Source organism: Anopheles coustani, chromosome 2, assembly GCF_943734705.1.
Source record: "Anopheles coustani chromosome 2, idAnoCousDA_361_x.2, whole genome shotgun sequence".
Lineage (NCBI taxonomy): Eukaryota > Metazoa > Arthropoda > Insecta > Diptera > Culicidae > Anopheles > Anopheles coustani.
In genome coordinates this window covers 81704321-81848499 of record NC_071289.1, presented here as the reverse complement: position 1 = coordinate 81848499, position 144179 = coordinate 81704321, and the positions used below count along the sequence as shown (strand labels likewise).

Below are 144179 nucleotides of genomic sequence, written 5' to 3'. Positions count from 1 at the left end.
TGGTACCAGTCGAGTTCCAGGCCCAAAACCTCGTCTAAAATGGTATTTACTGATACTTTCGATAATTTAATATTATCGGTGAAGTCTCTAATAATCAATCGACGATTATTTAACATTGATACCTTAATATTTTGAACGTGAGCTTCGTCAAATGAGGAACCGTTGAGGATGATGTGGTCCATGACGCCCTTTTGGCCATAGTGGCCATGGGGGCCATTTTGGAATTCACAAAACCCCTCGCAAACATTTTTTTTTCGACATTACTGCATCACCAAAAGCTATTTCAACGAATCCGCAGCTAAAAATTAGTTACGCATACTAAATTTTAAGCAAATTCTTTGCTCCCCAAATGAGGCTAGGGACGAAAATCGAGGGTCAAACGTGTAGTAGGCCACAAAAAAAACCATATCTCCTATCCGGATGAATATTTTTACATGAAATTTTCTGGAGAAGACAAAAACACATATATTGATAATAAAAAAATAACAATCCGCCAATACCTTTAACGCGCACAGTTTGAGCACCAATTGCACCTTACTTTTTGGACACAGTAGTATGTTTAAAGTCGCTTGGCGTTCTTGGAAAAGATGTAATGCGCCCCAACCTAGTCTGCGATGACGTTTGCCGACCAGCCACACAATTTCTTATCGCGGCGCCTGTGTTGCCAAATATTAGACCAGGGATATCTGCTTCTACTCGTACTGGCTCGCGTCACAATCGCATATGAATCCGAAATGACTCCATTTTATCAAATGTTGGCTTTTTAAGCGTGACATCATGGTTGCGGCCAATTTTTAAGTATGCTGCTCGCGTGGTAGACCCCCGAAGGATGAGTCGAATCAATTTGAACAAGTTTCTAAGAATGTACGCAATAATCGCTTGGGCAGGGTGAAATTTCGCTGTGTGACACATTCGCATGTTTATTCATTGATCAATTGTTACGCTTGTGTTTGACGCTTATCGGCTCTGTTACATTCGCTTCTTTCCTACTTCATTCTATCCTTTCTACCTTTGTCAGTGAAGAAAACTAGGCAACAAATGCCCCCCTCCGGGCTATTGCCTTTCCATTGTGGAATTGCAATCGTGAAACCACTTGTGGGTTGCGATTGGGAGTAACTGTGACCCTATCGCAGATCGCCTACACCTAGTCCTTTCTCCCGCTCGGCTTATGTTTTATGCTCCGCACGCGGGTCGTGGCCGCATCGCGTTCGTGCACCCCGCCGATGCAGCGCTGTAATCAACACTTTGACATTTAAATTGTCCGCATTCCTTTCGGCACACGAATTTAAATACAATGCTCCAGCCAGCTCGGTGCCTGCACCATTCACCGGTCGGTGGCCGGCCGGGTTGGAAAGTGGCAACGCCCTCTAGGCCGTAGAGTAACGCCGTCGCAAGACGAAAACCGGCACCGCGGTGCATGGCCCGGTTCCGTTGCGTGTGGTTTTTCCCCGCAGCAGCCAACCGGGAGCCGACGCACGACGACGGCGTACGGTTGCTGCCAGCGTACCGACATAACGCAGAACTGCTCAGTATTCCGCGCCAGGGCTCGCGGTGCGTGGTGCGCGCGAAACATATATTAAAACATTAAACGAAGAAAAGGCATAAGAAAAGCACCACGCCAGAAGGAGCAGCAACGGAGAGAAAAAGTGCAGTACCCTGCGTTTGTAGGACGCATTCCTTTGCAATCTGCACCCGTGGCCCGACAAACGACGACGACAACGACGAGGTCCACCACGGCAACACCCTCGGGAACACACAGCGCGAGCCGTGCGTCGTCGGCAAGGCGAAGGTGAGCAACCGACCGCGGTGATCGAGTCCTCCGACCCAAACCTCCGCGCCGGGGCGAGGGACCACCGTCATTATTGTTGCAACCGCCCAACCACCCTACCAGCACCAGCATCCTATCCGCTGCGCCATCGCACGTCGACGTCACGTTATGAAATGCGCCATCAGAAAAGGGGTGTGTCACGGCACATGCACGCACATCTTAAACTGTCGTTGACACCGCCACCGGTCGCCGGCCGCGGATCGAACGAGCAAGAAAAGGTTCTATGCACCTCCCCGGTGGGACGGTTCCCCCCCGAACTGCCGGTTGTCCAACCGCCAACCCCTGCGAGCAGGACGAACGATGATAAAAGTGTATAATTATAAATAATTGATTTATTTATCTGCCCAACCACCTTGCGATACCGCTTGCGAACATGGGCTACTCCGATCTAGTATGGGTGTGGTGGTTTTTGTTGTTGTTGTTGTTATCTGCTCTCCATCCTGGGAATGTACGCGCATTAGCAGGAATGACGGTGCGCCTGGATATCCCTCGGGCCTCGGGAAAATCACAACTCACTTTTTCCCCAGTTGCGCCCCTCTTGGCGACTGGCCGATGCGTACAAGTGACGAACTGGAAGTCACGGCGAGTCTCCACAGGAGTCCACCCTAATGAATGGACCAGTTTGCGGCCCGATCCGCTGCCCACATCCGGTGGAAATCTCCGGAGTAAGCCTAATTACTGGGGAGGTCTGCGACGGCCGAGCGGTAGCGCCGGTTAGAAAATCGACCCATGCTCGGCGCTCACCACCTTGACGGCATGGGTTCGAGTCCCAACCGAGACCGGACCCTCACCTGTAAGGAGAGGGGACTGACTATCCAAGTACTCAAAGGGAAAAAGCCTTGTAAGCCTAATTACTGCATCCATGCAAATTCGCTTCTATTTATACCTCAGATGTATCGCGTGGTATTCTGACGTTTCTGGAAAAGTTACAGTTTAGTCATCAGAGATTCTGGCAATTCTCCCTCCCACCCGAGAACTATTCGTGCAGTTGTGGGAAATTTCCCAACCACTACGGAAAGTAATACTAACAATCAGTAAGTGATCTCTTTAGTCGATCGGTGATACACTCCTAGTAGTCTAAGCGTGGGGTAAAAACGCTGTCATGAATGAAACAGAACCGGACCGATTATCACATCAGGTCACGTAAATGCACTGCTGCTGCATTCTTGATGCACTAGTAATATGGTTGAGTTGTTTATTTTACTCCCCCCAGTTAATTACGTCCTAAACTGATTTTCTATAAACGGTGCCGACAACTCTATGATTCATTTGGGTGGAATTTTCAGAACCAATTTTCAATGCGTTCGGGCGAAAATCCCCCCTTCCTCCCACGGCTATTGACGCTTGTATTTCGCTAACGTAAGTGAAGCTATTTTCGAAAAATATTACTTACTCAGTTATGGATAGTCCATGGTATCTAGGTCACTCTGTCTATAATTTTGCTACCCGTCTAAAGTTGAAGTTGAAGGAAAATATCCTTTCCTTTCTTTTTCCCCAAAACAAGAGAGAAGGATCGGATAGTTTAATGGAAACAAGACGCTCCATGGATGGATGATGGATGGACATGGTAGTCCGTTTGGTTGCAAATCGAACGATTTCCCTCGAGGATGGAAAACGCCTACACGCCCGGCTATATAGTCCTACGCGCGCCCGAATGTCTAGGCTGAGAGCTAGGAGCTGTTTGGAGTTTCCATCAAATCGGAACGTGCACACGCGCTCGGGACGGGTTGGTAGCTGCTGCGGCACCACCACCACCACCACCACCACGTGCACACGCACACACGCGGATCACGCGGGGCCACGATGACGAGGGGGAGCGGATGATGATTGGATTAAGATCACCGATCGATCGACGCGATCGACTAGTCTTGTCCGAGACGGCGATCAACGAACATATAACCACCGACCGAAACCCGAACCAATCGAAAGGCAATTCCCACCCGTGTCCGCGAACGTCGAACGAGTTGAGTGTGAACGCGCGAGATTGAAGCGTGAACATAGGCAGAATAAGCGAATTGTTGGCCACTAGAAGGGGCCAGTGAAAGCGAGCTTTTGGCTTTTTCCAGGAGCTCTAGGAGCGATTGTTCAATTTGGTGCAGCGTGTGCGTGCGAGGAAAATTCGGCAACAAAATCTATTGCGTAGTAGGGGTAACACACCCACCTTGTCACGTGATACAGTGAAAAGTCCTGCAGTTGCAGTTGTCCTGTCGGTTAAGCAGGCACCAGAGTGTATTTGAACACAAGTAGTGGTGCGATAGAGCGACTAAGTAGGCTTGTGCCTGTCGGAAGGAGTGAGAGTCTAGAAGTTTTGACGCCCCTTTTCCTCGTTTGTCAATCAAAGTAAGTGCTACTTGGTGTCCTGTGTGGCGAGCAGAGGAATTTAAGTAATTTCTTTACATCATGCGGGAATAAGCGTCCACCTTTCCCCCCGAAGAAAGCGAAGAAAGCAGCCACATCATCCGCATCATCATCGTCATCACCATCCACTCACTGAACGCTCGCTAGGGCTAGGACTAAAATGACTGCTCGAAAGACTGCTGCCAAACTCGAACAGGTGTTACCGTACGGTCGTTTCGGTGCCTGGCAAACCGTCTCTGCTCTCTGGGCCGCAGCCGCTCAGCCTGCTCTGGTCGCCTAGCGAGCGAGGAATCTCGGTGCGATCGTGTCGCGGCGACGATGTGGACGTGCACGGGATGACAGTTTGCGAAATCGCTCCCGTCGGTCGCGGATCAGTATGCGGCGCACAAGCACGCACGTCGGTCCGAAAGTCCTCGGTTCGTCAAGAAAAAAAAAAGCGCAATATTTACCCGTCGGCAGCACCGCCGCCACCGGAGGATTCACGCCACAGTGGATTGGATCGCGCGATAACGCGTCAACGAAATGCTGATGAAATGTCCGCGCGATCAACTGCGAACATAAATGTAAATCGGTGAGGTTTTACCTCCAGTCCGCTCCTCCTCCACGCTGGCGTTCGCTCGACGACCACTTCGACCGGATTCGAGGAGACAGTGCGGTGCCGAACCCCTTGGGACTGCACTCTCTCCGTTCTCTTTCTTTCTCCTTATCGCGTGCTCGTGCCCTGTCCCTTTCCGTTCGGTGGGCCTTCATGTGCCGACGTCGATCGCCGACGACGATCAAGCGTTGCCCCGGGTAACAGCGCGGCAATAGCTGCATACTTACGGTGTAAGTGGGTTGGAAGGACATGGCGCGCTGCTTTGCTGACCAAAACGTGCACTGAAAACACAAAACGGATTAACATTCGTATTTACATTTTTATTTAGTTATATATAAATACGCCGAGGCGGGTGGTAAAAAGGAAACGGAATCGGTGCGGAGGCAGCAGGCCAACATGCGGTCGACTCTCTACCTACCCCTTTCCGGTGTCTACCAAAGCCACCCCGCGGCGTGGCTGCTCTATTTAATGTTCAGCAAAAATAAACGATACAAAATGTACACCTCGTTCACGCTTTGCAGACCGTGTACAACCACCACCCGTTCATTACGGTGGCCAGACTTGGAGTAGTTTGTCACACTAGTGTTGGTTCACATTTGATTTGGTGGAGGGTTGTTTTTTTTCACTCTGTAGTATTTTTATTCATTTCTGGTTGCGGTTTACTCCAACCTGGTACCATACTGTCTGTCACGATTGGATCGGTGTCTGCTCGTACAGCTGCGTGCATCGCCGTTAAGCCCGCGGTCGAGTAGCATGAGCTCGTTGGATGGTTGGTTGGGACGATAGCATCGGTTAAATGTTAATTTCATCTTCCGAGCGGGCCGTTATCGATCAAAATTAAAGAGCAAACTTTATTTTATTCAAAAATACCCAATTTTATCCGTACGCAAAATTCATTCTAAAGTCGAATGCTAGAAATTTCCAAAGCTTTGTGTTACAAAGGAATAATCAAGAGATTGTTATTCAACAACCATGGAAACTGGCCAATGGAACGTGTTCAGGCCAGATGTAAATTATTTGCGCCTCAGTCATCGTGTGTACGTTGGGTGTACATAGGAATTAAGCTCTGACTAATGCTAATTGTTTTATTTATCATTCCATCGTTTAGTATAACGATCAAAACAACTAATAACGATTAGCACAACGGTTAATCAAAGCAGACCGGGGCGGCGAAGCTCGTAACGCTCCTAATGGGCTATGCCATTAGAAAAAGTTACGTAGCGATCACGCGTCTTGCCACCCCTCTCCCGCTATCTGCCACCCCGGCTGGATGTGCATACCTTGGAAGGTGGTGGTGGAAGACGGCAGTCGGGAGAAGGACGAAAAATGAAATTCCATTCGCCAAACGCTCCTCACACGGCCCACATGCGCGTGAATGCTATATATGCCCATCATCCCAGTGCCTCACACTATCATACCGGATCCATTTCTTCGATTCGGCAGATCCGTCCGTCTGTCCACCCAATCGCACGCCGCCCTCCCCAATGGGTTTATATAAACAATTCAGCGGAGTATTTACCAAAAACAGTAAACAAACACTCGCCTCACTTGATCCTCCACCGTCCAAGTACGCCGATAATGAATCACGAAGCTGTTTGTCGATCGTCAATTTGTTAGTATGAATGTACCGAACAAATATTTTGCAAACAGTCGCAGCCTTCAAGTCGATCATTCGTTAAGGAGGATCTCCGATTACGAAAAAAGAGCTGCAACCCATGGAGTACAGAATGCATGATTGAGCGGCCATAAGCACGTGCTGGGCAATGTGGAGAATTTGATATTTGCCGTCAAGCAAGGCGTAAAGAGTTTGGCGCAATCATGCGTTGTACACGGTCTGAATCGATCGATGAAGCCGATCCTACTGACTGACAATCTTTCCAGCAGCTATTATGCTCTGATGACCCACGTGGACTTAGACATGGATATGTTCAAGAACGAGATGGGTTGATACACTCTTCAATGAATTCCGAATTGGTTACTTCTGTTTCACGTGCGGCTATATCCTTGTATCCTTCACTGGTTCCATCTCCCACCCCATGCATGAGCTATTATTACGGACGTTAGCGGTGAGCGTCAGCTCGTTCGTTCCGTTTCGATACGTTCACCTGACGTCCATCTTTCGATCTGATCGGAAATAGTATCCACACACAAGCGTGGCTCGTACAGCGCTTTCTGGCGGCTCTCTGGTTCATCTATTTATGGCTTGCCGACAACCGATGATGGCAATGTGTAAACAATTGAGACTATTAATAGCTGGATGTGTACCGGTCTGTCTGGCTGGTGGCTGTGCAGGTATCACGGCTCCAATGGGGGCCCCCGCCGTTCGTCTTCCGATGTGCTGCTGATCTTTGCAGGATCTAGCGACACGGATGACACTGAAGCTATGAATGCTTTTATGAATGTTTTTGCGTGTGCCAGTGATTGATGGGTTCTAATGGGCGGGTGGCTAGGGAGCGTGTGAACGGCGAGACCTTCCCAGCGACGGTCGGTTGACAGGGTTAAGGTGGGCCGCCGGTTTCCCATCCCCCCGGGTATGCCTAGGCCAATGTTTGGTTGTTTGAAGTTGTTGAAATGTTTATTCTCGCGCATCGCCTGTCCGGTAGCTTCATCGAGCTTCAATTGGGTGCCGATGCAAACTTCACCGCGCAATTGGGCGGCAAATGAAAGCGACACACACAAACACCAACCGACTCCGACTCCGGTTCACTATCAAGTTAATTGATGACATCATAGGCCTCCGCGGTGATAGTGGACGGTCTCCGAAGTGGACGAGACATTCGTAATCGAAGTCAACTTAAATCGGTCACCACTCGGGTTCGCCTTGATTCGCTGCAGTGAAACTTTCCTACCGCACCCTTCGTGTGCAGGTCTCACAAGGTCCGCGTTGGTCCGAGACCCGTCAATTTCTGGCGGTGATGGCACACCCAGTTATCCGTCAATCTTCTCCGGGTGTCGACCCTTCAGACCGTTGGGCGTGTGATTGCGGACCTGGTGGACGTTGTACCCCCGCGTTGTAGCCTGGCTGGATGCTATAAATCACAATCGACACCGCCTGCCGATTGCTCTCCGGGACATTCTTTTGCGGCCCCGAGCAATGGCCTTAATGTGGCGTCCGCTCCATGGTGGACTCCGCTTTACAACGATGTGCACCGACACATTCTAATCGACTCCAATTGAACGGCAAAGTTTCAATCTACCGCCGAGGCGAGGGGAAACAAATCAATCGATATTGTTAAAGCAGATGCATCAATTTGCCGCTAGGTTAGCGACGAGGCAAAAGTATTAGATTTTCTGAAGACGAACGATTCGTTCCAGAAGATACTAAGGAAAACCTAATACAAGGGACCGAAAGCGATATGGCTGGAGTGTAGAATTGCACTGCGCATGGAACCGGGTACAACACTGCTTCTGCACTCTCCAGTGCCATCTGTCTGCCCGTGGATGGTAAGCTAAAAATAAATCCAACCACTAAGCGTTACCACTTGTCACCGCCGGCAACTACGATCGTTATGTCTCTCTCGTACATTACTCCACTCTCTCTTTCCGTATGATCCTGCGGTGTTTCCTTGCGCCGCGTGAGTTCGCTGGTCGGTTGATTTTATAGCAAAATAATTGGTTTCCAATTACAAGGAAAAGGAAGCGCCGATAATCCACCGGTTGGAGTTTCCAAAGGAAGAAGGCCCATGCTCCGGTCGCGATAGCGACTGGGAGACATTCGGTTTTTTTTACATTCTCTGCGACGTCTTTATGTCATCACTACCTTTGCGTAAGCATTAACGGTTTATGGTTATTGGCAATTGGTGCGCGCTACATTGGAGACCATCCTTCACATCTCACAGCTACGGGTGGTCCATCCAGAAGCTTGATGAGCAAAAGAAGTAAGTTGTGGCGATGTACAGCTAATGCCTCTCGAAATAATATTTGTTCACTCCGCGTTCGGTCCCATTATCTGAAGTTTGCACAGCGTTCCAATGCGCCTAGTACAGCATCTGTTAGCAAACGCTTCTTCCATGGGCCAGTTTCAGTTATATATCTCAGGCATGCAAAGCCCTAGACGAGATGCATTTTCTGGAACTTACGCCAGGTTCGTGGCACCCATGCCCAAGCACGGAACCAATGGACGGAGGCGTTTGCCTGGGGCTTCAAACTCGTTGTGCTAAAAATAGATGTACCCTTAATGGAGTGAGGCGTCAAATGAAAAAGAAAACAGGGCCTCGCAACCGCGTAGGCCTGGCCATCATAATCTTACGGAGGGGAGCAACAAGGTGTACGTGTGTGTGTTTGAGGACCATTCGCACAAAAGGGCCACGATTAACGGTGGGCTGTAAATTGTCTTGCAGTTCTCTGTCCACCTCTGACCATTCCCTGCCGCAGCGGCGAGGCAAACCCACCGCGTCCGTTTGTGGTCAGCTTCTGTAAATTGTAGCTGTACTCCTACCTTCCATCGTACGCGACAGCTGCTAATCACCGATCGTACGCTACTTGAAAGTGAGACTTTTGCTACTGGCTCTAGCTACTTCCAAGCGGCCAGCTATTTGACCATTTCCGATTCGATCCGGCTGCGATCCGATGTGATCGACCTTGAGATGTGTATCGACCGCACCACGGCCTGTCCGCGCAAGGTAATGATAATACACTGTAAGATCGACATGAGCAGACCCTTGGCGGTGCTGCTAATACGAGTGTGATGCTCGCACGCAACACCTCCTTCACCTGATGTGTGTGTGTGTGTGTGTGTGTGTGTGAGTGTCTGTACGTGTTCTGCAGTGATTTGTGTGCTTTTGTTACCCGCTCGTGCTTCTACTTCCCGCTGCGGCCTGCTGGAGAACCGGTACCAGATGGTTTCCTTTCGAGAAAGCATTGCCACCGACTGCATTGCAGAGGTGCATGCCTGCAAACCCTCCTCCATTGAAGGTTGCCTATTGAACGCCTTTTCCCTTCGTGTGCCCGATCGCCGGGCCGCCATTCTTGTCGTCGCACTTGGAGATTGCGGCAGATCGTGCAATCGGCAGCCACGATTCTTACCCCTGGTAGCTGTTTATTTATAGTAAAAACCAGTCCGCAAGGATCACAAGGGCCATGACATGGTTCGTGGAATGCTTGACCGGAGGCGAGTGCGGCGATCCGGCTGACCTAACCTCTTTCCATTCCGTTGCCATCAAACAGCAGTGCGGTGCAGAACTGCAGACTGTTGGAATGCAAACTTTAGATGTTTCCAAATCCTATCCAAACGCTAAATGCTGCGTTGATCGAGCAAAACAAACGCTCATGTCTCAAAATGGTAGATCCATTACGGGTACCCGTGGGAAAATCTAGCTCCATAAACTCCACAAAGTACTCAACGCGCTCGCACAAACGAGCAACTAATTTCGGCCAGTTGTCTGCAGTCTTGAAAGAAGCAAAGTAGAAGCCGGGGGAAAAGTAAGCGATTCAGATATCACACATCACCTGAGCATCCGGCAACATCATCCATCCCACCACCACCACCGCCACCTGATTGACGTCAATTCTCGGCTCACGTCAATTGAGGTACACCTGACTTACGCCATCTGGCCGGCGTAGTTTCGCTGGGAAAGGAGTGGGCCTTTGTAAATACCAATTTCCGACATTACACGGTATTAATCGCATCACATTACGCTCAGTTCATTAGAAAAGGGGGTTTTGGATTTTACGCCAAAAAGATCGTCCGACATTCGATGGAAGGAATCGCTTCGTTCCGTTCAGTCAAAAATGTTAGCCTAAGTATGTAGTATTTTAATATCTCGATTACAGTTGTGTCATTCAGATTCAGATTCATGAATCTGAACGGTTCTTTGCGTTTTAGAGAATCTTTTAATTAGTGATTCATGATTCTCAAAGATTCATCAATTGATGCAAAGTTATGAGTTAAAAATGTTAAATGGAACCCCTTTTATTTTTTGGTCGCATGTACATATTTACGCCAATGAAAGAAAGATCATGGAGATTAGTGAGTGATTCATATGAATGAATCTCGCCAAAAGATTCATAAGGCTCAGTCTCGATCGTACGAGACAGTTCAGTTGAGTGAGAACGAGTGTCTTTATTAATTCTATCTCAACGGTTAACACAATGCCATACATCCTTGATCTATTAATCGGTAAGATTTGTCCTTGCATTTATGCCTTTTTTTGTTAAGAAAGACATCTTCGCGGATGCATTTGAAATCATTGTTCCAATTATAATTTCTTCCCCGACATTGCTTCTTGTGTTGTAAAAAAAGAAAATGTTTTGTCAATTTCTACCCCCAATCATCTCATTAATTCTTTACGCTTCGTAGAAGATCTTGATGGGCATTTATTTCCATACGACGGCTAATGAGTCGGGTGCATTGATGTGGCGCATCCCCACATCACGCCGTGTGGCCTTCCCATGTGGCTGATTGATGGGGAGTGGATTTTTCTAGCGAAAAGAACCGACCGGCGCGGGTTAACCTTATCCATTTCCTATTCGCAAACCGTGTGGCGCGCATTTTATTTCCATCGCACGCATACAAAAAAGTGTTCCACCGGATCAGGGTAAAAAATTAAATAAGAAAAAAAAACTTCGGCAATCGAATCGATCACGTGCGATGGTGAAAGATCAAGGACTACCGGAATCGGCAAATTGCGTTGCGCAGCGAGTTAACGGTCTCCACCTTGTTTTAGTATCTTTTTTTTGTCGTTTAGGGGATATTTGTTGATTACGTTTTTGCTTTCGATTGGTTCACTAACCTACCGAAAAAAAAAGGAAAAAACGTTTGGCTGTCAAGGGCGGGCGAATGCGTGAGCCCCCGGAAGTAGTACTATGCGCGCGCGCTACCGGCATCCAAATCCACCAACACCACCAACACTGCCTCGAGTGGGTCCATTTGGTAGGAAAACTGAAAACTCCACCGGTACCGCGATCGGCGATCCTTTGAGACCGATGAATAACGGTGTCATGGGTGGGTGATTAATGTGAGATCGGTTTATTTATTGCCACCAATAGCAAGATGTGACACCGGCGTGCCCGCATGTATGTTTGTGTGTGTGTGTGTGTATGTTGTGTCTGTGGCCGCGTGCTCGGCAAGATCAAAGCGAGACTGTTTTTTTTTTTCATGATCCACGCACGCGATCTGTGTCGTGCGTCGTCTGAGTCGCAAGGTGATGCTATGAAGTCTTTTCTCTCTCTCTCTACCTCTCTCTGTCTATATCTTTTGCTCCTTTTTCCTGCACCCTTTTACGCAGCCGGTGAATATCAGGATGCGTGGGTTTGCGTGTGTCGTTTAGATTAAATAATTAAGTAAACATTAAATCCCTCCACCTTTCCCTAGTTCATTTCCTTTCTCTCTCTCTCCCTCTTTCATCCTGTAAACGTTCCAAGAAACGCGTGCTTCGTACCCTGCCGTTTTATGACCCATCCTTTGGATTCTCCCCGGGCAAGGGAGGGTTTTGGAAAGCGAGTAGGGTAGGTTTTTATGAATGAGTCTACAGCTCACCGGACACTATGTGGATGATTTATGTGTGGATGATTGTGTAGCGGTGGTGATGGCCTCTCGGGCAGACAGATTCGTACCGTACACACCACTATCGTCATCAACATCATCATCATCGGTGTTGCTGGCGACCCGTTACATTTCGATTCGTTTCGTGGCATAAGCTGTCGTTAATTTCCATAAATCCACCGTGGGAGCTACCCGGAGAAGGAGGAAATAAAAAAAAACAACCCATACCGCTTCGGGAACACCTGCAACGGCCGAACCTCACGTTCTAGTCCACGTTTTGCTAATACAGATGTCGGAAAAGTTGTTTACGACGGCTGGGTGACTTGCGAGGCGATAGGGTTTTTTAGCCGTAAGGCACGGAAAACGACGGGAAATAAATCGAAGAACAAGCGAACCGCGAGCCGGTTCATTTAGAATTCGGCGAACAAAACAAAACCAAACTGGTAGCGTCCGCAAAGCACCCACTTTGTAAGGATTAACTTTGCGTTGGAAAAAAAGGCAGGGGTGGGCAACTCAAACCAAGCTTCAGAAATCTTTCGATCAGGCGCACAAGAAATAATATTCAAAGCATAAAGCGTAGTTAAGTTTTTTGATACAAGTTTACATTATTACTAGATTAACTAGTAAGCATGTTTTCATTCACACTCAATCACAGTTATATTTACGCAATTTCGTCAATAAATTCGATTCATTTTTTACAAATTAACTTTCTTGTAACAGTCCTATAATATTTTTGATAGCTACAATTTAGGGTATTTTTGGGAATATCCATGGCGTATCGAGGAAACACCACGCCAGAGGTTTGAATTTCGAGTCAGGTCGCCCGCTGATTTTACCGTCTTCCGGTCACAGTAACTTTCTTCGGAGAGAGAACATCCCCACTTTGAGATGTTGTGCTCCAAAAAAAAACTTTACGTATACATTTTTCATCTTTTACGTGACCTTTGATCTTGACGAACGAACATTTTTAATTACTTGTTGAAAACGTTTGCCAACTCCTGAAAAAAAACGAACAAAATTAAATTCAAACAAAAACTCACCGCAATCCCAATCCAAACCATGCGGTTGTGTTGAGAATTAATGAGCCCAAGACAAATCCGATTTCGCACTACAGAAAAAAAGAACAAACAGAAATCAAAATCTCACGGTGTGTGAAGTCTCTTTGTGTGACTTTCGGTTTTTATCTCCATAATATAGTATTTTTTTGTTGTTCGTGGCCCCTCTAGCGGAGTATTGGTTTGCGTTGCGGTGGGTATCACCTTTATTGCTAACGGCGTCCCATATATCAGTGCGGCTCCCCCACATTGGTGGCATTTTAAGCCGATTTTATAATATCTTTCCACGAACCCCCGAGCACAGCTGGACTCAACAGGTGGGAAGGAAATCCCCGATCGGGGCAAAATAGAAAAAAAAACAACAACAATCCCAAAACCGGTTAACGGCTGGTCCCTGGGGTATCAGCGATCGGGCTCGCAGAGGAAAAAAAAAGCCACTGAAAGGCACGGGCAAGCGGATAAATCAATGTATACGGGTATGACCACACCAGGCCCGCAAAACCTGATACACTTCCGTCCACTTCGGTGGGACATTCTCCGGAGGCGGTTTCTGTTTTTGTGCGCTTACATGTGCGCGCGGGTTTTATTTGTATTTTTTTTATTATCGCTTAAGAGCGCATACATAAGCGCGTCCTGCGATTTACAGCTTCATCGGGACAGAATTGCAACAGCAAAGTTTTGAAAAGGAAAAAAAACTACAAAAAGGTTGCCAATATTCACTCTGGCTTCGGTGGTGGTCCCAGGGTCTCTGTGGGAGGCGGAAACATCTGTTTCACCCTTTCTCGAGCCGACCAAAGTCATCCAATGTTCGCGTATCTTCTCTTTCGACGTTTCCACGACGAACTTGGAGAAGAGAATTGTTTTCTCATGCCCAACCGCTCGTTTGCTGTTGTTTTTTATTCATTTTCATTTTATATGGATCTTTTTATACATTTTTTTCACATCCCCGTCTCAACTTGTATCATTGAAGATTGTCCCCATAAGTCTGCGGTTTCGCTTTTTTTTTTGCTTTGCTCCGACTGCACTGGGCGAAGGCGTCGAGTGTCGGTTTCCTTTTGAAAATTCGCGTTGTCCAAATCGCCGCCGTCCCCCGTCTTATGACATTATTTATGAGTCGACCACCGGACCACCCCGTTTGGAAACCAACAGGTCGTCAGTTCTGCGTGACACGCGGCGCTTCTTCCTGTTTTGTCCACGGCAATGTTTATTTTTCCTTGCGAAGCAACGCTTCTGCGAGTGGTTAAGTAACTTTTTCCTCCTAGTGAGTTGCTTTAATAAAGCGAAAATCCCGCAGTTTGATAGAGTGATTTATTATTTAATGTTTTTTTTACGTACATGTTACGAAGTTGTTTTTTTTATTTTTCCCGCCCGTGGGTGACGGCGGCACCGAACCATTACCCGCCGATGGAGGCGCATGGTACTGCGTAGAAATCGACGTGCTAACTGCTTTCGTACATTCCGCCCAAATGAACCATGAAGTCATGAGTGTAAAAAGAAACCGGTGTGATATTCAAAAATACCTCCGCTAAACGATGATCATCGCAAACCGTCAAATAGGTGATAACTTTGAGCGTTTGCTCAAATAGTTACCACCAAACAACATCAAATGTCTTTCTCAACGTCATGTTTTACCACGCGGAATTGTTTTGCGTAAATTTGGCATCATTCGCCCCGAAACGACCCTGTAGAAGATGAATACCAATCAAAAACTGTGTGGACCCCCTTCAATCCACTCTGCGTCAGCAACATCTGGGAAAGTCCCCGGTGACGGGGTTTACCTTAAAAACTCTGAAGATACCATTTAACCTATATGTGGGAAGTGAAGAAGTGGGTTGCTAAAAAAAACCCATCAAGCAGCAAACAGTTTTACGAGACAACTTTCCAGCAAACGACCTTCGAGCCATGGACACAGTGGGTGGTTTTGTTTGAGCTTTTCATTTCGTTTCGTCTTTACTCCGCGTTGCCATTGTTGGAACGATTTACTCATCCGGTTTTTTTTTCTCCCCCGCTTTTCTGCATCCTTCTACTTCGCAGATGTGTTCCCGCAATCTAGTGATTTCGTTGGCATTGATTATCGCACTGGTACCACTGTCGACCGTAGCCTTACCTCACCACAGCATCGCCAAGCGCAGCTCCTTCTTCGACATAGAATGTAAGGGACAGTTCAACAAACAGATCTTCTACCGGTTGGATCGGATATGCGAAGACTGCTACTCGCTGTTCCGGGAGCCCCAGATTCTGTCGTTCTGCAAGTAAGTTCCAAGCTCGGCTCGGTTTCGAGCGCTAGAGCAACAGCAACAGAGCGTGCTGCAATTATCTTCGCCCCTTCCTAATAACACCATCCTGCATAATAACCTATTCCACTAACTGCATCCGAACCGGTTGGTGATGTGAAAGGTCCCGGGCGGAACGTTGTAAGCCGGAGCAGAGAAAAACTGTTGTGAATGTTGAATAAAATAGTTACGACAGTTCGTGAGCTGTTCAAAAAATTAGTTCAAACACTCTGTTATACTTAAACCTTGCATGTTACAATCTCTACAAACTGTACTAAATCATGTACTTGTATGATAGTTGCGAATCGTTCCACATAATCAATGATCTATCTGGTCCTGTATGGAAATCTCTAGAATAAATATGAGTTGCGAACACTAATTTACACTTCGCAAACATCCAGTCCTTTGATTGGCAGTAATCTTAGTTCTAGTTTGACGTTCAGAAGAAACAAACAGCATCAGATTATAATCATGCAGTGATCATGCCTTATATTTAACGGCAATTAAACCTTCGATCGGAATAATAATCTAAATATAGTTTGATGATCAGGTTTCAAGTTGCCACGCGGGCCGAGCAGATCTTATCGGACGGTCAGAGTAACGATGTTTCAAAACTTAGTACGGCAGACAGTCAGGCTCCCCGTTAGCTGCTTCGGGGCAAGTTTGTCGAATTGGTCGAGCTCGGGAGGGTAACGAAAGGTAATTCATGCGCCTTTACGGTACTTGCCCGCGATCGTTAGTTCGCTACGGTGGAGCATCGCTCGGTACGATCATAAGAAACGGGGATAGTGGTAGCATGGGCTCGTGTACCGTTGACCTCGTACGCAACATATACTGGCTAGCTGGCTGCTGGTGCTGTTGCGGAACTTGGAAAATACATACACACACACACACTCATACGATTTCGAGAAGCTGGCAGACATGATGGCGTCGATCGGTGAGACGATCGACGCTTGCAGCTTAACGCGTAATCAGATGCAATTGGATGAATCTGGTTTCGATCTTAGAACTGCCTTCGTGTAAAAACTGTCACAGCAGTTTAAAAAATAAATTCTTCAGACGTTTCATTTTTTTGGTTCAACATTTAGTACAAATAAATAATGAAAATCTTAAAAATAATCATCACTTGCACTTGGGATTGTATGAATAATTAAATTAATCCCAGTTATTTTAGCTCAAAATTTACACTCAATAAGAAAAGGTAATAAAACTGTCTTAGAGGTGTTTTACATATAAATAGTAGCACTAATGTTTTGTCCTCATTTTCGGTTTGGACTTGATGAACACTAATGTGACATAGCTCCAGTTGTTTCTTTAAAACTAAAATTATAAATAATCAATCAATAACGAAACTAATTTGCAACGAACGAGTACGTCGGCATGAATCGGGTTACTATAAACAAAACTACCATTGACTGTACTAAAACTGTCAGATGTTGCTACTGTTGCATACATTCAGGTGCATATAACGATTATGGCAACATTGAAAATCGATATTGAATATCCGTCGCATACAAAATACGTTAACAATGTTCCCTATGTACAAAATGTTTTTTCAGTTTAACTTTGGTAAAATTGTTTGATTTGCTTAAACTTTCTCATAAAACAAATTATATAAAATGATATCTAGGAACAATACCTTGTGTAATTACTTTCTAGAACCTTCTATTTCTGACATAATGGCATGGAGCACTTACTACTTACAAAACTACTAACAGTGGATGGCTAACCAACGCATCACACCAGCAGTCCCGATATCTAAACCATAACGGTTGGCGCCGTGCGTTTCTCTCGTCTTCGCAGGAAGCAGTGTTTCACGACAGATTACTTCAAAGGGTGCATAGACGCGTTACAGCTGACGGATGAGATCGAAAAGTTCAAACCACTGATCAAGGTACTGAACGGTGCTGATCCGAACACGTTATAAAACCGCCGTACACTGCGAGGGTCCCGTGGCAGCCGACCTTCCTCCTAGACTTCCAGCGCTCGGCCATAAAGATTTCGGGATGCGAAACCGCGCCACGCCACGATGCCAATGCAGGAGAACTGTGTGGAGCGCTGGAACAGGTCGCTGGGCCCAGCTGCTATCGGACAGACGTAGAGCCGAATCATTGAGAATTTCCCAGTATCAGGATGTTGGAGTGAACCCCTTAATTTCCGCTCCGGCAGAAAGGACGAAGGAGGAGTACCAGTGGAACGATTGACGATCAGCACCAGTACCAAATATGTACCAACGACACCTACACCGTTTATTTATGTTTTATGCATTTGAGTTCTCTTGACTTAATGGTACGTTTTATTTGTATTTTACTTATTTTGTTTCACATTTTGAGCACTTCTACGTTTTTGGTTTTGTATTTTGGCATTTTTATACAAATTTTCTGTTCAGACTGAAAAATTTAAAACAAAAATCTACGTGTATTTTTAACTGAAAAAGGTTCATTTTTTACCGTCGCCGATCAAAGCCAGTGGGATACATGTTTTGCATCAGTCGGAAGAACAAGATATTTTTGAAACGAAACTCGTTGCAATTGCTTTTTGAGACATAAGTTATCATGTGTTTATTTCCACCTGCCTTACAAATGCACTTTCTTTTCTTCCCTTTCCTACCATCACAGGGAGGGCTGTTTCGGAACGGATTACTTCCTGGCGTGCGTCGAGGCGCTGTTTCTCGAGGAGGAGAAGGAAAAGTTCATGAAATGGCGCGAGATGCTGGGTAAGAAGTAAGCAGGAGCGCCGTTCACTACTGCAATGGTTGCACGCCGGTGAAGCGGCAGTGGATTGATGTGTGTGGAACTTTTTGCTTCTTGTTTGTGAAAAAACGAAACATATAAAAAACCTCACATAAAATATGGCCATCTCCTGACTCTTCGCTCTCTACGCGGGTTTTTGGTGTCGACGAAGGACGACGTCAACGAACGAATGCTAAACCTACAACCGAATATCATCCGAAAAGGAACTAAGTTGCATCCGATCAGTACCAGAGAGGCACTATCAATGCTTTAGGTATTGCTCTGTAAAGTAGACTCTGCAGGTTTACATACTTGTAGGCATATATACATATATTTTTAAATTTGCCATTATGTTTTAAGAGGGAAATTTGATTATTTTTTCATTTAATTTGAAAAAATGAAGGATGAAACAGAATTCAATGATTGATGGAAACAAAATGTGTACATAATTATGTTGCCTCAAAACCTACGAGTAAAGTGCTAGTTAAAAGATTACGGTAATGCGCGTGCAAATGAATGTATGTATGGTACAAGAATGGAAAAGGTATATAAAGAGAGAGAAAGTAAGAAAGAGAGAGAAATAGAGAGAGAGAGATAGAGAGAGAGACTAGGATGTGTCGAGTGTTGAAGGATAAGTAAGAAGAATGACTAAAAATGGTATTTATTTTAACTTTTAACGCAAGGAATAAGAAGAATCTATAATTTTATTTTACACCTACGACAAAGTACATCGAAAAACGACAAAATACATATAATAAAGTAAAACCGTTTAAAGTTCGAACATGGTTAAGTGAGCAGATTTAACTTATTTAGTTTTTCAGTGCCCCGCTTTTAAGGATGCGCAAGCGTAAAACAATGCTGTGACGAACTACTACTGAACGAAGGTCGAGATCCGGAAGGACGTGCGTGAAGCTTAAGGGACACAGTCAGCTCAGGCAATCGGAAGGAAGAAGGACAGCATAGGGAACGTAGGGGTGAGGTTGGTGCTAAGAGTGGTAATCTGGAGAAGGGAAGGTCATGTCATCCACCCCGATTGGTCTCCTTTCGAACACCCACGTCTGAAGCCCGTTGGAGGTAAACGAACGATCGGGAACTGAATGTTATATAGACGAGTTTAATGTAATGTTGGCCACATGTCCGGAAAGGCAGCTTACGCTTCCACGTTTCTTTCTTTGTTTAATGCTCGAGCGAACCCGTTTTCCTTTACTAGCAAAAGCCAAGCTTCTGTTAAAGCAAAACCAGTAACCTTTACCCGCTAGAAGTGATCGCATCCTATGTAAAATGTGTATTTATATTTTTTAATTTCAAACGAATGGAGGTAAAACTGAATAATGAATGAAAAAGAGAAATATATATTCTGTTTTGAAATCTAGTCCAGAAAGCAAGAACACATAAGCAAACATAAACACACACACACACACACATACACCCAACGGTTAGTTAATTTGTAATGATATGTAACGGAGCGGTAACGGTGGGTGAAGCGATCGTGCTGATTAGATCACCACCGGAAAAGGATGAGAGTGAAAGTATAAAAAGAAGAAGAAAAAAAAACGAAAACAATTAAAAAACTACGTATGTGACCATAGTTTCCAGGCTAAGCTCGATCCACAAGTACCATGTGCCAAGTAACGGAATTAATCAAAGATTATGTTATAACACATGTTTTCCGCTTCCGGAACCACCAATATTTGCAGACGGATTACGGAGGTCCCTTTACGAGCCCTCGTACTCGCCCTTCAAAACGACACATTAGTCTGATTTTCTGGCGAAGTTTATTTTTCACGTACGAGCATTGAGCGGAAAAGCACAAAAAGGAAATCATTTGCGACATTCCTTGTTAGACAGTATTTTTTCTACTCCCCCCCCCCCCCCCCCCCCCTACGCAAACACACAAACATCATGTTAAGGCAATAAATTTGGTTACGCTAAGCTTTATAGTTTATGTTTTAGTTTTTTACGTTCGTTTTTACCGCCTTAATAATCTATTGAGTTGCAAAATAAAACGCTACCGTCTGTTGCTGATACGCAAAATGGCTTAAGCAATTTAATCGTTTCATCACTTATTATTTCTTTAATTTTCAATTCTACCTTCCCACCCTGTGCCCCTTGTGTCCCATCCCATTTAAGTTATTTTGTAGTGAAGGCAGTGTATTACACAAAAATGAATAAAAATTGAAAACAACATGAAAACAACCGACTACAATGCCGGCAGTTTATGTGTGAAACCCGTATCTAAAAGATACCCCAAACCTAGCAAGCGGTAGGAAAAAAGCAAAGCCACGCCAGATGAACCAGTTGAATAGTAGTACACACTTCTAGAGGAGCACAATTCTTCGTATGATTGTACAAGTCCGGAGCAGCAGATCGCAGCTTGTGGTAAGGGAGTTTAAAGCGAGCGAGCAAACACAGAAAATAATGCAAAAATAAAGCAAAAAAAAATGGTTTAATGTTAACACATTGTATCGCTCGCGCGTGCAGCTAGCCGTAGCCGTTGTAAAAGATGGAAAGAAATTTAATGTAAATTTACCGCTAATAAGCTAAAGCATCGGGTTGGAGGAAAACTGTTTGAAACGCAAAAACCTAAAAAGTCTCTCATTTAAACATGCGCTAACCAGCAAGAAAAATGATTGTGTCTAGGGCAATCCCATACATATTAAATTACCGCACAAAGGACGAAATAATAAAAAAAATAGATCGTGACGATCACGAATATAATTGTTAAAAAAAACAATGTGTGTTGCAATGTTTTTGAATATGTGGTGGAACACTTGTTTATCACAGCGTTGGTTGAATGGTATCCGATAGGAATGGAGTTAATTGGAGTATGTTTTCTCTATTTTTGCTATATTAAGAATGTCAGATAACTCGTTTATTCGACTTCCCTTTAGGTTTTTAGGAGTTTAAAACGGAAATAAAAAAGAGCTTATTTCCATCGGCAATAGGAACAAAACTAAGCAAGATAGTTATGGAATATATTTTGGAGAAATGTGGTTATACAGTTTTACGACTGTAGCTCATTTAGTAGCTACTCATTTACTCTATCACCAAAATGCTAAGATAACAATTTTTTCTAAGGTTTTTATAAAATGTATTTTTTGGTAGAATTCAATTTCGACGATTTGTTCTAAATACAAAAGGAATGCCACTCTTTGCGTTTTTTATTGAGAATATTCTTGGTTTTACATGAAAATCTGTAATCAGTTACTTTTTTTTATTAGATTTATGTTTCTCTGATCTTGAAATTGAGTGTCATTAGAATTTCGATTCGTCACTATTTTCGATATTTTTATCTGCTACCAGTTACTAATTGCCGTTACCAAAATACAAAAGCGGAAAGTAAGATTAAGTATCGATCATTCTTCGATATACAGGTTTATCTTATCCATTTTTAAAGTTGCAGCAACAAATTAAATAACCAGACCATAATCTTTTCGGAAGAAATCATACTTCTTCACCGTGGAATACAGATTATCCTTTTATTAACGTTCATGTAAAAAAAAGACCGCTCACAGGCCATTTTCGGCAAGCAAAACCACTGCTCGGAGAGATTAGGTGCCTTCTCAGTTAAGTGTTTGTCATTCGAGGCTGCTGGGCGCTGTGTACTAGAACTCGCTGGCTATTCCTTTTTCCCATAGGCTTACAAAACTAACTCTTCCAACCGAATGCTTTTCGGTTTTCACCCTTACCCTCCTCCACGGAAAAATTTGGCTTCCGGAAGACGGGGTTTCAGGTTTAAGACGAGGAAGTTCGGTGTTCACAGAGGGGCATCACTTTCGGTTATTTTCCTATCACGCAGTAATTTGATGGAGATGATTTCCATGAGATGGCAATAACGATGAGGGTGGATGATGGGGGACTGGAAGAATAGTTCTTCCACAATACTTTCTGTTGACATTCGCACGAAACACTGACAACAACGTATCAGAAATCAGCGGTATGCATAGTCGGTTGGATGAGGATGGACGGAGCTGCTTCAAGACTACCCGTCCGTTTACTTTTCGTTGCCGGCAGATTCAATAGCATATGCTTCCATAATACTTTCCACAATTTCCCAATGCTTTTCGCGTGTCAAATCGTTGCAGAATACCTGGCGGAAAAGGAAGAAAGGATAATGTTTTAATGCTTTTTACGGGAGTAACGAGATGGAATGTTAACAAAGGAGGATTCTTCTTACAGTATACCACTGAACCGAATCTTCTGCTTCGTCGGACAGTGGCACCTCGATCCCGTACACCTGGAATGCCAGCGCTAGGCAGCAGACGGCAATGTGCGCAGGTTTGTAGTCCAACACCTTCGGGCTATGGTGGAAGTCTTGCAGAAACGAAGCCGCGGTACGGGCGACCGGCATCGAGTGCCATTCTTTCGCACCGAACAGATCCTGCAGCGACTTCATGTAGTGCAGCATGTACTTGTGTGGATGCACTATCGTCATGTCAAACTTAAGGACGCGCGCTATGAACAGTTCCGCCTGCACGATCGAGTCCCACATCGCCCAGTACTCGTCGCACGGATCAAGCGGTTGAGCACCGCGGTTGATGGTATTGTGGGCCACATTGATGATGTCTCGCTTGCGCACTTTGTCCTCTTTTATTTTACCGGCCAGATAGAGACACGAGCAGGCAATCATCTGGAGGGAGCGAAAAAAAAGTGATAAATATGAATTCGAGGGCATTAACATTGATTGTTTAGAGTGGAAAAGGGTAAACATAAAAGAACCAAAACCAGTTATAAGAAGATTTTTACGATGTAAACGGGCATCGGGATTTGCAAAAGTTCATGGCGATTATTGTTTGTTAAACAACTTTCCGTGAAGGGTTCCGTTCTGTATAGGGCGTTAAGCGTGAGAAGAAATAAACACACTTCAAAGATGATGCTGATAACACCTTCCCACGAGCCCACCCCATTTCTTAATCCGTCGGCGTCCGGTTAAGGACTTAAGGGCACTTACGTAGGGATCATATTCGGTGTCGCTTATTTCACGGAAAAATCGATGAAACAGAATTGCGGCCGTGGCCGACGTCAGTGGTTTCATTTCGAGCTTTTGAGCGCACTCAAACAGGAACCTAGTGGACAATCCTTTCTGCGACTGTGTCCTGAAGAGAAACAGGGAAATGAAAATTAGTCGAGTCTGGGGACGGAGGATAAACGATTCCAAATGGCCGTTGACTTACTTGTTCGCTTGCCGGTAGTCTACGGGAGCATGACGCTGTTGCGAGGCAAATGCTTCCCGCCGGGCGGCAACGATTAGACCGGCATTATCTCGCATCATTTTCGAAGGACGTGGGATCAACAAAACTGGATGAAACTATATTTCAGAACCGGTGTGTCCGCTATGCAACAAGCTTTACTATACCGCGTCCAAGGACAATCTCGCACACGTATGCACCTCAATTATGCTCGCTCTACCTGCGGGTCGAAGGAGACAACAAAATGCGGAGAACAAGAAAACAAAAGGTATTGGAAAATGTGGCATCTATCTTTTCCACTTCTGTACTTCTTTCGCAAAGAATCTCCATCATGGTTTTCCGACAGGAAAACTTACGATTTCTTCAATAGCATGAATGGTTGACACGGAAATAAAATTAATTTTTTCACGAAAACATAAAACTATAGCTATTTCCTACGATTTAATTTCGCCCCCTCCATCTAATCTAGTGGGATTTTAGAAAACTTGTATCCACGTAGTGAAAGTTATGTCGCACCGAAGAACCTCCTAGTAGCTTCGGTAGGCATGGACTTCCCAGTTTCCGTAATTAATCGCGTAAATAATAGAATTTACTTACAGTGGTCCAACGTGTTGTCGGTTGCCGGATAAACAATATTATACAAATACAAATTGGGATGAAGCAAACAATCAAATTAGTTGAGAACAGCTGTAAACTTCGGAAATCGTGGTCACTGATCCCACACCACTTCTCTCTGCTGCAGAACGAGAAATGCACAGTCTAGTATGCTAGACCTGTGGTCGTCTCATTTGGTACATTTTGACAAGTCGTCGGAAGAAATAGACAGTTTAGTTTCCTGGTCGAATCATGTGGTACACATTGACAGATCGTCGAAGACAAGCGAAGAAAATAAAAAAAAAAGATTAGTTCAATGCGCATGACGTTTGAATCACTTCAATTCGAAAATAAACTAAATTCTCGTTGTTGTTGTCCTTTTGCAGTAAAAAGATTATCTCAACAAACATGATTGTCAAAAATCCGATGGCTACCGCAACAACGCTATGAACCTACCTTTTCATCCATGTTCGTCTTTAGAAACATCGATCTTTTGACAGTTGGGTATTCTTTGTTTATTTTTGAACGAAAGCATGGATTGTATTGCATTGCTGTTTCGCGATACCGGATGTTTTAGCCGTAAACACTGAAAGAAAGCATAAACATGCATATTTCTTCCGTCGAACCACACTTTTGAAACGAATGAGCTCAATTGGTCTGCATTTGTTGAAAGCATTGTGATATTTGATGGCTTTTTCCAGAGGCTAAAAATACCCACACTTTAAAAAAAAATAGTGCGTTCACTAGCCAAGTTGATTTGTACAAATTCGAAAAATGACAAAAACCGGTAAATTGAGATCAATAGATGTCCTCGTCAGAGTGGTTGTTGTTTACATACAAAAACCATATGACCGCTTCGCCGTTCTTTACGGAAATGCGATGAAACAATGCTGGCACATGCGTCGAAACGTGTTTTGGTATTTCTCTTCTGATAAACTGGAACGCTGCAATGCGCATGTTTCATATGCACGTTTCTTCCTTTTGCTCGTCGAGTGACAGAATAATTCGGTCCGTCTCGCCGAACCAGTGAAAATCTGCAATATTTTGTGTATTGTAATTAAAGAAAAGGGCAATAAATATTATAAAAATAACATCGAAACATTCTATATTGCTCTATATTAGAGCATTCGACGTTCGATGGTGTTTTCGTCTTGGTTTGAGCAAGAAACGGTTTGTACTGAAAACTGTGCAGTGCGGGTGGGGTTCATAGAATTGTAGTTTCACAGTTCACCGGGAAGATTTGTTATCTTAAAACTCTAGAATCAAAAGTTATTATAAGTTTCCAGCATAATGCTTTTCCGCTTGTTCATCAAATGTGGGACGATTTACTGTGAATGTGACTTAGCATAAGGTAACGTGTAATGTGCGTCTTTTGATTTGTGTGTTTTTCACGTCTACGTGAAAGAAGTTAGTTGATTAAACTATTGGCAAACTAATGTTCGTTATAAGAAATAAACGAAAGTTACTTCAATCAACTAATTGGATTACAATAAAACATGCCATTCGATTAAAATTATCATACAGTACTGTTATCCTTGTAGATCCTTACAGAGTTATTCCGTCAGTGTCAAAATTTTGTCGATTTTGAATGAGAGAGAGAAACCTTTCGCGGAGAAAATTCCGCAAGTAGCACTTTCTGAGAAAAAGGGCACCTCGCGAGAATGTTAGAAAATTCAAACTCACCCTCTTTGCGTATACTTAGCCGTTATACTCCCCGTGCGACCCCTTTGCGCATCACGATCGCTAGAGAGGGGCCGAGGTGTTTGCAGCACGCATATTAGAGAATTTTAAATATGTACGTGGAAAATAAAATTAGTCTGTCGGTGTAGCTTGACCGGTCCGATCACTTGTTCGTCCGCTGCGAGGAGCGTTTTACTTTTCAGTTCTTCCATTTCGTTTCGTTTTTTCTTTTCCGTTCGTTTGGTCCTAGTTTAGGTTACGACATTTTGCAACAAATCGAAATTACAAGCACCTTTGCCGCTCGAAATCGAAATCTGTATTCAGATAAATTAAGTAAGTGAAAGTCGTCACAAAGAGACGGAGCTCGTTAGTTGTACCTCTTCAATCATCAGATCCGTGCGAGATCGTACCAGATTTAAATAATAATGGTGATAATTTGTGTCCACCGCTCAATTTCGCTCTTTCGCACATTGTTTTCGCGCAAAACTAGAGCATGCTCCCGGTACGGAAATAGAAATGTTTGGCAAAGTTTGCAAAATTAATAAATAAAAATGTTTGTGCGCTGGACGGTGGAAAAACGATTTTAACTACAACCGGTGGTATAAATTGTGCGTTATGATCCCTCGGGATGATAATTTGACTGCGGTTTGCCTCTGATCTGTGTGTGTGTGTCTGTGTTGTGTCAGCGACAGTGTACGTGTGGTGTTGCGAGAACACTAGTGTGCTACAGTGTGGCGGTCACAAGGCGAAGGATGGCTTAAGGAAGAATAGAAAGAAAGAAAACCACATGCATAAGATATTCCACCTATAAATAGGTGCTCACAGTCCAAAAATACGGAGATGTAACCTCACCGACATTTTTACTTGACTTTGAACGTCTGTAAACCACGCTTTTCGGGGATCCGGCTGTGTGCTGGGAATGTTCGATCCATCGAAACGCCATCTTTGACGGGGGTGGAGTTACGTACGACGCCGGACGGCAGATCGGGACGATAGCACGATCGGATGGGATTGATTCGGTGGGAAAACGTGGCGGAAGTTGAAGAGTAATTGAAATTGCGCCGAAAGGGGTTACGTTGTTGTCACACTGAATGAAAGTAAAAACCCGAAACCCCCTTCGGGCCACAGTACTGAGATCATAATCGCTTTTGTTTCTATTTTTATCAAGGTTTATTAAGATTAGTGAAAAGAAAAAAGATACCAGTGTGCCGGTTTGCTTGAGAGTGGTGTGCATTAGTGCGAAAAATCAGTCACCACCCGAAACGTTAAGGGTAGCGCCAACCGTGAAGTGATTTTTCCTCCAAGTTTTTCCAAGCAATCCAAGTGCTTTGGTGCAGCGGTGTGCATGGGCCTGAAAATAGCGACCACCGTCGCCGTAGAGTGAGTGAGTGAGTGTGTTGCGTAATATAAAGTGTCAACGCATCGAAAGCATCCTCGTCCCAGATTTGGTTGGCCCCGGAAAAGGGAAAAGTAATTCGCGCAGTGGTGTGGAAAACACACACGAAAGAGAGAAAAAAGTACATAATCTAACAGAAGGACGCTGCCACAGAAAAGCGAGTGGGGGTGTGAGTGGGACGTGACGTCAGTGTAGACACAGGAGGTGGGAATTGAAGTCCATTCAACATGGCCACCGCACCCGGGCACAGGATGGAGCCGAGCAGCGGGATGGGCCCGCGGAAAACCATGATCATCATGGTGACGGTCGTCGGGTGCGTCGCTATTTTGTGGCCCAAGGTTTTCTACCCCATGATGGTTGGCAATGGCCAGAACAAGAACGTCATCAAGGATCATCGAGGAGCCGGTAAGATCCCAGACGTTGTTTACAGTATCGATGGGAGTTTTAAATATTTCAGGGACTTGGATTTATACTACAGACTGCACGCCAGACTGGATATTCTGTTGTAATGAATATTTAATTCAAGCTTAAAACATATTTAAGGGACTTCATAATGTCATTATAAACTGAATATCTGCCATAAGACGAGCTAAATATATAGAAACTTAGGAACTGGTGGAGCATTTGTACCCTTTGAATAAACCCAAGCAATGGGAATTTAATATTCTTTACATGCCACCAAAGGAGCGATCGCTGAAAACCCTTGTTGCTGACTTAAAGACATTTAGAACGTGTTGACAATCTGTAACTTTTGTTGAGGAAGATCACGGGATTTGAAACACGCATAAATTTGTATTTCGCACTGGTATATTATATATTTAACTCATGATTTACACAGTTGCTCAACTTATACTAAGCTTATTAAAGCAGAAGATTAAAGAAGGTTATGTGTAAAGTATCATTTCCACAGGTGTTCAAATTATCTTCCCATATGAAATGCGTGATTATAGATACAATCTAAACCTATACAGGAATATTCGTAAGTTAAGATCAGCTATTTTATTTTTTATTTGTGGATTTAATTGGGCTTTAAAATGCATAACATAATCACAGATTGAAATTATTATAAGTCAAACAAGTTACGAAATCAAACAAAATACAAATTGTATTTTTGAGCTTGTGAATGCACTTCTCAGTGTTTTCGGCATTTTCTTTTTTCGTGTAAAACAAGTCTTGGTTCTGTGAAGTTATGTATTCTAATTAAAATAGATGTTTCTCAGTTATAGCCAAAGTATCTCAGAACTTTTGTAAACAAAGGTTTCACATTTTTACAATATTTAGAAGAAAAAACCATTTTATTTTCATTTCATGTTCTTGATTGGTAACAGTTCAGTTAATCGTTGTTTACATTTCCAAGATATTGGGAAAAACAGGGTTGAACCCTCTGAAAAAACCCTTTCCTGTAGAGAAACCCGATAATGATGTCGTTAAAAACGACATTTCGTAATCCCAGTACAAGTAAGTGAAAATCCTGACGCTTTCAACCGGTCCGTCCGGTAGGCCGTTAATAAATACCTTCAGGCAATAAAGCCTGCACCGGGTCCGGTGCATCCAAGTGCAAGAAGATCCACTCCGTTGCCTTAAAAGATCCATTACTCAACGAAAACGATCACGTACAGAGCACTTGTCTCGACAGTAGCCGGGTGCTCTTACACAAGAGCAAAGCAACAAAACATCTTTCTCGCATTATCAAATTTCCTACACAACCAGCGCTTTCCGGGGTGCTTGGCAAAACACGGCGCAATACCGTTTTGCTGTGCGTAATGGGCAGCTTTCGGGCGCCTGAACGAGGTCGGTTAGGCCGGCCATTACCGTACCGTGGAGATCAATATCATGTATCGCCACCCCGTATTGTACACAGGTTGTTGCGGTGTCGTCTTGGACCAGGAAACGTTCGCAAATGCATCGATCAGCTTTGGCAGCCCGCAATCGAGCCAGCAGCAGCAACAACAACAGCAGGACCTACAGCCGAATCTGTTCCGGCAGCGGAGCTTTGCGCCATACGTCGAGATTGAGAGTAGGTTCTACAGGCTTGGAAGTTGTCCAGCGCGAGAAATAACCTTTCTAACCGAGTGGGTGATGCACTACTAACTACGCCGTGGCAAACTAACCTATAAAACACTAACGCCCTCCGTTCAGCGTAACTCGAACTCGAGCTACCGATGACACAGTTCGCTTGCTGCAGCAAAAGATCAGATTTATTTGCTCGCGAAATTTAACCCATAAAGCGTGTTTTATCTGTGTTTGTTCGTTTACATGTACGCCATTGCGTTGGCGCCGGAAAATGATTTCTTACCGCGATTGCACTTGTTGCAGGTATACGACAGGAACGTCCGCCCCATCTGCGGCCAGAGGCGATGCATCCGGCGATGCGGGAACGTGGCCGGGCCATTCCCCACTCCGGCTCCATTCACGGTGGGGAGCGTCCCCAGACCCCGCCCAGGATCGTGGAAGGCAGAGTAAGTATGGTAGCTGCTTCTAGTAGATCACTTGCTTCCTAGACTAGAACGGAATTTATTTACGTAAGCCCGTGGCACGATGCTTGCCTTTCCACATTCCGCACGCATTTTGGCAAAGAGCATCGCAATATTTCATAGACTCTTTTATAAGTGTATATCCTAAAATAGTCGCAGGAAGGATAGTTGTAAGTGTTTAAACTTATAATTCCAATGAATTTGAAGAGTTTGTTACAATAATTCTACTTGTTAGGAGTTTCTTTCAACGAGTAAAGTCACCACGATTACGCAGTTTGATCGTTTGCCAATTTTCGCTGGCTGGATCAAGTCCAAGAACGAATTAAAAACAATTTTTACAGCCACGAATCGCAACAGTTTATGGTATATTATTGGTTTTATTTATCTCTAGTCGTTAGGTTTGAAGAAATGATACCATTTAAATTATTTATTAATTTTTACACCATATTATCAGCAACTAGTAATCGCTCAAACTTTCCAAAACGTGACTTGACCCGAGACATTTGCTAATGTGCTCGAACCACAGAACCTGTCGTCATTTTTATCACGTGTGAAGTGAAATGGTTTTGTTCGCGTCCACACAAACACGAATGATTATCCCCTAACATGTTTGAAAAAGGGGTTCTGCTTTCGGTGGCGTAGTTATTTTTAAAATATTCAAATGTCAACATTAATTACGCACGTTGCAGCTTCCCGGCGTGCAAAAGCCACCCTGACAAGCTGGGGAATAATTTGAATTGTATAAATTGGGCAGGTGGCAAACGCGTCGGCTTACGTCGTTGTGGGTTAATTATGCTGGGTAGGACTCATTTTTGCATTGGGTAGATTAGTTCCCAATTCTAAAGTAGCAAGAAGAGTAAATTTTAAATGTATAATTTATTAAGACGCAGAAAGAAATTCCGTTCGAAACCATTACAAACAGTTGTATAGTATGAGAATCAGCATCCATTTCCAACAGAAGCTTACCACCTGTCTCAATCGTTTCCAAATATATTTCAATCTTGTATTGAACACGGAGTTCCCCCTTGTAATTAGCGCCAGCAGAATAAACGAGTATACGTGTATTTTTGAGCCCAGCATATACATATATTGTACGCATTAGGTGGTAGTCGATAAATTTCTCTGTCCACCACAGAGAAATCTAGAGATACGAACGTTAAGTCGGCCGTATGCAGCCCCAAGCGAGCAAACGCTTGAACGAGCAGACAAAGTATAGCGTAGACGTTCTATTTATACAACCAGCGAACCACCCCACCGTGATAGGGATCATAGTTCGAACGACCACTCTTGACTGTGACCTTCAACATTGTGCTCTCAATCATCGTTCGGTCGGCGCTGCAATTATGCAACCAGAACCAAACAGATGCTGTTTTGGTGTAGGGATCATTGGTTTCTCCATTATGGAAGCCGAGCTACGCCGGTTCGGAAGAAAAATATAGAAAGCTTCTGTAAGAGTCAATCCGTTAGGTTTAGAAAATTACATAGAAACTGCTGTACAAACAAAATGGAAAGTAAAATAAACACAAACACACCATTTCGAAAAATGATGTACCATATAATTCAAAGACAATTGAAAAGTAACATATGACATGGATTGATAATGTATACTAACATGTTAATGATAGTATGTTTTGTTTCGGTTCTCTGTGCGTTGGTTTAATTTACAAAAAGATTAATACTAAAAATAATCTGGTAGTTTAAACCACTTGATTGTTAGAATTAATCTTTCCCAAAGTAAAAATACATTAAGGCACATGTTTTGAAGGTCTTTGAGATGTATTTTACATAACTAGTTACGTTGCTTCACAGAACAAGTATTCAATAAAACTCCATTGATAAATCGAACTGTTACCCATCAATCCCATCTAGCTTTGATGGAATTCAAAAAAAAAAAACAAATTACTACGCAAAACATATTTAAAGATGAAAGCTTTTCCTTTCTTGCCACATGTGAACTCCACCGACCGCCGTAAATTATGAAACCATTTATGATTTTCGGCATTGATAGACAGTTAAATAAAGGCACTTAGAAATAATAGGTATGATTACCATGCGTTTTTAGAAAAAAAAAAGCCGTTCATAAATTTATAATCGACTCAATACATCATATAAGTTAAATTTATTAACCGTTCCACGCTCGACTGCCACTTTCGCTATCATATCTGTCCCAATTAAAATGAAAATAACAGCCAATGACTATTTCTAACGACGCATGAGATTTACCGTTTCATATTCATTGCTCGAAGTGGTCGAAAGATCGTTTCACCGGGGGCCGATTCGGATGGAAATGCAATTGACACAGCCGCACCTCGGCACTGATAAGCCGGGCAGGAAATTACCGAAATTTCACCCAACCATGTGTGACCGCCTCTGCGGGGTGGTTTTCCATTTTCGCTTTCGGTGGAGGTGAATAAGGAAAATAAAACTGAAACCATGCTCCATTTTTCACCGTCCGTTCACCTTTCTCCTTGCAAGTGGTCAGCGTGGAAGCTGGCCGACAACAGGCAGAGAGGGAGCAAAATGGGTTTGAAATGGGACACAAACTTACGAGGAAAATCGCCACACTAATCGGTGGCATTCGATCCCGCCCTGTTGTGATTCCACGTCGCGTCGTAAAAACCACTCATCGATGTGCAACGACGAATGGCCGCCATCCTGCATGCGTAATGCATTTTCTGCAGTGACCTCCAGCTTTATGGAGTGTGTGTCAGCGGGTTCCTTTCAGTGAGGTTCCACCGAACCGGGTGGAAAATGCGTAGTTGTAGTTTTGTCTGAACTGTTACTTTGCAATACGTCAGCAAACCAATTGATACCAAATAACCGCCCACCAATCGGGTGGAAAATAACGCCCCGCTAAGCACGGTGTAGGTTTTTCGGTTTTTCAGTTTCCTTGTTTCTTTTCCTTCGATTTTTCCTTTTTTGAAAGTGGTGTCGAAACCGAAACTGAATTAAAACGAGAGTAAATTGGATTTTTCTTTTATTTCAATAAAAATTGGAAGAAAAGTTAACCGGCATGTGGTCTGTGGAAGAAACGACGGTTGCCGATGCCCTCTGATGCTGCAGAGAAGTGTGGAAATAGGCCTAGCGGAAAAATAAAGCACACGGAGAAACCCACCAAAATCCGATCCGACCGGGAGCAATATGGTATCGATCGAATACCGAACGCACCTAGTTTACTTAGTTTTCTACAGCTTCCTGCGAAGTTTTCCGGGCAGAAAGTTGCACCAAATGTGCTCGATGTATTCATTCATTGCTAATTTATTTCCGAGGCAAGTCTGAGACTGCCCGTCGACACTCTGAAATAATTAGTGCAATGAAGTTGTTAGTTTTACATTTGTCTTGAAACAGTTATTCATCCATTTGTGTAAAAGCTTTTTGATTGAAGTTCTTACATATAGTTTGATGTATGTTTTATTTAATTTTATTTTTTTCACTGCAGTAAAAACTGAACTACTTTCCTTTGCAAAGCCAACAGACACAATAAAGTTAAAGTGAATTTTCATTTTACAACTCTTTGTCAAATTACAAATAGAAGAGCAATGTTGGAGAACTACATTTAGTTTTATAAAACAATGTTGCACTATAGCTAACAACAATTCAATCGGTCGTAAACATTTTAATCAGCGCCTGTTTTCGTACTTTCCAAAACCCCATCCGGCCGATTTCGCGATGGACTTTGCATACACAAAGCTTCCAATTAAATTTGACCACGCAAAACATTCGCCAACGGCTTCGGCATAAACAGCCGGAATCGTGCGAAAGATTTCTGCCACTCGCCAGCAGCCGCATCAAAAATAACTCCGGCGGCAGGAAAAATAACTCCGCGATGGCGCCACGATGGACGACTGTTCATATTTTTACCTATCTTTCCGCACGAAAAATGGCAAACGCAGCTCAGGCACTATTGCGCCGGTGGCGAAGAAACCTACCCCGCGGAAGGACGGCCCGTTTCGATCGCCGGCCGATGGGAAATTCGGTTATTTTTCGTGGCCACCAATCCGTCCCCATGCTGGCCGAACGCATTGCCCTGCTCGCTCGCTCTCTCTATCTCTCTCTCCAGATGGCTTCTGTCGGATCTGGACCGCGCGATCTGGTGCGTTTGTGTGTGATGCCGGGTGAACGGTTTTCTTAGGCCGCCCGGTTCCATATTTTCCCACCTCCTCCCCCTCCACCGAATCTCGTTCCAAATGTTTCGTTCGGGCAGGCAAACACTCACGCAAACCACCATCGAACGAACGGAAAGCTGCACCGCGAGCGAATAAGCGCCTCACCCCGGAAAACCAGCGCTTCAATCGTGCGCGATCTTTTCCAAGCGACGGAACCACGGAACGTGCTCGTCGATCGTTGCAGACTTTGGAGTGAATGTGAACGAATCAGCAGCAGCATTTTGCGCCAGTAGTAGCGGGGAAAGTGCCTATCGAGAGAAGTTTAGTTTTGTGCCCCGAAGGAACTATCCTTGTTACCGTGCGGTGTGACCTGTGACGAAGTTTATTATTGTGTTGACTGAAGGGGAAAAATCTGTCGTACAGAGAGCAGACGAAGGCAGCCCACCGTTTCGATCGGAAACAGTAAGTGTCGACGATTTGGTTCCATTTTCACCTGCGCCGACGGCCTGAAGGCAACTTTGTGTGCTTGCCCGATGACAGAACATCCGGACACGGTTTTTGTACAGCTGAATGATCTGTACACAAGCTGAACGAGTGTTTTCCTTCACGCCCTAATGATTCACTTTCTTGGCGCGGCCGAGCAGAAGACGAGTCTGCAAACGGCGCTCGGATGAATGCTGTTCGAGGTCTGTTAATGATTGCTCGAACAAATCGGTCGAAATCGGATGGTTTGGAGGGAAGCTTAAGCTTCCGTTGCATTTTATCGACGTGTTCGGCTGGTTTTGGGTTGGGTTTGTGCAAGCAAAAGGAAACAGTTAAAGTGATGTCTGATAATGTTCGTATGGTTTTACACATTGTATGCGCTGTTAAGTGAACAACAAAGACAAATAGTTGATGAAAAAATAAGTCATTTTTACATGGTGCCACATTCTTATTTTTTCTTATGTTCTAAAACTAAAGATGCTATTACATTTTTGTCCTAACAATTTTCAATGCTAACAATGAGTTCGAAAAATATGGATAATTGGTTAAAACATACTGTGAAACATTTATTTCAGAACTAAAAAACGATAAAAAGAGAACTTATCTCTCCTGAATCTTATAAGATCCAGAATAACAATTCCTAATAACTTCGTTTTGGTCGTATAGATCCATGCACATCAAACAATCATGAAGACTAAAGAAACATTCATAAAAGATGGATTAAGATTCATAAAAGATTCAAAAGATTCATCAATATTTTGAGATTCTAATCTTCAAAGATTCATGATTCATATCGAATAAAAGGAATAAAGTGAAGGATTCATATATTTTTAAATAAATTTTTAAATAATTTCATACGCCTTCTATAAACATTGTCAATGATAATGTTTCTTTTCTGTTTCATTTATCGAAAATTATTTACTTGTTCAAGTCTTTTGAAGTTGAACTAACATTGAAATTCTATTTTAAAATGTTTTCCTTGTTTGGTATTTTAATCAAAATGTTACTGAATCAGTTTTAAAAGTAACGTTAGTCTCTTTGTTAGTAAGTAAGTTTATTTTTGGAATTTTTTGTTTTTTTTATAAAGTCACCTAAATAATATTATTTAATAAATCAATAAATTTCTACCAACAAGTTGAACAAAACAGAACAAACAGGATCGTTACTAAAAGTAACGCTTCTAACCACGCATAAATTATTCCATCGAATCACTTAGTTATACAGCTTGATGCATGCAAATAATTAAAATAATCTGCACAACCTGCCGCTACCCGGCGTTAGAATAAAGAAAAACCCGCTTGCCGATACCGGAAGTACGCACGCGCTCATAATTGCATACGGTTTCTCGTTTCTACTCTCTTTCCCTTTGCAGCCCGGTCCCATACCTGGTATGCGCCCACCTATGGGAGCTGGATCACATCAAGCGACAAAATCAGCCAACTCAATGGGTTTCATAATGCCACTCTATACCATCGGTATAGTTTCATTCTTCATCTACACCATCATGAAAGTAAGCACCCTCTCGGGATTGGAGCCGGAACTGGAAGAATGCATGAAGAAAACGGCGCACTGACTACCGAAGTTCACCGCCCGTTTCTGCCCGACTGAACGGTTTAAGTAATCGTCCTTACCTCTCTCTCTCTTCCTTTCCCTCCCATCACCCCCCCTGCAATGGCCAATGTGTTTGCCAACAGCTAATCTTCAAAAAGTCACCGGCCACACCGTACACGGAGGTGAAGCCCGATCCGGCCTTCCGCAGCGAAGTGTTCACCACGGATCAAGCGTACATCAAGCGACCGGAGGACGGCACGACGAAGCTTGGTAAGTTCCACGTTCTTAGCTTTCGATGGCACCTTCTGGCCACCAAACGCACACGTATTCGATCGTCACTAGCCCCACCGAGGGTTGACTTGATGTACCAGAGCTTCTTAAAGTGACCGGATTTACGATCACGTGCTCACGAACTCCGTTTATAACCGATCTTTTAATCGAAACATAAATAGAGCCATTTCAACATTGCTTGTTTTTATAAGTTAAAAACAAGGCTAATAGCTAATTTTGGTTTCTAATAGAACAATTTATTCTTCAAAAGAAACAAGACAAACGAAATAATTTAAATTAAATAAATATACATAAGTATTGTAAGAAAAGGGATTGAATTGATTAATGCCATATCTATCAGTTTAAGAAGTTCTAGGAGCCAACAACAGAAGTCTAAAATCGCTTATCAAAACAGTCCCATAAATCATGATCGCACAGTTATCACCATCCCCCCGTTTGCATCGTGCATTGATCTCCTCGATCATCTCTACCCCTCTGTTCCATCGAAAACAGTTTAATTTTATTTCACAACATAACATTTTCTCGTCAATTTATGGGTAGCACCATTTCCGTGCTACCTTTGGCCGGGGGAAAACTACTCCGTTTGGCAATTTGTTTTACCATTTCGATCGTGCAATTTTTCACCCTCTCATGCATTATCTTATCCAACACAATAACTCTCTCCTTTCTCTGCATTCATGCATCTTTCGTGGGTTTCCATTTTACATCTTCCTTCCGTCGTGCCTTACGAATCATTCTCATATCGTATCTCTACCGACCTCTTCTTCTTTTTCTTCTTCTTCCCGTAACATGCTACCAAGCCTGGAAAGATCATAGCGCAAGTAAGAGTCCTCCCATTGAACCCCAAGAAACACTCGCTTTTACCCTTCAGTACCTTCGCACCATTCAGTAGAAAAACGGTAGCATTAGTCACGCTGTCCTTTGCTGGGACAGCATTTTTAGGATCGATCCCTGTTTCGTTTTGTCAAAGGATGCGATTTTTTGTCGTAAATGATACAAGTACACTCTTTCGTTACCTGCAAACACACCAACACACACACGCGCCTCCACACGAGCTACTGTGCTTTCGAAAGTGCCTTAGATCGTTGAAATATCTAACAGACCCTGTATTTCGTAGGATGCAAATTATCTAGAAATATGTCCTTTTTGCTAAAGTGATCTACTCCAAATTTGTTCACGGTAGTGCCACGGTTGTAAAGTGTTGTTACAACCATTACCCTGCACATGCAGCATTTTCATGCACCTTATGGGCTTCGACTTCACTCTCCACTGTTCTCCATTCGCTTGAGCCCGAAGAAACGGAAAAGTAAGATTGTCGGTTTGGTTGTGGCGTTCGTTTGCAATCCCGCGTGTGTAATTCCCTGTTGTGTATCATCCATTTTGGAAGTCGGTGAAACAAAAGTGTTTTCAGCTCACTACTAATCGTAGCAAGAAGAGATCAAATGTTGCCCATTCCATCCTACGGTCAGTTGGCCCCCGCTCCGGAGTGTTCCAGTCGGTTAAATCCACGGAAACCGAACCGTTTAACTTTGGGGTTTTCGGTTGCTAACGATTCCCTCCGCGCCACGTGTTGTTGTCGGTAGTGAGTTTAACTTGTGTTGTTGTGTACCCTCCGAGTGAATGTGTGTGTGTGTGTTTTTTTTAGTGTGTTCCTAGTAGCCCTCCCACCACGTACACCTTTCAAATGTTCGCTAATTGGAAATTTAATTGCACCCACCGTAAAGTGGATCAATCTGGGCGGTTTTCCTTTTATTATTTGCACACAAACGGACCTAATGGGTACGTGGGAAGGCGCACAAATGTGAGTTCAAGGTCACTGCACAGGAATCCGGAAGTGCATGGACCCGATTTAAACGATAATAAAATTCATTCGTTCGTTGGGACGATTTCCGCAAATTGGTACATTTTAATGTGCATTTTCAAAACACACTTTGTTTGTTTAAGTATTGACTGAAAGTTAACGTCAACTGTCTGTCGGAATCAATTACAAACCGACCTGGACTAATAAATACGACCGATTCGGGTTTTTGATTCGGTTCGCAAAAGCGTCGTACCTTTCGAAAAATGGATATGGATTTACATTCACCATCTGCCCGGGACCGGCCGCTGGTCAATTAGAAGCAGCTTGTGTTTACCGGCAAATTCCCGGCTCGGATGATTAGTGAAAGGTAAGCTAGGTTTTTGGGCGAAATAAAAGCTAAAACCTCGAACCCGGCTTACCCGTGCGATTCCTTCCAATTAGCTTAGAAAGTGCCCGTTACGGCTCATTGGATCGGACGGTGCGTGTCCGATTTCCCATGCGCACATTAGTCGATTGAACTAACTCCGGCGCTCGAAACGGCTCGAACCTCCTCCCCTCGAACGTTGGTACAGGGACGCTGGTGGAAGATGCCAGCGCCGCTTGGTCCACATCTCTTCCTCTTTCTTGGATGCAGTTTAGTCTAGTTTTGGATTTCCGTTTGTCCACCGTTCTCTACCTGTGATGATCATTAGTTTTATACTACTTTCCGTACCGTTGTTTCTTTTTATTTTATGTTTATGTTCCCTTAGTTCCGTTGTTTGCGTTTGTTTGTTTGTTTTGTGTTTGCTATTTTTCTTTACGATTTTATTTCTAGGACAAACCGCTGCTAACGGTGAGCTAGTAGCACCGGCAGCAGCCGCCGACGTCGTTGCCGTTGAGCCGCAGCAGCAACATGCGTCTTCGGTGCAGGCCGAGCTCACCGTTGACTATGAGCAGCTGTCGAAGCAGAAAGAAGCAACCTCACAGCACGCCGATGTCACCGAGCACACGGTGGCGTCAGAGGCGAAAGCACTTGAAGAAACGATCGTCCAGGAGGAGCAGGAGATTACGGCACGCACCGGGGAAGACTCCGGCGAGGAACAACCGGCTCACGATCCTACTACCGAGAAGGTAGTCGATGGAATCGTTGTGAAAAAGGTTGTGTCCTCCGAGGAGACCTCGGTCGTGTCCACGGGCCCTGCGGTTGAGACGAAGCTGGAGGCTGAACTTACCGAAGTTGTCGAGCAGACGGTTGACGCCGACGTTCAGCAGGAGATTCCAGTGGTCGATATTGTGGTCGAAGAAATTGTTCTGAAGCAACACGCAACACTGAAGAGTGCGCCCGTTTCGAACGAGCAGGAAAGTAATATTGACGAACCGATTGAAAAGGTCCCAGAGGAAATCGTGGTCGAGGAAATCGTTCAGGAGGTACACATCACGCAACAGAGTGTCCCGAGCGTCGCATTGGAAAAGGTTGAAGAATCGATTGAGGAGGTGCCAGAAAAAGTGGAAAATAATATTGACGAACCGATTGAAAAGGTCCCAGAGGAAATCGTGGTCGAGGAAATCGTTCAGGAGGTACACATCACGCAACAGAGTGTCCCGAGCGTCGCATTGGGAAAGGTTGAAGAATCGATTGAGGAGGTTCCAGCGAAAGTTGTCCTTGAAGAAATTATTGAACAGCAACAATTTGCAACTCCGAGTGCACCCTTGGCGAACGAATTGGTAGAAAAAGTTGAACAAGCGAGTCCAGTGGAAGCTGTCATCGAGGAAGTCTCCCAAGAACAATTTACAACGGAAAATAAAGTTGAAGAAGTTATTGCGGAGGTTACCACAGAGGAAACTGCTCTCGTCTCAGAAGAGAATGTAACGAAAGCCGAAGAAACAATTGAAGAGGTTCCAGTGCAAAGTGTAATCGAGGAAGTTGTGCAAGAACAACAATTATCGGCTCCGTCAACTGCTCCCGTTACCGTAGAATTGAACACGCAGGAAACTACCACTGAAGAACCCACACAGGAGTCTCTGCAGGTTGAAGAAAAAACTCTGATCGCTAAGGCAGAGGAAGAGGTTGTTGTAGAACCTGTTGTACTAGTCGAGGATAATGTACCTGAAGAGCAGGTTACCGAGCCAGAGCAATTGACCAACGTTGAGAAAACTCTTGTCAAAACTGAGCCGGACACTAAGGCACCTCAAGAAGTAGTTGAAGTTGTTGAGGTTGTTGAGGTTGTAACCGTGGTCACCAGAGAAGTCGTCCACGAACCGGTAGTAGAAGTTCAACACATTGAAAGTGTTTTGAGTGAACCTTCAGCAGTTGTTGAAATTGAGGAGCAAACTCTAGAAACGAAGTCCACTGTGGAGCAGGCAAGCGTTCCTGCAACGAGCGAAGAAACCGAGTCAAAAACTGTTGCTTCTGAAGAGGTAGATCAACTTGAAGTTACCAACGATGCACCAATCGTTGCTGAAAACGATGAAATCCAACCTGAGGCTACCGAAGTCGTGTCGAAGGAAAATTTCGTCAACGAAAAACAAACGCTATCAGAAGCAAACCAAGAACCTCTTGAAACCAATGAGGAACCGAAAGACAGTGCCGACGCCGCCACCGAAGTGGACAGCACTAAACATGTAAAAATGATGACGGTGCTAGATGCCAGGACATCCTCTCTGGCGGCCCAGTTAGCCGAGAAAATTGCGTCCACAGCGGAACAGCTCGTCCAGGAGGTGCTCGAGGAAGCGGAAGAGTTTGTGGCCCAAGAGCGAGAACTGCCCGCATTCGATCCCGCTACGCAGAAGCTTGTCGACGGTGTCGTCATCGAGCGGTTCGCTCCTGAGGAAGTCGTCCCAGTAGAGGCTCAGCAAGTTGAAGTCACCCCTGAAGCACTGGTGGTTGATGAGGCAGAAAAAGGAAAGTCAGAAGTGGTCGAAGTGGAGCCTGCTCAGGCTGTACAAGTAGGTGCGGTTGAGGAAGACGGAGCCGAGATCGACGAAGTAAGTGAGGACACATCGCTAAGTGTGGCGTCGGTGATCGAAAACGAACAGCCGGCCGCGATCGAAGAAACCTTCCCGGAGGCACTGATCACGACGGAGGTGATGACCACCAGTACCTCCAGCGAGCCCGTGTTTGTCGAGGGAAGCGAAGAAAATCAACGCTCGACGGTGGAAGCCGAAACGGTGGTAGAAGAAAGTGAACCGGTGGCGGGAAACCAATCTGGTGCAGCTGCAGCTGAGGACACCGATCAAGCAGAGAAAGGTGTCCTGATCGAGGAGGTGCACGATGACGGGATCATTGTGGACCAGGCTGAAGGCAAGGTAATTGAGGAGCACATCGTGCCGATGACGATCGAGACTGCGGACACGACGACAATCACTGAGGTTATTGCTGACGACGAGGGGACTATCGAGTCGCCAAAAATTTCTAAAACCGCCAGCAATCTGCCCAGTCCGCTCGTGACGGTAGTGCCGGTTATGAGTGCGATCGATGAGCAGGCCGAGCTTGCTGAGCAGCCTGATGAGGGTAGTCGACCCGTTGCAATGCCGTCGCAGGAAACGCTTGCGCACGTTTCGAAGGAAGCTTTAGTGGAGCGTACGCTGAGTGAAGCTGCTGCCGTTGTGAACGAAATCGAGTCGATCGTCGATCATATCATTACCGAAAAGCTCATCCAAAGCGGAGCATCGGAGGGAAGCGACTCGAAGGCGGCGGCACTTGAGGGCAACAACGGTAGTGCTCCGCCACGATTGGCCGCTTCTGCCGCGCTCGTAGTGGAAGCCATCGAGTCTAAGGCATCCGGTGTGCACAGCATGGTGGATCCCAGTAGCGCTAGCGCCACACAGGGTACTAACGGGCTTTCCACTGCCTCTACCACTACTAACCGGGTGGAGTCGATACCGATTGGCGATACTAACATCCCCGCTAGCGATCCCCTGCCGGTCGCCGAATCATCCGCAACGATCCTCTCATCATCTGCTGCATTTTCCACCCCGGTCCCGACCGCGGCAAGCATACCATCCGCATCCCCCGCACCACAACACGATGCACCACCTGCACCTCATCATGCCGGACGCGAGACCAGTGAGACACAAACTCTCAATCTTCACACCGTAGATGCAGCCGTGGCCGTGGCCAGCGTCAACGGAGCAGGCGGTGTCGCCACCAGCAGCGAGGAGTCACCGGAGGACGGTTCTACCAAGTCCGTGCGAACCACAACAGTGACGACGACCACCACCATCATCAACCGACACATTGGCCAAGTACCGACCGGCGGCGTCAGCAGCACTGTTACTAATCCCAAGTTTCTCACCTTGAATCTAGCTAACTATAGCACTAGCGACAGTAGTGGTAACAATAGCAAAAGCTCTGCGTCCTCCTACGCGATTGCTAACCGCGCGCAGGCGCAACCGGGCTCGAACTCGATCCTCCTGGCGGGCACCGGCGGTGACGGCACCGGTGACCAGCTGATGGAGCTCGAGCTGTTGCGTAAGAAATTGGACGAAACGGAACGCGCCATGACTAAAATTATCGCCAATATGGGCAGCATCCCCAAGGGCCAGGTTAGCTAAACTATTTTTTTTTTGTTTCGTTGATTTCATTCTTTAGTTCCCTGATTTAGTTTTCTTCAAACACAGTTTTGTTTGTTCCGTTGTTGTTCGGTTTGATTTCGTGTTCGCGTTAGTATCGTGCCGCTTCGTGATTTGTTTTATGCCACTTTCGGGGGTTTTCTCCTAGTTTCACTTCATTTTTCACCACTAGGTAGATGATGATGAAGGTCCAGCTGGTTCATCTTTCACCCGGATCTTTTCTGTGTTGGTTGGGCGAGTTGGTTGCGTTTCAAGCGTTATCAACTTTTTAAAGCGCATTGCGTATATAGCATTGACATTACGTATAGTATTTTTAAATTTTTTAACTTTTCTTAAATTAGTTTATTTTAACAACCAACTTGTATTTTCAAGTTTACCATTAATCGATATTTTCTCGTTTTATTCTTTGTGTCTAAGAATTTTTACTATCGAAGAAAAACTACATTTTTAAGTTTTAGCACAATTTTACAAAATTTCTAACAGGTTCGAGCTACAATTGATGTATATATTTAACGAAAGCAAAACAAATGGGTGTTAGTGTCCCTGTATGGTTGCAAAAATTGTATACATTTTATAATAAATAGAGCCAATTGAAACTGTAACTCTTATTGAAAGCGCTTTACCTTACACCGAGTAGTAAAAAAAAACTGGGCAGTTTTGCTTCCACTCGTCCAATCAACCGGATTTGAAATCGGCATTTTCAAATAATCGCGACATAATGCGCCTCACTGTTTCGCTCCTAATCCGAGACAGTTTCATACAGCACACGAGCAATGAATTGGATGTTGAGCATAAAGCACAATCATAAAAGGGCATATTCGAGATAGTTTGCTTTCATTTTTGTAGCCAAAAGCAATTCAGTCCAGATCGTGTTTGTATTCGGTTATCACAATTATGCTATTTGCTGCAGGGCACGTAGTGATATTAGGTAGCTGCCTATTTGAGTTTTTTCAAGCAGGTGCTTAAGGTCAGCAAATTTCCCGTTTTTATACCCTCTCCCGCCATCCCCCTCAATGATCGAGTGTAACCGCAGAGCGCTAAACTAATCGATATTAAACTATCTCTCATTTCACGTTTTCTACCGACCTTCTGGAAAACAAATAAAAAATCAATCTTCATCACAAAACAACAAAAAACAAAAAACCTCTCAACCTCCGACACACGATCCTTTTCTACTTTCGTTACTGATGTAATGCCTCTCCTCGAACCAACATCTTGGTATTAATGTTAATGTTTACTTATCCCACACCAAATGACCATTCATCATCGAAAATGAACTGAAACGCGTTTTACATGCAAACAACAACACATCAACCCCACCAAAAAAAAAAAAAAACACCCGGCATACGTGTACGTTTTACTCTTCGAAAAATCTCTTCGCACAAAATATCCCTTATTAACAGTCGTCACGGCTATTCAAGGTCTAATTACCGCAGCAGACGAACAGTTACTGAAGATAGATAACATTAAGAAACAAACGGTGAACAACTTAAGCAAGGTTAGAGTGCAACTTCTTTGTGTCTGTGTATTTTGGCTATCCTTTTTTTTAATTTACACCCCAAATAGCAATGATATGTATCTCCCCCCGTGTGTCCTAGCTGCCCCAACCCGAACCGTTCCGTTTGCTCTTGCGTTGAAGTGATCCCTTCTGACACACTTGGTTTTTCTTTTCCTTTAACGTTTGTTTTACGTAGTCGCGCAACTCCCAAACAATTACCCGAAAGCCTCCTGTTTAGTACCACGTGGTCTTATATTTTACAGTTTTTAAAAATTGTACTTAAAATCAACTAAGAATGAAGTACAACATATTTTGTTTTCTAAGAGTAAAAATGAAAAGAAACCTTTGATTGGAATTTATGTACTTCTTTACTGCGTCGTAGTTTAATATCTTTTCTATTCCAGTTTCGAATCAGTTCATGGCTGGTTATCCAGGAGGCTTTTTTAATGGGTATTTTACAGACTTTGTCGCTAACACGACACACTATAATTTTCGTCAAAGCAACATAAAAAACAACCCAAAACCAATTACTTTTCATTACCACAGCAAAGAGTGATTTGCCTTTTTGTTACCACTACTCCAAGTTTTTCATGTAACACCGTTGCTACCTTGTTTCCTGTGTTTTGCTATACCTACTTACGTGTTTTGTTTCTGGATTTTACGGTTTTGTTTCTCTATCGCCTGTGTAAGTTTGTTTAAAAAAAAAGACAAAATTTCTTTTCAGAAGTCGTTTGCTAACGATAAAAACATGTCCTGGCATATTATTTCGGCCAATCCTTCCGATTATTAACAACACTGTGTTTTGCTTCCGATTCCTATCTGCCGTTTCCTGTTCTTCGTTCTTTTGTGAATGCCCGTTTTCTCAGTACGTTTACTAACTTTTTGTACATTGTCCGCCGAATTTCGCCCGGATTCCGACGGATCGCGGCGGCAGGAATCGAACGTAACCGCGGATGAAGCCGAATCCGTCACGGAGGTGACAACAACGGAAATCACGACCATCAGCAGCGAGGAATCGGCAAAGGCCACCAACGGGCATGCGGTCCAGCCGGTCGATACCACCGGAAGCGAGCAGGCGGAAAAACGTACCTCGGACGAATCGTCATCCTCCGCCAGCGGCACTCCCGAGAAGCGATCGAAGAAACGTGACACCAGCACGGAACGGGGCACGGTTAAGGTGATGGCCATGGAGGTGACGACCCAGCGTGAAAATGGAAAACGGCTCAGCCGACCGACGACTCCGTTGCTGCCGATGGGACACCAGGAAGGGGTAAGAAGTTGGCAGTCGTGGCCAGTTTGCCGGTTGGTTATACATACATTTTCCAATTCGCAGTCAAGCGCTACGGCCGAGGAAAAGGAAACACGATCAATCGTCCTGGATGGTCGGTTACCGCACGACTCGAAGATCCTGGTGGCCGATTCCGAAACGGCCATCGAGAAACTGGAGCCGGAAAACTCAGAGGAAGAGGATGATGCTCCGGTAAGCAGAAATATAGTGTTGTTAGATGATTTAGTAAAATTTGAATAATTTTGAGTATTTTCTTTCGTTGTATTATGAACTTGCATTTGTGGTTAGCTTTTTCAAATGAATTTCTAAATGAACTCTTCTGTGTTTGTAAATTACTATTTTTAACATTCTAAAACCCCCAAATTAATTGCCTTTTTATCATTACATCATTACATAATTGATATAATTATATATTTTAGGTAATACTCAGCGGAAAAATGACATTGTCCCTGATCAATATGGATTTCATTGAGAAGGATGCTACCGGAACCGTCGCAGTCGGAGGTGTGTGTTTAGAAACCCAAAAACTCATTTTCCGCCTAGAAGAACATTCTACTAAAACGTCTTCGCCTTGACTTTGTTTTCCCAGAAATTGTTACGGAACTGCACAAGCCTCAGGAAGAAATAACGACAGCACCGGAAAAGAACGGTGAATAGACAACTCGCAGACTGAGGGAACCAATTTACGACCGAAGTTGTGCCGTTTGAACGTTTCGTTCGAGAAACTGCGCAAACGTACATGCATAGTTATATTTTTCTATCGCAGAATTACATTAGCTCTCAACACTCTCCGCCGCATCGGAAATGGCACAGCACGCGAAACTGTCCCACGGGTGGCAGGAAAGAGTCAGTCCAAGTCAATCCAACTTTTGCTCCAAAACTCTGATAGAAATGATGAAAGCTAACGCATTATTGCTCATCGCCGAAGCACATTCATTTGATGTTTGATCGGAAAAGACTACACAAATGCCAAATTTTATGGAACACCCTTACCAAAGGATGATCACTCCTCTTTTACCACTGCTATTTTGTGCAACGGTAACATACTTTTAACGGCACGTAAGGTATTGTACGGTAGCGAATTGTGTGTTCTTGTGTTTCGATGAGGATAATGTTTATAATGACTATGTTGCTCGAAAGCTTTCAGTTGTTGGTGTTCCGTGCAGAAAAACGGAAAACTCTTATCGCGCATTACGTTCGTTATCTTGCTTAGGTTTTTACCGTTTAAAGTTATGAAGTAACACAACAAGTTTAATCCAAGGTAATCGCATACATATTTATTGCTCCTATAATTTAGTCTCCGTATTCTGGCTCCCGTAGAACATGCAAACCGGTAATAGTTAAGTAGAAAAGTAGTGTATACCGATATAACCGGAGCATATATTTGACGTTTTATTTCGCCCGTTTCTACGTCATGGTCTAGAAACGTGTAAGGAACTCTGCTGTACGTACGCACATATGACAGTGAATGTATGAACTTATCATGAAGAAGATTAAAATAACATAGTTTATTAAATACAACATTCATATTGTTAATGTTTTGTGTTTTACTTCAAACGCATTTCCTCTTTGATGATTCAACTTTAATGTACAAAGTAAGTATAGTAAGTTGAGTTAACATAAAACAAACGTTTGAATTATACCTTTTTAACATATTTTGATATTATTCTAATGGTTTTCGTGTTCCATTGGTTTATTTAACACGTTAAACACGTCCCATGGGGCCGACAGTGTTCTTTCCCGTAAGCCGGCGTCAGTCTGCTCGGACCGACAAAGCCCGTTAGGTAGGTCGGCGTTTCTACGAATTGCTGGCAGAATGGAAAGCGGTGCAATTTTCGCATAGCGCTTAACGTGTTAAGAATAATTTTCGGGTCATGTTGCTTATAATAGCTGAGACTTTCTCGCAATTTAATTTTGTTTTGCTTATGAATACATTCAAAAAATAGTTTAAATTATCTACCATCATTTTTAATTTGATTTAATATTTTTAATTTAGTAAAATGCAACAATATGTTTTGGTTATTTTTACGGTTTTGTTAATTTTGGTAAATATGGTATTCTTTTTTCTTTGAGAGAAGAAGGTTCAGCTGAATAAAGTGTAATAAAAATTTAAAAACTCTTATTTTCCCTAGATCTGCAAAAAATTAACTCTCTTGAGGTAAAATTGTAAACCCTTTTGATCAGTCTCTGTAAGGAAAGGCTATCCCTGGAAGGATGGAAAAAATCGGAAGGTATCTCTAGATCTACTATAATTTGCAATCCATCACTAACTCTGGATTCTTATTTTAAAATATTTACAAACACTTTGCAAAAACGAACCACTTCTGAATTCAATTTAAACGATGTTTTCAATTGGGATAACACATTTTAAACCAACACTAATTGTCTGCATCAGTCGGGGCTGTCCCGTTTTTTTTAAATTCTATTTGCTGGCTAATGCAAAAGGAAAGGTGCCAAGGTGGTTCACTTTAATTCCATTGAACAAACGGTTTCGTTAGTGTACATCAATTCTTGCCTTCAAGTACATGTACCCAATAGCTGGAGAAGGAAGGCACTTTTTTATTCTCTCTGCACCCATATTCGGTGTGAAATTTGTTCTCTCAAATGCGCTAGACAAAGCGGTCTTGGGCATAAAAAATGAACAATCAATGCCGCAACAATCCGTGGAACAAATTTGACTCCTACACCAGCAAACTGACCAGATAGAACCGTTTTTAAAGTGGCCCTTACCTTGCTGTCGATAAGAGAACCTGTTCAGTTATCAGCTATCCGTGGAGTGTACAGAAGGTTGGATCGTTAGTGGAGCTTCCATTTCGTTGTGAAATTAAATTGTGCTTAAAGTTTTTCGATAGTGAAATGATACTTTTTCTTACCAAATTGTACTTCAAAGTGACGCGTTGCGTAGTGTATATTTTACTGAAAGTACACGGGGATTAGAACGCGGACGGTTTGAAATTCGCTTCTACCCGTTTCTGATTGTTCTTTCAAAATGGCGCACAATGAAAGTGCCCCAATGATGGTGGCTGAAAAGTTAAACCAGAATGTGTTGGCTTCGCCCGCACCTAAAACGGCCAGTAAAAGGAGCGTCGCTACGAGTGAGGGTCAGTGGCCAGCAAGTTCTTCCACACCGACGAGCAGCAGGAAGAAACCGTTCCTGGAACCGGGTGGCGGGACGCCGTTGTCCGTTGCGAGTTTGAATGTCTCCAACCTGGACCATTCGGGTAGCTCCTCTTCCCGCTATCGCAACGAACGAAGTTTGACGATGCGAATCACCCGTGGTATACAAACGATCGCACCACAAACGGCTAACCGCTACTGTACCGCACGTATTCCTACGCGGACAGCTACCGTTCCGGTACAAACGGACAGTGTGTTTGTACTTTCGTCACCACCTAAGAAAATCCACCTTGCCGATGCCACGTGCCAAACGGCTGAACCTGCGCTTCAGGAAGCCTGCGTTGGCACAAGCCAGCAGGTGGTGCAATCGTCCAAGCACAGCGTAGACGGCTGGTGCCAGACGATGCCGCCCCCGGAAGACCAATCGATAACCGTGCCCACCACCAGCACACCGAATCATTCGACAACGGAACAATCGAACGCAAATTCGGAATCCGCATCGTCGTTCAAGACTGGACTAAGCAATCTCATCCAAACGTATGACTCCGACGACGATAAGCAGACAGAGGATAACAGGAAGAAAAAGAAAAGCAAAAGAAAACAAACGGCTAGTGACCAGCAGCATCTCCTTCAGGAGAGTTTTGTGAAGGAAACGAGTAAAACGGTCGCGACGAAGCTCGATAAAAAAATGTCCACCATACTGGAGCGGCATCTAGCTACCTATAACCGTAGTATGGCGAACAATAGAATTAAATTTATGAAGTGGATGAAAAGCTATCACACCCGCCAGCGCCAGCTCGAAGCGAAGGCGGCACGCTCGCAGATGGCACGGCGTGTTATTGTGGTACGCAAACGGGCACCGCCGGTTGTGGTGCCGCGTCCGGCGGTAACGGAACAGTCGATCCAGTGCGAACTTCCCATCGTTCTCCCTCCGAAACCACCGAAGGCAGCGGTGACCGTCGGCACACAGTGGACGCGTCAAAAGCAAACGGTAACGAACGCAAAGCGGAAACCCGCGAAAACGCGATCCACTGGTACGCAATTTTCATCTAAAATTTCCACAGATCCTCTGCCTGCGACTGGTAAGACCTCCTCCACCAGCACCACACGCAAAGGACCCATGCGGCAAACCAAACTTCACAGCTACGCTGAAGGAGGAAAAGATCGTACCCAGCAGCAACCGAGGCGACAGCAGCAACAAAGAAAATGTTCCCCCAAATTGCCAATAAAAGAAGCATCTCCACCTGTGGCACCGGCATCCAAAAATCCTCCCGCTAAAAAGAAACCACCACCACCACCACCACCTAAGCGGCAAGCTGATTCCAAAAACACCAAGCAGAGGAAAGAACCAAGCCCGGAAATACACATCGAAGAAACGCCATCGGAACCATCGGATACTGAAGCGGTGGAAAAGAAACACTATCCCTACCGAACGCAGAAACTCTATCCATCGCAGTGTTCCAAATCGACCGAAACATCCTTTCTTACCCCAACGAAAGTACGCGATATTCTTCCGGAACCGTTGGATGGAATGGGGGGACAGCAACCGAGACACATGCACTGCGAAACGATGCCACCGCAACCGAATCAATCGCAGCTCCTCAGTCCAATGGATAGGATGTACGTTGGACGACCGGAACCACCGCATTCTCGAACAGTTGAACGGTCAAATTATGGCCCCTTTCTGGTGCCATTGAGAGCGACCGGGCAAGAAGAAGCGATATCTCCAACACCACCTAACATGATATACGTAAATCGCCCGGAGTGTCGAATGTTGGTACGATCGAATGTACCTTCAACGAGCAACAACACTACCGTCCGGGGGACAGGATTGGTGAGAGAAAAATATCCTGAAGTAAGCATCATCAGCAGCCAACAGTTGTGCTCGCAAATAGGACTAGCCGTCGAGAAAGCCTTGAAGAACAAAACGATCCCCCCACTGGAGAGTATGTACGGAAAACCGTTTATCGAAGTGTTTAATGGGGTCGATTTCGCGGTGGAGGATAACGATACCGAGGAGGATAAACGCGTTACCGATGATAGTGAACGAAGAGCTGGCATAGTTTGTAGCAGTGCGAATGATGATTTTGGACAGCAGCAAGCGAACCGACCCGTGCCACCACCGTTCCGCAACGATCGATCACCGAGTCTCTCCCCGATCGTCTACCGGGACGACGATAGTGAGGACGACTTTTTCTAGTGCCAGAAAAACTCTCACCTGGAAGAGTGAACAGCTCATCTTGTGCACGTTTTTACCTCATGAAAATATGCAACAACGAAGAGGATGCGACGTGGCCCGCTGGTTGAGGTTAGTTCGTTTATTTACGCTACTTTTGCTATTTTCATTCGTTTATTCATTAATTGTAAATCACATTCGTAATGATGAATTTTATTGGGGTTGGTTAACTTTTTTAAATTCCTTTGTTGCACCAATATTGAAATAAACTAATTATATACATGATCCAAATCCGTTTCCTTTTTCACTCTTTCGTCGGGGAAATGCATTTTTTTGTGAAAAGTTTTGTTTTAGTTTTGAACGTAAATGTAGGACGCCGTGAAGTATGCAATCCACATACCACCTATGTTACTCAGCTTCGTTGTAGTTATCTTGAGTAGCATGGGGTGGTTAGATAGCAAATACATAATCCTTTTCGTTAAGTAAAAGTAATTTCGTTAAAATTTGATTTTTATACGCGAGTATTAAGTAAATTTTTTGTTGGGATTCATAATTGTGTATTTTCAAAGCATTTATGAATTGCTCAACATTTCCCCACAGCGTTAATTTTTCTATTAACTTTTTCCGACATTATTTGGGTACGTATCATATGGCTTGAAAGTATTTTCTTCGCCGTGACATCATGTAGTCTGTAATGTTCATACGAATTTAACTCAAATTCTTTTCGGATTTCTCAAAAAATGAATACAGAATCATTATGTTTTTTGACATATCGGTTTGTTTTTTGTTTATTATAATTTTCTTGAAAAAAGAAAACATCTCCTACCGGGGGTTCCCATTGGTATAGTTCAATTTATGCTGTTTGCTGAATTCCCACGTGTGACTAATTTCAATATTCCACTATCCTAGGTTTCGCCGTTATTTGTACAAACAAGAAAACAAACAATATACAGTTCCGATTTTGTGTGATTAGTTTGTGGGGTCTGTTTGGGAGTAAGTAGTTACAAATTTGGTTTACTTCTTTGTTCACCTTTTCCTTTATCATATCTGCGCGCGCGCGGCTAGTTGTATTGTGTGTTGCTAGAAACATTTGTAATTTTTCTTGTTTACTGTACGAGAAGGCCATTCTGGTATGGAGGGAAATTGTGGTTTCGTTTCAATATCCTAGCGGTCGAATTTAGGACCCTGCTTGTTACAATATACGGACGGGCGGAATGATTATCGGAGTGACTTTTTTGTGTGAGCGTGTATGAAGTTGAAAACGATGATGAGAGAAAATACTATCTGCTGCTAAACGTTGGTTTGGTTGAACTACCTCCAGTGGATCCAAAAAAGAAAAAAATAAATATCGTTCAAGTCGTTTCTTCAGCTTCTTTACATTCACCCATTTTTCCTTCATTGCCATAACTACTTCCACTGCCCATTGCTAGCTCTTCCTACTGCTCTCTTTCTCGCGTTCACGTTCATCTTTGGTGTTTTCGTTGAAGGCAAAAAACCCTAGGTAGCGTTATAGGAGAAAATGAATATTACTGTGAACACGACTTAAGCCCTGGTGGTTTCACAACGGTTGAGAATTGTTACACTATCTGTGACGTGAGCGTATCATTCCTTTACCATTTTCTACCTAAATCGCATACCGGAAAAATCTTGCACCTTTTAAAAGTTGACGCTGGGAAAAACGAGGCGTTAGAGTTTTGTGAGATCGTTCGATGGTTGCTGCCAAAAAGTTGCTGTTCTTAAACCTTACAGTCATGCTCGGTTGGATCCGATTAAAAAGCTTTCAGTTGATGAGAACGAAATCCAAACAAAAAAATTATTGATCGACTGATGTGGGTATAAACAATATTTCTGTTATTGATTTGGAGTTTTGTTCCATTTTTTGAGACTATGACTGACTATGAGTTTTTCTTTGCCCTTGTTTGTTTTGTCTGATGTTTCGTGTCGTTTTATTCGTTTGGTTACTAAATTTCCGTTGCTTTTCTAGCGGAGAGTCGTTATTGTTTCTTCTCGATTTATTACTGTTATTCTATACACATTTTTTCTTTTGCTTCGCTTCTTTTACTAGAGACAAATGAATCAGTTTAAGTTAATTGGATGCTTTTAATAATAATAATAATATATAATAATAATAATAATAATTAGAATAATATAATAATTAGAATATTTCCGTAGAGATTTGACTAGACTTGGTGATTTCCGTATTATTGAATATTATCTTTACTGCTTTTTTTTTCTTTCGTGCTTTTTTTCCTAACGCCGATATCGGTCTCCGTTCATCTCGCCTCCTTCGCTTCGCGGCGTATTCCCGTTTAGTCTTTAGTCCTTTTACCTAACGCACTAGGTAGAGTTCCGGGAGACAGGATGCGTTCTTCTATTGAAAAATAGTTCCTGCTTTGCTTCTCATGTCGTCCTCCACTCTTCACTTTCATTTTCACCTGAATAACATTTACAGCTTCATCGCAAAACCTGCCGCAGCCGCTGCTGCTGCATGCTATCCTTGTGTGCACTTAACGCACTGTCTATGCTTGGGAGGGGATGTGTTTCTTCGTTCGTGTCCTTTCGTTTGCAACTTCGTATGTTCGCTTCTAGCAGGTTCGTAGTTTCAGTACCCGTAGTAGCAGAAGGGGTTTAGAAGGAGAAAAAAACAGATGGTGCAAGATTGGTCCAACACAATAATCCTCTTCGTAAGTCATTTTTTAGCGGCATCATCCTTTGGAGTACATTTCTTTGCTTTCTTAGTTTCAGTTTTTCATCATTTCCCTTGTGTTTGGATGCAGAGAACCACTTCTTCAATGCAAATCCCTTCTTAGTCTTTCGCTGTCCACGCCGGAACACACGCGTTTCCTAGCTACAGTTTATTCAAAAAAAAAAAAAATTACAAACAAATTACTTTGTTTTACTCCTACGTGCTAGCGAAAAAAAAGTTATCGCATTTTTATGTTTTACCCTCCCATTTGGCTTTATTTTATCTACCTTCGCATCTCTCTCCCTGAGGTGTTAAGATTACTTTTTCCATCTACTATTTTGGGAGATTGATTAAAAACGTTATGATCGGCAGTTTCGTGTTCTACTTGTAGTGTGTATTTTCCTCGTCAATGCTTTTTTCCCGGGGCATCGCTTCACTTATTTTAGGCAGGACATTACTCACTCCGCTGGGTGAGTCACTGCTGCTGGATGGATGAATGGTGCCGTTTGTGGACTTGTTCTCGTCAATGCTGGCTCAGTTGATTTGTTACTATTTTTCTCCTCCTCCTCCTCCTCCTCCGCGATGCAGCAGTCTTTGGTATTCTGATTGTGTTGGACATCCTCGAACTCGAACCACATTTTCTCTTCGCTAGCCTCCAAGCCCACCACAACGAGTGCGCGTTTTTAAGGCTTTCGACTCGGTTTCGGTTCTCACGAAGTACTCTGGGACGAACTTCCTGCGTTTCACACCCCGCGTGTCGTGTCGTCAGCGGTCCCCCGCAGCCGGCCCCGCAGCAGGTTGTATAGATTTAATAATAAAATATAAAGTCTATGTACAATCACATTTCAATTTGCTTCATCTCCTTTCTTCCTTCTTCTGTCGAGGTTAATTGCCGGGGGTCCCACTGGTGGGCCCGGGTGTCCTGTCTGTGTTTCTTCCGGGAAAGAAGATGAGATGTTTGTCCTCGCACGCACGATTCGAGTGTGCGTGTGTGTGTGTGTGTGTGTTTGTGTACAATTGGTTTTCGATCAACGAACTTTGGACTGGGCGTAAACGACGACACCGCAAAACTACTACTAACCGGACGATGGTGGTAGTGTTTTCTTCTTTGATCCGAGGACGAGGAAGCTGTTTCGCACACGCACTTTGGTCAGGTCCACTCTCTCCCCCTTTCCTTGGCTAGGAACATGTTTCGTCCTATAGACCGCTGGATAATTCTTCTGTACGATGATTCTATCCCCTCGCCGAAGATCGAAGAGAATAAGCACCCTTGGGCAGAAGAGTTGATGGAGACGAGGAACTGTTTGCGTTTAGAACGCATCCTTCGGCCACCACCTTCTCCTCGTAGATCCACCCCTCGTGGCAGTCGTCTAAGGGACAAGGAAGACGGACGGTGTGTGGCTCTCAACCACAACAGCGCGCTCGTTTCTCCCCCTTCCCTGATCCGGTTCGATTCCGGAAGGAGAAGGGGATGTTCTGATTTGGTTCGCGCGCTTAGAAGCCAAAGCTGGTTAACAGGTGCTGCTTGAGGACCTCCTCGCTTTCCTCCTCGAGCCGCTGCACGGTGACGGTGTTGAGCAGGTTGAAGACGATCGCAAAGATCGTGCAGGCCGCGTACACACCGAGCGCCACCCACCAGAGCAGCTGCTCGTGCAGCTTCTGCTCGAAGTTTTTCAGCACCAGCAGCCCGATGGTGAGGCCGGCCAGCGCACCGGTAAGATGCGCCACGTACGACACCGAGGGCGCCCCGCTGGCCGGTTCCACCGCGTACCGGGAGTAGATGGCGAACCCAACGTCACACGATGCTGTAATGTGAAACACGGAAAGGGTGTGTTAATAAAGTGTTTACTCAGCGCATGGGGAATGTATTCTGTGGAACTTACCGAAAAGAAATATCGCAAGTAACCGGAGGATGCCGTACTGCATATTGCGGTAGTTTAGCATCACATTCGCTAGGTGGGCGGCGAGCAGGGCGTACACACCGCCACTCGCCCCTACAAGGTACACTTCTGGGTCGAACACACTCGTCCCTGTTTTTGGAGGAGAAAGAGAAACAATTCATATTTAATATCCCATTGCAAACACACACCAAATCGTTCGTTTTAGCTTCCTACTCGCAGTAAAACCTACCTAACGATCCGGCCAGGACCCCCGCCAGGTACACGCAGCCTATCCTCGCCGATCCGTGTACCATCTCCAATGGTAGCCCGACGAGCAGCTGAATGATCAGATTGAACCCTAAGTGGAACCACCTAAAGCGAAACGAAAACGTTGGAGGTTTAGTAAAAGGAAGGACATTGAAGAGTTGCTGCTGCCCGTACTTACCCGGCGTGTAGGACCATGTAGAATAGAAACCGCCACACTTCCTGCCGTTTGTCTGGTCGGTAGATGAACATCGAGTCGATCGGAACCGGACCGGCCGGATCCGCCGGCCCGAGCGTCAGTGAGTGATAGACGAAAAATCCGAGCTGGAAACGGAGCAGAGCGGGGGGAAAAAGATTATTAAACAAATTCGCTTGGAATGTTTGTTCCGTTGGAAGAAGGGATTATTGCTGGAGTGACATTAGGGAAAGAGAAGTTTGCGCGCGGCGGTTTTTAGTACCGATCGGCACAGGAAATCTCGCAATCGATTTGACGTGGCACATCCGCCCAAGGCGCCTCTTCCTCCTCCTCCCCGTGCTCCTTGCTCCTCTTTGTGGATGAATGAAAATCGAAAGTTGAAAGGGAATCGAAACGGAAATCGACTCCGGGGGTGCTAAAATTAGGATTGCATAAATTCTCCTCCTCTTCGGTTGTTGCATGATACATAAACACGCGCACACACACACACACACGCGTGTATCGAGACGGGGCTGGAGAAAATCGTGAAAATAGATTCGCATCCGCGTTAGTCAGCACGGCAGAGTGTGTTGATCTTCTGCAACCCCTCTTTCGCTGGTCATTTACGATCACACAACGTCAGAAAACCAGGCGCGCACCTAAATGGGTGGAATTCGATTCGAAAACCAGACGCCCTCTCCGGGGTTCGATATAAAAGTTGCACACAACCGGCCGCCGGTGGTGGGCGGTTATTTAACCCGTGGTTCGTGTGGTGCGTGGGTCTTATAAGCCAACGAATTTGCGCAAATGGTCATGCTCATCGTCGGGGTAACGGGGGGGGTTTTATCAATGAACATTCCACAGGACTCGTGAATGAACGCAAAGGAGGTCGGGGGATTTGCTGATGGAGAAATATGCTATCCCCGGGTGCAATTCGAGGGAAAAAGTGCTGCTTCGACCCCGGGGGAACCGGGTGTGTCGTCCTTGACATGGTTCTGGTTCTGGTGGTGTGTTATGGTTTTGGAAAACCGAGCACTTTGGAAAACAAGCATAGAAAAAAAAAGGCTACTATGATGATAACGGCAAGCGTTCTGGCAAGGAGGAAACATTCCTACTTCGAAACGCTTGACGGCGGTTCGACGGCTGGCGCTAGCTAAGTGACATCCTACCCCTTTCCCAACTTCCCCCTGTCCTCCCTTATGCCATCAGGGGAAAAAAGGAAGGCGAGCGAACCGACGAAGTAAATTGATTTTTAACTTTTCCTCAAATTAGAACCGTCGTAAATCATTTAACCTTCACTTCATATCTCTTCTTCGACACTTCCCCCCTCTGCGTGCACACTATTTCCGACCGTCCCTGGTTCTTCCGACGTCCCCTTTGCCACTTCTTCTTCCTCGCCAAATGGCAGCGTGAAATGTCACGGGCACTACCCTGTCACATTCCTTTCCCCGTCCCTCTGCGCTTCGTAGCTTTTCCTGTTTTTCCACTCACAAAACAAGGATCTTTTCCGGTTTCGCGTCCCTCGCAAGGTGATTTTATTTTTTTCTTTTTCCATCTTTTTCCAGTCTGCGGGCTGTTGTCGCACAGATTTAAAGTGGCGGAAGACGAGGGAAAAACAAAACCGTGTTGTCATTTCACTTAGCGAGAGGCGCGCGCGCAGATGAATTGTTAAGAGGCAAATTACAAGAAAAATAAAGCATGGACACCTTCTTTCGGTGAACCGGGAAGTATTTAAAACCAGCAGAAGACAGCCATACCGTTTTCCGCATCCGGCGAACGGAAAAAATTGAGAGCACACCCGCAATTCATCTATCTTTTTTTTATCACGGATGAGGATCGTGAAAATATGGTTCCGGATAGTGTTGTTTTGTTTGGGTGTTTCTTTTTTCTCTTAATCACAATATAGCTAACTTGTTCCGACATGGCATTTTTTCAATAAATTCGGCGTATTTTGTTTTTTTGTTGTTGTTCTGTTTCGTGGTTTGTGGTGACATAAAGGATCGCAGCTTTTGCTCTTTCGACCTTTTGCATTACCTGTTTTTCTTCTTGTTTTTTTTTCGGGAAAACTCGTTTTTTTCCTTCGCCTGTCTCGTATTGTTGATAGGAAAATTCCTTCGCTCCAACCTATTGAACCTTGAAAGCGTAGCGAAGGGCAAATTGTTTATGGCCTTCACGGTTCACAGAGGGTAACAGGCGTATTGTCAACTATTTCACATCGGGTCAGAATGTGATAAACGACTTAAAAAAGCTACGTGTAAAGCATATGGAAATATTTTCTCTTACAATGTAATATTTTGTGACTCGCAACGATGACTCATCGCTGTACATGAGCTGTACAAGAGTTTGGCAAGGCGTTGGGAGGTCTACTGCTCTAACGGGACACACAAATAGGAAACGTTGATTGCTGTTTCGATAAATGGGGTTCCCCTTCTTCGCCACGATCGTGTAAGGGACCGATTGATTGAATGGTATATGGATGATTTGAATATTTCTTTATAGTTTATGCGAATTTGCAATTCGCACACGCGCCGCTTCTTCTTCCCGTTGTTGCAAATAGTTCCCGGGTTGCGTTCTATCTAGAAAGACCGGAATTATGGGCGGCTTCTCACCCACCGGGAGTGGGGAACGAGTTCCGGAGGCATTAGAACCTCCCCGCCGTCGCCGGCATCCGGTGTCCGTCGGTGGAATGTCAAACAGAGGGACATAAACACACGTCGTAATTATTTGTTCCACCGATCACCGGGGTTCAACAATATGTTTTGCCTTGAATCATCATCATCCGGTCTATTCCTATGCTCCAAACATACTCCTCCCCTCTTCCCTCTTGCGATTGATCATGATCATGACAAACAGAAGCGCGTGCCGATCGAGCATTGAATTTTAATTGACATTGGGCTGCAAGGAAAGCGCGATTCCAATAGCATGACCTCTCCTCCAGCTTATTTGCATTGCTGCTAATTGCCGCCATCCGCCAATTTATCAACGCCGTAAGCGAGGAGAAGGCCATCGTAGGGACCGGCGTGCGGTTTGACGGTGAATCTCTTACCCAAAACACCTTTTACACCTTTTTCCCAACTCGCAACCACCAAAGTTGCCATTTTCCCACACACCGTACGGGAATGGAAGGAAAAATAGCAGGCAACCGGGAATTTGTTTTCTATAACGGCTGACCCACCCTCTTCGCTGTCTTTTCTCACCCCAGTTTTTTTTCCGGGCTGGGGGGGAATCGCGCGATGTGTCATAAACTTTACAGATAAAACTATCTTTCGAGAATTACAAGATTGGAGCGATGTTGTTTTTCCGTTTTTCATTCAGCTCTACTTTATGCGCCTTCCCCGCGTGACGTGCTAGAACATTAGTACCAGGGAGCAGGCAACATAATGCCGAGCACCTTCCATTTGACAGGTTCCACCCTCGCGCGGCACCAGAGGCAGGCGATCTTACGGGGTTGGTTTCGTGTTTCCGAATTATGGTTTTCTTTTCCCTCCTCCAAACAACCCGTGGAAATCTTCTCACCAGCCCAAAAAGCCCTGTGTGTTGTATGTTTTGTGCGCATGAGAGAATTTTTTCTGTTCCCGTCGATCTGTGCGAACTAACTTTTCGGAAGCTTAGCTTGGTAAAAAAAAAAACAGGGAGGGATGTTTTGCTTTCGTGGGAGAAAATCCGTCCCCATGTTTTGTCGTCGTTAATAATAATTCGTTCGAGTGGCAATGGGACCAACCGATTTTTTTTTTTATTTATCCCCGCGCAAACTTCAAAACTGTTCTTCGAAGTGTGTTGCTCACTTCTAATTTTAATCGAATTATAAAGCGTACCGAATGAAGCCCCATTAAGGTGGCGGGAGACTTTGTCGAACATATTACTGACGCGTTTGGTCTCACACTTACCCGAAACCCGGGCGGTTGAGGTAAAAAGATGGTTTACCACGGTGCTGATGGCACGGTGATTTATGGTCTTTTGGGGAAGAATCCACCAATGGGGATTACAACCAGTGGGTACAAAAAGGCTTATTTTGTTTTGTAAGGGTGTGGTAGAAAACCGCGACTCTCTAGCAGATGAAGGCGGGTGGTAACTATTATTTTTTCCCCCCGAAAGAGGAAGGGATTATTAATAAAATCAATAAACTCGCCACACCGGCCGACTCTTTTCTTATTATCCTCATTATCCTTGCATTAGCCACCAAACCCCCCCACAGAGCCAGGCGGCAACAAAGGTTGGCGATCTCTGATTTGCTCCACTTAAACATAACCCTTCCGCGGGCTTTATGAGCCCGTTTTTGAAGACGTGCGCGGTTGGTTCCGCAATATTCTACTATGTACGAGAGGAATTTTCTTTAGATTTCTGTTTTAATCCTCCTCTATCAACACCAAATGGCCATTCTCTTCCCACAAGAAGACGCGCGAACGAAGAATAGATTAGAGAAACTATACTCTAGAGGTCCCAGACACACACACAAGCTGCACACATGCGCTAAAAATCAACCCCCACAAAGAGGATGATGCGGAGGGGGGTGGGGGGGGGGGGGGGGGAACTATCCCGGGTAATGGAAAGAGAATCGGTGGTTTTGGTCTAATTACTCCAGAAGTGTCTGATCCCGATTTCTGAACCGTTTCTTTTCCAGCGAAGGTGTGTGCGCGGCGGTGGTGTTGGATGTTCCGTTCGTATGTGGCGCCATGTGTAATGGATAAATAGAGTAAACCGTGGAACAGGAGGGGGGGAAGCAATAGAGGAAAAAAGGGGAGAGGGGGGAGGCACTCTGCACGTAACACTAGTATAGTAGCCAGGGTTTAGAAGGCAGTGAAAAGGGGGTAGTAATGAGTTCCTTTTCGGTTCCTTCTGGGTGCCGCCTTCTTATACTGCTTGCTTGATATATTTCCGAAATCAAAACAATCGCAATCATCGATAATACGTATATATTACAAACAATAATTGCAATCAATTATTTGCCCGCCACACGGAAAGTGTTGTGATGCTCCGGGCGTATCTCGCGGGGAGGGGGAAAGAAAATTGGGCTAAGAACTTGGGTGGGGGAGGGGGTGTGCAGAAGTGTGGTGAATTATTAAATTCGAGCAACAGTACCTACACGGGATTGATGATGCCTGCGCGGGTCGAACACCGTACGGTACCACACACCAAATGTCCGAAAATGTACTTACGTCGACCGGCGCGCCCGCTTTTCTTTCCGTTCGGTCGGGCGGGGAGGGGGGGGGAGAAGAAAACAGAAGAGTTGTTGTTCTTCACGTTCCGTTCCCACCAGAGGCGCTCTTCCCGAAAAAAAAGGTGGACAAACAAGGCAGCGAAGAAAAAGGGAACGTGGGTGGATGAATTCAATCTCTCCCAACACCTACTGTGTGTTGTGTTGTTTCTGTGGCCAGCAACCACTTCCCACCCCCGTGTTTAGGAGGGTGGAAGGGGGAGGGTGTGTTCCGTCGATGCAACGGTTGATGATGATTTCAATCCGAACGGAACTAATTGCCTGGCTCGCGCGCGCGCGCGCGCCTCGCGATCGCGAATGTACGCGTAATCTGTGGTGCGCAGCTCATAAGAGAGGTGATGTACTCTGGAGTCTATTGTGCCTCTCTCTCTCGCTTTGTCGTTGTTCTTCTACCTCCCGGTTTCGCTCCGGAACACCGTGGTAAAATAATTGTTTTTAATCCATCCATCCATCCATCCATCCATCCAGCGCTATCCACCTTCCAAAAGCCAAGCAGGCACTCACACCACGCGGGTTCACCAGAACCTCCGACGGTAACGGTTTACTCTTCCTCCCCGCGTCAAGTGATAGAGAACACAATTGAAGGAACAGCTGTGGGTGGGTGGGTGGTGGTTGTGCTGATCCATTTGTCACGGTCCACCTAGCGTCGTCGTCTTGTGGGTCCCGCCGAGGGTAAGGGTCCATAAGCGGAACCAACTCCCAAGGTAGCAGCACCCGCACGAAACACCAGGGAGCGAGGTGGGTGAAATGTCTCTCACAATGTTAGGCAAGGTGGTTTCCCCGGTGGCCAAATTTGCCAAGAATTGCCAGCCGTAAAGACATCGGAAGAAGCGGGACCTATAGATCAACTCCGAGGAGCTGATTTGTGGTGTTGTGAGTGTGTGGGAACGCAAGGTGTCCGCTGGATGTCAGAAGTCCCCACTTCAAATCAGCACAGGTTACTAATCCGAGATGGAGCTTGAGCTAGGTGGACTTAAGAGAAAGTACAAGTGTTGAAGTCATGAACTTTGCAGACGTTGAGCCGCTTCCAAAATATCCCAGAAGAACTCCATACGCTGGGACTTTGGGCGAATTCTAGCTGACTGAACAGATTCTCGATAAGATACTTTGGAGTCCATGATTGCCAAAGCGTTTCCGGATGTCTACAGTCTACACCTCTTGGAAGTGTGCCTATCTGTCCTTCCAAGAACGAAGAAGAAAGATGTCTGCCATCCTTAGCTCTATATCGGCTCGGTATATTTCCACGGAAGTATAGAACTCCACGCTCCAAGTTTACTGCCCGTCTGGCCGATCGTCGATGTTCCGTAAGATCGAACACACTAATAACGTCTGATGGTGCGCCCAGCAAGACGCCCGGGGAATTGGCATCATTAAATTCCGTCTGCTGCAGCAGAAGCGACGTAGAAAACAGGCGTACGTCGGTGAGCGCGCGCGCGAGCTCTCACTAAATTCCGGATCATATAATAAGTAATTAAAAATAATTAATATTCCATGCCTTCCCCATATCGCAGCGTGATTCTTCGTCGAGGGCGGGAGCCTCGCGCGATCGCGCTGAAACGATGATAAACCGCTCAACCATCCCTTCCTTCCCTCGCGAGATCCTCACATGGGATGGGATTTTTCTTTCAAAAATTGAACACACAAGGAGGGTTAGAAATAGAAAGCTTCTCACTATTCGGTTGCCTTTTAATTACCCCCTCCCTTGCTCACACGTTTTTCCAACCTGCCCAAATCGAGCTTGAAACTAAAACCACCACCACCCAACATTACTATCTATTGTTGTCTCTCGCCCTTCTTCCCCGGTGCCCTTAGGGGTTTGGGTGTTCATGAGAGATCTGCTCATGAGCTGTAAAAAATCATTAATAACAATTCATAACGTGCTCGGGCACAGCACCCACTATCACCAAACACGTTTGGGGGCGGTCGCGTGGAACCGTCGAACGTTTGGGGTCCACCCAGTACACCCTCCCCTCCTCTCCTAACCGAGTTCTTGTGCTGCATTATTCCTTTTTCTTGTGCTACCGATATCTTCAATATTTCAACCTAAAAACTCGACCCCCTTCCTGCGTTCTTCGGGGGGAAGAAAAAGTGAGAAAATTTTCTAAACACATTGTGTTCCGGGGTGCCAGTGTTCTTTCCCAGACAAACCTTTCCGGGTGGAACGCAACCCATTAGACGTCTCTGTTTCGGCTTTGCGTTTCTGTTTATTTTTGTTTAATATTTTCATCAGGTGAGAAAATTCTGGCGGGTTTGAATTGAACTGACAGTGGTGTATTTTTTTTTGTGGAGGAAAAGAACCTTTTGATTTAGTTATTTGATGAAGGAATTTTTGGAAACTTACTTTATTATCACGTAATAATTCGTTCCTACCTATTTAATGCACTTGTTTCCACTCGGAACGCATCAGATGCGACCGTGCAATAAAAAAAGGAGAGCTAAAGAACCGGAGAAAGGAGAGAGAACAACCCTTGTCTCCGTAGGTGGCATTCCTTCGCTGTTCGTGATCGCATTTTCAATGAATTTCCGTAGCACCGCCGTTGTGTGCCGCAACCATAATTTTTTCTTTTTTATACACACATAAGCGACCGATTTCCGTCGCTTCCGAATCCTAGGATCCGGCCATCCGGCATCCGGCCTAGGCGTATAACACAACAAGCAACACGATGGTGGTGTATCCTGTGACCATCCTCCTCCTCCTGGATGGTGTGTTTTTATGGTGCTTTCCCGATCGTCGGAACGGAAACGAAGGTGAACCGGCGCGTCCGCTTTCCACGCTTCCGAGAAAAGCGGCCAGCAGAGTGTGTAACCACCGGGGTTGTTGATTATAAAATTTATTTACCTGCACACTTGCATCGCCAATGTCTTTTTTCCGGTGTGGATTTTATTTGATAATCTCTTCCCCTCCCTTCCCCGTACTCTCTCTCGGGAAAGGTGTTTTTTTTTGGTTTAAATCCCATTGACATAAAAAAAGGGATCAAAGGGAAGAGTTGCATCGCCTTTCCATTTCTTTTCGGTACTTTTTGGTTGACATTTTTTAAACTTCACAAGTGTAACATGGTTCACCCGATTATGAAGCAAAAGAAACTCCTTTCCTCTCTCGAACCACCACGGGTTTGGCCACGTACAAGCCTGTTCGAACATGTTCCGGATTGTTTGCAGGGCGACCGAAACGGGAAAAGGACATAACGACGAACCGCTCGCGAATGAAAAAGGATCATCGCCGAAACAAAACAAAAAAAAAGAAAAGAAAAATGCACACAACTTCGCAGAGAGAGTTTGTCGCCTTTCCACCCCGAGAGGGACAGGAAATGAAACGAACGGCGAGAACGTGAAACGAACCTTCCGACGAAAAAAAAAGGTTCACCAAACGGTTCGACAAGGAAGTGGAACGGAAATAGACCGCAATGGCGAAACAACAAGCGAGCAAACTTCCGAAGCGAGGGGAAATTTGAGCCGCCGGTGAAGGAAAGCAGAAGCAACAGAAGATCACATAAAGTGACATATGGTACACCGTCGTCCCTTTGCGATCGGAGGGAGAGAAGGTCCACACTAATTATAGATGAGATCGTATTAAAAATAAAAATGATCAATTTTGTCTTCCTACGGGCCGAAGAGGGGAAAGTTTGCTTGCAGTGAATTTGCAGTTGCTTTTCCACACGTTTGTCCTTTGAGTTCACCGTCAATCAACACATACACACACACAGGCAGTCAGTCAGACAGAAAACACGTGCATTCTGTGTAATGTCAAATAATTGTCCACGAATTGCTTCTGCTCGGGACCGTAGCTATTTGTCGTCCTCGGAAGGTTTTGTCCCTCCGCTGACCACCGTCGTCCAAAACCCCCTCCTCTAGGAAAGACGTCGCGCAAAGCATTCCGGAATGAAACCTGAATGGGCAACAACAGAAGCAACAGATGTTTCCCTTTCCTATTTCAGTGGCACACGTGTTTGTCCCCCGGGGGTCGAGGGGGTTGCCACGGTAATAAGGGCACACAATTCCCTTTTCCGGTAAACAGGACGAGAGGACACATGGACACACACGTGTGTGCGGAAACCTACTTAGCGAGTTCATTTATTCATGACCGAGAAGTAGTGTCTTTTATTCGTTCGGGAAATTGATATATTTTCCGCTTGCCAAATTATCCTTCGCTCGTGTGCTCATTTTTGGGAATCCACAAAGTGATTTTTCCCGACCGCTGCACCTGTTTATTTCACCGATAATTCACGGCTCTTGTGCCCTGAAAATTGAGGGTTTAATTTGGTTAACCTTCGGCCCCGTCGTAAACCACGACGGAGCGTGCTACCTCCTCCGTTTCGATGGCACGTGGCGCGTCCATTAGCCGCAGAATCGTGCAGAATTAACGCAATTTGCAACCCCCCGAAGCGGCTCCAGCTTGAGCATGATGATGCTGTGAAAAAGCAACAACACAGCCTGCAGCGGGGAACCAGCAAAGAAAAGAAACACATCTTCAACGATCGAACGTGCCGGCGCCTTCCCGAACGTGATCGAAATGTGCGCACCAGCGCCGAACCAGTTAATCCGTGGGGCAATATTTGCTCATGGAAAAGGCAGGAAACAATCCGTACCATGCAGGGAGGTTAAACGGGCTTGAGAATCGATGAACCGCAACCAAAGACGCTCTTGTTGCGGTCGCGTGCGCATCATAATTTGAACGCAAGTGCATCTGCACAGCACACGTCCGCTTCGTTTGGTCGCGAGAAACTCCACACGAAGGGAAGATCCATACCGATCGGACCACGACGAGACCCCACACCGCCTCACCCTCCCCCTTTCCGATCCTTGGGGTTTTATGATTGGTAAATCACGATTCTTCACTTATCCGGCCTTATGTGTTTATATCCTTTCTTGTGCCACGCTCTTTACGGTCTTTGGTTTTCAACAAAAAAAAAAAAACAAAAAAAGCAGATCGCTTAAAGACACTGAGAGGGAAGGGATTAACGGAGTTCCCTTTCCGGAGACTTCGAACCGAAACGTGTGGTGAGGTGAGTGTTTTTTGGCAACGAAAGGCTGTACCTTGCATCCGCAGCAGCTGTCTTTTAATACGTCGTCGTGCCTTTTTTTCCTTTCAATAAAGTGCGAATGAAGGGCCTCCACGGTGGGAAGGATAAGGGGGTACTGGATCAGGTGTGTGTGTGTGTGTGCCAATGGGCTGATGAATCAATCAAAGCATATATGCTTTCGGCCGAAACCGGAAAGGAAGTGTGGCCCCTTTTTCATCGGACAAAAATCCAACACAGCACGCACGGTGGTGCGGTATTAAAAATTCCTTGCCAGTTGTGCATGTGCATGTATGTGCGAGGCAGGTGTGTATTTATGCTGGGATCATAACGTTTCGGGAGGGCGAGCGCGCGCCATCGACGACGACGATCAGCTGCTGCCTTCTGTCTTCTATTTGGTTGTTGTTCGTCTTCGTTGAAGGTGTGTATCTCCCCCGTTGTGCCGGTGGTATTCCGATGAGTCAGCAAGTACCACCAGCCACCAGCGGGGCTCCACATCATCCCTTACACTCCTCTCTCCCGCGTGTGGTGTGTGCATTATTGTTCCGGAGCCACCGGGAAAAGAGTCGAGCAGACAGAACAAAAAAGGAAAGAGAGGTGGAATTTGTCGGAACGTGCACAGGAAGTGCAGCCAGCCACACACCAACACACGAAATAACGATGCCCGTGTGTCGATCATCAATGCTGCAAACGAAGAAGCAACACGGACGCAAACCAATTCCACGCGCAATCGTTCGCTCCTACGCGACGAGGAAGATGATGAATGGGACTCGCGAAGGAAGGCGAACGATGGGGTGGACGGGGGTGGGGGGAACGAGTGACAACATCCGCTTCCGCGTAACCGAATGCGCTGAATCTCTCTCTCTCTCTCTATCTCTCTGCCTCCCTATCCTAAGGAAAGAATAAGGGAAGCACAGATTGAAGAACGAACGCTGAATGACGATTGATGCATCGCGATGAGCGCAATATGAAATCGAGCCGGCGGTTCCCCTCTTCGTGAGGTGACCTCCCCCTACCCTCGCGAGAGCATAAATTAAAATAAACAAATTTTTAAACGCCATCATAGTCGACCGAACGGGTCGACATTCCACCGGACAGACGGACGAGACGGGTCGTAGTAAAACGAAAGGAGTGGAGAAGCGAAGGTTTCGGGAGACGGTCTATTGCATTTCCGCAGGGCGGTGTGGGGAGGGAACTGTGCAAAGTCTATACGACGTTTGCATGTTAAGAAGAGGCCACGGAATCAGGAATCTGGGAGTTTCCTTTAGGGATTTTTTCATCTCTTTATTCCGAATTCAAACAGGCGACTTTTAGGTAGATTAGATTATCAAAATCTTCCACTTCGCACTAAATAAAATTAGACACCATTTGGTTTCGATCAATTAATCATCTTAACGCAAAGACGAACAAAAGCCGACCGCGACTTGTTTATATACTTTTCGTAGTTTCCCACAGGTGGCTAAAAGAGGATAATGATTTTGACCGTTGACTTGACACAAGAAACAACATGTGCATGAAGAGGGGGGTGTGGGGTTTGTGGTTTGAAGGGACAACCAACCCTATATCTTCCGAAAAGGAAGAAGATACGTTTTCCCTCTGTAATCGCGTCCTGTTCCAGAGAGAGCACATGAATGGAAGCGATTGTCGATTGTGATGTTAAAATTTCCGCGGAAGGTATTTTTTAAACCCATCGCATCATTTGCTTTTGCCCCTCGCACCCCGTTTCCCCCTCGTGTTTTGAGAGCAACCATTACTATTACTACCACTACTATGTTGCACTCGGTGCAGCCTCGGCAGGGCGTGAAAGACGTGAGAAAAGCAAACAGGACTGCTGTCACCTCCCTTTTGCTTGCTTGGTTGAAGCGAGAAGTCGGAAAGAAGTTCCCAGCGTCCGGATGTCGCAGGAAGGTAATCTGTCAACCCGGCGATCGTCGGAGGAGGTGCGGTGAGGTGTGTGGCAAACGTATTTTGCGTTTGTTTGTTCGTTCGGGCGTTTAAAGAAGGGCCACATTTCATTGCCCCGATCATATCGTTGGCTCCATTAGATGGGAAGCTACTATCCCGTAAACTTTAGCAACATTTTAGTTACGATCAGTTAAATTGACCTCTTGTCCGTGGGGTGTAATTACTCATAGGTGGAATAACTCTTTCCCTGGCAACTTACTTATTAATACGAGCTGAGTAATCTTTCGGCCGCCGACGGAGAAGGCGACGGAAAGTCCATTCCAACCCTGTCGTCACCAGTTGACATTGAATCGGCGAAGTTGCATTTCCTGTCCTCACGGACTTCCACAACCACCGAGAGACTCGCGTCTGCCCACACACAGAAGAAGAAAACGCGCGCGGCGTGTGGCACTCGAACGAAAGACTCCAACGCCGGCAACAAGCGACGAACGGGGCGACATTCAGCAGCGCGCGTTACATGGAACCCTACCTCGAGGTGGTGGGTTTTCCACGCTTCGCATACCAGGAGACAGTTCGATTATCAGTTCTTCAAAACCACGCACCCCCGTTTTGCCACCCCTCTGCTTCACCTTTCGGAACCAAATAGACCACACGTCGAGGAGGCTTCGGGAGGCCAAGAAACGAACCAGGAAACAACGACAACCGATCTTGCTCGGGTTCTACACCATGGGAGAATGGCCCTAGAAGAACGGGAACAATAGACCATACGATGCACGCGTACGCACTGTAACTCCAGCGTCGTGATCTACCCATCGGTTGTTGCGAGCGTTTCGGGGACACAACACTCCATCTATATAAAACCAACATGCGGGGTGGGCACAGGCAGACAAACTCGTTTAGCACAATCGTTCCCCCGGTTGCGACGTAATTTCACCGCCCCGTGTCCCCTTCAAGGGAAAGCCGTTCTAGGTCTACGAAAGGGTGGTGTTTAAAAACTGACAAACTTCGACGATCATCCCCACACCAGAGAACGCCGATCGAGACACACACGCCGCACGCGAAACGCGTATTTGAGGGAAAGAATAAAAAAAAAAGAAGCGTGCTAAGAAAATGATACATACCTCGACAAATGTAACTAATATCACAAATAACGGAGGCGGACAGCATGAATAATTGTCTGCATAATATTTTCGATCCCGCTCTTCGGGGAGCACTTCCATTGCAATTACGTGCACCATCCTGGAATGAGAACAGAGAAGGAAAAGAAGTAAAAGGGTCAATAAAAACAAGCACACATATATAGATTTGAGTCTGTGAGCCTCGACTTTAGGAAGGATGCGTGTGTAGAAGAATAGACAATTTCGCTCACTATAATGGGGAAGAGGGCAAAAAGGGGAGGTGGAAGTGATGACGATCTAAGGTGAAAGGGTGCCTTCCGCCTCGAGACCAGATACAAAATCGAAAACAACAACTAAATACATCGCTGTGGTGTACGTTCTGAGGGAGGGCTGAGCTTCACAAGGGGTGAGATGGAATTAAGAAGTTTTTTTAAAGGAGATCTCCAATAAAGACACGGAGTATGGCAAGGAGAAAGGATGCTTGGGAGAAGGGAGAGGGGAGTCTGAATCAGTGTGGGGAATTGTTCGAATTAGCATAGGTCGCGGAAAGGAACACGATCAAGGGAGTTGCTGTTTTCTATCGGAAAAATAAATAAATAAATAAATCTGCAGTGAATAAGAGGCAAATCCCACTCACACACACACGCGTGCACGCGCTCAAACGCAAGGGTGGCCTCCACGGACCGCTTTCGCTTACCTGCGGAACAGTGGTGGATCTTCAAATATCAGATGAAAATCGTTCTCGGAACAAACCTCACGATCGCGATGATGTACCGCACACTTGAAGCTACGCGAACGCTTGCCGCTCATCTGGAAGTAGAAAAAAACAGAAACAAAACTAAAATGAGCAAAAGCGACATATGCAAGAGCGGAGTATGTGTGTAGGTATTTAAATTTTCCACCCCATCAACAAAACAAACCCCCACCCAGGGAGGAGGAATGGCATGTCGAACGGGGGAGGCGTAAAAAGGAACCGATGGAATCAAGCAACGACAGAGCTCAGCGAAGGAACAGCATTTAGCGCATTTCGCCGCCAATCGGATGGTTGTGATTTCTCGCCCCAACCGAACGCAAATATGCTGCAAACAAAATGGAAAGAATGGCACCCTCCGCCCGTGTCCTTCTCCTGCGGCGTGATTGAGCGGGAGATGGCACACAATTAGGGAGAAAGTATTAATTAAAGCAATTAAAATATTAACCATTGTTGCACCGAGCGGTGCTGGTTGGGGTGTGGTGCATTGTCGCACGGAACGGGGGATGATTGTGCAAAGTAATCCCCCGACAGGGGGAAAACGAAAATAAGTGCAGTGCAGGGCGGAAAAATGCACTCCAGTAGAAAGGAAGGAGAAAATATATATGGCACAACAACAGACGGGGGTTGCATTTTCCCCATTGTGTGCCCCCCCCCCCCCCCCCCCCCCCCACCAGTTTGCCGCTGTGGGAAGCATAACATTTTATTTATGCTATAAAATAGTAAATATATATAAATCCCCCACGCGGAGGCACAAACAAAATTCGTAATGAGCTCGATTGTCGAGAGTTGATCGAGAATAAATTATAAAACTTACGAAACCAAAAGAATCGTCTCACTCGTTAACCGGCCCGGTTAAGAGAGGTTGTTTCCTTCTGTTTTTTCTTTTCTATTCGGGGTTTGAAACACTTCCAAAAACACTTGTGAGATGATTCCCACGGGGGTTCACTTGTTACGTCGTGTCTGCGCGGTGGATACAACAATTGGTTCATTAGTTTCGAAATGAAAACAACTATAATAAAAGACAAGGCTGTGCTGCGCATTCCACGGTTGCACTCGGTGGAGCTTCCGGAAAGCTTCCGGCCCTGTTTTTCTACCTCTTCACCCCCCCTTAGATGGTGCAATAGTGTGTTTGCTTGCTGACCAAGGAACGCACAACACCAACACACCTTCGGTGCATCTGTATCCGACAACAGCTTTGCTCCCAATTCACTTGCTTAAAAAAAAACGGCGATATATCTTGGGTCGCGCAAAGTGTCTCATTTTCATAACCGTTTCCTAGGGCTCGTGCTCGCGTTTGACACCACTATCGTCGGTTTGGGTGGAGGAGAAGGCAAAGGGGTGGGGCGGGAGGAGGAGGGAGGATAATCCCATTCGGGAGCGCCGAGGGTATTCACCCCCAAGGGGAAATGTTGTTCGACCCCTACGCGCTCGCGCAAACGCCAACCCCCCCTCCCTCCCCCCCCACCCCTTCACACCCTTCCGTCACCGCTTGCTTTCACACTAGATTCGCGAATGTCAGGATCGCAACAACGATCGCAGTAGCGCCCAAAATTGTTGTTCGGCCCGAAAATATTGGCTCCATTTATTCACATTCTTGTTTTTGCACCACCGGACGCGGATTGTACTTCTCGCACACCCTCCTGACGCCTTCCCTCCGCTAGACAACAATCATCAGGCGGGGGTGGGGGACGAGACGCCAAACCACAACAACACTGGAGCGGGGGCCGCCCCGTGTGACATCATCATTCAAATGTCAATCACCAAACGAGTTCCACGGGTTGTCGCCGTTCTTCTACTCTCTCGCTGCGGGAGGGTTTAAAAAATCCCGACCCCCAAAAAACAAAAAGGAATCTACCAAACGAGAGTACGACGTAAGTGACTAAATGACACACCGTACAGCAGAACAAAAATGGGAGGAAAAATAACTCAGCACAAAACACACACACACACACACACAATTTCCAAATATCGTGGTACTGCTCGTGGTTGGACTATGCCGCCTTTACCCCCCACAATATCACACGCCTTGCGAGTTCAAGAAACACTCCAAATGGCGTCAGCTCCAACACCTTTTCCCGAACAGTTGGCTATTCTCGCTCCTTTGGTAAACTACCTTCGAGAGCTAGTTTTGACGGGGGTTTTGGGTACAAAACAAGCTAAACACAAAAAAAAGGTCAAACCGTAGGATCGCAAAGATCAGCGAAGGCGCGCGAGTACGCGCAAAAAGCTACCCCCCAACAAAAGAACCAAGTAGTTGTGGGTGTCAAATTATTATTACAAATATATCAAGCGAATAATAACCGGGCAAGAGAATAGAAAAACAAACACACACGCACAAGGTGGTCTTGTGGTGATTTGATTTGGAATGAAAAAAGAAACATTAGAAAGACAGAGGGTGGGTCTCCAGGAGGAGGAGGAGAAGGTGGGGGAGGAGGCGTGTGCCCAAATCGGGAGAGATCATCAACGCCAGTGGGACATTTTTCAACGGTTCATTTAAAATTCGTTAAAACCGAAGTTAAGGAGGGAGGCGAAAATAAACCAGCAGAAAAGGTACGTTTTGAATTGACTCGCATTCGTTTTTTTTGTGAGAGTTTCAACTTGTTGCACATTGGTAAGATTAGTAACAATTGTATGGGAGGGAGGATAGGAATAAAACCGAATTTCATTACCGTGAAAATTAAAAGGTTTTTCCCATTTTTTCCACCGTCGCACTGTGCGACAAGCGGGGCAAACCCAATAATGACAAGGCGGCGTCATCTTGGGGAGGAATGTAGCTTAAAATATATGGGCCGCAAAAAGCGAGAAATGGATGGAAAAGCGAGCAGAAAATGAGGAGTATTTATTTTCACTTAAAATTTACATTCATCTTACAAGCCGTTGAAAATTGACCTGAACCTCCTCCCCGTTTGGGTGAACGCACACATTTTCCTTTCGGCTGTCGCCCAAGGCCTGCTTACAATCAATGCCCCTTTCTCTGGGGGAGGAAGGTGGTGGGGGTGCTGCATTTCGGGGGTCACTCAATTATGTGGAGCGGAGGAGCTCATCCTTGCTGCATAACTTACGGAAAGGCCACCGGTGGTCGCCTCGGGACAAATTCGTTTCAAACGAAACGAGCTCGCCGGAGAAAAGCGCAACCGACGGATGATGGTCGCAAGGTGGAGGACACCACCACCGACATGTCATAACGAGCTGCCACCACCTTTTCCCTGCCTTCTCGTTTCTTCCAAATCTTGAAATCATCTCATCTTGTCCTTCATCGATCTCATTTATAACCGAAATGGCTCTCAAGTCTGTTCGGCACTGAATCGATATCCATAAATCCGCGATCCGAATTTCGATCACTTGGAGTCACCGTTTTACGCCATTTTGTGTGTCGCAAAGGGTCGGAAAATGGGGTAAATAATAAAGTCAATCAAACCGGTGGCGGTCAACCGTGGCAAGAAAACGAATATCGTTTCGATGGATTTTAATTAAGAACGAAATCACCTTCTCTTCGCGGGCATCGTCCATTTTCTCCCGGTTTTCCAACCCATCGGAGAGCCCGACTTTTCCCATTCGCGACGTCCAGAAAATCGGTCACTTTGCTACGATCAAGATCGCTTTGCATTATCTTGTGTTTTCCTTTTTATCTTATGCTGTCTCGCAGCAAGGAGATCATCATGTGATCAGCCATCGCATATTGTTTGCAACTCGACTGCCTTCTACCACCGCTGGAAATGCATCATCATCAGGAGTCGTTATCATAATCGTCGACGTTCTTGCCCTACATCGAGAAGACCCAGGGGGGAAGGGAAGGGAAATGCGGAAGATTCCGCCGACGCCAACGTTGACGCCAGGTAGCAACAAAAAAAAAGGAGGCAGCGCCAACGCTCAGATCAAAGGCAAGAGGTACCACACTTTCCTTGCGACCACCTCCCCCCGGCTTTGCGGGAGGGAGAATGAAAAATGTAACCAAACATACGGAGGTTTATAAGGGCAGAGAAAGAGAGAGGGAGAGAGTTCACCCATCGAAGGGCCGCCGATGCAGGCCGCTTTGCGAAATGCAAAACGTTTAACGTCAACGGCTGTACACAGCCACCCTTCGCAGGGTGGAGGGGGAGGGGAGTGGGGGGACGTCTCATCTCCTCGCCAGGGCAAAGTCGCGGCACGAGTCTGAAGTGGTCTTCCTCCTGAAGTCTTCAAGCACCCATCTCTCCTCCCGCGGCCCGCAGGGTATAAAGTTTTATTACATTGCGCGCGCATCTCACATGCATATTTGGAGTGCGCCGACCGCAAACCCACCGATGCTCCCAAAAGGAAACGGTGGAACACCGGAGTCTTCTGGAGGGATCTCACCTGCGCAAATAGCTTCCAACATAACCCGCACGAACCAAAACGTTAAGCAGGCGGAAAAACGGCTGTTCTCGACTCGAGAAAGAGATGAGGGAAGGGGGGGCACGGGGAAGCGAACGGGAACCAGGGACGAAGAAAATGGGGAAACGAAGATCGAGGCTATAATAACCACATATCACGGAACAGAGGACCCGACCCGACTCCTGGACGCTCCTCGGAGATGCGTCACGATAATCGAGATAATGATTGATGAAGCGCGAGTGGACCGCGATCCCTTTAATTTTCCATTCGCTAACTGATGCCTACCCGATGACGAGAGTTCCCCCCCGCCAGGTTCTTGCCACGGTGAGGAGGAAAAAAGGGCGTACGATCCTCGAACGAGACACTGCTCATTTGCGACTCACTGGAAACACCACGAGAGATATCGCGCGGCGAGTGCTAAGCCATCGTCGTCATCGATTTTCCCTGTCGGCGGATAAATTGTAACGACCAGTAATGCTACGGCACTGACGAGGAGCACACGGCTCATACTAGACGGGTGTACTTCTCACCATCGCCGCCAAGCAGAACGGGACCTCATTTCACTCTCTAATAGGATTTAAGGGCGCGACATGCTACTTGTTCGCCGACCGAACCGGCTACTGCCCGGGTGTCGACCATTTTGCACAATCGATCTCAAAAAAAAAAACGGGAACCCTTCTCTAGTGAAAACCAAAAGCTGGGCAGGTGTCTGAAGCCCTAAACGCCACCCGGTAAACACGGTAGACGCCCCCTCTCTGTCGAGCCTTGACTCATCGATAGATATGGGAGCGATGGGGGAGCGAAGACACGAAGACATATCGAGACCTGGGGGACTATAGTCTATAGTCTCGTGTCTAGGAGCTTCCGAAGGGAGGAGAGAGGATTAAATACCTGATGGTCGTTAGTCGTTTTTCAGTCGCCGGAAGCAAACCTTCCACCAGCTCTTAAAGGGCAAGGAATTAGAGACCACCGAGTTCCCGAGCTGTAAGTATGAAGTTCCAGCGACGGTAGACATCTTACTTCCACGAGCGAACTAAGGCGCACATACAAGGGTTGTGCAGGGAAAGCAAAAAAAAAAAGCAGCAAGGTGCTCCTACCATAATTAAATAATCACGTGACGCGGTTGTGCAATTCACCTTTTCCGTTCCATTCCCGAGGAATGCCGCCGAGTCCTTGGCGTTTGGCGAATGAGGAGACTCCACAAACCACGGGAGAGAGTGCCAGGAATGTCGTCCACTTCCACGGTGTGGCGCTTCCATTTCGGCCAGGTAAGCCGCCGTACAGAGTGCGAGCGCTAAGCATGCAAAACGGTCATTAGCGAGACGGACACCACCACATACCTCCCCCTCCTTCCTGCTCCCCACGTGGTGTGCCAAAGGGAGCAGCCGTACAACAACACACCAACCAACCAAGTGACCCCTGTGGGTGTGTGTTGACGCCTGCAGACACGTGTGGGACCGGGAGAGATCCCAAAGCCAAAGCACATGCAGTCGGGCGCCCTCCTCCTCCCGTGTCCGCAAGGTCGAGTCTTATTTTATTACTGAATGTTATTAAGGGGTTATCGACACCGACCCGACGACGACGACGACGTGTGACGAGGACTCGCGAACTCGCGCGATCTCTTCTTCTGCTATCAAACTGCAATAACTCAAAATTTCGCGAATCGAAAGAATTCGAAGACAAGATAGACCGCCACACGTGTGGGATGAGAGGGTTCGACAGATTCCAGACGTTGGGTGTATACATCGGGTCCGGGGAACACTTCACGGTCAAGCGGAGGAGGAGCAGATCCTGCGAAATCCAAGGAACAGTTCTTGCTTGCCCCCTCCCCGAAACACATCTGACAGTTGAGAGGCTGCCGATTTTTATTTTCCGTTGCCTTCTCTCACCTCAACCATGTCGTCTCTCCTCCGGGTTGCCGCGCGGCTATATCATATGTCCATTGTCTCCTCGCTCCTTGCTTTCTTTGCTTCCCGAAGCGATTCACTTTGCACATTCGTAACAAGCGAATCGTGGTGGCGGCGGCGCCTTCAAAAACACGCAAGACAGCCGCAGAAGAGATGGTCCCCGGGTGTCGTGGGCTTTGCTTTAGGTACCTTCTCCTCCTGCTCGGTCCCTACTCTTCCTTTGCTTTTACATTGCGCGCCAACCCCGCGGGCAGCACACACGTAATATGCATGCAGCATGTCAGTGAGGAGTTCAGACCTTCACATCCCCTGCGCCACAACAAGTCCTGTTTGCGGTGGCTGCTGCTGCTGTTTCCTTTCTCGCGCGAATCCTCGCGCGATTGTTCACATTTGCATTCTTCCAATCCCTTAGAGGTCTCCTCTCCCTAGGCATGGGAAGCCCGAATGGAGGAATTAGGGTGATGGGGGCACCGGCGGACACACGACGCTCTCGTTGTCATCGTCTCGCATTGCTGTGGGGCGCCAGCATCCCTTCAGGTACCCCCTCTCTCCCTCCTCTATTCCTCCCCACCCACAGCAAGGAAGGACAAGAGATCTTCTCCCTCTCGTGGTTTGTGCGCATTCATAAATTTTATAATATTAAATTTAAATATTGTCCTGTTAATCTTTTCCGTGTGTCGATCTGCGGCTGCGTTTTCTTCTGCTGGGTGCGATTTCGCACCTATAGCCACACTTCTCTTCCCGCTCCACTCGCCTCCTTAATCTTAACATCGTGCGAATAATTCGACAAATGTTGCCCACGAGAAAACGGGGAAATGGGCGCGCCCTTGGCATTCCCAACTTTGGGGGACACCCTCCCCGCACGGCTCTGTTCCTTTCGGGAAGAAGGCGTGTGACTCTCACGCGCGTCAACATACAAACACACACACACACACACACACACACACACACACTCACGCGCACATTCCATTGGCGCAAGGGAAAGCTGGAAGGGCATTTTGCTCGTTCGCCGCACCGCAAGAACACATTTGCATGTTCTGTTCTGCCGGAATACCAGGCCCAAAGGAGAGAAGGGAAAGGGGGATTTGTACCGTCACTCCTCAACGAGTGAGGAACGAAAGAAGAGAAGAGAAAAAAAACATACAACCACACACCATTTTCGGTGCCGCCGACGCCAAGGCACGGGGAGATCCTCGCGCGCCGAGAAGGACCTCCGAAAATGGAATTCGTAAAATTAATTGCAAATTGGGTTATCTGCACCGGGTTATACACGCACCAGCAGTAAGGCGGCGGCACCAGACGCGCGTACAGGAATTGCACGTACCTTGCACACACACACACAAACATGCATGCGAAAAGCAGGCGAGACATGCGAGACCAGGAGAGGAGTTTAATGGAAAATAAAACAAGTTTGGTAGTCCAGACAAGTTTGGAGGTACGCAAAAAAAACACACACACGAAGTCAATAGAGGATCCCCACACGCCCATCAGGGATGGTTAGCCACCATCCAGTCCGTTCCAAGATCACCTTTTTGGGGGCCACGAAACGACCGGTAAGAACAACCAGAGCACACCCGAACGATGACACGATACGGGGTTTGCAGTTTTCTATGCAACCGAGCCGAATGTAATCCGATTTGTAAACTTTGGTTTACTGTTGACCTAAACAAATTTGAGTTTGAGACCAAAATTGCATGGAAAATTTCTTGGAAGTTGTTCCACGAATGTCCTCTTCACTGTTGACACACAATTGTTTCACTTTGTATTTCAAGTTTTGGAGATTGAGTCAAACTGCCAATCATCCAAAATGAGGTCTAAGGATCAGCGATAGAAACCCGCGGGATTTAGACAGAAGTTGCGCCATTGCAATGTCCAATGCATTGGTGAAGGTTGAGGACAGCTTGCCAGCTATGGTAAGAAGCCACCACAAACAATTGCACAAGAGTAGCTTGGGGTGTAGGTTAAGAGGAACCTGAACTCCTAAAGGGTGTGGGTTAAAGACGCTCGCTCCTCGAGGTGAGATGGCGCACATCCAAATAATAATAACAAACATAAAGAATTCCTGCAAAATACATCCCAAAACCCGGGCTAAGTTCCTCCCGATGTCGGTACGTTTGAGGTAAAAGAAGGTGAATGAAAAATGCGAATGCCACTTGCAACGTAAGAGAAAGGATGGCGATCGCGATCTTGCGCATTCCTAGACGATCTGGGAGGGAGGATGATACCGACAGACATAAATAAGAAACAACTGATGCGACCTAGTCCACAAGGGACCAGAAGACCAGCAAGAAGGGCATCGGAAGAGGAATCGGTGAATCTCGGCTATATGGGGGAGTCGTCGGTCGCACCTCCCCCCCCTTGGTGGAAAAAAAGAGTTCAGAAAGAAAACAAGGTAATCTAAATCGAGCCTGCACGCCTGGGCCTCCTGCTCCCAGACATTGCGCCCCTCTGGATCAAACAGAGACAATTGCAGTTAGAGGCAACGACTTCATCTATGTGAGATCCACATTCGCGTCCCCGGGTTTTGTTGTTGTTGTTGTTGTTGTACCCACAAAATAAACCCTCCCGCGTGCGAAAAGAAGGAAGATTGCGGCTTGTCGCGATTATAATTGTAAATATTGTGAGAGCCATACACAAAGACACACACCCAATAGATAGGGGGGGAAAGCAGGCTACCTTAGTTCCACGTGGGGCCTACAACTGACTGGGCCGGACATACGACTAGGGAGGGCCTAGGGAGATCGCGAAAACTCATGGAACTAGGCCTAACACACACACACACACCCGGAGACGACGACCTGTCGCATTGTTCTTGGCAAGTCGTCGACGGCAAGCTAAACGTTGACATATGAAGGGGTCGCGTGAAGCTCGAGAAAAAGAGACCTCGTTTAATTAAAACAATGTTGGGACCATTCCTGGACATTCCACGTGTCAAGTACCCAGACGCAACCGTTTAAGATCGACATTCAATGAACTTCTGGATGTACCAGGAACCGAACAAAGTGTATCCGAGGACTATCCCCTCCAAATTCTCCGTTGGTTCCCCCGCGTGCGAATGAACCGTACAAATGTCCAGATGAAAGATCCATTCCACAGAGGCCAAAAATATTTACATGGTTCCTATCATCTCGCACCTCATCGTCCTTCGCCCACTCCACCGACGGACGGTCCTCCACGCCTCGAACCTTGATTGATGATAGCTTTACACACTATTGAGAACCTGCTCCGTACGCTAGGCCAATCTCCCACCAGATACCCCCAGACTAACCGCGGTAGCAGCGCATCGATACTTACTGCCCTTTTTTGTTTCATCTGCTACCAACCAGCTGATCATCTCTGCTGGAAGTGAGCGGCCTCCTCCTCAACCACAAATGGAGATGTACGATCTTCTTGGCGCACCACCTCTCGCGCGTGTTTGGAAGAGCGCGATCGTGCGTGTTTTTATTTTCTTCTATTCCCGATACCCTTTTCCGCCCTTTTCTCGGAGGAGGCGGCCACAGATTCACCCGTGTGGCTCCACTTTCTCTCTCACACACGGTGGGGATAGTTTATTTTCATTACTGGCTATTATTAACTACCGCAATCGACGGAGATGTAAACATCGGGGCTATAATTGAGCCCTGTAGCAAGTAATCGGGAGGCATTTTCACACTTAATAATTCTCCCATGCACCGGCCCGCTTCCTCCCCCGTTCGGAGGATGGGGAGTGGGCAAGCACACACCACTTGCAGCGTCCTATTCCACCACTTCACCGAACCTGTGTGTCGTCATGACACTCCTAACAAGACGGTCTCTGTTGAGTCTGGATTCTCCACAACGGAACGGAGGATCATCGATTTTTGGAGAATGAAGGAAGTGTGGGTTGGTTTTCCAACACAAAGCGGGCGAATAACGACCTGTATCGACAAGACATCTAAACTCAGACCGATCACCAGTGATTAGTCCTTTTCGGTAGAACACACACACACACCATTAGGAGCTAGTTATGCAAGAAGATTCCATTCGCATTGCACTACGCTCCGGAGTGAACGGGTGGCGTTGGGCGGGGAGGAACACACTTCACACGATGCAACCCCCTCAGAGATGTTCCCGAACGCCACACCAGCAACTGTAAACAATCAATCGCATCCATCAATCGGTGCTGTGTGCATCTGAGCTTGGGGAGTTGTACTATTAAATCGGCACAATGTAGAGCGCGCTAAACGAGGTTAACACCGGCCCGCACCGGAAGGAAAGGGTCACTACTGGACGAGGCGCGGGGTGGTGGTGAAGTTAATCAGGTGGGAGATTCCCGAACTCGGTCGACGTTTGCAAGACTCCCTCCTCTTTTATTTTAATGGCGACCTGTGAGTGAGTGTTTTATTTTTCCAATCTTGAGTGTCTGAGCGAGCACGTGCTTCAACTCAATCGCACTCCTTTTTTTGTTGCAGCAATTTTCCTTCGGTTCGTTTGCATAAAATGTAGGCTACGGATATAATAGACACACCCCTTTTGCACCCCGCGCGAGCGTACTCCCCCGGACATAAGGCACACACAGCAGACCGGAGCGAAAAGATGTAAAAGGTACATTATTGCTGCACTGCGCGCCTGGTTTATGGTTGGGCAGCGGTGCCTAAACGATTCAACCCAGTAAAAGATGCCGGAGGATCTTCTTGTACGCGATGAATCACCCCCACACACCCGGTGGTAGGTGGTTACTCTGTTTGGGCCTCTCGGACCTGAGGATCGCCAAGCGCATTTTTGGGGAACTCTTCTTGACGCTTCGTTCGCTTCGCGCGTTTGATGAGTGGAAAAAATTATGCACTTCGCAGGGGAGTGTCTGCACACACACACATGTCGGTGGGTGTTTTGTGCTCCAACTGTGATTCCCTTTTATTTTCTAGGTTTATTTCCTTCCGAAACATCCCGTTTTCCCCAAAACATTTTCGGGGCACGATAGAATTTCCCTATCTGTTTCACTAGGCTAAAGTCATTTCCGATGCGGAAAGTACCGCTTCGGGAGCTGTAACCGGGGGAGGGGTGGGGGGTTAGTGTGTGAAAGGGTGATGGGCACCTAAATGCAACCCCTACGCCCTCCACCCCTCACCTCCCATGGGCAGGAAGAAGCGCAGTTGCTTGATGATGATGATGAGTCCCGCCGCCGCGCGTATGAGTGGGGAAAGAAATTTTTGTTTCCTTCGCTTTTCCGCCATTTTTTGGTTGTTGTTGTGGAAACCCTCTCAATTCATACCCCCTCCCCCCCCTCCCCCCCCTCTCCTAAAACTACTCCAAAAAATCTGCCGTTTTTCAACCGGTTAACCTCCACACACCCAGAGCGCGCGGGTGGTTGTGGTGTCTTTAAGCGATCGGTGTGTGTGTTGGCCCATCATCATCATCATTCCCCACAAAGCACACTCCTTTTCTCCCACCGCCCGCCGCGAATGAATGTAGAACAGGAAATCGGCATTTTAACCCGGCACCAGTTATCTAGATCAAACAGTGTGTGTGTGTGCTCTCGAGTCCCATTTCTTCAAGGGGGCCACTGGGCGGATGGTGGAATAAAAACTGTCAAAAGCCAAAGAACGTTCAAGTTGCTCGTGGCCAAATTAGAGCACAACAACCAACGAACCCGAAAGGATCCGAAAAAAGAGAATGAAATGGAAGAGGTTTGTGTCGTTCGCCATCATCATTACCCCCAACTGATGAGCTGTGCGCTGTAATGACAAATTCCTCCTCAGGAGGGCTTTTCCGAACTACCGAAAATTGTCCATTTGCTAATGAAAACCATTTGCTTCCATTCGTTCTCGGGCAGCTCACAGGTTAACTAATTCTTATGTCAAACCAAAGGTTATGTCGACGAGAAACGTTCTAAAAACTTGTGCATTGCAAGTCCCGTTTTTTCATCAAAGTTTAAGTGTTTTATAAAATGTATATTTTCCTTCCTAAACAACAAGAAACAAACCAAAAAAAAACGCGACCTACGAGGGCAGGTGCCATTCCACGCCGTCGGCACGCATCATCGAACACCACACCACCAAAACATTACTCTATCGATCAGCGAATGAACAGATCGAACGGGAAGCACGAAACCGAACCCACGACCCTCGATGATGACACCACCGGAGGTGGAGAAAACGGTGGCAATAAATTCAACATAATTTGGTAATATTATCATCACACCACGTGCCGGGGTCTGTCAGCCCTCTCCACGGAGGGTCATTGATCATACCCTTCTTCTGCGTGTGTGCCGGTGCAGGAGAAGATGATGATGATTGGAATTTACCAAATTTCAAGGATAGGACAGGTGCTACTTGAAGTCTAGAGGTTCCAGGAGAGATGAGAACGTTAGTGATATATACCACACACACACACATCTTTTCTCTTATGCTGGATGGACGCTTCTTCCCTACCACTCTTCCCCTCCCTGTTTTCTCCGTCACGGTTGGTCAGATATCAGCTGGTTTGTTCTTCCCGCGTTCGTTGTTCTCGTTAGGGGCCGCCTTTGATAACGCCCTTTGAAGTGAGTGAACACCCGCTCCCCGAAGGCGCTTTCAGGGGGTGTTGTTTTTGGGTGTATCCTAGAAACCTTCACACCCGAAGCATCGGAAAGCAAATGAATTATGTAGCAGGATTTAGACCTCAACAACCGGTTGGTCGAGAGGGGAGAGAAGATACGGGAGGCAGCAACATCGAGCATAAGTGTTTCCACTCGTTTGACTATCTATTCAATTAGGCTCACACCATTGCGCACACAGCGAACGGACAGCGGGAAAAGTGTGTGTTAAAAAAAGGAAGAGCTCTCAAAACGAAGCAAGATAGACTTGCATTTTACGAAAAGTAGAATTTCTTCGCGGGAGGACAACTGTGGCACTTTCCCGAATTCAAGGGCACAACGCACAACGGAAGCCCAAGCGGTCGTCCTCCTTCAGTCGTTGCAACCGTTGCAGCCGGCGTATGGTAACATTCCGAAGGGAGCACTAATTTATGCCATCCTTAAAGAACCCTGGCGCGCAAAAACGACCTTCGTGTGGGGTTCAAGATTTTCCCCAAAGGAGGATTGTGAACGTGCAAGGGCACACACTTGGACGACTTTACCAACCCGGGAAGCAGCTCCTCCAAGCTCCGGTTGCGAAGGGTTCGAGAATAGGAAAAATGCAGCACAAAACTAAACCATTGTTGTGACCATCGAAGTGTAACAATTCAGTCGTTCGGTACTAATATTTTTTCCTCCGTTTTCTTGTACTCTTCTACGACTGAACTGTAGACAGAATAAGAGAAAATCATGCCTATTACTTTCTGTTCTGCAAGTTCACCGGAAGGCGGATTAGCTTTAGTCTATTTTTTGTCGTCGACTTTTTCCACACACAATTCCTTTTCATCCCAACGTAGCATAATATTTTATGCACTTGCATACCATGGGTGTGTTTGTATGTCGAAAGGGGGGCTAGAGCGCGGGTTTTTATTAAGCGATCATCTGGTCCCTTTAAGAACTTTCCTTCGGGGGAGATGGACCCCTCCGCTTGTAACTCCAAACACAGCACCACATGCGCCTCCGCCCCGTATATTATTTGCACGTGGTTGTTGCAGGAGGTTAGGAAAACAAAAAAAAAAATAAACACCAAAGAACCTCGAACCCTTTTCTTTTGCCACGCGGGGAAATTTGCAATACAAACGGAAAGGAAAAAAAAACGAACACTTCGAAACGAGGGAGGAAAAAAGCGGAGCAAAATGCAAATTCAACTTGTTGCATAAAAGGGCGGCTGGAGTAGAATAAAAAAAAAAACCCGAGGGGAGAAGGCGAAGCTCGGCTCGAGACAGGTTCAAGGAACTCGTGGAGTTAAACACACACACATGCAAACGAAGGGAGGAGTGTGCCCTGCTGGTGCACACACGTTGGTGAAAGAAAAAAAGGATGGCCGAGGGTCATTTCTCCACCGCTTGGTCTTTTCCACCCATCGTAAAGAAGTTTGTCCCGAGGGGATGGGGGGAGTTCAGAGGCGGAGAGGGGGAGGTGACGAGACGTCGGCCATCCGTAGACACACGTTTTTTTCCCTTCTCCTCACGTTAGAATCGATTCGATTAAATGACAGGAACCTCTCCTTTTCCAAACCGTGGAAGATCCTTTCCCATATGCTTCTAAAACCTGGCGATCGTATTAGATTACAAACTGCTCCGGTTTGGGGTCCGTGGAGGGGGGGGCCTTCGCCACATTTTGTTTCTCTCCAGTTCCAGACACGGTGAAAACCCGGCACACACCTGTTGCCTAACGTCGGTGTGCGGCGGCTCGCGGCTCATCGTCGTCGGTGAACGTTTTACAACACGAAAATAGGACATTAAAAGCGATCCACGAAACGCGCCACGAACGACGGTGGACGATGGAAGGAACCACCAACACATGCTGGAAATCTCTTGTACCCTTTTCCCCGTCCGACACTTCCGACGACCATTGCTCGACCGTTTAAAACCGTGCTTCTTTTTCCGTGCCCAATCCTTTTCCGGCTCTCGAAGAGAGTCGTCCTTTTTCTTCCGTTCGATTCAACACTATCTCGCGTCCTTTCGCGGAGGCGCGCGCCCATGCAGGTCGTTGGACTTCCTTTCCGGAAAAGTTAATTACTTTCGTAATCGTCACGCCATCAAGCAGACGCGTACGTGGCATTCGATGGCTGGCTTACTGACCGGCTGATAGTGACCTACAAGTCCTGAACACATTCGATGAACTTTTCTCGTTTCGTCCTTTACTTTATATCCTCGCCGCTTTGCCAACAGTGAAGGAGGAAAATGTCAATTTTACCAACAGTTCAAAAGAGTGTTTTAGAGGCAATTCTTCTTGATGCATATTGTAGAACTTTACACTGCTTTAACATATTTAGCTACGAGGAGTTGGCATGAGAGTTTTCAACTAAAATAGAAAAAAGTTAACCAACGCTCGGTCGCCGTTTTAAATTTTTTCTCGTGCGTTCCTCACCCTTCTTCTGCTGGGATAATATGCCAATTTGGAGAGAAATTGGAAGTATTATTCCGGTTAGTTAGGCCCGGGCTTGTAGCCGTTGCATTTTATTTGGGACTTCTATCCTTACGTCGTCCACACTTCCGAGGATGAGATGGCAAAGATTCGACGCCGGCAAAATAATTTCACGCCTTGCTGAGCCACCACCACTAGGAAAAGGAAGGCAGGAAAAGTTTCAACCAAATGGTGAGTGAGGGAGGGGGGAAACAACAACACCAACAACAGCCAGCCTCAGTCGTTTATATTTAAAGGAAAAACATAACTAACTATCTAACTATCAGAAAAACGAGCCTTGTTTTTGTTATTTTTTCCGTTGTATTTTTTTTTCCACCGAAAGAGACGAACCGGCCACGTCATCTATCTATTGTTTGCCATCAAACTGCCGCCTCCACCCCCACCATATCCGCACGGCGGTGGAAAACTTGGTTTGTCATCATCCGCCGGGGCCAGAAAGGGGGCCGTGTGTGTTGTGGAAGTGCAGGTTGTGGTTCGACGTTTTTTTCCGAACGGCAAACGGGAACCATATCACATTGTTTGACACTTTAATCGGGCCTTCTCTCTGTCGTTCGAAACCGAATAATAAGCTCCGGGTCAAAGGCGAAAGGAAAAGAAAAGCGGAAACCAACGACGACGATGATGATGATGATGAGTCGTGGTATTTATTTCCCCCTTTAAGATTTCCCTTTTGGATGTCTAATTTTGTTTCGTCGCTTCTAACGAATTCGGGATCGGGTGGGAGAAGTGAGGAGATTGTTTTTATCCATCGGTATCTGCTTTTTTTTCCTTTTCCTCTTCAGCACCTGCATCTCCAAAGGGGTGGTGTTTTTACCTTCGCTTGTGTTTTGGGGGGAAAATTGGCGCAACACACGCGCCACAAAAGTAGTGACAACTGTCAAAATTGTGTCCCGTCTAGCTCTTTTGTTCCCGCGGTGTGTTCCAAAGATGATGGGAATTTCTCAAAAAATTGAAAAGGCCGAGAGGATAGGTTAAATTATTCTGGCGCTTTGGTTTTGAGCCCTTATTTTTTTTTGGTTCCGCTAAACGCAATGGGGCAAAGGGGGCGGGCGGTGTGATATTTGAGCGAAAATTGTTTACATCATAATTGCTAGTCATTACGTCGGAGGGTCGGGATAAAAAAAAACAGAATCTCCCACACAGGGAACGAAACCAACAAATGAAAAAAACAAAGTCGTACACAAACAAACTCCACCGTAAGAACTATTTCTCCCCTTAACGACGATGGAGTGGAAAGCGGTGGGGTTGGAGAGGGGGAAATAAAAACCAAGGGAACTCAGCACAAAAAACCGCGATGTCGCGCGTTTAGGGACCCTCCACGACCACCACACCTAACCTCTACTCCTCCTCCTAGCATCTCCATGGAACGACGGAAGGCAGATGGATCTTATCGCGATTCTGGAACGCGTTCGAATTACTCGACCGAGGAGGAGGTAGAAAAAAAACAGTGGGACGTGTGACGTTCGGGTGCCGTTTTTCCAGTGGTTTTCTTGTCTTGCTTTAATTTTTCTCCCCAACCAAAGGGGTCGCCCGCGGTCGACGACGGATGAAAAACAATGTAACGCCGCCGCGCTTGTGCCTGATCTGTCAAAAGGTTTCGCTTTAAAGTACGGGGGGTGAAATTATGAACCGAAGCCACTCCGGAACATGACACGACATGATTCCCTGACAGCGTTTTTGGACGGGCCGGCAACCCCGAAAGGGGTTGTGTCTCCCTGTGTTGGCTTCTGCTTCTGGGGTGATTAAGGTTGTCCAACGATTTAAGGATAAAAAAGAGTAGCAAGATCAAGAGATCGTGCGGGAAAAGAAGGGTTTGCGTGGTTCAAAGCAATACGCCACACAACACTGACCACCGTAATAATTTTTGTTGGCTCCTTTTCCTGGAGAAAAAAAGATCTTACACACAAACCGCAAAACCGAAAACGAAAACAAACAAACCGAATTTTTCCAACTTTCCTCCAACGAACCCCGGCGTTGTGCTGGACAGAAAGTGTTCCCGTTTTCCGTTCCGTGGTGGAAGTTGGTCAGCATAAATCATCCTACAATTAATTATCCATTTACGGCCTCCCTCCTTCCCCTCGTTATCCTGGGTGATATGCAAAACCCCCCGGCCGTCGTTTACCACCCGTTACACCGCGCGTGAAAAATGAACGAAAAGAATCTCACCGCGTGTGAAAAATGCTAGACGACGAACCTGCTCACATTTCACAGTTCCACAACAACAAGTTCGAAGGGCTTTAAAGACAAGAAAAAGATCACCCGAAATCGAGCTTAAAGGAAACGAAACATACACACATCAAAAGAGCGACCAGCCTGCAAGCAAACGCATTACCTTCAGCTCTAAGATATGCGCGTGATCTTGAGTCGAACAGGCGGAGAGAGTGAAAAAACAGAACTTTTACCCTTTTTTCTCTCGTTTCTATTCTTCACGTGTGCTTAAGGGTTGTTGGTTTTTAGTGATTTGTTTCCGTTAATTTTTAACCTCCTTTAAAAGTCCACCTCCCTCCCTCCACGTTGTGTGTGACACTATTGGCTTATTTAAGGTCAAACGAGACGAAAATAAAAATAAAAAACGAACTAACACACCGCACGTTAAGAGGCAAGTAATTAATGTCTATAAATTAATCAATGCCGGGACAAATGCGACACGCGGTTTAGGCTGGTGGTGGCTGGCTTTCTGCTTTCGTTTTGGGGTGGAAAGTTCCCGCGCGCCGTTTGTTGGGTGGGGTTTTTAATTATTGGTAATTTTTTACCCTTCCATGAGAAACCGGAGGCCTGGGCCTAGGAGGAGCTCACACCACCGGGCGGGAAAGTTCAGGTGACGCTCGGAAACAGAGTTGAAAGAAAGTTGAACGTTTTTCAAAAGTGTGTCTTTTGAATTTAATACTGGATGAAAATAGAACAATACGTTTGCAGCAAATGACACAACAACAAGAACACGAATGTGATTTAAAATTCCCCATAAAAAGAGCGTTTAAATGCAGATCAAACTTTGAGTTGTTTCCACTCTTTAAGCAAAAAGGATTCTTTCGTGACAAAGAACAGTATTATGACAACACACAACTTCATTTGGCACAAAAACCCAGGCTGGGGAAAAGTCCTCCGAGCCACACGCGGGGAACGGCAATGAACAATCATCATCACCCTCTCTCACACACACACATTCACACCAAGAGCGTCTGTATTTCTTAATTAGCACCTTCTGCCTTTTTTTTGTTTGATTCCTCGGAAACACAAGTGTGTCCTTTTCCTCTCTTTTTTTCGATTATTTTTTGACGATCTCCAAAACTCGCGGGAGTTACTTTTTTCCTTCCGTGTTTTTTTTTTTTTAATTTTGTTGTGCTCCTGTGTGTGATGATGATCGTGGAGTAGTTTTCATTTGTCTTTTGTGTCTTTTTTTCCTTTAATTTTTTTTGTTAGTCTGGAGCGACCACCTACCTGTCGGCTCCGAGGCAGCAACAACACACACACATGCTGCAGAAAGCACGTGGAATGAGGTTCCGCTTGGGAGAAAAAGCAAACGACAAGTGGCGCAGGACATTTATGCTTGGGCCGCAGGAGGGAAAAGGCTAAAGCATCCGTGTGTGTTTGTGTTCGAAAGGGAGGCCAGACCCTTACAGGGAGAACACGAGACGAGGAGAAGGAGGAGACGTGTATATGGTGGTCTCCTCCTGGCGCGGCAGCTGTTCGGGTTGAAAATCAGGTTTTTCCTTCCTAAACCCCTCCTCATTCACCCACCCCTCTCTTTCTCTCTCTCTCGTTTGGAATTGTGCTCCGCTTCCGATGTTGCGTGCGGCAGACATCAACATTCCAGCCTCCACTTCCCTCCCACAACAACCGCGCGCGCACACACACCCTCCCCCCTCTCACTAACTCCTTTCCACCCGGGCAAACCCTCCCATTGTCTTACATCATCATCAGCATCATCATCAACAACCCAGGGCCGGTGATCTTCAAAAACTTGTTCTTCCTCCTCTCGAGCTCTTCCATGTTTTTTTCTTCCCCCCCCCCCCCCCCGCCCCCACGCTTCATTCCTTCGGGGAGAGTTCGGGAAAGAGTAATGAGTTTCACCTGGTGGTCTCGCGAATTCGCGAACCGATCTCTCTCGTCCCCGCGCGCGCGTTCCTTTCTTCGGCACGTGAACTTACACACAAATGAGGGGAAGAAAATTAAAAAAAAAGTTGCAAAAAACCGAGGCAAACACGACGATGCAACAACAAGATGCAGATGCCAGTATGCATCTCCAGCACAAGCACACATGCATCTCCAGCATGCAAGTAAAAGTGCATACCGTACGATCACAACACCGGCACAAATGACTCCCCGTTTTTTTTCCTATCTCTCTGTCTCTCGCACCCCGATGGGAGGTTTTCGCACATATTTTTAATCGCGTGGTAGGTCGCGGACATTCCGAGGGGTCCAATTACCACCCCTCGGCGGGGCGAGGGAGGGGGTGGGAGGGTGAAAGTGCGTGCCACAGAACTGGTCAAACCAAAGGAAACCTTAAAGGACGAACACATCTACGGAGCCTAATGCTATGAGTGATTGAAAGGGGTGATCTTGGTATGGAAATAAATGTCGAAGGAACAGATCCTTCCAAAAAATTGTTGATCAAATTTATGAGAAATTTGATTTTTTTGTTTTGTCCTTTCGAAAACGATGTTATCGAGTATGAAATGAACATTTTTACTAATTACAGAAGAAAATGATCAAATAACATATTTCCGTTTCTCTTTAGTGCGTCTTCTCAACATCATGTTCCGGTATGATCCACCCTTCGCTAGGGACAAGAACCATCACACCGGGTTCTCGTCGGGGTACACTATTTGTTGACTTGTGCACACACACACACACGCACTGGCGCGGGGTTACGATTGTTACCGAAAGACAATAGCCAGACGCGCGCGCTCACTTTCACTTCATCCCCGAACCCTTAAAAGGGGGACGTGATAATCCCATCCCATCCTCCCGACCTTCTGCTGCAGCATATCTCCCCCCACCACATTATCCCCAAATCATCGGCGGCATATGAGATGTTGTGTTGCATTTATGTACTGGCACATACCGCGTCCCAACCGAACGAGAAGACTCCAGACGCAAGTTGCAGCTCTCGTCGTTCTTTTATTTTGGTTTTCCGATATGTGATGCGCCCCCGCGCCGCTTCCCTGTGGACGATTTGTTTGTGTTTATAAAAGTTCACACTCCCCCCGCACTTGCCACCCCCAATAATCAGCGTTTCCTTTTTTCGCTCGTCCATCGCAGCACGGCCGGGATAAAGAGATCGGTAGTTGTTTTAAATAAACAAAATTATGAAGGCCTCATCTCGGGGCGGTTGTGTTTTGGAGAAGATAACCTCTTTGCCTTTTCTAACCGAACAACAACACGAAGTTGCGAACCCACAAAAGAACGACGTAAGGAAGCCTTTCCAGCTTCACGACAAATTATCACACAACCCTCGAACACCCCAAAAAACTATAACATTACACCTATTCGAAAAAGCGTGTTTTTTGTAATGATGGTGACGAAGGAGGTTTTCTAGGACGGTAATAGATCAATCGCGCGTGGTTGTTGGATAAGAGAAGCACGATACAATACCGGTAGCGAAGAGGAAAGGCGATCGCGAGAACAACCAAATCCTGAAGGCGCGATTTGAAGGCGAAGACGCCTCCGAAACACACGGTTTCGTTACGCTTATCAGAACAGAACGGAGGGACGGTTGGAAAGCAGCCACTTGGAAGCGCTGCCTTTTGTACTTCCATTTCTTCTCAAGAGACGCCCGCCGCCGACGCCAAGAAACGGTCGTGTTCTTTCTTCTCCAGGTTGCCTTTTCACGCGTTCTTCGCGGAGCGCTGCTGAATAATTTAAGGGAGCGGGAGAAAGCGATTCACCGTTTTGTTGTGGTTTTTTAGTTCTGCTTCCGTGTTCTTTTTTCGTGCCATTTTCCACCCACAATGCTTTGCTGAAAAAGTGCCTGCGTTTATTGTGATGCGCGCGTTCTGGGGATTGTTCTTTTGTAAAACTGTTTGTTATCCATTTCACAAGCGCGACTTACAATGTGTTGTCTTTTGACACAGTGGAACGCGAAAAATGGTCTAATATGGTTTACTAATTGCCTCGAAGCGGTACAACCCAGCTTCTCGAAACGATGGGTCAAGGAACTGGAGGCAACCTCGCGGAAAATACATACTCGCCTAAAATATCTCTCATCCTACCCTCCTCCCTCCCGCTCCGCCCACAGCCAAGGAAAAAAGCTAATACACACAAAAGCTCGACCCGAAGCTAATCAGCGGAGGATTTGATTAAGGCAAGGAAATTGCAATTGATGATGATTGGACACTGATTGATCCGAAGAAAAAAAAAAACCGCCGATACACCGAGGCAGGAGGAGAGTTAAAACAAAAGCGTGCGATCGCTGGATGGATGAAGATGATTCCAAACGATACACGGATGAGTGTACGGATCCCGTCTTAGGTGGGCTTGTGTTTCGTGTGTTTAATGTATCGAAAGGCTTCGTGTGTTTGATTTTGGCTACAGATTTTACCGGCTAAAAATAGCCACATACAAACGCCATAATTGCCATCGCGAATGGTCTCTCCCGCGCGATGTGGTGTAATTATAAATAGAAAAGAAGAAGGAGGCCCATGTGTTTTGCACTTCTTTGGTGTTTTTTTTGCTTCATTCTGCTCTTATTCTTAAAGAAAACTTCTTGAGCAGCGGAGGGGGGATGGTTGTTTTATCACCATCAAGCTTCCGCAAATGTTCATCGCTGCCTTTGCGATTGTTTGATCAGGTGCGACCGCAGGAGAGTCCATCGCTCGTTTTTTAAAAGAAATCTATCATTATCGATAGTTCCACATTCTACCTCTGAGGAGTTCTTAAGTCTTCCTTCTCCTAATGCAGCTTTTCCAAACTGCGGAAGATGTTTAGCTTTTGCAGACTTCTGTGAGTGTGTTATCGACGCTCCATTAATCACGGCCAAGACGAACCCACCGGCGGAGGATGATCTCGTCATTTCCGTTAGAAGAAGGTAGTACACGGGTCTTGCACCGCAAGAAGAAGCCGCTACTTTTCCCACTTTTGGGCCGCCCTTCGTCAACGACGATCACCGAAAGCTAGTTCTCACGCGGCACACCACACACAAACACACACACCCCGCCAATAGCGGGTGGAAAAAAAACCCAAAGGAAACCGATGATGATCACGCTTGATCTTTTTTACACGCGGTTTTATTACAGATCGCCCTTGTTTTTCGCTTTGTGGCCCACCACCTTGTTTGTGGGAGAGACGAAGCTCGGCTCGTCCCTAACTCGCATCATTTTCATCATCATTGCCCACTGATTTACCTTCCCTTCTGTTTTCTTTCTATCCTAACTCTCCTCTCCTCTCCCTTACCCTTCGCGGTGCGGCGGTTCGGTATTTTATTTTCGTCAGCTTTCCCCGTGTTCCCCGCGGAACCAAAACGCCGAGATGATCTTTACGAAAATTGATTTAATTAATCGATTGGCCATGGGGAGAATCTAATTCCGACACGCGGGTCGCGCGGTTCGCGGTTCGGGTTCTCGTTCGGGAGGGAAGAGTAGAAAGGCTTGTGGGGAGGGGTGTGCACCCGTTAGTGGAAAACAGGCTAAGCCCTTAAACCACCCGCGTGCACAGTGTAAAAAGCAACCCTGGATGGAATTCCCGTTTTTTCCTTGGAGGCCTCTCTCTGTGTCTTTTCGGTTCGTCACACGCCGCCAGAGGAAAAGCCTCGGGGGAGGAGGTGGTTGCGTTTTGAAGAGGACATTTTCTCATAGGTTTCCCTCCGCCGAAACCGTGTGCGCACTTTACTTTATTTGGTTTGGTTCCGATTTGCTAACGGGAATGAACGGAGATTGTTCTAATTTTCCGTTTTGAATTTCTTCCCACTTCAACTTCGGTTGTTTCATTAGTGTAAGCGGAAAATTGACTCAATTATGACTAAGTCCCCCCGTCCACCTATCCCCCACCCTCTCCCGGGCTCTTTTCCCTTTTGGCCCGTGGGAGATGAGAGTGTCTGTGACAGATCTTGTGACCTCGTTTCTTTTCGATCTGAGAAAAGAGGCGAGGAATAAAACAAACTTATGGCTGTGGGATTATAAAATAAATAAAGTATCTGCAGTACGTATGGGGTGGTGTTTATTTGTTTAGGGGACCTCCCACCGGGGAGGGAATTGAGTATGGGGGATTTTATCATTTTGCATACGGAAAAAACAGCAGATATAAAATGAGTCGATTTCTGCATCGGTTTACAACACAACCTCAAAAAACGTTCGCGATGCGAGTGACGTATTTTTAAATATTATTAAGAACATTTTACTTGTTTTCTACACCCCTTTCATTGCCTTTTTTTATGGCTCAACAGAAGAAAAAAAGCTCCACCTTTATGCTCATTCAATTGCAAGAGGCTTCTTTCGCTCAGACGGCGATGATGATTCATCCATTCATGCCACAATTGTCGGCCGCACACACAACATGTAGGCCACCAATTCGCCAGACCAGACGCAGGAATGGGTGGTAGAATCTTGCCCTCCCATCATGTCTGTCTCCCACCTCTCGCGGACACCGCCCTCGAACCCACTCACTTCGTCACGCGGTGTGGCGTATGTTTCTGGTGTGCGCGCTTTACTTGTGGCACAGTCATTTATTTACTTATGTCTCTCGCACGGCCCGGAAGGAAGGTGTGGGCCGGACGACAGGACGACCCAACAACACCCCAGAACTTTGCGCAGACGCCTTCGGATGCGTGACTCCCCCTCCCCACGGGGGGGTGTGGGTGTTGGGGGAACTTGCAGACAGGAAGTTGGTGCCAGTTTTGCAACCACCTACACACGCCGGAGACATATCTTTGCTTCCATCTTGTCCTCGTGTGTGTGTGTGTGTGGTTTTGGACGATCTCCTCTTCGGGTGAGTGTGCGGCGCCACTCAATAATTAATACCGCGAGGTCGCCTTTGCTTGAACCTTCCCTTCCGGTTGGGAATATTTTTCAACAATTGCATTTTCTAGCCCTTAAAAAAAACACTTCTCCTCTGGTCGGTGTAACGTTTTCAATTGAGTGGAGTGACCGTTCGGGAGCAAAAAAAGAACAAACAGCAAAACAACAAATAACGAGGGAGAGAGAGAGAGAAAATAAGAAACAAATGAAACATCATTAACTAGCTGGTAGCATAAATTATAACAAACAAAACAAAAAAACACAACCGAGCGAGAGTGTTTATCATAACGAACGCGATTAACGATGATCGTTTTCCACCCGCTCTCCACACCTTTTCCCCCCATTGGCCGTCGCCTGGAATGCACAATGGAAAACCAGCGGAACGCAAATGCATCACACCACCGCAAAACAATGCACAGTCCGTGTTTTCGGTGTGCGTGTATGTGTGTGTGTGGTAAATGGAGTGCATCCTACTGTTTGTGAGATACAAAAAAAAACAGCCCCGTGAAGTGGTTTCAAAAGCGTGCACAAAGTTGCACCGCGGATTTATTCATTTATTGTATAGTTTGTTGCTGGCTTTTGTTTTTCATTATTTTTCCCCCTTTTGCGTGTTTTTTCGGGGACGGCAAATTAAAGTTTATGCAAGTGGCGCACAAACGGCGAAAAGTGCATCGAGGAGATGCACCGAAAAATGGAGAGAAAAAAAAACACACACTTTGGCATTGTCATCTGACTCCCGGCCGTGTGAAAAATCACACAATCGGTGTCATTCCATTTTCAGCTTTTCACACAACAAATGCAAATTCACTGGGCATGTTCATAAACGCATACACACAAAACAATAACAGCATAAAACACAATACAAAAAGGCCTCCTTTCGGAAATACGGAGGAGGTCAACCGTGCGCTTTTGCGGGGCAGAAAAATATAGTTCAGATTGTTTCAAACCCCTTCCGTGGCCTTCCCTTCGATCGTTCCCGCGAGTGTTTTTCCTCTTCGATCTGACACATTTTTTTGTGTTTGTGTAGGACGGGGTGGATTTATTCCGGCGCTTCCGATGCGTGCGCGAAATTTTACCCTGGGACAGCGCAGTTCCATCCCTCGGACATTTGCATTTTCGGTTAGTGAAACACACAAACAAAACAGAGAGATGCACTTAAGGGAAGCGAGCGCAACACGGAGTAGCTGGGGGAGTGTGGTGATCGCGGAGTTGTTAAGCTTCTGGGGCGGCAGCACAACACAATCTTCACACCACCACCACCACCCCCTCTTGCAGCTCGGGTTTTGTTGTTGATGTTGCGGCGGATGCCAAACGCAAACCGCGCAACTATGCGCATCAATCAACGCAAGCGCGAGTGCGCGCGCGCGCGAAAGCTGTTGCTTTATGTGTGTGTGTGTGTGTGTGTGTGTGTTGTTTTTTATTTCAATCTTCAACGAAAAAAGGTTTTTATTTTCCCGTTTTTCCCTTCCTTCGACCTTCCCGCCCGCTTCTTTCCTCACTGCACACACGGAATGCATTTTAATGAACGATCGAAACGAAATCCTGTGCTTGCCAAAAAGATAGCGCGAGAGAGAGAAAATATAGCAGCGTGAATCAGAGCGCAAAATAGTACAAACTACCCCCAAACCACCCTATTTCTAAAAAAAAACACACACACACACACAGCGCAGAGGAAACTAAACGAGCGGGACGAGCGCGAAAGTTATGCTCACGCGCGAACTGCGAGGCCCCAGAGGGGGAGGAGGGGTTGGGGGGAGGAATTCAGGTGGAGGTTCTGGTCCAAATAAAACAAGATAGAAAATTAAAAACAAAAACAGCACGGTGAACCGACGGAGGAAAGCGACACACCACACCGGTGGAAAGCTGGAGGAAATCGAAGCTACTAAAAGCTTGTGAGAGTTGGCTCTTTTACGGAATTCAACTGCCAACACACTTTCGGTGCGTTAGCCATTTCTCCCCTAGATCAATTAATAAAAGCTTCCGATGGTGGTTAAGGTTCGTAGCTTAACCGCTTCACGAAGTCTTTCGATAGAGTTCGACACCAAAAAAAAACGCCATTTCTTGAAGGAGCTAACTACTGATGAGAGCTGCTGAATAGGTCATAAAAGTGGAGTTATAGACCACCAGAAGATGCAGTCCTCCCTCCTCGGGGGCATGGAAGGTGTGAAGTAATGCCCGTAAATCGGTGTGACTAACGACGGAAGCTGTGTGGACGAAAAGTTCCGCCGAGCTAACGGTAAACAGCGCCACCCTACCCAGAGGGACCCCCACACAATACAGATACCGCAGGCGCCGCCGCGCACTGTTGACACCTTCGCGCGTGGGGACCTCCTAAACAGGTTCTAGGAGAGTTGTACCACCACCACGTACGGTCATCAAAACGACCCACCAGACTAGACGTGACGGCGTGTGGCGTCAGTCGTCGTCTCTGTAGGGTCAAACAACTGCCCCATGAGTCCCAGAAACCTGCCCACGATGGAGACCGAAGGGGTCGTCGTCGTCGTCGTCGTCGTGGGGTCTCGAGTCCAGCAGGGGAGTTGTTCAGTTTTCATTCATAAAACCAAACCGCATGCCCATATACACCATGGGACGTGGAATAACCACAGACATTGGGGAGTTCGAGGAGTTGGCCACCAAACGGTCAGACTCTAATTCATTGAGTGGAGAGAGAGACACCCCTATAGCGTGGCGTAGAAAGAGGCATAGAAAACGTGAAGAACCAGAGTCGATGCGTCAGCAAACACCTCCACACACACACACCGCCGCCTGTTACCTGGCGGGCGGGCGGGCGGGAGGCCACACATGATCATGGGGGATCATGTGATTGAGTGATTTGATTGAGTAGGCTGGCTGCTGCCGCTAGCGTCCAACACCTTCCTCCAAAACTCCTTCGTTGGATAAAAATGGGCGTACAATGGGGCATGGTCGAACTCGCTGGAGTTGCCCTCGGACACTTTGGAGGGAAGGTCCGCTCACTTAGGATCGGACGATAGCACAGGGCTCGAACTCCTCCTCCTCTCCTCCAGCTTAACCGAGGGGTGGGTGAGCCTTTGGTAGACACACGATCCGTTTAGAGCCGCGGCTTTTGGAGGTCTTAATTTTAAATCCAACCTCTCTTTTTATTACCTGACCTGACCTGCCCCCTCAAGGAATGGATGGAGGGAAAGGGGGGGGGTTTGTGTTTTCTCACTTCCCACTTGTTCGGCACCCTCCCTTCCATCTTTACAACCCCGAGAGCGCCACGCGATGATCCGCGGGTGAGAAAACGATCAGCGATCGCCGATCGAATATCAGAAGGCTCGAAACGCCGAGATGATAGACGATGATCATGAGGCAGCACACCCCGTTGGACCCTTTCTCTATCTCTCTCCACCTTCCGTTCCTATCTCCCCGTAGCTATTAGAGACTCCAACCAGAGGCTGAAACCCTATCCTTTCCCCCAAAGGGAAAGTGTGTGTAAGTGGGTAGCGAAAGGTAGAAATTAAAAGTTGGCGCTAGACGCATCTCTCTGCCTTGAAACGAATGTTGGGAGGGGGCGAGGAAGTGTTTTGGTTTGCTATTTCATTCCGCATCGTTTGCTTAACGCCGGCGCGCGCCGAGTTTGTTGTAGTAGGTCAAGAACGGAAGGGATTCCCCTTTTTTTTTTGCTTGGCTCTGAGTCATCTCTCTTTCGTAATTGCTATTACTGGCGGCGTCAACTTGACACCCCGCTTGGGTGACACCTTCCAATTGATTGAACGATCAGCCGACACGTCATCGATTGGTGTTGAGAAACCCCTCTCCCGGGTTGGTTTGTCATCAACATCCTCCTCGTGGTTCGCTTTTGACGTCGAGTCCGTGACGAACATGCACACACGCGTGTCGTTGAGGCGAGATTCCCCAAGGTTGCCACACATTCGCAACCGTGTGTGTCTTATTACCCGGCGCACCGGAATTTAACCCACCCCCCCCTACCTAACCTCCCCACCCCACGCTAGACCGAAGGGGGAGGAAAAGAATAACATGATGTAATGGAACTCCCGCGTGTGTTGCGCGCGATGAATCGTGCGCCGTCGTCGCGTGTTCCGTTCATGAATCGACAAGATTTCTTTTGACCAGACGACCACCTCCCCCCCCCCCCCCCAACCAACCCCCAATCCCCCTCGTTCTTGAGGGTGCGCGCTCGCGTTTAGATGTTGTGCTATGGGGGTTTTTGAGGTGGTGTCCGATTGCGCAAAAGGTGCGAAATTGATAAGCATTAGGGCGCACTCCCACGTACCACACATTCGTAACTGAACCTGTTTGTTTGTAGCTCGCTTCACCCTTTCCCTTCGTGCCCCCTGAGGCGTGCGGGCAGAAGAAGATAATGCGTGGCTTGAAGAAGAGAAGCGGGCGGATGTGCACGGTTCACACGATCGTGTTTCTTCTTGTTTTCCGGACGGTGCTGCTGCTGCTGTCGGGTAATAGTCCCCGACCCCCCGACACGGGGTTGGTTTGGGGCGCCGCGCTTTTTTTTTGATAACGGTCGCCGCCAGTTGAATTGCATTCCAATCGGTCGTGTCGCGCATTTTTGGAGCCGAAATGATTCAATCACTGCGCGGCCCGTAACAAAAGATTGAGATGGTGTGCGTAATTTCCAGCACTTTCCTTCGAGTCATTCATGAGAGTTGGCGAAGATACCACACTTTTCTTCGCCAATAGTAAAAGGGGGTTAGTTATTCGGTTTGGTGACGCGGGGTTATTAAGTGATTCACGCGTAACCGATGTTTTCCTTTGAAAGTGACAGCGGTTAATAAAAAAAACCCGAATCCGGCCTCTCTGCACGGACGTGACAACACCTGCTGGAATGCAGCCGAAAGGTATTTCATCCGGGTGACGTGTTCTTTGGTGGGTGAACATGATTCCGCAACAACGCTTATTCATGGTTGTTTTAGCGTGCATTGTTTTCTTTTACCGTTCGAAAAATTATAGATTTAACGTATTAAATAAAAACACCGACAGGGGTATCTGCAAGTTAAACCAAAATTTTAAACACAATTTAACTGCTGAATTTCTCATAAATTTTTTAATTAATACAGAGGTCCAAAAACATGCAATTAGTTGCCCAAAATTATACACGAAGCAATTTGTGCAAATAAGATGTTATTGGCACGTTATCGCTGCTCAACTCACACCTCGGAGGTCATGGGGGAACAATTTCGCGCACCTTCTAAAGGCACGAAACGTCGTCGAATGTACCTTTAGGAAAAAAGGCAGGGAAATAAAAATTAAACTGAAAAAGGGCGCCCTTCACCAGAGCAGATGAAAAATAGACACGGCTCGCCAAATCGGAAAATTTCTCATGGGAATTAGCACCGGCAATGGCACCATCTGCACACAGAGAGAGAGCGAGCCCCAAACACGCACGCACGCACGCCTATTTACCTTCACCTTGCCCGAGACACAAACGCCCATCATGGCCGCGGATCGCGTTTTTCCCATTTCCCACCTTGCGCGCTCGAGGGACGGAAGGTTCAGACAGAGTTAATAATGCTGCCACCGGGCGGAAATAGGAAAGGTTTTCGGATATGTTGGGGGACTTACCCCTCCACCACCTCCACCATTGGCCCACTCCTTCACCCGAGTTTTTGTTGTGTGCTGTTGTGAGAAGGCCCTTTGCATTTTAAAAACGCATGTGTGTTTCACACGAACACACACACACACGTGTGATGTGTTGTGCAGTTGTGCAACGGACCGGAACCGGGAATGCGTGTGAGAGAGCAATGGCTTGTCCCTTGGGTTTTCCTCCCTTCACCGTTCGCGTTCATTTCCTCGTTTCGGTGCGATCAGAGTTTTTCCTTCCTCAACCCACAGCGACGCTCAACGCGCGGGGGGGTGGAAGGGAAAATGGTTGTGCTGCCCGGTCGTGCATTGTGATTTGTTCTCGTTTATTCCGTTTAATTTACCGGAGTTCTCCACGCAACGAAAGAGGGGGCTGCAATTCCGGAAAACTCTACCCATAAACGAGTGGGCCAAAATTGCAATCGGAAAAGTGGCGACGACGGTGATAATAAACAAACCCGGAGCGGGTGGGTGGGCAGAAAATGAGCGATAAAAACAAATGCGCCCAACTTATGCAACCGCTCCCCCTTCTCTTCGTCCAAAGGCTTTGTTTTATGGGTGAGAAAACGCAACACGATATATTTAAAAAACAGGAGGAGGAATTGGGAGGGTTTTCACTGGAGGTGGGGGGAGGGTTACAAAAATAAAAACAATTAAAGAGGAAAAAACACAGGTGTGGTGTTTGTAAGCCGTTATATATTGCCACAGAACGCGTGCATCTTCGTCGTGGTCTTTTGCTTCAAAAAAAAAAAACAACACATTTCCTGGCAAAAGGAACATTTTGAGAAAAGTGTGTCCTTGTGCCCGGTAAAGTAAAGGGAAAAAATCCTAGATTAAACGAAGATTAAAACAGAAACAAAAATCGTTCGCTATAGTTTTCACAAAGCAATAACGCACACAGTTGTCATCCGTGAGGCTTTGGGAAAACACAGGCCTCGGACCAAACCCTCGTCGTTCGTCGTTCCAGCGAAATGGACAAACAGTAGTTTTCTTTTTTTTTTATCAAACACGCAACCGTGATGATGGCGCTCACATGTGTAATAAAAGCACCAGCGATCTCTGTCCATCTACCACCTAGCTTTGGCGACCGGCGTTTCCCACCGGAGAAAAGTGCCACACCAACGTTTTCCCGCTTAACACTTTGGGCCTGTTATGACTTCGGGGCGTATTTTGAAAGCAAAATTGTTTTATTTTTGCAACGGTTTTTTTTTTTTGGTTTTGGCGGTAGTATAATGCATTGTGAAGTGTGGGACAGTTCAGTCTGTGACGGGTTTCGCCGTGAGTTAATTTTTCCACGTCCTTAAGCCATTCATGAGTTTTTACCAGTTTAAATTCAATAAATGTTTCTATCAAACAGTATAAAAATGAGCTCCAAAATGGTTATGCAATCGGACTACCGACACCACATGGAAAATGGTCGAACACGATCGATATATGTGCAACACTTGCCTCCTCTTCCGTTGACGAATTGTGTTGTGTGTGTCCACATCCACGGCGCAGCGAGATTGCACAACAAATTCCAACGCCTCGACGGCTATGCCCGGGGAGGAGGGAGGGGGTGGCAGATGAAGTAGAGCATAACGCATAAAATCTCTTCGTCCGCGAAATAACAGCAGCACCATCAGCACCATCATCGTCATTTGTGGATCGTCATCATCCGCCACCGAAAAATCACACGACGAATGGGAAACGCGAACCACCCTGCCGGGGGTTTGCTTTCCACACCACCGTTCGAAAACTTTCACCAATGGTCACCGGGTTTATCTTACCCGTACTTTAGTTTAGTTTTTTTTATTTCCAACACCCCATATTTCCCAGCGGTGGCCGAAAGTTTTTCACACATTTTCATGCGCAACACAAGAGACTGCCAAAAGCTCTAGACCGAAGGGAAGTTTCCGCACTAACAGCAGATAGCAAGTGGTGGAAAGGATTACCTGTACACGTCTGCTTGGTTGGGTGTGAATTTTCCACCCCCTCCGGGAACAACATTTCCGGGAAAAATTGCAGTCAGGCAAATGGAAAAGTGAACCACACGGAAACTATAATCAAGCAAGAAAAAAAAGAGCCCAGAAACAATACGCAGCATCTCTTACGTATTTTATTTTTGTTCCCTGGGAGGAAATGTACCGGGCGACACCTACATTTCTTTTCCCAACATTTTTTCAGTATCCCGAAAATCCCACGACGATTACGCAGCGACATCTCGAAGCGAAGACACCATCTTCCTTTCTTTCGTCTTTTGTATTTTTGTTCCGCTAGTTTTTATTGCTGTGAAAACCGCCCCGGAAAACGGGGCGAAAGAAATTGTCGTCTCGCGGTGGCGAAAAGTGTGCGTGCGACCGGGAGGAGGAAGCCCCGGAGAACTCGGGTTGCAGCACACATCTTGATCATTGCTTTTCTGGGGGTTTACGAAATTGACAGGTTCGCGGCAGCGTGGGAAATCGGCGTTGGCGATTGAATTGAAAACGATCTTAATGATGGCGCGGCGGCGTGTGTGGGAGGAGAAAGATTGTCAAATTTTTCGATCTCGAAGCAATTAAAAAAAATTGAGAAGTGTAAAATAATGAAACATAAAATAGTCGTCTCGAATAAGAAACAAGATGCAGTGCAGAATCTTTCTAGAGATTATTCTCCCCAAGAGAAGATAAACCGGTCAAGAGGAAAAACATTACGCAACGATTGCGAAAGGGAAGTCCTGCGAAGGGGAAACATGCTTTCCAATCAGAGGCAGAACCTGATAAATAGACGAGGATTACGCCACAGGATGGCCATTAATTCTACCCGCAAACATTATCCAATCCTCCCCAGTACGTCGCGCGGGCACTTCACATAAATTGACTTCCGGAAGTGCGCCCCCCCTAGAACAGTATCCTCTCTCCTGGACATATGGAGTTGTGTGCGTACATGCAGGAAATTCCAAGGAGGGTGGCCCAACGATCCCCAGAGCTAGGGATGCAATAAATTCCACCCCTTCTTCCCCGAACACCCGAGCTCCGTGCCAAATAAAATAAAAACCAGGAAAATACCCCCACCCGCAACATGGGAAAACACCCACGAAAAACAGAACTCCTCACAAACTCATGCATGCGCGAATATCCTTCCTTCCGGAATAATGTCATCTCCCCTAGTCAAGACGAATACTGCCTGTGTTTTTGCTATCTTCCATTTGGTTGGGCCATACTTCGCGACGTCGTGTCTGGTTTCCTTCCCCCTGAAAAATTGTGGCCGAAACTTTCCAGACAGAACCGGAAGAAAGTACGAATATAAAAGACCGTTCTGCGATATATCTCCCGACAACAATCGGTCGGATTGATCTCGCGCCCGACCAAACAACAATCCCAACTTCCTCCACTCGAAGGATGATGCAACTTACCTATCATTGTCACCAGAGGAAAAGGAGGGCTTTCTGGAGCGGCTAAGAGAGGCTCGTATGACACGACCACTACTGGAAGGGAGGCTCAACAATTATGCTGACCGGAACCACGGTGAACGAAAAACTTCCTTCCTGTAGCCCTTGTGTGTTTGCTTGATGATGGTGCCTCCGGTTTAACGACTTTGCTCTGCTGCTGTGTTGCTTCTTCTTCCGTACCACCGAATGGCCACTGAATCCTCCTGCCTTGCCCGGTACAATTTATGCTCTCTACTGTGGCGGGATATGCTCTTCTACCGGCTTTTTTCCTGCCGCTGCTTCCACTCCACTGCCTTTCTTCTTTCACCTTCTTCTTTTCGCTTTATTGCTCCGGACAGCCTTTTTGTGATGTTTACTGCCGAAGGATTGGCTATTTGCCTTGGCCAATAATGCTCTATCCCGCTCGATCGACTATTTTCCCTGCTCCACAACAACCTTCCACGTGTGCGTACAAATTTGAAAACAGAAACAACGACCCCACAGAAGAAATAGGACCACAAACCCCACAGCCGTGTGGTTGTGGCACGAGGAAAGGAAAATTATGCACACCTAGATTCGTTAATTTTTGCTTCCTTCCTCCTTTGCTTGGTGGGGGGGCGGAAAAACCACTGCACACAAGGATCACCCACCGCACGTAGAAGAAAAAATACACACACACAACACACACGACACTTTAAAGGCACACTTAAGGCAGCTCACTTTCAGAAACTCACTTTTCCACCGAATGGGGGGCCCCGAGGCACACTAGCACTTGCTTTTGTTTTACTTTCCTTGAGAAAAAAAAGTTAAAAAGAAATAAGAATCGTTGTTTGGTTGGAGCTCACAAATTCCTACAACGAGGCAACAAACAGCAAAACACAAGAACAAGAGTGAAATTGCAGGATATTACTCTTTCCCAGCCGACTCAACATCACGGCTCGAGCAAACCGACAAGGAAGGAACCGAGCTAGGAAAACAATCAAACTTTTCCGTATCCTCTTCCCCGGGGAAGTCCGAAACCGATATGTCAGGACACGCGACAAACCGACCGGGTTGGAAGTTGTGGCCCAAAAACAACACTCAAAAAATACGAACAAATTAAAGCGAGGAAAAAAAAATAATGCACAGTCCATCAGCAACATAAGCTGTTTTCTTCCTTCGGACTTCCTTGCGGTTTGTACGTTCTGTTTGTGCTTCTTGGCTCGTAGCTTTTTTGTTTTTTTGATGTTTTTTTTCTCACAGTGTTATCCAACTCTACTGCATTTACTTCGACCACTAATGATTGTAGGTTTTCGTTTTTCCCTTTCGCTCTGTTGGGCGCTATTTGTCGCCCGAGTTCACTTTATTATACACTCCTTTTGTGTACCGCCTCCCGGCTCTTCTCCGACTATGGTATCCTTTAGCCTAGAACACCACACCACACCGTACACAAACGCAACTCACTTATTACAACCCGCGAAATGCAGCGTTTTTTTTATATGATGGTTTTGTGGATTTATTTATGATACCAAAAGAACTATTTGTGCTTCGTGGGGTACCGTGCGGTTTGTTTCTACGGCCGTTCCTAGTAGGCCATGCTTTGCAATATGAGGGTTTATAAATTTGTAACCACACAACTGTTCCGGCGAAAAGAGTATGACACACAATTGCGGAGGACGTGTGGGTGTGCTCCAGGTTGAACACATCGAAAATCGCGTGCACTTTCTCTGACGGAAAGGATCTATTCTTCTCTCCAGCTCCACGTGCTTTCGAAACATTTAGTACACGAAGGAAGGGTACACTACGAACATCCACGTGTTCCTGCTGAAGGACTCATCAGCCGGCTAATCAGTACGATCGTTCCACGGTACGGTGATGAGCTAAATCGACAAGAATTATTCTTCAACACTGCCGACCCACGCCGGATCGGTAAATATTTTCGAAGGATATTTACGTTCCGGCACTTGCATATTATTGCACCACACACCAACACTTTACCGTACCAGTCGTGTCTGCGGCGCAGCAGCGAACAACGACGAAGCGAAACTGTTATTCCACCTGGAGAGAAACGGAATTGAACGTCGGACACGATGCCCGCAAAAAAGGTAAACGCGCGTCAAGGCACCCGTCCCGTCTGATGTCTGGCGTAAGACTGATCGTTCGCAACGCGCAAGCTTTCCGTCCTCGCGTGCCGCGCCGGTGGCGGGTGCGAGCGAGATGCAAACAGCAACCGGCAAACGTCAAAAACATTCCATTCCATTTTACGAAGTGTTGTTGTGCGGAAAAATGACTGAAACAGCCAAATTGATAGTAACTTCCAATTCCTTTTACCGATTTTTACGGCAGACCCCTCAAACGAAAGGTCTTTTCCAGACCAACAACTTTGCCGAAGTGAAGATTTATCAATCGTTTGTAGTTTTTGAGTAAATAGATTACCGATTCACTGAATTCCGGAGTCATCATCATCATCATCATCGCCACCGTTTACCGATCCCGCGACCTTCGTAGAACTAGGCCCGGCGTATTCAATGTCAAATTTCCCGATTAGAAATGATGAGATACCGGTTAAGTGACCTTCACGCGCATAAACATCGGTGCTAGTTCCCGGTTCCGAATCGGCAATTACCGGTAAGGCTAGCCAATCACAGCGTTCCGTTGTAAGTGTTGGTCCCTAATACACTCGCAATTTAAACGCACACAAATACGTAGCGTTTCTACATCGAGCGACAAAGCTCGCCTGCAACATGGATGTCGCGTGACATATCATATTTATGCAAACTCCCCCAAACATAAACATAAAAAATATAAATCCTGATTACCAAATAATCTGTACGAACGGGTTCTATTTATTAAACATAGGAAAGAATGGAAATTACCCATCAAGTTTACTAATCAACGATAAAAATGTTACTAACGGAAAGAAGAAAATTCAAAAATTTCCTTTTTTTAAGCTTCCTACCAGGTGAAGGGTTTTAAGTTTAAAAAAATATTTGCCGTATAATATTAAAAGGTATTTATTAACAACAGAATTATCTATTCTTATATAAATGATGTGTAAACATAAATTTAAAAATGTTATAATTTTTTTCTCTTTACGCACCAATGTTGTTCTACAATTCCTTTCCGATTTTTGTATGTGTCTCCCAAATCCGTAATAAAGCTTAAGGAAAGACTTTTATTTGGAATCGAATAGTGAAAAACATAAATTAAATTTGAACGTTTCAAAATTAAAGAATGTTTCCTATCAAAAGTCTACATCAATAAAACTCTTTCAAACACTCTGCTGGTCAGCTGAAATGTTTCTAACTCAACCACGATGATATTTTGTCTGATCACAAATCAAATCTCTTTTTATTAAACTTCACAAGGGGGTTTTCTTTGCAAGCTATTGAATACTTTAAAACATTTTATGTCATGTTTTCTATTCCTATTTGTTATATTATAGCTTCAAAATCAAGACAAATTGAGACAGATAAGTTGTACATTCAAGAAGGATAATCGAGTCGATGTTGTATCAACTGAGTTCAAAATAAATCGATAAAGTTTTATCTAAACAAAAGAGAACAGGAATTGGTATATTGAAAAATGAAACCATACTAAAAATAGAAAGAAAGCGTAAGCCTATTAAACTTGCTTAACGCTGCATCGTTCTGATCAGCTGGGCCCGATCCTGGGCTTCTGAACGGCTTCCAATCGTAGTTGGGCAAATTTTGAGCCACCGTGTAAGCAAATAAGCGTTGATCGTATTTGCACACAGTTTGCTGAATCCCGAAAGCACATTAAAAGATCGTGCCCCGCTTGCCTTTCACCCTGCGGGAGCTCATCCCCGGCTGATCCTGGTCAATCAAAAGCTGCACATGCATGACCGTTGCTAATAGGGACATTAGCATTCATGCCGCAATCGCACTCTGACCGCTATCTTTCCTCGAAGAACCCTGGCGAAACCAAAACAACGACAAATGCACATACACACACAATTAGCAGTGCTTCCAGCGAATGGAAAGCGGAACTGGTTTGGGTTAGGAAATGAGGAAGAAAATCGAGCCCAGTGGGCCGCACCATGGGATGGCAGGATCCATCGCGGCGCAGGATCGACGAAAGGACCGAAGAGCACCGAAGACGCACAAGAGCGCCGTGGAAAAGAAAGAAAAACCCCCGAACCACGGTGGAAAAACGTGACCGGGACGAAAGATAGGGATCAGTACATGTCAACACAATGAGAATGGGAATAAGTCGTAACCTTAAACAAACACGTCCTGGGAGACTAATTGATTTACCTGGCCCCGGTGTGTGGGTGATCCGGTGCTACCTTCGGACCCGCAAAAAAAAAGGATCGATCCCGATGGCCGAGGACTCCTAGAGCTACGCACACATTGGCCGCATTGTCTACGGTTCCACTCGGTTGCCAATGTTGGGAAGCCATGTTTTGAGGATCCTTTTTTTCCTCGCTTTCTTCCTTTCCCCCCCTTCCGAAAGGAATTGTGGATTTTTGTCAATTTCAAGCTTTGTTTTTGTTTTATTACTTCCATCATCGTCGGCTTCTATTTCTTGCTTCACTTCCCGGTGTTTTGATGCGTTTAGCAAAACCCGGAGGCTTTTGGCGGTGCCCCGATTGTGCGCTGATCTCTATACCTCTCGCCGTCACTCGGCCCAACGTCTCAAAGGAGGCCGATTTTTCCCGAAATTGTTTGGTTCCTAGGCACGTCCATAATTTCCTCTTGGGAAGAAACCCAACGATCACCATTATTATCGGCTACAAAGGATAAAGGGCACCGAAATTAACAAAACAATTACACCGCAATGGACAGACACGCACGTTTGAGCAGCGAAACATAAATACACCGAGCGAGAGTCGTCGTTTATTGAGTTACGGCTGTGATTTGCCAGCAGTTTTCCTCTGTCTCTTTAGCAGCAGTTCTCTTCAATCAAACAATCGTTTTGGGTTTTGCTCTTAAGGGTGCAAGGGTTCATTTGGGCATTTTGAAATTGTTCTGTATCGAAGGAGAAATCGTTCAGTACGAGACATTTTTCAAATGACAGTTAAATTTTCATCCTACAAAAAAATTATAATTTTTAAGTGATCTAGAATTTTGATAGAAACAAGGACAAGACATGTAATAAATGCTATGGAAAAGACAATTTTTAGTTTTTTGTTTTCCACTCTCGCCAAGTGAATAAAAATATTACCCTAACTAAGTGGAATGTTATTGGATTTACAAACTTAACAAAATTAATGAATGTATAAATAAACGTATCAGAATGTATAGATAAATGTTTATAGACATTAAACAATAAATCAGTGCTGCTCTCAATATTATTTCAATAAATCAAACATATCGAACAGATCGACATGGAAAATGGACAGGTCCATAAAATGCCAACGTGGCTGCGACCCGTCACCAAAGTTCCCAGGTAGCCAGCCAATTGCGGCCCGTACACCTTCTTTCAATATTTTTACCAATTATTAAGTAGCATTTGTCAGTAGGACGGAAAGGAACACCATAAAAAAACACCATTCTGCTTAGAAAGGATAGCTGAGAAAAAAGGAGTAGCTTGAAAGGACGAGAGAAGAACAAACTGCCACCGCAATCGAGGAGAGGAAAAAGCAAGTGTGGCCGAACAGGAATGTTTCACCGTTGCCCTGTTAGGATGGTTTAGGTGAAGGTTGGCTTCATTAGCTGCCAGGATTGCCGGCGGGAGTGTTTTGCTTCTTCTTTTGGTCGTTTTTTGATCACCCGAATGTGTGTTCGGACGTGATGACAACAAAAAGGATTAGGCTACCCTTTGCGTCGCACCGGTGTTTGTTTGTAACTCGAGCCTTCCGCAGGCAGCTACGTGCCTTTGAAGGGATTTTGGAACGGGAAAGGACGTCGGTCGTTTTTCCGCAAGATCGCTCCGATCAGCGGGCCGCTTGTGGAAGGAAGGGGGGGAAGGTGCGGGCTACGAAGGAAGGTTGTACGATTTATGATAAAAGTACGAGCTCAAACTCAAAACATTACACAGCCTTTGGGCGAAAAGCCGAAAGCCTCGAGCCTAGGAAAACTCGCCCGCTCATCCTCTAATGCGATGAATTATCATAAATATTTGTTCGAGTGGAACCGGAGGCGAAGGATTCTCGCCGGCGGGCGGATGGTGAGGAAGGGCCGGGGGAGTGGTAACAAATGGCCCATGGATGGAGGTGATGTTGTCTATGCTGCCGAAAAACAAAACGAGGAAACAAGTAACAATATCTCACGCTTTTGTTTCCCACAGGATTTGTTTCGGGCCAGGATTTTCCACAAAAACGAAAAACCCCATACCGCGTCGCCCGCCTCACCTCGAACCCCTGGCCTTGTGTATCGGTTGTTGGTGTGGCGAACGGAGCGCAATCGGGTCGTAATTGTCGAGGCTCATTAGACCAGCTTACGAGCGGTTGGTTATCCACTTTGGCGCTTCACTGCGCTGAACCATCGATTCGATTGCGCTTAAGACTACTTTTAAGCCCGAAAGGCACAATTGCGTTGCCCCATCGGCCGGGTTTCGGCATCGGCCGATCCGGTGCCGGGTCGGGCCGGAGTCAAAGATGTGCGTAATCGCGGGGCCGGAGTTAATTTGCTCTCCTAATAGCACTCCAAGTGCCAGCCAGCCGTGGCCGACAACCTCCGACAAATTGGGCCTCCGATAAACGAGTGCCTTTGTGTGGCTTTTCCAAGCTCGCGTTTTGAGGTTCGCTGAAGTAGAAAGCAATTAAACTTCGCTATTTTTGTATGTTTTTTTTAGCACACCAGGACACTATTGTAGTGTTTTGAAACGATTTGAAGTTGCAAAGGCAGGTATCCTTCCTTTTATTCATGGAGGAAATGGATCATCAGCAAAAAAGTATCCCATTACCAATAGACAGCACAAAAAACGTTGTAGATACTGTTATGTTTTATTTGCTTAAGCAGGAATATTTTGACATGATTGTATGGACAACTATATGGAAACAAAGAATGAAATTATTTAAAAATGGAAATTTTTAACTTTTATTTTATTTCACAAACATCACAACATGTTAAAGTTGTATGGACAAGATGAGAAAAATTCGTGATACCGGTTTATTGGTATTTAAAATACTCAATAAACAAAAATCACAATAGTGTTGAGATGTTGACTGGGTGAATCTTTTCTATTTGAAGAATATTTAGCCGGTCAATGAAGAATGTCAATGTTTTCATAAATGAAAGCTCGTAAATTGATAGGGTTTAAAAAATTGTTCACTAAGTAAACTTTTCAACTGAAATTATGGTACCTTAAAATTATGCAGAAAAATGCTTGCACACCAATCTTCACATCTAAGCAAATTAAAACTATTTCATAGTCTAGCAATTCGCTTTATGACACCATGTACACTTATCAAACTAAACTACCTTCCCGAACAGTAACACGGTTCTAACCTTCAAATGTTGCGCATGCAAATAAATTACCGTTCGCTTCTAGCGTTCTACACACTCCGTTCAGACGAAGCGCCGGCCGGAAAGCGCATAGCAAAAAGGCCACACTTCCGAGCCGGGATGAAAAGCGTGCAGGAGGGCCGAGCATTCCATTATTTTCCGCCACGCTGCGCAGAGTGCAGCAATTATGCGCAATATCATTAGAGCGGCGATCGCGTGGCACCCGCGGTGGCGACGAAGATGGATCTGTTTTCTCCTGCCAATTACGGCCTAATCACAGTCTGCCACTCGCCGGCTAAATGGTACTCGCGTTTAATGGTACGATTTTCGTTTGATGAATAGCAAACAATGACCAACCGGAACGGTTGCTTACCGGCGGATAACCTTCCGTGGTGGACGACGGAAGGGCCTGGTAGGGTTTTATCATTCCTGAGGCAAATGATAATCACTGATAGTGCTGCCTGATAAGGTTCATATCTTGCCCATCAGTTCAACGGGGTGCCCTGAATCGCAAGTGCTCTGAATTTATGAATGGAAGAGCATGAGTTAGAAATGTTATCAAGATAAGGAAATGCAGTCGATAGAGAAGCCAACAACAAGTGGAGTCTAAAGGTATGGTATGTGTACGAATCTTTCACTGCATACGGCTAAACACAAATAGTGATTCGATTCTCAAGAATTTCAATGCTGCGAGCTCGAAAACTGGTGAAGACCAAACTGGTTATTTAAAAAGAGGAGAAACGAAATCAAAACAAGTGTTCCTGTACGCATTTTTTTGACATATGGATTCTAGAATTGGCAAACAAAGGAAAGTTTCCTGAACTGATTCTTCCCCACTATAATTAAAAATATAACTTATGTTATGTACCAGGTTAGCAAGTTCAAACTGTAATTTTGAACTACTACTAAGCGCACCTTATGTGTTAGATATCTTGGTACATGTGTCAAAACTGATTTCGTTACCCCAACCCCTCAGCTTATCAAAAATGGGGTTTTCGTCGGCTTATCTTAAGATATTCCTTGTCCCCTACCTTAGTTTCGTTCAAACGTTCGGAGTAAACACAAATATTGTGAGTTGTTTTCGCTTCCTCAGTTTGGTTTTGATTTTAATTTGAGTTGTTCGGTTTAAAGGGATACTCAAAATGTTGACTATTCGTCCACTGATGAAGCCATTGCTGCTTCCAGCAGCGAACCGCGGTGCTGAAATACTTCGTTCGAAAACATCTCTTCCCGTGGTGGACGTAGACAAACCAGCGCAACTTCCCTACTCACCCTTCGGCAGTAAGCAATCGAGCCTGGGAGAGTGGACTGTGGCGCGGCTGGACGATTTGATGAACTGGGGTCGCAAAGGCTCCATGTGGCCACTGTCGTTCGGTTTGGCGTGCTGCGCCGTCGAGATGTTTCAATTCGCCGCCCCGCGTTATGATGCAGATCGGTTTGGGATGCTTTACCGGGCCTCGCCCCGGCAAGCGGATGTGATCATCGTCGCCGGAACACTGACGAACAAAATGGCACCGGCCTTGCGGAAGTTGTACGATCAAATGCCCGAACCAAGGTGGGTGGTATCGATGGGCAGCTGTGCGAATGGCGGTGGCTACTACCATTACTCTTACTCGGTTGTGCGAGGCTGCAACCGTATCATTCCGGTTGATATTTACGTGCCAGGATGTCCTCCAACTGCGGAGGCTCTGTTGTATGGGCTTTTACAACTTCAGAAGAAAGTCAAACGTATGCGGACCGTGCAGATGTGGTATCGGAAATAGAATTGATGTGAGCTTTTGTTGACTTGTGCAATAAAGTGTTAAAAATTCATTTGATTATAATATGCTGTGTATAATTTTTATCTCGTGGTATCATAAATGTAAATGAGCTCTCTATTATAATATTTAAAATGAAACTCAATCCAGAAAACTTTTCTTTTGCGAAACTCTTGTAGTATTTCTAAGAATTGCGTATTTAAATAAGTTAATTGCCTTTAGTTATGCCAGCAAAAAGTCATTCCTTATCAAGTGCTTTAATATGATGCATATAGTTTTTATCTAGACCTTTTTTAACTCTAAAGTCACGTAAATAATTTCTATTTCCAAAAAGTTTCTAAAAACCCTATGTTATAGGTAAAAATGTACAAATTGGCCCATTTAAAAACCAATGTTCCTAATTAGTGTTAAGTTGAACAATTCTATTTGTAAAACCTGGCCTGGCATATCACAAACCTTGGTATATTTATCGAAGCAGAGTATATTTTCCATTTAGTAGGCCTTATTTGTCTGTTTGTCTTAAAAGAACAAAGGTATCCTCAGCCTTTTTGGAGGAATCAAATCAAGGTAAAACCATTTATCGCTCTTAAAACACAATCAATATTTACTTTTACATTCAATGTTTCAAGACCCAACTGTTACCAAAATGGTGAACAATCGAGCCCTATTAAGGAAGGTGTTCTTGCTGCCGTCTTGTAACGTAGCTGTTCAAAGTGTTCGATTAAAGAAAACTCTTCCGGTGGTGGAAAAGGATAAGCCCGAGAAACTTCCTTACTCACCCTTCGGCGTGAAGCAATCGAACTGGGCCGATTGGACCGTCGCCCGGCTGGATGACGTGTTGAACTGGGGTCGCAAAGGCTCTATCTGGCCGCTGACGTTCGGTTTGGCGTGCTGCGCCGTCGAGATGATGCACATCGCTGCACCACGGTACGATATGGATCGGTTTGGAGTGGTTTTTCGGGCCTCGCCCCGGCAAGCGGATGTGATCATCGTTGCCGGAACACTGACGAACAAAATGGCGCCGGCCTTGCGGAAGATTTACGATCAAATGCCCGAACCACGGTGGGTGATCTCGATGGGTAGCTGTGCGAATGGCGGGGGCTACTACCATTACTCGTACTCGGTCGTGCGAGGCTGCGATCGTATCATACCGGTTGATATCTACGTGCCGGGATGTCCTCCGAACGCCGAGGCCCTGCTGTACGGGGTTTTACAGCTTCAGAAGAAAATCAAGCGCATGAGGACTTTGCAGATGTGGTATCGGAAGTAAGAACATTCATATACTCGCTTGCTCTGATGTAATCGCATATCGATGTCAATGAATAAAATGCTGGAAACAGTTGATTTGTTTGCCGGCGAATGTTTTCTAACTTTCGATTTTAGGACTTTTTTATGTTTCGTATCTGATAAAGAAATTAAATTTCAATTTTATTTTACGAAGTTGCCGTAACTTAAAAATTGTGTTCTTCTAAGCTAGAGTCTATAACTGTGTATCATAGAAGATTTTTGCAGTATAGTACAGTCCCGTTGGAAAAGACTTTCCAGCAGTCCAGTAAACCGGTACGAAATAAATTCGTCTTAATTTCGTTAGATTTTCCCAGGAAAAGTAGCATTACCCCGTAGATCTCACGACGGTAAATGGTGAAAAATCTCTTTTTGACTGACATCATCATCCAGGACATTTACGCGGCAATGCCTCACTTACGCAACCGTCGGCCATTAGTTTCAATTACGCAGCACCCGACGAACGGCTCTCGACGGCTCAATCATTTCGGCCTCCCCGCAAAGGAGCATACCCCGTCCGAGGTGTCCGTCAATTTTCCCAATCACCCGCAACCTCGGTGCGAGTGCGGAGGAAAAACAAAACCACCGGTAATTGGCACTGCTGGTGGTTGGCAGCAACGACGGTCATTTGGGCCTGACCTTCGCTCTCACGTAATGTATGCGCGCCCTCGGAACGTGTGCACTTCCGTGGTTAGGCTTTGATTTTCGCGCCCACTTACACGGAGGGAAACATTTGAACCGAACCGGGCAGCGGGCCGTTCGAACTGAAAAAGCCTCCCCGAACGAGTCTCCGCACGGCACAGTTTGTGTTACGGAGGTTCAGTAAGTTCCCCCATTGTTGGCCAATTAATCAAGTAGGACATGTTGGTCGATGGTCTTTCGGCACATCACCTAACCGCGATGCACTCTCTCGAGGGGTCGTCATAAATCTCGCGTAACCGATGGTCATTCCGCTTTTCGCAAGCGAAACCCCCGAAAGCTTTTTCCCGCCGCAGTAGCCCGCTGCTGCTGGTGACTCACTTAATTGGAGGTCATTTATAATGATTAATTTTTGACATTTCTCAGATTTCTTTTCAAGCAGCTCCCGCCGAAATGCGCATAAACGGCGAACGCTTCTCGGACGCAGCCTAATGATATCTCATTTTCCAGATTCCCAGGCTTTCATCGGTTGTGACCGGTGATGACCGGTTGGTATTGTGCACCCCTCTCCCCATCACAGCCCGAACAGGGGTTGATTTGTGCGGGTGCGAATTCGTCTGTCATTGGGAGAGCCCGAGAGAAGATGGGAACGCCACGAAACAGTCACACCGGATAGTAATCGATGAAGCCGATCATAAATATTTCGACCGGTTTTATTGCCGAATGATTCAACACTGCTTTGATGTGGCCATTTATGTGATAAGAAACATGTGTTTCGTTAGTTTCCTATAATGAAATTGGCAGTTCTTTTTTATTAGAGACGTTTGGTTGGAATTCTGTTTTAAACAGTTTGTTTTTATGCATTAACGACTCTACTGGAAGTTTATTATTAGTGCTTTAGTTTTCAAATGTTTTCCTTTTAATTCCTTCTTTTTCATTCATTTATGTTTTCATGTTTGTTTGGTTTTCGTACATTGATTTTAAAGTTTTCTTACGAACGTTTTATACACGGTCTAAAATCTTTTAAATTTTGTCAATATTTTCAGAAAATCCTAATCAGTGCAAGTTCATTTTTCATGTGTGTGCTTCAATTTTTAATTTTTTTCTTTTTCCATCATTTTTTTTAACCCATTCATTTTCTTCATTCTTTTATTATTTTGTTTTCGTACACTGATTTTTAAAAAGTCTCTTATGATTTTGCACGTTTTTGAATCTTTAGCATTGATATATTTCCAATATTTTTGTAGTAATGACCTCTTCGGTATTGTAAATGAAACAACAGGTAAAACCATATTGGTATGCAACGACAAGCAATGCTAATCTATTCAAATAACTTCACGATCGAGCGAATCTTCACCGAAACCATTAGTTGGGTACAGAACCACAGGGGCCAGCACTCGTGCAAACCAAGACGTTTGGCTCGAATCAAGTGCATTTCGCCATTAGACCATAGCCAATTAGAGGGCTTGAAGGTTCTTGCGTTCATAATCCATCGATGATCCACAGATTATTGTTGAAGCCTGAGCTCGCCAGCTTACGGCCGGTGGCCATAAAATGCCCGCTAGGCTTCGTGTGGGACACAGCACAGCACTGACTGGCGCGTTATTATTTCCCCATAACGAGGCGCTCCGGTTTTTTCGGTGCAGCATAAGTTCATAAATTACCCGCACCGTTTTCGTTACTGTAACGTTGCCGCGTGGTGAGGTGAGCTTTTGGCCGATCTTTCGTCACACTTCGATGCGTGTCATAAACTGTACGGAATGCAGCGGGTTTTTTTTCCTAACTTTTCCCTATTTTTTTGTTGGTCAGTTGTTCTCCTGTTTTCCTACCGGCCCTTTGGGGTGCTGGACCATTGTTACGACACATTGCGCGTTCCGAGAGGGGGAATGTTGGTCTGGGAACGGTCAGGTCAGTGGAGCTCATGGGCTAGTACATCAAACAATGATGCCGCGCGCTGAGAACAGGACCATTAGAACTAGAATGGCTTATTAAGTCAATAATGCTTATTAATCTAGGGGTAAATAAACATCGCTTCGACGGGTTTATCATTCTGTGGGGCACACGTTTTTCTTCTTTGTTTTCCTGTTCGGCCTCATTATCATTTACTCCTTCCTCGTTAGCCGCACAACTGAACTCTGTGTGGCCGATCGAGGAAGGCAAATGCTCCTATCTTGCTCATTTATTTTCGGCCTCTTGGGAGCTGTTTGTGGTGGGTATTTTAGCACAATGTGGTTAGATGATAAATGTTATGCTTTCGATGGGAATCTTAAAGGACAATTAAAAGAAGAAGGGTGAAGAAGAAATCGAGCTTTCGTTGCATGAGATCGTTTAATTACTATGCTCTTATGCAACTCAATGGAAAAAATGTATTATGTTGGATAAAACAGTTAGAAGCCAAGACCGGTCAGAAATGTTAGAAAAGGAATGTTTCGTTGTGTTATGTATGCCATTATCATGTTGTTAAATTTTCTGTGGCACTTTTCTGGATAAGAATGTAACGAAAGCACTACGATCATCGATGAGTGCAAATAAAAGCCCTTGATAAATGCAATTCTCATCTCTGGCAGTTTCAAAATATCTTATGGGTGACACACACACACACACACTCACCCTCGTTTGATCATAACAACCGCATCAAGATCTGAGTCAACGGGTGGCAGCAAATTACTATATTGTCCATTTTTTGTTAACAACCTCAAACCGATAGTTATGAATCCGTGAATGCGAAAATAAAATTAAAGCAAATCACAAAGGGGGCGCGCGAAGAAATGTGGAATTCCTGGTCACTGAGAACCTGCATGCTGTGGGTACTCCATGTTTTTTTTTTATCGTCCGTCTGATGCTTTTCGTCCGCAAACTGAATGTCGACGAGAATGTAATTTACATTCCATGATGACACCGAAAAATGAAATCAACGCCACCGAAGGAGGTACGCCGATGGACGGGTGGGAAATTGTAATGCCCCAAAACCGTACAGACAGGACGCACCGAAGTCGGAAGTTGCCAGTGGAAGTGAAACGAAACGGGGTGGAAACTCATAAGGAGCATTAATAAGGTGAGAACGGTTTCCAGCTCTCGTCGGCTAGCATATTTTTGGATAAAAAGGGCCCTACACCGACAGCATTGGGTGAACGAATGAAATGGAACGAAGGCAAACGGGCTTCGAGTGAATGTGATAGGCAGAAAAAAGCCCATGAGTGCTGAAATTCAATCAATCAATCTCGATCGCTCGCTCGAGAATTCATTGAATTCATTCGAATTAATTGATGAAATCCAATATTAGCCACCGTTGATGGTCCTGGTATTTTCCTTCCCTCCTCTATTCCTTCTCGCCAGCCACATCCTTCGTAGTTTGGTCTTCACCCACGAAAGCACAGTGGGCAAAGTGGGATGGACATAATTTGCAATATTTTGATCTTAATTACCCCTTTGGCTCGGAATATTCAATCTAAGATTTTATTTATTTTAATTTAAATAAATATCTTATGTGTCAAGAACTACATTTTTGAAATAATTACTCATCAACTCTTGAACTTTTGGAAGAATTTTTCAACCACTTTTTTGTGAAATTCTTTTGGGAATAAGTACAAAAATTTCAATTATTCTTTATACGTTACAAAATTTGCATAAATCATAGCGATTTACAACCTTTGAAATATCCAATTAACATCAACTTAATATTCCACGATATTATAATAATCCAATGGGTTGAAGAACTATAAATCATAAAATATATTTGAAACTCTTCAATTTTGGGTTTATCAACGAGAAGATAGAGGTCTTCTGTTTGCTAAAACAGACATAATTTGTCGAATTCTGCTTGTTAAAACAGACATAATTTGGGCCATTTTCAACATAATAACAAACGAACATGAGAAAATATATTCAAAGTGAATGGAGCAAAGCCTTTAAAACATACATGAAAAATGTACAATTATCTATAAATTCCCAGTTGTTCATTTCCAATCACATAATATGTTTTCAAAAAAAAAAAAAATGAGAAGCGAAATGTCCAACCGTTCATCCACACGGCGTTCCACTGTGCAGGGAGGACACGCATACAAAATCACACGCGCCCGCGGCCATACTTTGTGTTATGAAAACAATCGAAGATATCGCAAAGGGGTTTCCTTTTCGGACGCACTCACAACACCCGCACCCTCTACCTTCCATTCACCCACACCCAATCGCTCCGCATCCAACGGAGCCGGTACGAACTTTGATCATCGGCTCTTGAGAATCGGAACCCTCCACCGGCCACTCCGCCTCATGCCCACGGCTATTTGCAGATTCGATCACCCAAAATTCATCACCACCTCAAGGTGCGCATCTCAGCCCAGCCCCCCCTTTTACATCTTCATCCGGCCGGACACGGCCGGCGCATTTCTGCATCGAAACAGTCCGATTCGTTCCGTTCCGTTTCGATCCGATCGCCGCGCCGCCCGCAAACGCCCATGTCCTGGCCACCGGTTCGGAGGGGGGGCCCGGACGTGTCTCGGACGAGGCTGCTGCTGCTGCTCTCGAAAAAAGGTGTACGAAATGTATAATGGTGGGCATAAGTATGTAATAACAGTTAATTGAACCGGCATCATTTGATTTCATTCAACAAATACTTTAAAGTACGCTTCTTTCAAGCTGCGTTATGAGCCTTCCCGATGAGCACCACATTTCTTACCCCCATTCTGGCGTTATTATCGTGCCCTCTGCCTCGGCGTCGCCTGGTCGGTGCGGTTTGCGGAAGCTGCCGGGGATTCCTTCTTCCGCTTTTCTCGGACGCGCGCGGCAACCGAAACGCACAGAGGGACTGACATTTTCCCACACTCCGGTGAAGCGTTGGAGTGCGCCGGTTTACCCGTTCCGAAGGGTTGGGGGTGGGAGTTTTCATCTGCCTACCCCCTCGACTCCCTCCTACCGACTTTGTTTTAGTTCTTTTCTCTTGCTTTCCCCCGCTGCCTGCTTCATCCTACCAGTGTTATCCGTTGCCCGCGCGTGATCGTTCTCGTCCGATGATGGTTCCGAAGGCACATTCACCATCCACACACACACATCCACTGATTGATTTTGGCCTCCCAATCAATCAGTGATTTTTCTGATCTCGCCACGGGGTCGCCATCCTGGCTCATCTTCAGGAATTATCGCTCCCGAGCGAAAAAGAAAAGGAAAAGAAAGAGATCGACGATCGTTATCTTCCCAGTAGTTCCCCTCCGCTCGTTTTGGCGGAGGGACACCTTTCCCCTTTGACGGGCTGTTGGTTTTGTTTTTCATCGCCTACTTTATTTTTCTTTCTGTTCCTTTCGACTTCTTTTTCCTCGCGCCAGGAGCCTTTCTCCGTGGCGTCGGCAGCGGCCAGAGAGGTGGCGGCTACCGTTCTGCTTTGCATTTGTTGTTTGCCGACAGGCGCGATCCGGTGTGATTTTCCCTCTGCCATATCTCGGATGTTTTTCCACCCCTACCAACCGGCTGGAATGTGTGTTTCCTGGGAGCGCAAGCATAAGACACCCACACGATCATTAACGGCTTCGGGGAAGCGAGAAGAAACAATAATGATTAAAAAACAACTGCAACTCAGGAACTAAATAACAGACCAAAAACAAAAAAACACGAATAAAAGAAAACACCTCCCGCTACGGTTGGGGTGTGGGAAATTTTTAGCCCTTTTCCGCGGCTCGATTCCGGCGGCCGGCTGTCCGGCACAGTGACACCCGATGATGACGCCGATGTCCCGGAACGGCGCGGCAACATCGATTGAAGCCCGCCACGTTGCGTGTCGAATGGGACTCGGGTGGAAGGCAATTTTCGTGCACGCGGAGACGCGCGCCGTTGTGTGTGTATGCCGAATTAGGTTTGGCCCAGCAGCCAGGAGTCTTTGTCCTTTGCCGCCCCGGCCAGGCTGATGACTTCAGTTTCTCACCCAATTAAAGCGTCGGGTCGCGGGATTTTTACCTCCGAATCGAAAATTACACGAAGCATTAGAAACTAATTTGTTCAATTGCAATACCAATGTCACGGTGAGCTATTGCCGGGATGGTTTGAAGCTGGTGCGTCAATTTTTTCCCATATTTTAGAACGTGGATAAGGTTAAAAAAAAGGTGGTTCCATGTGGGTAATTTGTAATTAATCTACACTTTATGATTTTTGTTCTACATTATATTGTATAAAAATCCATAACATCGATCGGGGATCGTTAAACGTCATAAGAAAATTGACAGATCAATGGTCGGTTTGTTATCTGCATCCAAAAAAAGCATAACAAACCGATCTTTAATCTGATAATTGCAACGCTGATGAGGTTCAAAAACCCTTATCGGTGTTTATGGACTCGGTATCTCAGTTTCACAACGCTTTGATGGGCTAAACAGTTTCCCAGTCGGGTTGAACGATTATTTACGAAGTTTAAAGCGACACTCGACAGGTCACAGTTAGATCTCTCCATATAAATACCCTATGTAATGATCATTCCGACACTTTCACTGGCTAAACGAACTTTTTTGCACTTGCTGCGGCGTGAAAGAATATTACGATGGCCGACTTTCTACTTTCTAGTAACACTATACACTTTCCAGGGCTACCAGATTTATCTAAATAATGCTACCCAAACGAGAGAAATAACATTTTCTAAATTCATTTAATAAAATCGACACGCACCCTGTATTTTAAACTGTCTACGATATGATTTGTTTTTATTTAATCAATTTTTGTAGTCAATAAATAAACTAAGGATATTTTCGTCACACAAAATTTCATCATAAATCTTACTTTATAGCTACTTTATTACTGTAAATATAATGTACAAGCAAATAAGTAATAACGATGTAACTATCGTTAGCAGTCACATTTGAAACTATAATTTAAATGAAGGATCAGCAAAACTTCACTTAGAATTGTCTCTCCCGCCATACGCAACATGAGTTATTGCCAAATGTTCAAGTAGCAACGAAAATAAGCACCCCTTTCAGCACATAAATAATTTCGCCTCAACCAACCAAGCAGCGCCCGAAATACAGTTGCGTCCATTTTGCGCGAACGCATTTTCGGCTCCGTCGCGTACCAAGTGTGCCCGCTTGTGCTTGAAATACGTAATTTTTTCCAGGGCAGCCTGGCGAAAGAATGTAAAGTCTTGGCAAGCGGGACCGCGTGCCGAAAATTTGGTGCCAGCACACGCGACCCGCCCACCTTCTTCTTCCTCCGGGCCAAGATCGCCCAGCGAGGATCGCACCCGCAAGACTCCCGCGACTGCCTAATATTTTACTGTTTTTCACCCTCTCGAGAAAGGAGTGAAACGTAAGAATTGAACTAAGCAACCCGAAAATGAAGAGAAAAACCGTTAAATGTTTTAATGCGCCCCCTGCCAACGCACAACAAGTAATGACCTTTTTGTCGTTCGCCTTCCGCCGAGTCTCGTGGGGAAGCGGGAAGGACGAGTTTCGTAGAAAATGCAGCGCCAAAGTAAAACCTCGTCAATTTGTTAAACGATGGAAATATAAGCGATGCAACCGAAATGCATTTGCACATGCGTATGCATTGAAGCGTCCGAAAGTACGAACCGCATCACGTACCAACTTTACTTTCTTCGGATTCGTTTTGTTTTGTTGCAATTGCAGATGGTGATTAGGATTACAACAAAAAGACGTTGTTCCAAAATTTGATCTCACCGATATGCGTAGGCAGGAAAATGTTGTGCCGAATACTTATCGACCCCCATTATTTACATATACACCGACGTGTTGTTTTCTTTTCCGTTCGCCAGTAGTAATATAAATATGGTGCCAAATTTTGGCAAACCCACCAGCGAAAGCCAAACATTTCCCCTTTGATGTCAGTCGGTCGAATGAATTTTCTGAATACCAAATTCTGCCGGCAAAATAGTTTGCCGAGCGAAACGGTGAACACCTGTTCCGCTGCCCGAACGATGTGACGAATATGTTGGGGCAACGTCGTCGGGTGAGTTAGGAAAATGAGGTTGACGCGGAACGGGTGAAGGATGACCCGCCGCCGAGGCCAATCACCGATAATCGGTTCGGTTGGACGGCGTTGCAGGAAGTTGTTTAACAAAATACAGAGGGTGAAGAGTTTTGAGACAGTCGGTATGAAAATTTCAAAAATTACATTAACGGCCGTAACGGTGCTTCGGCGAATGTTCTACAGCTCAGGGAACCCTCGAGGCATGATACCCTTTGCTGATCCATTGGCGGACAATTTCTAGTTATTTGTTTACATCATTCGTTATTTTATTTTTTTTTGGTAAATGATGAGACAATTTTTCTTAAACATATCGTATACAGAAAACAACCCGAAAACCACCACCTAGGTATGAAGAAAAATTTAAGAAAATATATTTTACAATCAAAATTGTCAAATTAAACGATAAAGGAATTAAAAAGTTATAAATTATGAAACATAAAAATAACTTAATGAATTGAATGTAAACTTCATCCACCAACAGATTTTTTATGAATAAATTGGGGGAATCCCTAGAACAATTCTTTAGCACGTTGTGATATCAAAGAAGACCTTTGAAAAACGCATAGAACATGCGCAACGTCCCATCGTTGCCGCAGCGGACGGGGAAGCCAAATTCCAATGTTTTATTCAACGTGAGTTGAATTCGATAAAACATTAAACGCATGCTCATCGGCATGTACGGCAAAGGAATAGCACACAAAAACAAGATGTGTTTCTTTTTTTCATAGAGTATTTTTTTAATATGATTTCCCATCCGTCATTGATTACGGTTGGCAACTTTGTTGTGAACACACACACAATTTTTGATAGGTATCCATCACGTAACGGGCATTGTGGTAACGAGATTATTCAAAACAATCGTTCACGGAACATTGTAATTATATGTTGTGTACTGTTTTGCAAAGCAAAGGGTGTTTGTTGATGAAGGAGGAAAATTGATAATAGAAGTTGTAAACGTTGGGTGTTATCTTAACGACACGCGCTATGAGTTTCTTAGAAAAGAAAAAAAAAGTAGTTTATAAATAATGCAGAAAAAATCGAACTTAAACTCATAATTGCAAAGAAACGAGTGTATAATACATATTAAGTCTAACGAAACATAGCAACCAGAACAAATTTGAATAAATACTTAACTTCTTAAAAGTCTATTTCCCATGTGGTGGAGTTTCAATACCACAACGAGCTTTCGTTAGCATAGAGCCGGCTCTCCCAGTAAAATTCTCTTGCTTTGATCGACGACATTTGTGAGGAATTTTTTCTCGAACACGAGATCCTCGCGACCTGTCGATCTCAATGTTTATCGGTCTTATCGCACCAGACACTTGCACATCATTAAACTCGCACACGTCGCGGGCACATTTTTATCGCGATGCGGTCACATTTTCGTACTCAATCTTGCCATCTCGATGACATCTCCGGTTGTGCCGAATGCTTGGGGTGGATTTTTATTATTTTATTTTGCGTGCTTCACAGGAACCATTAGGACGTTCTGGGAGCGAGAGGCGGCGGATGCGAAAGGACCCAGTGCAGTGCCAGGCACCAGGTGGTCGTGGCCAGCACGAGCAGCAAATGGCCGTTACGAAGAACGTGAGCGTGGTGGGGAGGCGAGGAAAACATGTTCTTCCATCCGTCCGATCGGAGGGCCCTCCGACAACCGTTCATTGATTTGAACGCGTGCGCGAGTGATCATTCCTTCGCGGCTGGCCGACACCAGCGTTTCCACCTGCCAGAAAATCGCCGATCGAGCGGAGGGTATATTAGGGAGAGGAAAGGGAGGAGTGCGAGGGTGCGCATAAATGCATGCAAGTCCGAACGAAGCACACATTGGCGTATCGGCATACGCACATGAATTATGGAACGAGTGTTTTGTCCCGTGCGCTGCATTTTCAATCGACCGCCTTGGCCCAACCGAAGTGTTTGCCTCCAGGACTCGGCGGCTCCTTCCAGCGATCGCAATCGGCCGAGGTAACTGGTTTTTAATTATCTCACCCCGGGAAAGTTCTCCACCTCGTTGCTGCGAGAGGGATTTTTAATTCCACTCGGGTAAGTATCCTTGCACGTGCGTGGTCTTCCTCTGCACGAAGCGTTTGGCCGTTTGGCTCGTGCCCGGTGCCACATGTGGTGGCCCCCCAGTCCCCCGGTTTGTGCAGTGAATGTTTCTTCATATTTTGATTTTATGTATTCAACACCCCCCCCCCCCTCCCTCCCCTCTCCATCACTTGCCCATCCGACAGCGCAGAAAAGCGAGCTCTTTTCTTGTGCAATCAAAAGTCCTGCGTCGAATTGTCTGCATTGCCGAATAAATTAGCAAAAACCCCTCGCACGGTTGCCAGTGCAGGTGGATGCATTTACCGTTATGATGCATCCTTGATTTCGACAAGCCGTGTTTCTGCGTTTTTGCTTGTATCGTCAAACAATGGCTGCCCAATTGAATTATTTTTTTCTTTCTTGTGCGCAGAATTGGCAAGAATTTCGCATTGGTTTTAAGCATGTGTTGTTCAGTAAATATTATTTTGCGTAATTGTTGAATGTAATGAAAGTTCTTGGAAACTGCGTGGAAGCAATACCGGTTGTGCTCGGAATATGAATAGAATGATAATCAATGTTTCGCGCGACATGTGACCAGAAAGTGTGCATTCGCATAAAAACGAAGCCTGAAAAAAGTGTAGCAGATTTCCTAAAACAATGTATTGCAATTTAAACTCTTTTCAATCAAATTGAATGTAAAACATTCACTAACTTACAGACTAAAAAGGAATAAACAAATCTTCGAGTTGATTCAATGCATGTCATACCGAAAATCAAATCATAACAAAAACGTAAAACAAGACATTCGAAATAATAAGAAGCAAAAGTGATTGGAGTTGAAGTTACTTAACTAAACACAAGAATGAAATATTCGATGATTAGTAAACGGTTTCAACGATCATATAATTGAATGATCTGGACGAACATTAAGTTTTGCGAGCAGAGATAACATGGGTTATTTAATTGAAAATACAATTTGAATGATTTTTTAATGACATTACCGAATCGCATTGTTAAAAATTGCAGTACTATAGGGGAAAGTGTGTATTGAAGAGAAAAAAGCAATATGTTAATATGTGATGTACGTTTTGATCGCTATACCTTAAACCCCGGTTACAATTAATTCATGATTCCCCACCATACAAACCAATCAAAATCTCCCCTGAACACCAACCCGTCTTGCTATTCCACCCCTTGCTGCCACTTTTAACTTTGACAGACAAATTACATGCAATTATTCGATCGATTAACCCCTTCAAGGCAGGCGCTTCACAGAACGGTTGGTACGAGCCCGACTTATCCGACGGTCCGTGAAATGGGACATGCATATGCATAACGAATGAAAGTTCGATCGTCTTGGGTCGTCGGAGAACGACGTGACTCGTCGCTGGTGCCATATGCTGCCAGGACGGCTCCGAACCGGAAGGATCGCACGCCGGGCCGTGTGCAGCCTTTCGATTTCCCACGCAACGGATCAGGATCAACGGCGGTGCCGGCTCGTCAACCGACCAATCAGTCAATCAATCGGCCGGGAAATTGAACCCTTTCACGCACGAACGCGAAAGGGGAAAAGGAGAGCGGAGCACCGTTTCCGAGGTGTTGACAGTTGGCGGTGGGTCGGAAAAAAAGACGGAGAACGAAGAAAATGAAACAACAACCTCCAATTGCTCCTCAAAGACATCCAATTTTCGGGGGAACTAATCGTTTACAAACAGTGGTTGTTTCGTTCCGTTTGTGGCTGTTTGGTTGGATAATTATTTTCGGGTGTATTGGGTGTATCATCCCGAACCCAAAACGACACGAACGCACGCGCTGCCGAAAACCCAATTGAAGTCCGCCGGTGCGGTTAGTATTTTACTGGCTTTTCTCGATAGTCATAACTCGCGCGTTTTTATGGCCGGAAAAACTGCATTCGAAGCCGATTGATGTTGCGTGTGTCGCGCTATACTAGTCGAGGTCGCCCTCCCCGCGCGCCAGCAATGTGTCAACAAATAAGGACGGTCTGCTGCGACCGCGCTCCAAGGAGCATCCGATGAAAGGGAAAAGAAGAAAAAACGTGAGAATGAAAAACACAGTTGATGGCACGGGCATCCGACGCGCGGACTGCTTGGCACTAGTTGACGGATCAGTACTTCCGTCCTGCTTCGTCAATGATCCGTATCCGCCGGTTTGGAAACCGAACATCGCAACACATGCCGACGCGGCGCAGAGTGCACGGGAAATGCAGTGCTCATAAAATAGTGATATTTACGATTTTTTTCGCTCCTCTATTGGTACGTTTTCTTTGGAAGGCCGAGTTCAGCTTATAGTGGTTTGTTAGCTACAAAACGAACTGATTGTGAAAAGTTCATGTGGTGGTTATGCAACAGATCAATGGAAGTTGTTTCAAGGGTTCTTTATTTACGTATTAATTTTGACTCAAAGTATACATATAACTTTTCATGCTCTTTATTTCAATTCTAAGTGTCAATAATTTTAACATGTTGACTGCCACCTTGTTTTGGTATATTTTTTCTATAATTATTTCTGATAAAAGTTTTCTTTCTATTTCTCTTTTTGATAAAAGAAAACACTAAGATTCCCAATTATCAGAGTAAAGCAGATTTGGATTGCTGTTGTTACTTACAAAACGGGTGACGTGACAGTCAATCCAAGGACAAGACTTGGCGATGCTTTTAAATGTTTTCATATCTTTGACCATTTTTGTTGTGTAATATCCTTCTACTACCGTATTTCTAAAATGTTCTCGAACAAATTTGTGTGGTAGGAATTCTTGTTTCACATTTGGTAAAAGTATAGGTAACAACATTGTTATTTTCGGTAATTTTGAATTAGAAATGCTTTATCTCTTAGATGAATAAATCGTGACCAAAACCTATAAAAATGTAGTTGTTGTCAACATCATTAACCACTGATTTTGGTATCAAACACTAGGTATGAAAATATCAACAGGATTTAAGAACTTCTGATCTTACAAATCGACACCTACACCTAGAAGAATTTCATCAGAATAATATATACTTTCAGAAACCACTGTTCGGGTCGAAAAACACTCCTCCACAAACTCAAGCTGCACGGGGAAAAGTTCTAAAATAGATTGTAAATTTATAGCGCAAACAACTGCTAGACAATACAATCCTCACCATCTTCAAGCGATGGCACTTAACGCACCGCGCGCAGAGGAGGAAAAACAGTTGCCCGAAGGAAAGCTGCCACACATTACCGCCAAAGCATTCGGGCCGTCAAAAACTCGGGATGGACGTATCCTTGTCTTCCTACGTTCCACGGATTTGTCCTGGACCTTTCTCCGACGCCACTCGGGCTTGCCGACGGCAGTCTGTCGATCGAGCGGCGGCCGCGTCCGTGTGGCGCGTGCAGGTTGCACCGAAACGGGAAAAGCATATCCTTCCCGGACGATCGGTGCCGCCAGCATTCCCATAAACTACGTCACGTTCGTGTGCGGCAAACGTGTTTTACGGGCAGAAATAATTTGCTCCGGCCAAACCGGGAATAGAGTTGAACAAATTTCTCCGAAACCCAATGGCAGGATGTGTTAAGTCGGTGCGTTTTATTTTTCTCATTCGCCCGTTCTGTCGTCTGCTGGCGAAACGTCAAGAACCGGCACGGTATCGGAAACTAAGAAACCAATAAAGTTAAATAATTAATTTTTATTGCCATCCGCCAGTTTGGTGAGGCGCGCGCGCCAGCCGTATCCTTTTCCTTTCTTTCTTCGCTTTTTTTTTTCTTTCGTCCCTTCTCAAGAGGATCCTCGCGTGAACGATGACGCCTGCAATCGCCTGCAGAAGCAGACAGCGTCGGGTTTGATGGACAGATGATAACTTCTGGAAAACTTTCACGTCCGAAAGTGCGAGTGTCGGAACGCAACACATGTGGTGTTCAATTTGGCTCGCCTCGCGACTGTTGGTAGTCGTTAGAGCATTTAAAAAGGTTGGCAATCGGTATATCCTTCGCCGGTTCGGTCCGATCGATCGAGGGTGGCTCTCGGAACGATCCGAACATCGTCTACCGGCGCCTTCGCACTTCTCGCTCCTCGTGACGGTCGCGTTTTGTAAGCCGTCCGATAACAATCGTTTACGAGCTGAAGGTTAGGGCAATAATTTTATGGCGCGGAATCACGCACATCCTGGCACGACCGAGAAGGGCATAAACCATGCCCCAGAAACATTTTTTTCAATGGTTCTAATAAGCAGAGCAATGTGAGGTAGATGAGTGGTAGGATTGAAGAAAGAAATTCCTACCAATGTTGAATATTATATAAAAAAAAGGAAATTTTTCTACTTCGAATTTAAAAATTTCATTCATTGTTGAATATCCGAGGATTCTGGAACTTTTATTGTTTATGAAATTTTAATGTATGTTTCTGTCTATCAATAAAAATACTCTTCTGCTATCTTATTAAGTTTCATGATTAATCCAGGAACCATATTTATTGCTAAGATTGATGATCGGTTGTTTAAATACAATTAAAAAGGCTCCCACAACTAAATTTCATTGACTATGATGATTTATAGGATTGTTATAAGGTTAAATCAGTGGGATCGTAAATAACATTCACTTATTTTTTTCAAAATGGAAGGCATAGTTGTAAAAATCGCTATTGACATTCATGGGAGTAAATTTATCAATTTTTAACTCATTCATCGCAAGCTATTAAAATCACCCAACAGAGGATATGTTTCAATAAAGAACCGGTAGCAAAGGCAAACAAACAGGGCCGATTTCCGGCCTGATTACCTATCGGCATTGACATAAATCTCGGTGGATGAAATTGATTACATTATTCATGCCAAACAAATCCTCCCGTTCGCTCGATTCGGAACCACTGAGCCGGAACTTAACCTTCAGACGGTAGCGTCAGTGGGTCAGAGTGCCGGCAGTGCGTTCGCCTGCCAACATATCGCACGTAATACACCTTTCCTCCTCTCCGCTCGGCCGCGGGTTGGAATTCTGCTCACGTCTCCGAGGAGCCGAGTCTGATCGATGGTTTGGTACCTGCCCCTCACGAGGGAAAATCAATAGCCCGGGTTCGCATCCTTTCAACGCGACGCCGGTTTCGGTTCGCCGGAGCCCACACCAGAACGCCATGTGGCCAGTGGCTGGGGTCACCGGTTGAGCGGTAATAAAAACGTTGTTTTACTACAACATTAAATTGGCGACGAGGACAACCCGTCGGTGACGGCGTCTCGTACGGAAGGACCGCAGAAGGTGCTCGAAAAGGGCACGGGAAAAAATACATTGGAACTGGGACAACTACGCCCACCGCAACCCCGTCCGTGGCCGGGTTTTGGGTCCTCTGCAAAGGTCCCACACAGCGAGGTTGACAGGTTCAAGGACCAGCGCCATCTGCCGTGCATGTCGCGTATTTCGCTTCTCTACCGAAGGTGAAACCTAAAAGGATCCAACAATGCCGGCGCGTGCACGTGCGGCAGTGCGATCTTGAAGGTGGTACCAGGTATTTCGAACAACTGCCACCACCAAATGGCCACATCAATCCATCTACAGTGGGACAGTTTGTCGATTCGATGGATTTTCCACGGTTAGTTTATAAACTGTTAGTTCCCTTATGCTGGCGAACCTCTTCTCTGGAGTAGGCGAATTTCTGACCTCAAGTATCGGTTGAGGTGCGGCGGAGAAAAACAAACAGAAGATCAACTCGAAGAGATTGTCCGAGTGGCATGGTGCGGCTGCCGAAGTCGAACAGATCACCGACATCTGGACGCACCCGATGGACGCCGGCAAATGGCAGGCAGAGGCAGCACCTTTGCGAGGTGGCGTGATAGGGTAGGATATGACCTAGATTAAAATCTGGATCCTTCCCGAGGCACGGTGTCGGGTTACGGTGGGCTCGAAAAATCTTGGCCTAAAGATAACTCCCGATTCAGCCTTCCGACAGCCGTTGCGAGACCGTAGATGCAATCCGAAACGCTACGCTACCACGCGCGCACCTTTCCGACTCGACGCTCTATCATGTTTGTCATCGGGCTAATTTGTTTCTAATGAAGCAAGACCCGGCGTGATACATTGTGTCGGGCGGTAAGTGGAGACTTGAGCGCGTTGTAGTGCTAATTTTTTTCTTATCGCCCATCATCAGCTGTTGCCGGTGGCTCGTGGTAGCTGTCCGTCTGCCTGATGGTCCGATCTGATCGGTGACCGACCTGATGCAACGGATCTCGGTCCCATTCCTCGGAACTCTCCCGTTGCCAACATCCAAATAGGGCGACGAACGAAAGGTGAAACACAAACAGAACGTCTCAAAACCGTCCGTAACTTGATCTTCCGCTCGCCATGGAGGAGCCCACTTTGAGGATTTCGGCAAATTTTGGCCATCTGTAGAATTTTTGCAGTACCATTCGAAAACTCGAAGGACTTTTCTGGTTACTATTTAAGCAAGAATCTGTAGAGGTTCGATTTTGTATGGTCTTTTGACAACTTTTCTACTGGTCTTATCTTTTGTAAGGAAGCTTTATTAAGAATTAACAACAGATTCTCATTAAATAAAATAAAATTTTAGTATCCCTAGTTTTCTCGTATCTATGGTACCTAGTGTTTCATGGTTTAGTAGAAGATCGATTCCGTAACAACTGTTTTAACGTAGTTGTTTATGAAATAAATTGGCAATGTTTGTTTTTTTTTGTAACTTCACTTGTTTATGCTGTCTTGTTTATGCTTTCTTGGTTGTAATGTAGTTGATTTTATGCATTGATTTCTTCATTAACTCAATATGTCTTATATTTCACTTTGGAATTCATCTTAATTTAAGATTACTTGTCACTTCCAATTTATTGTTATGAAAAATATATATTTTACATACTCGATCAAACTAGAAGTATTCCAATCACAAAACCAGGAGAGAAATTAAACCCTATTAGTAGAGAACAATCACTTCCAGTGGAAAAATAACTCATTATAGACAAAGTGTTTAAAAGCGAGCACAATGCACATACGTGATCGTTAGACAATACATACTTCGCTGAACTTCACTTCAATGCACTTAAAGTTGAAATAAACTGCCCTTAAACAACCTTCCCTTTCCCACTTTACCCCACCGCCACCGTCGGGACGCGTAATGGTGACAATTTGTCGAAGATTGCGAACACATCCTTGAAGAACAAAACACAGAATATGATCCTTCCCCGGACGGGAACGACGCACTTAAACGTACTTCAGTGGCGCGCCTCGAACGTGGGTACGTGCTAAGCAACAAGCCGCCAGCCAGCTCGATGCAGCTTGTGTTTTTCCGCGGCTTTTCCCTTTTGCCCAGGACGTGTCGGGTGTGTGTGTGCGTCAGAAAGGCCGATGTTGCTGGCAAAAACCCGGAAGCATTAACTGCTCCTTTGGGATGCTGCCGACTCCGTCGAGTGCATGGTCGTGTCTTGTGGCTCGATGAGGAGATGCAATCTGACTCCAACGGACAAACAAACGGGAGGAGAAAATGGGCAAGAGGAAGCTGCACTCGGGAGTCCATAAAAGAGTGGCTCCGGTGGACCAACTGTTCCTCGGACGTGCAGACACGTGCTACCGATGGGTTTGGCGATCAGGTTACATTGGGCCTGAGCCCAAGGATCATCGCATGGCGCATTACATCGTCTTACGGCCGGCTGCACCGTCTGCAACCATACGCCGAACGTCCACACACATTGCAATGGGCGCGTTTTAACGGTTCAATTAGTTTCGTTCGTATTCTGCGACCGTTTTCACTTTCCGGTTGGAAGAACCAAGGCAGGGCGGAAAAAAGATGCAAAGGAAGTTGAACACCAATCATAACATTCTGCACTTCCCAGAGCAAACAACACATACAACATTAGCACCGGTGGCATCAGTCTTTGGAAGGATTTTTCCACCATCATCCCCGGCAGTATTATTTCGAAGAAATCCTGCCATCCTCACCGAGTCATACGTTGGCACGACAGATGCTCGGCACATGGTTTTTATGTGCCCATAAAGACCCACCGTGGTACATAAAAACTGTCCACGATCCAGGGACGCGTGCCAACATCGGATTGCCGGTGATGATGGGTTTAACGATCGTCGCTCGGAGTTGAAAATGACTCCCGCCCTAAGCATCTCGTAAGCGATTGATTGCAATCCATCGAGCGTCTGCAAGGAGTATCGTGCTTCGCCGGAATGTCCAGCCGTTTGGCTCACAGCACTTTCCCGAATGTACCAACCGGCGTACGGTGGTGATTTATGTCCCGGCACATTCGTCAAACCGACGAGCTGACGCTAATGTGTTTGCGTACGCACCGGAATTGCCTCCGTCGGTGGTTTTTGATGGCTTTTAAGATGCTTTTAAACGCTGGCACGATTGCTTTGATTTACGGAAGGCACAAACGCTAGTCAACAAATGGTTTATTTCAGAAAGAAATCCTTTTTTCGAGTTTCCACACCCTTCATTCATGGGCCATTGTTTTTCGGTGAGTTTGAAATTGAATGTTTGAATAGAATAAGGTTGACCCAAACCAGATTATATTGCATTTCTTTTTATAATACAAGATATGCATTTGTTCAGTCAAATATTTACTAGAAACAATATATCAATTTATTTGTAATGGTTTTGCATTGTTTTTGCCTTTAATTGTGGGTTGAATGTTAACCAACGATTTGTTTTTGCTGCAAACTGCATTGCTTTGTTTGAAAAAAACTTTTATTATTCATAGAAAGAGAGTTGAAAAATAGATGATTTATAACGGGTTTTCGTTTTCTTTCGTTCTGTCATTCACTACTTTCAAGAGATTTATCTATTTGGTAGTTCGATGCTAATTCTTTTCATGTTACATATTTGGATTCATGCATTATGCGAAAAGTCTGTGGGATTCAATTGCGGAGTAATTTTAAACTCTTCCTAGATCATGAAAATATTTCACCTGGCCAAATTCATCATGTGATTGTTACCGATGACGTTAGATTAATATTTCATATGTTGCTCGTTAGGCTGATAAACACGTGTTCTGTTTAGGATTTGGAAGACGAATTAAGGATATCTTTTCGTTAGCTCTATTCGCTTAACCTTAACATTTATCACGTGCTATTCTAAGGCAGCCGCAAGCAAAGGAATAGAAAAGTAGAGCATGTCTGATGAAACCCAAAAGAGGAATACATTGTTCCACAAAAGAAGATCCTCCGTTGTCGGGCCTGGCGATGCGGCTACCACATGTTTCCGATTTGGTTCAAATTTTTGGCACACGTCAGTCACGTCCTGCTGCTGCCGTCTGGCGCACGCTGCGGATTTTTTTTTTACTTTCGAAAACAACCCAATAAAACCGATCTGGACCCAGACCCGCTGAACGTTCCGGCAGCGGCACCTACGGAACAAAGCGGTCCGCAGCGGGGACCATCGGAAGCGACCGCCTAAACGGACTCCTTCGGTTTAGTGCAGAAGAGCGTCCACCGCAGGTCGCCTTTGCCGTGGCGCGCGCGCGCTAAACACATGATTCGGTAGCGACAGCAGGAGCAGATCGAAGGTCGCTAAAGGAACGGGCCAAGAAAAGGTAGCAATGTGTGCATGATTTTCGGGAAAAATGCGTCTTTTTCGCCGCGACACAATGGGATGCGAGCTTAAGGATCAGTGGCAGAAGGTAAGCCTGTCGTCAGATGCCGTCTCGGGATGTCAGGAGATCTGAAATTTGCTTGGTGTGCGTTTCGCTGGCTACCTTTTTTCTTCTGCGGCAGCAACTGTGATCAACGAGCAGAAGGTTTGGTTTTACTTCACAATCATTTACCTTTTAACCTCATGAAAGTTGATCATCGGAAATCAACGTTCAGTTTAGTAAACTCTCTAAATCTAAATCTAATAAAAATCTAAATAAATAAATAAATAAATAAATAAATTTAAACCCTAAGACCTTTCCAAATAATAATTCTCATAACGGTGACGAGACAAAGCGCACACAAAACGGTCTGTTCTACTTTGCAACCTTTTAAGTGAAAAATATTTTTCAAAATGGTTTAACTATGTGTGTTTCAGAGATGTTTTAATGTATTTTTGGTTATGTGGTATGTTGGGTATGTTTTTTTATTATAAACGGTTTGTAAAAACTTTTTCTCAACAAGCTTTTCTAAATTACACGAAACCAGTATTTCTTCTATCTTCGTCTATATTCTATCGTGAATATTAAATCGATTCAACTACCTATCAACTCATTTAAACCATTTCAAACGCTTCTTTAATGATCCTTGGAAGGGGATAATGTTTGAAGGAAAAAGGTTGCATATCGCTGAAACGGTTTCTTTTGGTATATATTAATCGTTTCATTGGTAGCGTGTTGTTTTATTTTAACGGAAGCTCCCACCGAACATGGTACTCGGAGTGCAACATATGGTTTCCAGTTAAACGTTCCTTTGCGGAGAAATTTTCTACTGAAATCCCGACCACGGTTGCTTCAAATTAATTCCTACACATTTCCCGTTAGACCCGGCGTCCAACAATGTACCCGAAAATGATACTTCATTAATACTTGTCAAATTCACTTTTAACACTAACAACCAACCGTTCCCTCCCTGGACAGACCCCGAGGCGATCAAAGGTCGGGGCGATTAAGAAAACCTTCGCCTTCCGGAAAGACCGCGCCTTCGCCTTCCAGTGCGCGCTCTCGCAAATGCTTAAAAATAGGCCGCACGGGAGGCATTTTCCAGCGCCGAAAGAAAGCGCAGCCTGAAGAATTCGACTCCTCACCAGCTGCTGCTGCGCACGTTCCAATACAAGCGGCCTCCGAGCGGTCCAAAATTCGTTCAGGATCGGCAATCCGCTCGAGGCAGTCCGGAAAACGAACACCGAAACACCGGCATCCCGTTAATCACTTCATTATCAGTTTGTTTTCCCGACATTCCGGACACCTCCGCCGCCGGTGTCCGCCCGAGCGGAACGGTATGGAAAATGTACACGACTGTTTCCCGCTGCCTCACTTTCTCTACGGAATGTTTCTCCTCTTTATCTGCTTTTGGACCTTTGGATGGCCGTTTGCTTTCTCGCGTGGGACTGCAGCAGATGACGCCCGACGAGGATCGGTTCGGTCGGAGAAAAATCTCTCCAAGGATCGTATTTCATTTCCCATTTCAAGCGTGTTGCGCAATCGTCGTTACGTTTGCCATCACCAAAACATAACGACTTGTGTCACCAAGAAGTGCAAGCAGCCGATTGAAAGGTCGACCGGTGTGCTTTCCCCCTGTACCGCGCCGTGAAAAGCGGAAAAGAAGCCCAATTAAAAATTGCCTACAATCTGTCAAGTTATTCTGTAAACTGTCCGATAGTGTGTGACTGCCAGGCGTCCCTTTGAAGCCTGCCGATAGCTCAATGCGTCTGTGATAGGATTTTCGACCCCATGTCCAAGTTGATCGCTCCTTATCCGCTGTCCCGTTTCGGAATCTGGACACCTCGATTGCCGATCGCTACCTGAGACCGTCCCGATGGGACCGATTTGACCAACCCGGAACGCAATCGCATCGAAAGGTTATTATCTTAATATTTTCCTTCCCTCGCTTCATTCGAATCCATTTGTCCGAGACGCATTCTTTGACACAACAGCAGTTACGTTGATTTGGTTGGGGTGCAATTTCATTATTACCTGTGTGAAGTTACTTCAGTCCACATTCTGGATGTGTGGTTATCGTTCTTTTTCTCTCCTTTTACCGTGTTGTGTCACAATTCTTCAACGAAATCCTGATCGGTCCAGCAAGCCTTAAGAAGTCCGATGGTCCTACGTCTTTTGCCGCCAGATTTCATTATTCATTGCGTTTCGGTGCGCCTCATGTTTACTCTACAAATGAGCAAAACTGACCAAACAAACCCTCCCCTAAGGAGGTGGCTGAGGATATCTTTGGAAAATCAAGGGGTTTTGATGACAGATTTTTGATGGAAAACTTAGACTTTGGGTAGCGTGAGAGTTCACTTTTAATGTAAACCAGGGTGTCCAGAGAATCATAACTGTAAGAAAGTGAGATTTCTTGTTATTCTCCAACAGGATAGATTATTCTAGGGAAGGTTCTTTAAGATGTAACAATCATATTATGGAAAAACTAACCGATGGCTACTTTCCGAAGAGAACGAAATAAAAAAAGTGGCGTTAAAGAATCACAGTCCTCGGGGATAACTTAAGGGATTTTTTGTCTCCAAATACCACACACCACCCATGTCGCAAGCTTCAGAAATAAAAAAAACTAACATGATCACGACAAGGACGATGAGCCGACGAAAGACGAATGAAAAACGCCCAAAGAGTCGAATGTCATTCGACGGTCGCAAACTGATTAATTCTAATTTATTTCCCGCTTCTCCCGGGACGGCCGTTGGTCGTCGAGGCCAGCGTAAGGCACTGGCCTCGTGGTCACTACCGGGCAGCCTCGCAGCTCACCCTCCCCCGAAGGAAGCTAATGATATTGTTTCTTCCACGGCGAGCGGGACGCGCGTTTTTGATCTTCACCTTTTTGGTTTTTCCGAACCTTTGGCGGCGCGCGCCGAAACGAAGACGACACCGAAATGTCGAACCTCCGTAGGGCCAATGGGATGATAATGATGATGATGACGGGCCGGTTGTAATTTCCCGGCTCCCTTCCCCCTAGCTATAAACTATCTAATGATAGAGGACGTGACCGGGTCGCCCGCCGCGACCGCCCCAAAAACGAGAGGGTGACATATTGGGCGCGAGCCCACTAATGACCACACTCTTGGCTCTTGGCTGATTGTTTTGTCCCGCGCTCGAGGGCACGATCTTTTGTTTCTTCTGCTTTCGGTCCCTCCCCCGGGCAAGCGATTCCCGGACGCTTGTCGCGCGAGCTATTTTGGGGAATTGGTTTTTATGTGTCTATATCGCGTCGATCGAGAGTCGGGTTTTGGTTGAGCATTACATCTTCATGCGTCGGATGGAAGGGGAACGGGACGGAGGCAGGACGCACCATTAATGGGTTATTGATGGCGCCTCCGGCGTTGGATGCTCACGGTGGGACCCAAGAACAGTATTGTTCTTTTATCAGTGAAAAACAGACAAACACGAAAGAGAGGAAATCGATGGGACTTTAATTGTTTCGAATAGTTCAACCAAATTACGGTGAACTTAAAATTTCAGTCAGATTGACTAGTTGTTGAAGTGAACGATTAACAGGTGACAGATGTTACTCCCAAAGACATTTCCAATCCTTCAACATGTTGGTCTTACTTTCTAAACCCTATTATAGAACTTCTTAAGTTCAATCCAAATAACTTTCTAATGCCGATACATTTCGTCAAAGCGATGGATTTAATATTTAACGAATTAAAAAAGTTCTTAAAAGGCAGTTATGATTAAAATGAAACCATAAGAAAAGCAGCAAATTAATCTGCTTGAGGAAGTGTTTCATAATATTTAGCTATATTTGATGAGTGGCAAAGCATTCACGTTAAAAGATCTGATCAGTAGAAATTAACTCGCTTGATGTGTTTTGATAAGGGATGGAACTTTTTAACTTTTTCAAATATTTGTTATTTCCATCGAGAAAGTATCAAAATAAGATAAATGGCATTAACAACGCCCAACAGCCACGAATAAAAGTATTGGATTGTGAAATGAGACCCTCAGAATAGGCTTGTTCTATGTTTAACTTGAGTTTCACGCTAAAGTAATCAGAAGATATTTCCGCGAGTAACTGTAAATTATCTGTGTATTACTTTGCCTGACCCGAAAAGCGAAGAATTGCATTATTTGGTACCGTTGCAAAGCCTCCAAAGTTTAAAAAATGCATTGCCGAATTACATTGTATAAAATTCAAGCTCGATTGCTGCAAAAAGACATGACAAGAAGCTGCTGTGCACTTTCCGCAAATTTATAATCTCCAAGGCATTGTCACACCGATCGGCGTAATTGAACCGATTGAAGAGGCTGGGTGCACTGCCTAATGAAGTCCAATCGCAATCGCCACTTACCACATTGACGAAGTCCTGGAACGAGATCGACTCCACCTTGGAGGTCTTGGCCTTCAGCGCCCGGTCGTACAGTATGTCACGCTTGTTGGGCGGTACGTTGGCGAGGAACTCCGGCGATTTGAGCGCCGCAACGAAGTCGTCCACCGGAATTTCGCCGAATCCTTCGGGATCGAACTGCGAAAACGGGACACAGAAACAAGATGCATTCGGATATGAGTGTGTGTGTGTGTGTGTGTTCGAAGGAACACACGCAGAGTGAGAGACAGAGAGACTCGGTCGATGTTTGTTGTGTGATTGCGCCTTTCGTGATTCTTACCGCATCGAATAATTGACGCCATTTCTGAGGGGGAGGGGAGAGAGAAAAAAAAGGCGAAAGTTCCAGGGATCAGTAGAAGGACACACGCAAAGGGACTCATCCCCACGCCGCACACCACACGTCGATATCGCGATGTACTCACGTCCTTCATCAGCTCCCGGCGCAGCTCGACCTCGTCGTACTCGGAGTTGAGATCGGTGTGGTCCGTCTCGTAAACCGGTTCGCCGTCGCCGGACTGCGAGATCGTCCCGATGCTGCCGAGCGAGCCGGCGATCGTCGAAATGTGCTCGATGTCGGCCAGCGTCTCCTGCTGGCTGTTGCTGGCCGCGTCTAGCTTGCCGCTGCCCTTATCGAACCCGGACCACATGACGCGCGACCGCCACGATGTTGGGCCGTGAATCACCAGCGCGCACACACCCGGGTGAACCGCTGTCTGTCCGCTCCGAGGTGGAGATTCGTGTACGTGCTGGAAGTTGTCTTTAGGGATCGCTCGGGGAGTGCCTGGGTTGTGTAGTCTTGCTGGGATTTCCGATTGCGTCGGGAAGGTCTCGAGGATCCGATCGTCACCGGCAAAGACCACCGAAGCTCTCGAGGCGTTTCCAGCGTCTTCTAACTAACCGGAGGTGCGTCCAAGAACTCCCCATCCGCGACGTGTACCCTGCGGTCCTCTTTTTCCTCTGATTCGATTCTCGATATGTGGCGTGTGTATTCCTACAGCTTTTTACAGATTCTTACGCAAGAAATGTATGAGATGTGTAAGGACCACACTTTAAGGACCTGCGTTTGGAAAAACACAACGAAAAAACCGTTTATTACCGAAATGATTTATCTTACTGAAGCACATTTATGTCGAACAAAAGAAAGTACGCAGATCCCATCGGCCAAGTGCCACGCAAGGGATCGATCAACGACCACCCTGACCACCACGTTACCGTTACGCAAAGGCACTGTCAATGTTGATTGCACACCATTGTCCATTGCGGCAATCAAACAATCAAAGGATCAGCGTCGCAAACAAACCAACCCTACAATTTCTCCTGATCCTATCGGCCCGATCATCCGAAACCGATAGACTCCTTCCGTAATGCTTTCCCAATGGCGAAAGGCGTCACACGGGGGTTCATAAAGGTTCGTGGCGCTTGGCGAATGGCGCTTCGGGCCGGGTGCATCCCTCGAAGAAAGTTCCGTTACGTTTTACGACCCACCGAGGTCGGGGAAAACTGAACAACCACGGTGGTGCACACGTAAACAAACTTCTAAATCACGGTCCTTTTCGAAGGACCTGCATCGGTTGATATCTTCATCGGTAGGACGAACCATACTGGTTCCTAGGCCCGGCGGGAGACTGCAGAGCGGTCTAACTGGAATCCGTTTTGCCGATAGCCGAGATAGCATACGCGCTCGGAAGGATGGGACCGAATTTCTCCTGTTTACCTTTACGACCTTTCTAATGCCTGAGCCATGGGAAAAGTATACCGGTTTTCATCGCACCATCATGGTTTTTCGATGGTGATTTAATAGCTTCTGCTTAATTTCATACAGGCTGAATCTATTAGACGGGGATTTGTGAGCGACAGAAATGCTCATCATGCCCGAAAAACCATTACTCATTTCTAAACCGCATAGAATCAATTGTTTCCATAGTTGAGCCTTCTATTGATCATGAAAGATAAAGCTGTTAAAATTTTAGAAACACATAAGTTTTAGTCGAGGAAAAAATTGAAAAATGATTATAAACGAAAGAAAACTTTGTCACAGGAATGTAGATATTGTAGATGAATCTGTCGCTGCATCTTTCTAAAGATTTAATTTAATATTTAAAGAAATATATTGATTGGTATGAACAACCAAACAACGATTGCGAAATATTAGTACTATTGTCTTGACCGTGCTTATTTCTCCCAATTTTAAGTAGCAAACGGTTTCAAGTTTAAATACATTGCACATGCCACTTCAGGATACTACTTGAGTATGCATGCCTAAACAGACACCCTGTGATAAGAACCTGATTGGAAAATGTATCCCATTTAGACTGCTGTATTATTAAACTGCAATTTACTATGATCAGGAATTCATTTCATTCCCTCTATTTTTTAACCACTCTCGGTAACTATCTGTTTGTTCACCGCGTTGTCCTTATTTCCAGCCAACACTGCGCTGAAGTATACGGTTATAACACTTTTGCTCAGCATAATGAACAACCGTACCCATCAATCAAGGCATTACATATTGAACACCGGCGCATACGTAAATCACCAATGACCGCCGCGTCCAGAACGGGGTGGAGTTTCTACTACGGACTTGCGATAGGCCAGAGAAGGTCGTTAATTTTGCAGCGATGGCCTCTGCGGCTGGCTTGCATACGGGTGCAGCCTGGCACTGCAATGAATAAATTACCCGAATGTCGGCCGAACTCCCTCACTCAAAGGGGCAAGGGCTGAAGAGTCTTTCCACGGAGCTCACCTCTTCGGGAGGATTTTGGATGATGGCGATAAAAAGAAAGTTTACTGTAGAACGTTGAGAGCAACGGGGGAGGCTTACACGGTGCAGCGTAATAAATGTGCCGTTCATTTAGCATATTTTATGCCCGGTTATCATGAGACGCATACTGCTGCAGTGGCCTAGGACGCGATCTATTTTTGGTAGTTCTTTCCATTATCGTAACGTGACACGGAATGGCTGTTCCGGTGGTCTATCTGATAATTCTGGGTGTTAAACGTTGAACTTTCAAGACATGTTGATGTTTGATTATCATACAATAAATTAGCTGTTTAAAAATTATGTACTTGTTCTATATTTTGTTTGATCTGAGAATTTTTCATAAAATATACTAGACATAATTTGAATTTCGTTTGTTGATGTATGTGATGCAAATTACAATAAAATTGTAATAATTTTTGAAAAATATATTTAAATTTGATATTGTTGTATAGATTCTTGTTTGAACCACTAATATTAAACTGATTTGATTAATTTATACTCCAGTAAAAATAACTATTTATCGCCAGTTGAAAACCTACCTTCATGATATTCCAATTATTTGTCACCAACAAACCCATAGCCATAAACCATCGAAAGGTGAACTCAATTTTGAATTATATGATATATCCTTTCGTCACTATCCTACACTAGAAAAAAAAAAAACCACAGTCCACCAACTGGCTGCAAACGTCACCCTCTGAGGGAGTTTTGCTCTTTTGCACTTTCACTGATTAAATTGCATTACATATTCATTCCCCCGGTGGCCAGAATAACATCCTGTACACGCTCCTTGGTGTGGCGGCATTATGACTCACTGCACCAACACACCGGCACAACACAGCATACACCTTCCCTCACACACCACACGGTAGTAGTCGGTGCGGTTTCCTTTCGGTGTTTGCCATTTTACCACCCCACGAGTTTCGAGTCGGAAAAACACGCGCGCGGTCACCTATACCATTGCAGAATGAACACCCCTGTGGAAGCACTCGACAGGATACGGACGGAGGAGGTGGGAGGGCTCGGGGGTTTGGAAAAATAATAGTACACAATTTCACGGTACTGCGGCAAAATATTTGGGGTTGGTTTGAGGTGGGTTTTCAGATGTTATATTGTTGTAAACCGATAAATCGATTCCTTTCCTAGAATATCCACTAAGATTTGGCACTTGAGTACAGTATTCGAACACAATTCGGGCACACGTTGAACCATTTTTGGTTTGTTTTGTAAACCATGTGGCACAAGCACCTACAACTCCACTTGCTTTGGCGTTATAACTGGACGGGTTGATTGAACTCCGGCATAAGCACGTTGCGTGTTTCGATGGTCCGAACGCAAAAATCCACTACCTTACAACTAAAACCGGCCAACAAGGTAAACCGATTTTGCACTAAATACACCCAAGCACCTGCCAGCGCACACCAGAAAGACAATGGCCAGCCGCAAACACTCCGATTCCCGATGCAACTAATTTCTTAATCGTACGCCTCACGCACGGCACGCCACACTGACGTTGTTTACGCCATTTGTTGTCGTTTTCCGGGCTAGTACGACTACCACTACAACGACGACGACGCCAACGTTGTTGAGGCGACGCATGCGAGTAAGACGCGGAGGAAGCCGCAGTGGATCCTGGTGCAGGACTAGAGGCCCGGCGGATTGCAAGGAACACATTTTGATGGACGGAGTTTGGGCACGGAGTTTGGCATGGAATTTCCCTCGCGGAGGTGGAGGGAAATCGAGTGCGCATGTCCGGCGCCGGCTAGGGGTTTGTTGGCACGAGATAGAGAGGGTATGAGATTGCGAGCCGAAACCTTTCTCCGACAGGTTTTGACGTTTTTATCGTGAATGTGACAGCTGTCAGAATGGGGAGTTTTAGCGCAATTTTTCGAAAATTAATTGAAAAGGAATAAAAACTTCCTTTTAATGTACAGTGTTTCCAGATTTCAGGGTAGTACAGATTAAATAACTTGGAGTTCTTTTCGAATTATATCAATCTAACCAGAAGCGTAGATCGGCAAACGTAAAGTGAACCAAATGAATGTACTTAAATTACCATTCAAACTATTGATTGATGTTAAACAAACAAAACCGACTTCAGAATTGCTCGTTCCAGGACATCTGTTTATTCCACGACCTACCTGAAAGTCTTTGCGACCTTTGCCAGGATGTTTGGCACAACAAAACAAAATTGCTGCCCTTCCGTTGGCTTTCCTGGAAAAACATCTCGGAAGTACAACAATATTTTGCTTTCATCTGTGCAAGGTAGATTAGTTTTCCCTTACCAATGGATGCGTTGTCCTTATGCAACGGATGTTGTTTGAGAACCATCGTTCCAAAGGCGAATGTCACCTTCCGGCTCTCGTTCTAGGCGGCATTTTGGCCTTGATGCCTTACACCGAATGGTGCGAATGTTTTTCTTTTAAACCGTGGTGTTAAAACGAGCCTCAGAAGAGAACACATTATTCCCAGTCATGCACACCCAACATCGATGGTGGGACCGACCACGACCTAAGGTAATCGATAACACCGCATTCCTTGTCCACTGTCCTTGATCCCAGAACGACAGAAGCAAATCCCTAAACGGAGGTTCGAACCGGGTAAGGGAATAGGGCGAGATCGTTAAACAAAAAAGTTGGCAGTGTCATGTGAAGACGTGCTTATCGCCTGTTCGTACATCGGCCTAAGGAGACCATACTTCGTTCCCAAAACTCCCCCTTAGCCGCGGGATCACCGGAATGTTATCTCAATTTTCCGACGAGCTCTATACCCTACTCACCCCTAAACATTTCTCAAACACACACTCACACACACAAACACAGAATCAAACGAGCACATCCCGCTTGGTCCGACGATTTTGTCGCCTTTCGATAGCCCTTTGCCTCAGGGCAGTGGATGGACGAACCAGAATTTCATATTTCGACCCCGAGCAGGACAAAAATTAATCTTCACTGTCAACGGCTCAGAAGTCAATTTAGAGCATCGGTCGGGCCTTCGGCATCGGCATCGACATCTTTCTCTGAACCATCGGGCGACTATCTTAACGTCCTGTTTGCTCTGTCCTCCTAGCCTATCCTTGTTTCATATCTTGGCCAGCCCTCTATCTCCCGTCGTGCTGCCGGGGCCCTGTGATCTTGCTAGCTGCCAGAAGTCCCGGTGTTCCCGAGTGGTCCGGGGAACCGAGCGACATCTTTGTGATTCACCGGTGAGGATAAAAAATGATGCTAGTGTAAATAGAGCCACCCGCGTGGGCAAACGAGGCGTTCGACCTACAGCGCAGGTCTAGTCAGAAGTCTCCGTCGAATTGGAAGTTCTGGAAAGAAGGAGACTCCCGTTGATGCAGGTTGCGTATGGAGGGTGTGGAATGGGACAATCGGTCTGTTACGAACCCTCCCGTTTGAAACGTGATAAAATATATTTCCAGAGGATTTTAACAAAATCACACAGGGATAGGCATATGGAAGCGGCGATTCAAGAGACTTTCATTCGGTTACTTCTTCGAACATGCAAGTTACACTTTGCACTTGAGCTGATGTTGAAGGAAAGCTGTTAACAACATCTCAGAAGTGAGCATAAATGTATGTTTATAATTTAAAAATCCCAAACCCTGCTGCAAGCACGTAGGAACATTCCACTTCCTCAGGATGTTCGGTTGTGCTCTTATTTCCCTACAAACGCATAAACAATGTTTGAGA

At 45.6% G+C, this 144179-nt stretch overlaps 6 protein-coding genes across 7 annotated transcripts in view; 4 read left to right on the top strand and 2 right to left on the bottom strand.

Moving 5' to 3' along the window:
* Positions 1-21037, top strand: part of LOC131266390 (ion transport peptide) — a 27258-nt gene extending 6221 nt beyond the window's left edge. Inside the window, exons 2-3 of the mRNA XM_058268894.1 lie at positions 15354-15571; positions 18211-21037. Of these exons, the coding sequence (XP_058124877.1) occupies positions 15354-15571; positions 18211-18319 (327 nt within the window). The 3' untranslated portion in view covers positions 18320-21037. The remainder of the gene's footprint in view (positions 1-15353; positions 15572-18210) is intronic.
* A 715-nt stretch (positions 21038-21752) lies between these two features.
* On the bottom strand, positions 21753-24249 carry LOC131262850 (cyclin-Q). The gene is made up of 5 exons (XM_058264933.1): positions 24111-24249; positions 23499-23733; positions 23276-23420; positions 22502-22954; positions 21753-22414 (listed from the first exon to the last, which is right to left on the bottom strand). The coding sequence occupies exons 2-5, from the start codon at positions 23594-23596 to the stop codon at positions 22319-22321; spliced, it is 792 nt and encodes a 263-aa protein (XP_058120916.1). The 5' UTR covers positions 23597-23733; positions 24111-24249; the 3' UTR covers positions 21753-22318.
* Positions 24250-27410: 3161 nt separating this feature from the next.
* LOC131265161 (titin) lies at positions 27411-46742 on the top strand. The gene is made up of 10 exons (XM_058267422.1): positions 27411-27588; positions 29045-29200; positions 29500-29642; positions 35619-35756; positions 35941-36067; positions 38704-42413; positions 44873-45208; positions 45272-45418; positions 45646-45730; positions 45816-46742. Exons 1-10 carry the CDS (start codon positions 27411-27413, stop codon positions 45881-45883), a joined length of 5088 nt encoding a protein of 1695 aa, XP_058123405.1. The 3' UTR covers positions 45884-46742.
* Positions 46743-54532: 7790 nt separating this feature from the next.
* LOC131267382 (protein rhomboid) lies at positions 54533-138370 on the bottom strand. 2 transcript variants are annotated; one of them, XM_058270247.1, is made up of 9 exons: positions 138146-138370; positions 138004-138027; positions 137688-137861; positions 69478-69590; positions 68784-68901; positions 55531-55673; positions 55336-55457; positions 55089-55235; positions 54533-55010 (listed from the first exon to the last, which is right to left on the bottom strand). In XM_058270247.1, the coding sequence occupies exons 1-9, from the start codon at positions 138368-138370 to the stop codon at positions 54700-54702; spliced, it is 1377 nt and encodes a 458-aa protein (XP_058126230.1). In that variant the 3' UTR covers positions 54533-54699. The 2 variants fall into 2 exon arrangements, with proteins under 2 accessions (XP_058126230.1, XP_058126231.1); XM_058270248.1 differs by lacking the exons at positions 137688-137861; positions 138004-138027; positions 138146-138370 and adding an exon at positions 102700-103169.
* On the top strand, positions 111248-111868 carry LOC131267391 (NADH-quinone oxidoreductase subunit B-like). Its single transcript, XM_058270257.1, has one exon. The coding sequence runs from the start codon at positions 111248-111250 to the stop codon at positions 111866-111868; it is 621 nt and encodes a 206-aa protein (XP_058126240.1).
* Positions 112509-113132, top strand: LOC131267389 (NADH-quinone oxidoreductase subunit B 2-like). The gene has a single exon (XM_058270256.1). It carries the CDS (start codon positions 112509-112511, stop codon positions 113130-113132), a length of 624 nt encoding a protein of 207 aa, XP_058126239.1.
* Positions 138371-144179: the final 5809 nt, after the last annotated feature.

Bases quoted from the DNA above. Each gene is read 5' to 3' on its own strand.
- LOC131267382 (XM_058270247.1), bottom strand. From the start codon at position 138,370: ATGTGGTCCGGGTTCGATAAGGGCAGCGGCAAGCTAGACGCGGCCAGC. The intron at 138,028-138,145 runs GTGAGTACATCG...CCTCCCCCTCAG, and splicing joins GCCGGGAGCTGATGAAGGAC to AAATGGCGTCAATTATTCGA. The intron at 137,862-138,003 runs GTAAGAATCACG...CCGTTTTCGCAG, and splicing joins GGCGTCAATTATTCGATGCG to TTCGATCCCGAAGGATTCGG.
- LOC131267391 (XM_058270257.1), top strand. From the start codon at position 111,248: ATGTTGACTATTCGTCCACTGATGAAGCCATTGCTGCTTCCAGCAGCG.
- LOC131265161 (XM_058267422.1), top strand. From the start codon at position 27,411: ATGGCCACCGCACCCGGGCACAGGATGGAGCCGAGCAGCGGGATGGGC. The intron at 29,643-35,618 runs GTAAGTATGGTA...TTCCCTTTGCAG, and splicing joins CCAGGATCGTGGAAGGCAGA to CCCGGTCCCATACCTGGTAT. The intron at 36,068-38,703 runs GTAAGTTCCACG...TTTTATTTCTAG, and splicing joins GGACGGCACGACGAAGCTTG to GACAAACCGCTGCTAACGGT.
- LOC131262850 (XM_058264933.1), bottom strand. From the start codon at position 23,596: ATGATGCGAGATAATGCCGGTCTAATCGTTGCCGCCCGGCGGGAAGCA. The intron at 23,421-23,498 runs GTAAGTCAACGG...GTTTCTCTTCAG, and splicing joins GACTACCGGCAAGCGAACAA to GACACAGTCGCAGAAAGGAT. The intron at 22,955-23,275 runs GTAAGTGCCCTT...CGCTCCCTCCAG, and splicing joins ACACCGAATATGATCCCTAC to ATGATTGCCTGCTCGTGTCT.
- LOC131267389 (XM_058270256.1), top strand. From the start codon at position 112,509: ATGGTGAACAATCGAGCCCTATTAAGGAAGGTGTTCTTGCTGCCGTCT.